Source organism: Brachycentrus maculatus, unplaced genomic scaffold (genome assembly GCF_059751285.1).
Source record: "Brachycentrus maculatus isolate JH-2025_06_01 unplaced genomic scaffold, ASM5975128v1 h1tg000475l, whole genome shotgun sequence".
NCBI classification, from domain to species: domain Eukaryota; kingdom Metazoa; phylum Arthropoda; class Insecta; order Trichoptera; family Brachycentridae; genus Brachycentrus; species Brachycentrus maculatus.
The window spans coordinates 1,331,611-1,465,000 of NW_028281222.1; the positions used below are offsets into that span (position 1 = coordinate 1,331,611).

At 35.8% G+C, this 133,390-nt stretch overlaps 4 protein-coding genes across 20 annotated transcripts in view; 1 reads left to right on the forward strand and 3 right to left on the reverse strand.

Annotated features, from left to right (window-relative positions):
- Positions 1-13,123: 13,123 nt before the first annotated feature.
- On the reverse strand, positions 13,124-45,330 carry LOC148302134 (uncharacterized). 2 transcript variants are annotated; one of them, XM_088272141.1, is made up of 20 exons: positions 45,162-45,330; positions 41,477-41,573; positions 40,799-40,941; positions 39,355-39,685; positions 37,785-38,159; positions 36,252-36,303; positions 34,745-34,878; positions 34,020-34,146; positions 32,097-32,246; positions 29,540-29,690; positions 28,511-28,634; positions 28,065-28,182; positions 26,545-26,682; positions 25,699-25,837; positions 24,058-24,199; positions 20,066-20,206; positions 18,527-18,652; positions 15,850-16,036; positions 13,768-13,892; positions 13,124-13,439 (listed from the first exon to the last, which is right to left on the reverse strand). In XM_088272141.1, the coding sequence occupies exons 2-20, from the start codon at positions 41,570-41,572 to the stop codon at positions 13,320-13,322; spliced, it is 2,919 nt and encodes a 972-aa protein (XP_088128267.1). In that variant the 5' UTR covers position 41,573; positions 45,162-45,330; the 3' UTR covers positions 13,124-13,319. The 2 variants fall into 2 exon arrangements, with proteins under 2 accessions (XP_088128267.1, XP_088128268.1); XM_088272142.1 differs by lacking the exon at positions 45,162-45,330 and adding an exon at positions 44,725-45,109 and having other exon boundaries at positions 13,139-13,439.
- A 1,002-nt stretch (positions 45,331-46,332) lies between these two features.
- On the reverse strand, positions 46,333-66,154 carry LOC148302135 (damage-control phosphatase 1-like). Of its 2 annotated transcripts, none has more exons than XM_088272092.1 (9): positions 65,922-66,154; positions 61,977-62,082; positions 60,148-60,221; positions 56,720-56,869; positions 55,648-55,798; positions 53,570-53,753; positions 51,918-52,216; positions 50,047-50,351; positions 46,333-49,314 (listed from the first exon to the last, which is right to left on the reverse strand). In XM_088272092.1, exons 1-9 carry the CDS (start codon positions 66,014-66,016, stop codon positions 49,263-49,265), a joined length of 1,416 nt encoding a protein of 471 aa, XP_088128218.1. In that variant the 5' UTR covers positions 66,017-66,154; the 3' UTR covers positions 46,333-49,262. The 2 variants fall into 2 exon arrangements, with proteins under 2 accessions (XP_088128218.1, XP_088128217.1); XM_088272091.1 differs by lacking the exon at positions 65,922-66,154 and adding an exon at positions 64,877-65,066.
- An 8,295-nt stretch (positions 66,155-74,449) lies between these two features.
- On the forward strand, positions 74,450-83,833 carry LOC148302136 (uncharacterized). Of its 2 annotated transcripts, none has more exons than XR_015838693.1 (4): positions 74,450-74,523; positions 76,030-76,697; positions 77,447-77,818; positions 77,938-78,532. XR_015838693.1 is itself a non-coding variant. In XM_088272034.1 (4 exons), exons 2-4 carry the CDS (start codon positions 76,041-76,043, stop codon positions 83,017-83,019), a joined length of 984 nt encoding a protein of 327 aa, XP_088128160.1. In that variant the 5' UTR covers positions 74,453-74,523; positions 76,030-76,040; the 3' UTR covers positions 83,020-83,833. The 2 variants fall into 2 exon arrangements, 1 of the variants encoding a protein (XP_088128160.1); XM_088272034.1 differs by lacking the exon at positions 77,938-78,532 and adding an exon at positions 82,881-83,833 and having other exon boundaries at positions 74,453-74,523; positions 77,447-77,634.
- Positions 83,834-96,315: 12,482 nt separating this feature from the next.
- Positions 96,316-133,390, reverse strand: part of LOC148302137 (serologically defined colon cancer antigen 8 homolog) — a 40,166-nt gene continuing 3,091 nt past the window's right edge. The window contains exons 2-16 of one of the 14 annotated variants that reach the window (XR_015838695.1): positions 132,772-132,895; positions 128,773-129,007; positions 127,059-127,204; positions 126,155-126,316; positions 124,578-124,712; positions 123,059-123,153; positions 120,703-121,030; positions 119,898-120,003; positions 118,430-118,563; positions 117,010-117,114; positions 115,804-115,903; positions 111,878-111,995; positions 105,578-106,094; positions 102,591-102,685; positions 96,316-97,381 (exon numbers count right to left, since the gene is read on the reverse strand). Coding sequence is in view for 10 of the 14 variants with exons in the window: in XM_088272044.1 (XP_088128170.1) it covers positions 97,178-97,381; positions 105,578-106,094; positions 111,878-111,995; positions 115,804-115,903; positions 117,010-117,114; positions 118,430-118,563; positions 119,898-120,003; positions 120,703-121,030; positions 123,059-123,153; positions 124,578-124,712; positions 126,155-126,316; positions 127,059-127,204; positions 128,773-129,007; positions 132,772-132,895 (2,509 nt within the window). In the remaining 4 variants the exon portion in view is untranslated. Of the gene's footprint in view, positions 97,382-102,590; positions 102,686-105,577; positions 106,095-108,310; positions 109,649-111,877; positions 111,996-115,803; positions 115,904-117,009; positions 117,115-118,429; positions 118,564-119,897; positions 120,004-120,702; positions 121,031-123,058; positions 123,154-124,577; positions 124,713-126,154; positions 126,317-127,058; positions 127,205-128,772; positions 129,008-132,771; positions 132,896-132,982; positions 133,081-133,390 lie in introns of those variants that run through there. The other 13 variants (XM_088272046.1, XR_015838696.1, XM_088272044.1 and 10 more) reach the window with 13 other exon arrangements.

The following is a 133,390-nucleotide window of genomic DNA, read 5'->3' on the forward strand; positions in this document are numbered from 1 at the left end:
CACAAATGAGAAAGTTCTTCAAGGAATGGAAGGAGGAAGGCACCTGCTCAGGAAAGGCGTGCAAGATGGATCGGCCGTGTAATACGTCAAGAAGGTCTCTTGCATGCCATAGGGTATGACCGAGGGGACAACCTCTAGGGGACGCCCACGCCGAGAGCACCTGGAGGACCTGTGCTGAGACTAGGACGTGCGCTGCTCATCGTATGCACATTTCAAAAGAGCCACACAAGACAGGGAAGAATGGAAGAGAAGAACAGAGGAAATTGCTGCAAACCAATCCCAGGATTGAATCCAGAGAAGAAGAATATTTTGCAACATGGGAGCTAATTAATTAAACAAATTCAGGTATTATTTTGCAACCTGGGATTTAATTAATCAAACAAATTCAGGTATTATTTTGCAACCTAGGAATAAATTAATTAAACAAATTCAGGTATTATTTTGCAACCTGGGATTTAATTAATCAAACAAATTCAGGTATTATTTTGCAACCTTACAAAAGCGTGGAAGTTTGACGCCGCAAACATCAACATCGACCCATCAACATGGAACACCGACTTCAAGGACCGTATGACGAAAGTTTATTTAATTAATTAAATTAATTTAATTAATTTCATTAATTAATGTTGATTTAATTAATGAAACAAATTCAGGTATTATTTTGCAACCTGGGAATAAATTAACTAAACAAATTCAGGTATTATTTTGCAACCTGGGATTTAATTGATCAAACAAATTCAGATATTATTTTGCAACCTGGGATTTAATTAATTAAAAAAATTCAGGTATTATTTTGCTACCTGGGATTTAATTAAGTAAACAAATTCAGGAACTATATTGCATCCTGGGATTTATTAATTAATTAATTAAACAAATCAGGTATTCTTTTGCAACCTGGGATTTAATAAATTAAACAAATTCAGGTATTATTTTGGGACTTGTGAGTTTAGTAACTAAACAAATTCAGGTATTATTTAATTATAATACATCTGATTTAATGGATTAAATACATTATTATGCATACGTGTTGTACATATACTGATTTGTATAATTGCACAATACGGCAAATTTAAATTTAAATTGAATTTAAACAGCGAGTGTCCAGGCTTCCTCAAGAAGAATCTAGAGGAAGCAAAAAGAATTCACGGTTGTCGCAGAGAGAAAATATGATGCAGAGGCGTGGCCTAGACAGAGGGACCTACAGCCCGCGGACGAGGACAGCTGACCCCGACAGTCTACAAATAGAATAAGTAGGGACGGAGCCAGGAAGGAGAATGATGTGTATGAATGATAATCCTGAAATTATCCGGAACATTGGTCGGTATGTTCCCGATAGTTACCTAAGACAGCGTCGGCATAGATTGTTTCCCATTCCTATACACAGGACCAACCTGCCGATGGTTATGCCTGCAGGAAGAGCTACCGCTATGTTGAACAATATCTCATTGGATATTGATCTGTTCCATGTGTCTGAAGGAGTTTTCCGAAGCGGGATTCTTCTACACCTTTAGCAATAGTATTCTTGCTTATTTTCTATTTTTGTTAATGTATACGATTTAAATTTAAGTTTATGTGTACGAGGGCCGACCCAAAAGTAACAATAAAAAGTAAATTTTACACACTTAATTGAATGATTTTTTTTTGAAAATTTACACACTTATGTACCATGTTATGAGCCGAAAAATAAAAAAAATGGTTAAAAACGGTAATGTTTGGAAGTTTTTTTGACGTTTTAAGTCTCCCGATTTTTACGTTTCGGCGAAATTTTGAAGTAAACAAATGGAACAGCGCGCAAACATTAAACTCTGCTTCCTGCTAGGCAAATCACCTCAAGAAACACTGAAACTGCTTCAAATGCAAACTGCAAATTCAAGCTTTTAGAGCATCCTCCTTACTCTCCAGATCTTGCTACTTGTGATTTTTTTCTTTTTCCTAGGATGAAAAGGCAATCGAAAGGAAGGAGATATCAAACAATTCAAGAAGTTCAAGAAGAGTCACTCAAAGCTTTGAAATCAATCAGTATTTCAGAGTTTTTTACTTGTTTTGGGCAGTGGGAAAAACGCTGGAACAAGTGCATTGCGTGTAATGGACAGTATTTTGAGGGTCAGTAAAGGTTTTTAATATTTTTTTTTTGTTTAAAAATAAGTTGTTTTTAAAAGTTGTTTTGTTACTTTTGGGTCGGCCCTCGTATGTTAACTATAAATAAATAAATGAATAAATTGAAATTGATGAAGACCTCTGCCGTAGTAATACATCGTTGCGTACCGTTTCAATGTTTGGTTTCGCTCGCCGTCGCACGTAAATTCATATTGCCGCGTGACGAGAGTTACAACCCTTTTATTCATATTGTTATCCAATTGAAAAAATGTATTTATTTTTTATCACAAACCAAAAAAACCAAACCAATTTGTACTGCCAATACATTAATTGATTTATTCGTCTTGTTGTAATCAATTTCTACATTCAGATTCCCGTTTAATTGATTTGTTATTTAATTTAATTTTGCTCCCGGGAGGTCATCTGACCTCCGGCGGGTCATTTATCATCGCGGTCGCGTGAAATCATTACGTGACGCGAGTCAATGCTTCATCTCCCAATTGGAGAGTGGAGTCTGCCATCGAAAGATCCCTGCGGCCAGGACTTGGCTGATCAGCACAATACAGTGTACACACTTAAGCTATCTCCAAGCTGGATCCAGCACCATACAGTGTACGCACTTAAGCTATTTCCAAGCTGGATCTAGCACAATACAGTGTACACACCTAAGCTATCTCCAAGCTGGATCCAGCACAATACAGTGTACACACTTAAGCTATCTCCAAGCTGGATCTAGCACAATACAGTGTACACACCTAAGCTATCTCCAAGCTGGATCCAGCACAATACAGTGTACACACTTAAGCTATCTCCAAGCTGGATCCAGCACAATACAGTGTACGCACTTAAGCTATCTCCAAGCTGGATCCAGCACCATACAGTGTACGCACTTAAGCTATCTCCAAGCTGGATCCAGCACCATACAGTGTACGCACTTAAGCTATCTCCAAGCTGGATCCAGCACAATACAGTGTACGCACTTAAGCTATCTCCAAGCTGGATCCAGCACAATACAGTGTACACACTTAAGCTATCTCTAAGCTGGATCAAGACATTGAACAATATTTGAAAGAGAAGATACTGACTTTTGGTTTGTTTGCGAAAGATGGCTGTTTCTCTCTAAATCAGTCATTACATCATCGAACGAATGAATGACGCTAACTGAGTGTTGCGCAACATGAACACTGCCACAAACCATGAGCCTGTTTCGAGGTTCGGATCAGGCGCTGGCATAAGCGCGTTCCAGTAGATGGAGAGTACTCCGGAGAGTAGTACTCCACAGTGAGACGTTCTGTTAACTGCAAGTTTGCCTACCTTAGAAATGAAGTACGAGGAAGACACCCAGTGTGCCCCAAATTCATACCTCTAACCGGAAGGCAACGATGCATATTTTTTTTTCAAAATTAAGAATTTCACTTATAACTTATGGAGAAATCATGCGGGAAGAGCAAGTTGGGATCGAGTGGTGATAATAGCAGCGGAGAGCAGCATAAGAGGTAACAGGACCCCAGGAAGACCACCCAAATGATGGAGAGACAGCTGGTCTGAGAGAGAGACCTCCCAGGAGCTGACCAGAGAATAACAGGACAGAAATTTTCTATTATTTGATAAAAACATGCAATGTGAGTTTATTATATAGTTATGGTTTATGTAGATGACAGTTTATTTTTATTTTTAGATTACTTATGTGAAAACCTCTAATTGGAATGTTATTTTTGAATTTTTTTATATTATGTTGTTTTTGTTAAATATTCTGTTGGTTTTCCAATAAAAAAAAAATCAGACTCTATTTACTTTGACATTAGAAGAATGGCTTCAAACCTAAAAAAATTACAATAGCGGAGTATTTCATTATGGAGTATGCTGCGTTTCTGTAACAACGCAGAAACTGACAAAACAGACAAAATCTACAAAGTAAGGATGCTTATCCAACATGTAAGAGAAAAGTTTAAATCAACTCTGATACCTTATGAACATTTCCCCCTCCATGCAATTTGGAAGGGAAGATTGTCGATAAAATGATACATCCCATTTTCACATAAAATTTTATGTAATGTATGATGTCGAAACTGGGAGAGTGGTGCGTTAGAACCTGTGCAGTGTGGACGTGTTTTTGCAGAGCATAAAAGTCCGTAAGAATTGTGCATACATACCTACTTCATTTTTATATTACTCGTGGTTTTAAAATCTAGGGCCAGTTCCTTCAATTCGAGTTTTATTTTTGAAAGTTTTTTTTATTTTATTTTTTATTAGTAAAAATCAGAAGTATTCTTTTCTGATTTCTCTTTCTATCTTTCACCATGCCTGTGGGGATGGATGAGGATGAGGAGGCCCTCCCTCCATCACCCCCCATTCCCCCGGACCTCCCCGATCTTAAAAGAAGAAGAGTGGGTTATAGGAATATAGATACAAATAAACCTGCTGAACAATTACTAACTTCTGCCACCACTTCGAGTTACATGCCTCATACAAATATTTCACCTTCTAATATTCCTCAAGACCTCCTCATAGACATCCTTAAAGTTAGGCGGCTGAATTACAAAGATAAATCAACAGAGACCACAACATGGAAACCTTCACAAACAGTCGTGATTTCGTTTGAGGGACAATCGCTTCCCAAACACATACAGTGGTACCTCGACATACGAGTGCCCCAACATACGAGTTTTTCGAGATACAAGCCGACGAGCAAGTGATTTTTTGCTTTTAGTTACGAGCGAAATTCGAGATACGAGTTCGGTTCGGTAGTAACACGCAGTCGCGCCATCACGATCAGTTAGCAGCGTGCTCATCGAGGAGCACACCCAGGAACTGACGACTGAGGAGATACAAGAGTTACAGTCACAGCAGCATACTGAGGTTATGCAAGAAATTGGTTTTGAAGAGTCAGAGGAGGAGGTTATTTCTACAAGTGAGATAAAGGAGATGTTAGGAATGTGGGAGAGAGTTTCACAGTTCGTGGAAAAAAACACCCAGAAAAAGTTGCAACAGGTCGTGCATCTGACCTTTTTAATGACACTTGCCTAACTCATTTCCGGAACATTCTGAGAGGGAGGAAGAAACAAACCTCCTTGGACATGTTTTTTTCTAAACGGCCTACAGGTGAAAGCGAGAAAAATGTAGCGAAAAAGGCAAAGACCAGTGAGGATATCTAATTTATTTCTTTACATTCTCTTTTTTGTTTTTGTGCAATAAATATTTGATATTTATAAATACGTTTTTATTATTCAAAACCACGTAACAAAAATAACTGGGGGTGACATTTTGGAGGTTGGAACGGATTAATGGTAGTTCAATTGTTTTGTATGGGGAAATTTGCTTTGAGATATGAGTAATTCAAGATACGAGCAAGGTTGCGGAACGAATTAAACTCGTATGTCGAGGTACCACTGTATATCTATTCTATAATTCATTTCCGGTAGAAACATACTTTTACCCGACTATTCAATGTTTTAATTGTTGTAAATTTGGACACTCTAAAACTGCCTGTAGATCTCCCCCCCAGTGCTTCAAGTGCGGCGAAAAACATTCAGCAGATGTCGAAACTGGATATATAATAGTGCGGTGACTCGTTGAGTAGGTTCCGACTACTGACACTACAGCTAATTTTTAACCCTGATAAAAGAATCACAAGGGCCATCATACCAACCTCACAGAATATAATAATAAAAGCCCATACCTTATGGGCTTGACTTGAGGCACGCAAACCGATTCTTTTTCCCCGTTTACCATAATCGAGAAACCAATAGCTAGCAGCCAGTATTGCCATTTCAGTTATTTAAATTCAGTGATCAATAATGCATATCAAAAAAGTTTAGTACGTTTTTAATAATCAAACTGTTGTGAAATATAAAAAAATGTTAACAAACCACCTACAAGAAAGTAAATTATTTTTCCGTAAACGCCCTTCCGAGAAAACGCATGTGGATGTTGGTTAAAGCAACGTATGGCAAATGCGCACTAACTAACACCACAATAGACGTTATTATACATACGAGAAAAAGCACTGACATTGAAGACGTTTATAAAATCAATGTTTCTAGAGCAGTGGTAAACGCATTGCCGACTGATTTTATGAACAAAAGTCATACACTTTGGATAGACAATTGGTTAAAAAAAAAAAGCTCAAAGTTCTTCACGAAAATGGTACAAGCACATGTGGCACCGTCCGAAGAAAAAAGATTATGGCTTCCTTCTTTTCCTAAACTTAGAAAAGGTGAAACACATATTTCTATACTGAAAATATGATGTCCCTTGAGTAAGAGAGACATTCATATGTTGACAGCGTGAAATTCGAAGAAAATGTGTGACATTTCCGGTAAGTATTGAATTCCTTTTATCACTCCAAGATCCCTTAATTAATTTTAATTTAATAAAATTTCTAAATTTAAATGAAAGACTAATATGTATAGAAAAACCGGACCTTGTTTATTTTAATGTGTTTAATGTACAGTTGTGTTTGATATCTTGTTTTGCTGTGTAAGTTTATATTGTTGCAATTCGGGTATAAATTTATTTTAATATACTGACAAACAGTCCGATTACGTTGACCTGTTGTAGTTGTATGTACTTGTACGTACCTTGCTGAATCTGATATATTTTATTCCGTGTCATTGTTGCATAATTCTGTTTTTTTTTTTTATGGTTCAGGCAGAGATCACTCTCCATATGGGTGGAATGCCTTATTTAAAAAAAAAAAAAAGGTTGACAATTCTCCACAGCAATACTATAGTATTGAAGTAGTGTCATCTCCTAGATGTGAGAGTTAAACGATGAAGCACAAATTTAACTGACAATAAAGGAGAGTGTTTTAAGAAACTAATTGGACAATTAGACAATAGTAGTTTTCTTTACATCCTGTATGGAGGAATCAGGAAAAATAAGTTGAATTTCACTCTGCACAGCGATAGTATAGAGGAATGCCATTTCAAGCACTATTAAAATATGGGCGAGCTAGTTTGCAGCGATTCATCAATAAGTTCTATCGAGTTTGTGCGTAAGATGTGGTAAAACTCTGGACATTCATATGTTGATCACCCTGCACAGCAATAGTATGGAAGAACCAGGAAAAATTGGTCAAATTTCTAATGAGCCAATAAAAACCCAAATGTGTCCTCAAATAGAGCAAAAATATGGGTGAGGTAGATCGCAGTGATTCATTGATCAGTGTGTGTGTAGCGGTCAACAAGCCAGTCACCCCTACTGATAATAAGAGCGAATTCTCAGAATGCAATCACTGCAACTATGCGGGACAAAGGAGGCACTGACCGGGAACAATGGAGCGCACACGTCCCATTGCAATTTGTCGTGACTAGCACTTCAAGACAAAGGAACAAAGAGTTCCAAACGATATAAAAGGGGAACAGCCTCAGCCTCCCTCTCTCACTCCTCCGCCGGGAATCCGCCAAGTAACACCGACGCCGTCACGAGACCACCGCATCAAGACCTCGCTACGATCTCCAGTCCAGCACCCTCGTCAGCATCAAGAAGATACTCCAGCCAGCCCGACAGTCCATCTACGGCAACGCTACAACTACATCAATTCGACCCCGTCACGTCTCGCTACGCTACCGCTACGCCGTACCGTTTTTGTGTAGCCTTTATTGATTAATAAATACCTATTCAACACGACCGTCTTCTTCCTCTTTACCACACCCCCAAATGTGTGATCCATCGAGTGTGTGCGAAAAAGCCATAAGTGTTATAGAGCTGGAATTGCACATTATCGACGTGATGCTATCAATTTCTCATGGAATTTTTTTAACCGAAACAGGTAAAAGACTGACCCCAATTCCAGAACGCCAGTTAACTGAAAAGTATCATGTGCCTATAGAAAGACACAAGTGTTGAAGAACCGTATTTATTTTTTGCAACGAACATGTGACTATTGAAGAGTATTGGAGTACAAATCCATATCTATGTGCCCCTATTTTTGGCCAGATCATGAGTAGAGATCGGTATCAATTATTATTTGAAAATTTAAATTTTTCTGACTCAAATTCGCCTTCTGTAGATTGTCATTATAAAATAAGGTTAATTTTAATCTCTTAACGTCTCCATTCTCCGCGAACTGTCAGTGACAGAAAGACTCTCCACGACTTGCAGGAAAAGGATTCTGTCCTACTTTGGGCATATCGCCAGAAAGAACAAGAAGAGTCTTGAAAAACTGGTAGTAACAGGTACAGTTGAAGGCAAGCGGGCAAGAGGACGGTCTCCAACAAGATGGACAGACCAAATAAAGGAATTAACCGGATCCTCGCTAAACGCTGCCATCAAGTTGGCCCAGGACCGGGAAGAATGGAGAGGACTTGTGCACCAAGTGCCTGACATTCCAGAAGACCACGACGCTCAGCATTGAGCAAGAAGATGAAGAAGAATTTTAAATCACACCCGAACACTATTTAAAGAGTCTATGACACCTTATGAAGATTTATAAAAAAAAACGCGCAGACGATGTTGTGTATGCCGATTGAAAAATAAAAAAATGCAGTTAGTGAGATACGTATGCAAAGAATGTGGTGTGTCTTTATGTATTGAACCCTGTTTTGATATTTGCCAAAGTTCCAAAATAATGTGACCGACACAGATTCCTCTAAAGTGCTTTAAAATTAAAACAATATTTATTACGTGACAGAAAATTTATGTGTTATTTTTACAAAAAAATGTGAGACTCTAGGATTATTCTTAAATGCTTTAAATTAAAACAATATTTATTACGTGACAGAAAATTTATGTGTTATTTTTAAGTGTTGAGGTTTAGAAATAGTTTCCATAAGTAAAAACTCTAAGTGATCATTGCGTCCCACTTGAGTCTATTGGCGTAGTGGCCTACACACGCTGAGTGAATGGCGCGGCCGGCCGCATTCAAAAGACAAGGTATGTTTTTGTATGAAATTTTATGTTTTTGTTTTTATAAACATCTGAGAGTGTTGTCCGCCTCCGTGGTGTAATGGTCAGCGTGTTTAGCTACCGTGCTGGAGGTCCCGGGTTCGATTCCCAGGGGGGTGAAAATAAATATTAGTGATTTTACACGGTAATATTTATTTAATATTACCCTGGACTGGTTCCTGAAGCGCAAGAGTGATCACCTTGCCTTCATGTAAGTAATGATCAAGATGACACTGCGTCAATTAGATGCAGTGCCCTATGCACCATCGGGTGCGGATAAGGGTTATAAGTAAGTAAGTAAGAGTGTTGACACATGAGGATTTGGTTTCATATCGTAGAATATAATCTGTTCTGTCTAAATAGTCCAACAAATCATGCCATAATGCCTATAATTTGACATTTAATTACGTTAGTAGGTATTTGAAAATATGGATAGATACGGGTATAGATAAAACGGAGCAAATTAACGCGTTCAAAGGGTTAATATATACGCTTTAAATCTTAGTTTGTAATGTATATGTTAATTTTTTACTGAATAAACTGAATTGGAAGGAAAACTCTCCTAAACAATGGCCCACTACAAGTGTAGTTTGGGCATTTGTCACGTTTATCGCTAAAATCTGATATTTTCCATCGTAATCTCCATCTTCTGAAGAGAGAATACTTTTAAAATTTCCCAAACTATTATCTATAATAATAATAATAAAACCCTTATCCGCACCCCAATGGTGCATAGGGCACTGCGTCATATAAACGCAGTGTTATCTTGATCGTTTACACATGAAGGAAAGGTGATCAGACCTCCACTTCAGGTACCAGTCCAGGGTAATATTGAATAAATATGACAGTGAAAAAATCCCTTATATTTATTTTACCCCCCTTGGGAATCGAACCCGGGACCTCCAGAACGGTAGCCGAGGATATTATCTATAAAGGAGATGAAAGATCAGAAGAAATCAAAATGTTTGGTCGCCATATCGGCCAACTTTGTTGAAAATTGATACGGGAATAAGGTTCAAAGACATTTTGAATTTAAAGACAGAATTTTTATCTAAACTTTCCGAATTATTATCTAAACGGTGTTTTTTTAGAGGTCTGGTTTTTAAACTGGCAACACTGTTTCTACAGACTGCCAATTTGTCAGTTGACAGTTGATTTGTAGTCGGTATGTTTTGGTGAAATCACCATGAATAGACTGAATGGCCATTATGCGCGTCGTAGGCCAGCCTGTCATTATCATTATTTTGATCTCTTAATTCAGTGTCGCCTCAAGGCAACACTCCCCAATTTTTTAGTTTTGTTTCATAATTAAATTAATAAAAAAAATTGAAATTCCCGAAAAACATGTATTTTATTTCTGTCTACATATTTATTGTCTAGACATTTATTCTACATATTTATTGTCTAGACATTTATTGATTAGAGACGTCTCAAATCTAAAAATTAAAAAAATTCCAGTTCATGAGTGATAGAGGGTTAATTCCATTCAATTACTTTTTTTCAAATATATTGCAATAAAATATCGATCATAAAATCTTATTTTTTCAAATCTCCTAATTTCATTCTAGAATTTTTTTCACCCAAACACTGGATTGAAATATAGCGATATTGGTGAGGGAATTTTAACCGTGAAAAGTTAGTAAAAGTGGGCGGTAGGCATAGAAAGATTGACGATCCCTAGTTAAGGCCTATAGTCCTTTGGGAGATTACGAGCCCAGATCTGCGTTACTTTTTGCAAAATTTTATTTCTAAATCAATCATCAACAATTATATCAAACAGTAAACACGGCAGCCAAAGCCAGTAAACAAATAAGTGAATATAGCCAATTAAAACTACATTCAAGTAGATGTCTCATATATGAATTTGTTATAAAAAGTGTGAGTGAAACGATTAAATAATAAGTTAAATGTGATTCAACAATACAAGTACGAAAAACACCATTTTACAAATATTTTGACAGCAGTGAAGTCATAGATTTTGACATAAAAATAGACGGGTGACACTTGACCATTTACTGCATTCTATAGAAATTGCTCAAAATCAGAAAGGTGATAAATAATTAATAATTATTCAGAAGTACCTAACTAACCTAAAATGGATCCACAGATTTACATTACTAAAGCAATAGATGCCACAAAACAATTACAAAATTGCATTATTGATAGTGGAACAAAATTAAGCAAAGAACAAATGAATAAACTGAATCCTAAAATTCTGAATATTATGGGTGTTATTGGAGAAATGACAACGAAAATGGCAGAAATAGTCACCGAAAATAAAATGTTAAAAGAAATGGTGTATAAAGGAAATCCAAAATTAAACAAAAATATAGGAGAAATAATGGTAATATCACCGAAAGAAAAACAGACTACCGAAAAAACAGAAGAAGACATAAAAAAAAACATTAGTCCGATAGAAAATAGAATCACTAATTTGAAAAATGCAAAAGACGGAAAAGTAATATTAACCTGCAAAAACAATGAAGCGTCAGAAAGATTGCAAAAAGAAATAGAAAACAAATTTCCAGACAAATACCAAACTGATGTACAATAAAAAAGGATGCCATGCATTAAAATTGTGGGAGTCTCACAAAAAATGTCGAACGAGGAAATCGTTACAAATATTAAATAAGCGAGTTACACTGCCCCACCCTGTACATGGAAATCCAAGTACGCACTGTAGTTTTTCTGGCTCTCGGGTTACATAATGCATTATAAAAAAGTATATTACAGAAGGAGTAAAGGATTTTGCCACCCAGTGAAAAAAAAATTCTTATACTTTATATTGATAAATATCTTATATAACCATTTTAGTGCTGATATTTTTCTTACATGTCACTCACTCCTTTCAACGTCATGTATCAAAAATGGTCAATTTTCAGTTGTGCATGTTTTCGGAATGCCCAGAAAATGTACTATATCCCAGCAATAGCTGCATATTTTAAACTTAATATTAACCCGCTACAGGGCAGAAAGTATTGTTTTTGCATTTTGAAGAAAAGGTATTGTATAATTATTTTTTTAAATACACTAAATATTTTTCAAACGGAGAAAAAACATTCAGGTTGTACCTAAAAATATCTGTTTCACAGTAAAAAGTTCAATAAGTGGCTTGATATTTATTTTTTAATACATTTTATTATATTCTTAAACTTTAAAAACGTTCTCATGAAAAATCAAGTTTTTTGATATATGACGTTGTTGAAAGGAGTGAGCGATGTATGCTAAAATGCTGAAGACTTTTTTGCAAAAACGGTCCATTTCAAATTTAGCAGATATTTTGAGGGCAAAAACAATAGGTTTTTACATTAAAAAAAAAAAAAATTCACTTAAAATTAATTAAATTTATTTGCTTGTGAATATTGTTGACGAATTGTATCTTTAGAAATGCACACTCTGCGACAGAACCTCCCAGCTTGACCGCCAAAATATACTGGCATTATACGCCCTCACATGATGCTCTTACATCTATTGAAATTCACTGTTTGGTGTACTCTATGGGCAGGTGGAATCATTGGCCCATATTTTTTTAAAAGATGAAGCTAGCCAGAATGTTACGGTCAATGGAGAGCGCTACAGAACCACGATAACTGACTTCTTCGTACCTCAGTTGAATGGCATTGATGTGACACAACTGTGGTTTCACCAAGATGGCGCAACATGCCACACGGCGGGTGCCACCATCAAATTACCGTGGGAAATTCGAATTTGTATACCTCAAAAAAAAATCATCTTACATATTACGGCTGTCCAAACTTAAAACACAGTAAGGGACATTTTTTTTGTAGTACGTTCTTTTTGCATTTTTGGACTGAGTAGAATCAGTAGACTAAGTATAGTCCAAAAGTGCAAAAAAAATGTATATATATATATATATATATATATATATATAAACCCATATCCGCACCCAAATGGTGAATAGGGCACTGTCATAAATGCAGTGTTATCTTGATCGTTTATACATGAAGGAAAGGTGATCAGCCTTCCGCTTCAGGTACCAGTCCATGGTAATTTTGAATAAATATTACAGTGAAAAAATCACTAATATTTATTTTACCCCCCTTGGGAATCGAACCCGGAACCTCCAGAACGGTAGCCGAGCGTGCTGACCATTACACTACGGAGGCGGACAAAAAATGTACTGCAAAAAAAATGTCCCTTACTGTGTTTTTGAGTTTGGACAGCCGATAATTTAATATATCGATTCTCAGCACTAACGGTTAAAAAAGAGTCAATTGGACAAATTACTTTTTTTTTGGCAAATAGCACTGCTCTAGGGAGGCAGGAATAAATACTGGAAAGCGAGTGACCCTTTGCGATGGCCGATGGTGGTTTCACTGCTCTTCCTCTTCTTCTTCTTCCTCTACGCAGTTGTTGAGCGCCACCCACCCCTTCTCTCCGTTCGGCATCCTGATCTGATAGAATCGCATGGTGCCGTCCGATCCTTCGATAAGCTGGAAACGAAATGACAAAATGTTATAAAGTACAATTCTTTTATAAGCAAACAAATTGTACAGTGAGTACACTCTAGTAGAGTTTCTCTCTAGAGTGAAAAAATCACTTATATTTATTTGGCCCCCCCTGGGAATCGAACCCGGGACCTCTAGAACGGTAGCCGAGCGTGCTGACCATTACACTACGGAGGCGGACAAAAAATGGCTAATGTCACACATGTATAAATAGATCACTTAAACCAGCCTATGAGGGTCGTGAGCCCTGTAAATGCACAGACTTCCATTTTTTTTTTCTATGTAAGACGTCAAAAAAAAAAAAAAAACTAACAGTGTCATTGCCGCTGATGATTTCGATCCCCTCAGAGCTGATGAGCTCATCCTGTTCTTCGGGGCTGTCCAAACCAACCTCCTGGTCCATGCTCTCCTCGTCAGGTTTCTCCGACTCTACGCCTTCTGCAACAAGAGATATGCATTTTTATTTCATTTACGAATTTCTATTTTAGGTGATTCAACAAAACACAGAATTCAATCAACGGCCGACCGCCGGGAAGGTACCACGTCTTTCCAAGCCTGATTTTTTAGAATACATACTAGTACTACTACCATCACACTGTTTCCCCGCAGGGGTAGGCAGAGGATGGAACGCCACACTCTTCTGTCCTGACATACACTCCTCGCCTCCTTCACATCCATACATCTAGTCATACATGCCCTCCGATTACGCAGACTTTTGACACCGCCAGATTTTAGGTTCTGATTGATCTGATCGTGCCAAGTCTTTTTCGGTCGTCCTCGTTCTGTTTTCCCTCTCACATTCGCTACATATATTTTCTTAGTCATTCTCTCGTTATCCATTCGCTCCACATGTCCATACAACCGCAAAGAACTCTTCCTAATCTTTTCAATTATTTCTCGTTCAGCCTTACATTCCTTTCGTGTATCTTCGTTTTTAATTCTGTCATACAATGATTTTAGAATACATGCAGAAAAAAATTTATGTTTTTTTAAACTCCATTCCTTTTGGTAAATCTTTTCAAAACCATACAAGTATTTAGAAGAAAAATGGGAAAAATGTCAATATTCCTATTATTTTTTGACATCTCATCAAAGATGAAGAAGAATATGGAAGTCTGGGCATTTACGGGGCTGACGACCGTCATAGGCTGGTTTAAGTGATCACTTTACACACGTGTAACATTCACCAATTCTACCCATTATAAGCTTAATAATAAAAATGAAAATGATATTTTCTGGCGTTTCTCATGTGTGTGATTATAATTCAGGATTCGGATCTTACATACTAATATAAGAGTTTCTGCTTAATAAAAAAGCTTCTTTACATCTCACCAATAGATGTCTCTAGTGAAGTTCTAGTGATTCAAGAACAAAGTTTCTAAATTGGTTCATATATATAGAACTTCCAAGAATTTGAGTAGTGTGGTTGTCAATAATGGGTAGAATTGGTGAATGTTACACGTGTGTAAAGTGATCACTTAAACCAGCCTATGACGGTCGTCAGCCCCGTAAATGCCCAGACTTCCATATTCTTCTTCATCTTTGATGAGATGTCAAAAAATAATATGAAAATAACTCCTGTAATTGGAGATAATTCAGATTTTGTGAACAAGTATTTGGACACACTCAAAATGTTGTGAATATTCCTAAATGTTGCTTTTATTGACCATAGTTGAAGTTGAAATGTGACCATTTTGTAATACAAATAAGCTCTGGTAATTAAATAATCTAAAAAAAGGGGGAAAAAACATCACAAGTAGCCGCAATAGCTAGCGTAGCGACACGACCGCCACGTAAGACGATCTGCGCACTGTGGGCGTCTGGCGGAGTTAAAACACACGTTATGACATGCGCGTATACTTGCAAAGCACGCCACATGCGCAGAAACGTTTGTGTATTGGTGATTACATTCCCTATTTTTTCACAAATTATTTATTTCCGTCGCTGCAAATGAATAACTTTATACTATAATACTTTGTCCGCCTCCGTAGTGTAATGGTCAGCGTGTTTAGCTACCGTGCTGGAGGTCCCGGGTTCGATTCCCAGGGGGGGTGAAAATAAATATTAGTGATTTTACACTGCAATATTTATTTAATATTACCCTGGACTGGTTCCTGAAGCGCAAGAGTGATCACCTTGCCTTCATGTAAGTAATGATCAAGATAACACTGCGTCAATTCGATGCAGCGCCCTATGCACCATTAGGTGCGAATAAGGGTTAGAAGAATAAAACTTTAAACAAGGAGTAAATCCATTTACGAGTAGGAATAGGCTATAAAGCCTAAGTAAGATCACGATAAGCGGTGTTGCATAAGCCGTAGCTAGATTTCAGAGTCAGGACAGAAGGCCTTAGAAAGGTAAAAGGGTGTTTCTCGTTGGAGGCGCAGATACTGACCCGTGTCCCCGATGACAATGTGGCCGTGCTTGACGCGCGTCCTCACAAACAGCTTGGGGCTGCCCTCCATGGATGGCTCCGCGTCCAGCTGCTCCGCAAACACCAGCGAGTCGCCGCCCGCCTCCCGCGGGGACGACAGCGCCACGTCGGAGACCAGCTGGCCCTCGGTCATCACTTCCTCCTTGATCTGTGAACGGGATATTTATTTATTAATGATGGTAATGATAGATAGTAATAAAATAAAACATAAAACGTCATCAATCGATCTCGGGGCGTTGAGTTAGCCGAGTCTGAGGCACACTGTACGGTGTCAAATATGTACATATCGCTCACTCCTTTAAAAACATCATAAATCAAAAAACTTGATTTTTCAGGAGAACGTTTTTAAAGTTTAAAAATATTATGAAATGTATTCAAAATAAATATTAAGCCGCTTATTGAATTTTTTACTGTGCAACAGATCTTTTTAGAAATTTAGTTAATTATTAGTGAAAAATTAATATTTATTTTCTGTAAACACCTATTGTTTTCGCCCTCACAATATCTGCCAAATTTGAATGGACTACTTTGCAAAAAAGTCTTCAGCATTTTTAACATAGATCGCTCACTCCTTTCAACAACAACGTCATATATAAAAAAACTTGATTTTCAGGAGATCGTTTTTAAAGTTTAAGAATATAATAAAATGTATTAAAAATAAATATCAAGCCAATTTTTAGGTAAAAGCTGAATGTTTTTTCTCCATTTGAAAAATATTTAGTATATTTAAAAAAAAAAATTAAACAATACCTTTTCTTCAAAATGCAAAAACAACATTTTCTGCCCTGTAGAGCAGCGGGTACATATTAAGTTAAAAATATGCCGCTTTTGGTGGGATATGGTACATTTTCTGGGCATTCCGAAAACATGCACAACTGAAAATTGTCGATTTTTGATTTATGACGTTCTTGAAAGGAGTGAGCGATATGTGTTCCATATTTTAATTGATTAAAATTAGTGCTAGACATAGTGAAAGAAATAAGCACAAAGATTTTATTTATTTAAACTTCATCTACAGAAAATAATTAAGTACATTGGCGGGCTTATTACTACGCTACAAAGTAATATCTTCCTAACTAACTAACTAACCATCACGGCGCTTCTCCGCAGGGGTAGGCAGAGAGAATAGAACGCCACACCACTCTGTCTTTGCAAACATTCTTCGCCTCTTCTACATTCATGCATCTCCTCATACAAACACGACGATTATTACGATTCCTGACCCGGCCGCTATCAAGTATTTGACACACCTGATTGTGCCAAGTTTTCATCAGTCTTCCTCTACTTCTTCTTCCAACTACATTCGCCTCATAAATTTGTTTAACCGTTCTTTCCTCACTCATACGTTCCACATGTCCAAACCATCTCAACACACCTTTCTTAATTTTATTGATAATGCTTATCTCAGCCTTGCATTCTTCCAACCGAAAAAACAGACTAGTGATATTGGTCTAAACGTTCGATACCATATATCATTGTTCCTGTGCGTGTGTGCCGCGGCACACTGGTGTACCGTGGTGATTAGTTGGTGTGACGCGGAAAAAACGTCTAGTTTTGTTAAATAAACTTTGTTATGATTTTACATGTTTTCGTATTATATTTCGTGGTTTTTTTCTTTGGTGTGCCTCAGAAATTTCTTAATTTGGCAGGTGTACCTTGAACAGAAAAAGTTGCGGAACACTGATTTATACCAGCGCCATTTTCATAATATACTAGCTCAAGGCCACTTTTACAGAGATGAATTATATCCATTTTTCATTAATGTTTTACTTAGTACATACCACTTTTTCTTAAAATCTACTGTGACATGTGTTTCGATGCATTCGTATCATTTTCAAACACCGAATGCAGAATGCATAGAAACATGTGTCAAAGTAGATTTTAAGAAATAGTGGTATTTACTAAGTAAAACATTAATTAAAAATGGATAGATTTTACCACAAAGTGACTGCCGAATCAATTAATGAAAAAATGAATTAAATTGTGGGTTTACTTACAGTTTAATTAGATTTTAGTTTTGTATTGACATTTCTTGGTGGAACTGCATTTTAAAGAATAAAATAACAACTATGTAATTTTTTGCAACTCTAAAACCGATTTATACTCGGTAAAGACCAAATGCCGCCTATGCAATGGCTGCATTGCTCCTGTTCTCTTATACGGCTGTGAAACATGGCACCTTACAAGGGCCCAGAGCAGCAGTGTACTGAGCTTTGAGAATAGACGTCTGCGGAGAATTTTAGGCGTGCAGTGGTTTGACTTAGTGACGAATGAAGAGATAAGGCGTAGGACGCAGCAAATTTTGGTCACAACTCTCGTCAAGAAAAGGCGATTCAGTTGGCTTGGCCATGTACTCCCGAGAGCCGCCATCAAGGTTGCCTCTTTTACAAGGCATCAGGTTCCCGACCACTGCTGACAATTCGTCGGCAGTTCTCGGAAGAACTTCGGGACGCGGATCTGACTTGGGAGGATGCAAGGGAGCTGGCAGCCGACAGAAAAGCCTGGAGACAGTTTGTGGACTCCATAGCGGATATGGTTTAATAATAAAATCCAGTTCAGTAGTCAGGGGTGGTCGTCCTGGGCGGCGCGATCCTGTTGCCTTGTATTTCTGATGGAATAAAAAATAAAATCTACTTACATTGTTGATGATGACCTCTTGACCGTCTTCCAGCACGAAGGTGTTGCCGAGTCCCTCCATTTTGGTGGTCTCGAAGTCTCCGTTCAGCCGCGGCTGGTTCACCACTATCGTGTCGCTCAGGTGACCCTGGAACAGAAAAGGTTTAGTAAGTAACGATCAGTTTAGTAAGTAACATGGAACTGGCAAAGGAAGGATGAAAGCAGAGTGAATGCTGTTGAAATGCGCTCCCTCAGACGAATGTGTGGAAAATCATTGTATGACAGAATTAAAAACGATGATATAAGAAAGGAATGTAAGGCTGAACGAGGAATAATTGAAAAGATTAGAAAGAGCTCTTTGCGGTGGTATGGACATGTGGAGTGAATGGATAGCGAGAGAATGAGTAAGAAAATATATGTGGCGAATGTGAGAGGGAAAACAGAACGTGGACGACCGAAAAAGACTTGGTACGATCAGATCAATCAGAACCTAAAATCTGGTGGTGTCAAAAGTCTGCGTAATCGGAGGGCATGTATGACTAGATGTATAGATGTGAAGGAGGCTAGGAGTGTATGTCAGGACAGAAGAGTGTGGCGTTCCATCCTCTCTGCCTACCCCTGCGGGGAAACGGCGTGATGGTAGTAGTAGTAGTAGTAGTAAGTAACGATCGAGATAACAGTGCGTCAATGCGATGCACTGCCCTATGCACTGTCGGGTGCAGAAAGGGGTAGTCTATTACAAAATGCTGTTTTATTTGAGTACTTTAACCATTTTACTGCGAACGGTCGGTATATAGATGCTTTATTACTGCATGAAAACTGCGTACTGTCGAAATATCGGCTATTGCTCAGTTTGATTTTAGATATCGACCTGTGTAAACGTGTTGCAAACGTGCGCGCGCTAGTCATTATTGATTTGTCAATAGTAGGTAATCATAAATAAACTTTTAAAAAGTATATCGCGGTGAAAATTATATTTGATAAAAATGTACACAATTTTGTGTACACTTAATTGAAAGATTATTTTTTCTCTTAAATTCTAGCATTTCACTCACTCCTTTCAAGAACGTCATAAAGCAAAAAACTTGATTTTTCAGGAAAAAGTTTTTTAAGTTTAAAAATATAACAGAATGTATTAAAAATAAATATCAAGCCACTTATTGAACTTTTTACTATGCAACTGATCTTTTTAGGTAAAACCTGAAATTTTTTTCTTCATTTGAAAAATATTTAGTATATTTAAAAAAATAATTAAACAATACCTTTTCTACAAAATGCAAAAACAACACTTTCTGCCCTGTAGCGGGTAAATATTAAGTTAAAAATATGCCTCTTTTGCTGGGATATAGTACATTTTCTGGGCATTCCGAAAACATGCACAACTGATAATTGAAAATTTTTTATTTATGACGTTCTTGAAAGGAGTGAGCGATATGTAAAAAAAAGGCTTAGCAGTAAAACGGTTAATAATATAAAAAAAACAGAGAAAACTCCATTTATATCATAAAAAAATTTAAAAAATCATTGGCAAATATGCAAAGTGCATTGTGAGTTTACCAACCTGGGACTGCATGTGCGCGTAGAGCAGCGGCTTCCTCATGAAGCCCGCGCCGCAGTCCAGGCACTCGTAGGGCTTCTTGTCGGAGTGGATGAACCGATGCGCGTTCCTGTTGTCCCGGGAGTTGAAGGCCTTATCGCAAACCTGCAGGGGAAAAAAAATTATTTATTTATTTTACGACTTTTTTATGACCTTTCCTTCATGTGTTAACGATCAAGATAACATTGCGTTTATATGCAGTGCCCTATGCACCACTGAGGTGCGGATAAGGGTTTGAAGAAGAAGAAGAATTTATAGATTTGGCCTTTAATTTGTAAAACTCCATTGTAATTTATGTATTACATGTTCAATCAAATGCTGATTTTTTGACTCTACTGAGTGGTAAAATCTTGGTAAAATCTATCCATTTTTAATTAAAGTTTTACTTAGTAAATACCGCTATTTCTTAAAATCTACTGCACACGTGTTTCGATGCATTCCGTATTATTTTCAAACACCATATACGGTGTTTGCAATTGATGCAGAAAGAATTGAAACACGTGTCACACCATATACGGTGTTTGCAAATGATGCGGAATGAATTAAAACACGTGTCACAGTAGATTTTAAGAAATAGTGGTATTTACTTAGTAATACTATAATAAAAATGAATAAAATACATCCAGCAGTAGAGGACAGAGGGCTGTTGAAGAAGAATAAGATAATAAGGAATGGTTATACCTTTGATGCAGACTGTACTTTGAAGGCAGGTAAGCCATATTTCCTACCAATATTTAACGTCAATGCTTCACGACACCACATTCCAAACTGAACACACGTCTACAAAACGATAAGACACGCCATTGTATATTTCACATACACATATACTTTTTGCCATTGTATATATATATATTACATACATGCATACTCTTGCACAGCTCTTTGCATAGGAATGTGATGAGTAACAGGAGTCGATGAGTCAGTGAAATAATTTCCTTTGAGAATAATAATTCTCACATTACATTGTCCTCTTTTCACATGTGATTATTATTTGATGTGATATGCAATCTTGTCGGAATGCATTTTATATAAACAGTTTGTTCATTGTACTGCTAATGCTCGGTGAAATAATTTCCTTTGACAACAATAATTCTCAAATTACAAGCCTTCTAATCACACATCGCTCACTCCTTTCAACAATGTCTTATATCAAAAATCGACAATTTTCAGTTGTGCGCCGCATGTTTTCGGAATGCCAAGAAAACGTACTATATCCCAGCAAAAGTGACATATTTTTAACTTAATATTTACCCGCTACAGGGCAGAAAGTGTCGTTTTTGCATTTTGAAGAAAAGGTATTGTTTTATCGATTTTTTAAATAAACTAAATATTTTTCAAATGGAGAAAAAACCTTCAGGTTTTACCTAAAAAGATCTGTTGCACAGTAAAAAGTTCAATAAGTGGCTTGATATTTATTTTTAATACATTTGATTATATTTTTAAACTTTAAAAACGATCTGAAAAATCAAGATTTTTGATATATGACGTTGTTGAAAGGAGTGAGCGACATGCGATTGTTATTTGACGGGTGAGCAGAAATGCAATATTGTCGGAATGCATTTTCTATTTATAGTTTGTTTATTGTACTGCTGATGCGGTATAGGCGAGTATTAATTTTATGACGCGTTATAATCATAATATCTGTATTCTTTTCACACTCTATTATCCTTATATGAAGGAATGAAAAGACTAATTTTATTAGCGGATCTATACTATGATCTGTCTGGAAGATTGATATTGAAAAAATCGGATATAGGATGATAGAACGGCTAATGCCTTTAACATAATACATATATCTTGTTTTGAATATTGAAAGCATTAACTTTGTGGATCATATTGATATATTATTTCGAGAAATAAAAATACTTTGTGTTCTGATCCACTCACATTTTTATTAACCAACTAGTTTCGGCAACAACCTGTTGCCCTCTTCAGGGTTTCATTTATTACTCATTTATTTACATATTCATGTATTTACATTCATTACATTTATTACATTTATTAATCAGTAATAAATGTAACCCTGAAGAGGGCAACAGGTTGTTGCGAAAACTAGTTGGTTAATAAAAATGTGAGTGGATCAGAACACAACGTATTTTTATTTCTCGAAATAATACATATATCTTCTTCTCCTTTATTTTGTTGTAAGCCTTGTGGCCTGTTTTTAAAAGGAATTAGCCTCCTGCGATGTCGATTCCCGGCTATCGACCCATCTCTTTGGTGGTCTGCTCGGGAGTCGTCTACCTCGTGTTTGGACCATATTTATGTGCGTGATAGGGAGTACGTACTACTACAAGCTTGTGTTCTGGAGTGTACTATTGCTGACCACTACATATATGACTGCCGTCTCCATCGTTCCGTTAGAACAAAGGCAAAATAAAGGAATGGGCTAAATGATCAAGAGTTAATTTTATGAAAATTGTAAAAAATTCTCTCTTTTTTGTGTGAATATTAGGTTAAAATCGTTAAAAACAATAAAAAATGCATTAAAAAAGAACTCCACCGACAAGACACACAAGGTGACTCGGTGGGTCTCTGCAAAAAATTATTTTAAATTGTGATTTAAATAAATGTATACAATACATATATGTATGTTAATAAAAAATAAATAAAAAAGGAATTTTTGTAAAAGTTAGTTTTGGTTTACTTTCCGTTGCACGCAGCAGTGAGTATGTCGCGAAGCCCGAACATAATGTGTTAACACATTGTTTGCGGGAAACGCTTAAGAGCGTCTTTTCCATACTGTCGGTAGAGAGCGGGTGACGCTTGTAAGCGTTCTATTTGCTTACTTTTGGTAGAGCGCGAGAGGTGCCAAAAAACATTGCACAAATGGGAATTGGGTTTGCAGTTACTTGTGGTAAGTATACTATAGAGACGGGCTGCAGACTGTCTGAGTCTTCCCCTTTTCCGCACCCGATGGTGCATAGGGCACTGCATCATATAAACGCAGTGTAATCTTGATCGTTCACACATGAAGGAAAGGACTAATGGGTGTATGGTTGGCAGGTTTTGGTAGTCAATGTGTTAACTCTTACCACTCTGTAGGGCAGACATTCTGGCCCGTATGATTCTAGTAGGCAGCTCCGTGGGCCACAATGTCTGGCCCGGCGCAGGTATAACTTTAATCACTGATTTCTCTATCACCCGAGAATATGACTAACTAACTAACTAACCATCACGCCGCTTCCCCGCAGGGGTAGGCAGAGAGAATCGAACGCCACACCACTCTGTCTTTGCAAACATTCTTTGCCTCTTCTACATTCATGCATCTCCTCATACATACCCGACGATTATTACGACTCCTGACCCGGCCGCTTTCAAGTATTTGACATACCTGATTGTGCCAAGTTTTCCTCCGTCGTCCTCTGCTTCTTTTTCCAACTACATTCGCCTCATAAATTTGTTTAACCGTTCTTTCTTCACTCATACGCTCCACATGTCCAAACCATCTCAACACACCTTTCTTAATTTTATCGATAATGCTTATCTCAGCCTTACATTCTTTCCTTATTTCATCATTCGAACATCTATCAAACATCGTTTTGCCACACATTCATCTGAGGGATCGCATTTCGACTGCATTCAGTCTGCTTTCATCCTTCTTTTGCCAACTCCATGCTTCGCTTCCATACATAAGGGTTGGAACCAGAACTCCATTGTGTACTGCCAGTTTAGCTTCCGCTGATAGATTTTTATTTGCTAAAACTGATTTTAGTGCACCATTCACTATGTTCCCAGCATTTCCCGAGAATATTCTACCAAAAAATATTTCAGATAAATACAGTCAATCTTAATTAACATGGTCATACTAATTGCCAGACAGAGTGTCCCAAAATTAGCGAACCAAAATATTTATTTTAATGGTAGAGAAACGTCACATTTTTTTGATCAGAGTAGCTGATAAGTTATGAGAAAAAATGGTCAGAGTGGAAAGGGTTAAGAGGGTGGGCACTCGCCTCACACTTGTAGGGCTTCTCCCCGCTGTGGATCCGGAGGTGCTTCTTGAAGTGCTCCGGGTACACGAAGGTGGCGTCGCAGGTGGAGCACTTGTAGGGCCGCTCGCCCGTGTGAGACGCCTTGATGTGGTACTCTAGCAACCTGGAACAAACCACAATAGATGTCTCTAGTGAAGTTCTAGTGATTCAAGAACAATGTTTCGAAATTGGATCAAATATATAGAGCTTCCAAGAATTTGAGTAGTGTGGTTGTCAATCGTGGGTAGAATTGGTGACTGTTACACGTGTGTAAAGTGATAACTCAAACTTGCCCATGACGGACGTAAGCCCCGTAATTGCCCAGACTATGATGAGATGTCAAAAAATAATATGAAAAGTAACTCCTATAATTGGAGATAAACCAGATTTGTGAACAAGTATTTGGACACACTCAAAATGTTGCAAATCACAACGACATATGTGACACATTATGCATTTGAGTTGCGTTGTTGTTGAAATGGTTTTGCCATTTCTAAAGTGTGTTTGTTTTTTTTCTTTCGTTATTGTTTTTTGTTCCTTGATTTTTATTTATTTATTTATGGTTTACAAACAATGAAAAACACATTACAAGAAATGAAATACAGTGCAATACAAATCCTTTAAATGTTTTTCATCAATTAGATGAGAACACAACAAACTTACAGAAACAAGTAAAAGTACAGGTTAACTACTAGATATAGTATAGAAATTTGGTCGTAAAAAAAGAGTAATAACAATAAAAAGTAATGAATTGCAAAAATTTAACATTTCATTCAAACCCTTATCCGCACCCCAATGGTGCATAGGGCACTGCGTCATATAAACGCAGTGTTATCTTGATCGTTTTTACACATGAAGGAAAGGTGATCAGCCCTCCGCTTCAGGTACCAGTCTAGGGTAATATTAAATCAATATTACAGTGAAAAAATCACTTATATTTATTTTACCCCCCTTGGGAATCGAACCCGGGACCTCCAGAACGGTAGCCGAGCGTGCTGACCATTACACTACGGAGGCGGACAAAATTTTCATTTAAATTTCTAAAAATTTAAATTGAAATTAAACTAAGATACATAATTAAGGTGAAAAATTCGAGACTCTGTTTCAATTCAATTTCACCAATCTGGTAATCGACCTCTTGTATTGTGGAAAGGTTCTTTATGGTGGTACGGACATGTGGAGCGAATGGATAACGAGAGAATGACTAAGAAAATATATGTGGCGAATGTGAGCGGGAAAACAAAACGAGGACGACTGAAAAAGACTTGGCACAATCAGATCAATCAGAACCTAAAATCTGGTGGTGTCAAAAGTCTGCGTAATTGGAGGACATGTATAACTAGATGTATGGATGTGAAGGAGGCGAGGAGTGTATGTCAGGACAGAAGAGTGTGGCGTTCCATCCTTTCTGCCTACCCCTGCGGAGAAACGGCGCGATGGTAGTAGTAGAATTGTTTTTGTTTTTTTAAACTTTTTTTTGCTTACATCTCTACTCTTATACCCATTATTTATTGTTATCACAACGACAATAATGCTCAAAAATGTAAGTAAAATACTAGTAAAGAAAAAACTTTTTTCCACAATATAAATTAAAGAAACAAAAATTAAAAAAAATAAAATTACCTCCGCCGCTTGAATCTTTTATCGCAATTCCTACATTTGTATCGCTTGTCATCAAAGTGCGTAGCTCTCTTGTGCGACTGGAGATTGCTACGCTGGGAGAAGGTGGAACCGCACATATCGCAAGTATACGGACGTTCACCTGCAAAAACCAATTTAGTTATTAGTTATCGATAGTTATTATTATTATATCGTTGGCAAAAGAAGGAAGAGAGTAGACTGAATGCGATCTTTCAGACGAATGCCCGGCTAAACGATGTACGAATGGTGAAATAAGGAAGGAATGCAAAGGACACGCTCAAATGTTGTAATATTTATTTATTTATTTTTTATCATTTACATTGGTGTTCCGCAAAGTCTGTGCCGCGACACGCTGGTGTACCGTAGAGATTAGTTGGTGTGCCGCGGAAAAAAGTCTATTATCTAATACTTTTTACTATGCAACAGATCTTTTTAGGTAAAACCTGAAGGTTTTTACTCCATTTGAAAAATATTTAGTATATTTAAAAAAATTATTAAACAATACCTTTTCTTCAAAATGCAAAAACAACACTTTCTGCCCTGTAGCGGGTAAATATTATGTTAAAAATATGCCGCTTTTGCTGGGATATAGTACATTTTCTGGGCATTCCGAAAAGATGCACAACTGAAAATTGACAATCTTTGATATTTGACGTTGTTGAAAGGAGTGAGTGATACATCAAAAAACTTGATTTTTCAGGACATTGTTTTTAAAGTTTAAAAATGTAATCAAATGTATTAAAAATAAATAGCGGGAGGCGGACAAATGTAATAGAAATGTAGTATAGTGTAAATGAAATATGTGGGAAAGTGGAAGAAGACGCGTACCTGTGTGAGTTCTCTCGTGGTCCCTGATCTCAGCCCTGCGAGCGAACGCCTTGTTGCAGGTCCGGCACACAAAGGGCTTGTAGCCCGTGTGCACCACTCCGTGAACCTCCAGGTTGTGTTGCGTGCCGAAAGCCTTACCTGAGAACAAAGCAAAGACTGTCAATGCTGCACAAGAAATACTGTCACAATGATTAAGGAAACACTTGTTTTTATACCACTTGAGTTATATGAAAGACTACTAGTTTCGGAAGCTAAGCTTCCATCGTCCGGTCTGAATAATAACTGAAACACTGTCGCGTTAATCCAGGCTCAACCCTCAGCTCTTCAGAAAACAATCATTGAAGCCATTTTAAGAAGAACTGAAAATTGACAATTTTTTTATATAAGACGTTGTTGAAAGGAGTGAGCGATATGTTCTCGTGAAAATATCGTTGATTTTTTACACACCTAAAAAAGGTACTTTTTTTTGGTAAAAAGGTGTTCAGCAATTTTAGGAAGGGTTAAATTGTAATGTGTCTTCTCTCTTCTAATGAATACTTGATCATCCGAGTTTACTCCGTGTCAACGAAATATCTATAATGCTAATAATCATAATATAAGAGTATAAACTCTTATATATATCTATAATATAAGAGTTTCTGCTTAGTAAAAAGCTTCTTTACATCTCACCAATAGATGTCTCTAGTGAAGTTTTAGTGATTCATGAACAAGGTTTCTAAATTGGTTCATATATATAGAACTTCCAAGAATTTGAGTAGTGTGGTTGTCAATAATGGGTAGAATTGGTGAATGTTACACGTGTGTAAAGTGATCACTTAAACCAGCCTATGACGGTCGTAAGCCCCGTAAATACCCAGACTTCCATATTCTTCTTCATCTTTGATGAGATGTCAAAAAATAATATCTATAATGCTAATGCAAATACCCTCTTCTTCTTTGTCTTCTACTTGGTGTAGCCCTTGTGGCCTATTTTCAAGAGGGATCAGCCTCCTGCGATGTCGATCCATCTCTTTGGTGGTCTGCCCGGAAGTTGTCTACGTTGGAGTTGGCTGTACAGTGCAATGTGGGGGAGTCTGGATGGTTCTGGATGATTCTCCTCACATGCGCATACCATTGTCTCCTTAATTGTCTTCTCCACCTAACGACAACTTCCATCTCGCATATTTCCCTTATCCTGTTGTTCCTTATTCTATCTCATAGACTCTTGCCAGATATGCTTCGTAGATTCTTCATTTCTAACACGCGTTGAGAGTGTCCATGCAAATAATCGCTAGTGAATAAGTTAGGTCGTGAGGTGGGGACGACAACGAAGGCGATACTGGAATGATCATGTAAACAGAATGTCAGATGAGACTTCCACGTATCGCCCTTCGAGGAATCCCCGAAGGACGCAGACCCCCAGGCAGACCTCCAAAAGGGTGGAAAGACAGCTGGGAGTCAACTTCCCAAGAGCTACAAGCGGAGGCACAAACAGATCCTTAGGATCTAGAAAAAGAAGAAGAGAATAAGTTAATAGTTACCGCAGATGTTGCAAACGAAGTCCTTGATGCCGAGATGGGTCTTCTCGTGCTGGGTAAGGTTCTGCATGGTGAAGAATGACTTTCCGCACTGGGAGCACGTGTACGGCCGAGGACGGTCCTGAGAAAGAGTACAGTCATAACTTAATAATAATTTTGGATAATTTAGTGTAATTTTTGTAAAATACTCAAGGGTGCTTTATATATTTTGTTCCATTTATTTAAGGATTCTTGATGGCACAAACGTTTCACGTAGCTTAGTGGAATCATTGAGAAGGTTGGTGCCGAGTTTTTGGTGGTTGCGCGTTATGCGAGCTCATCCGCACGTTCATTGCCTTCAAGTCCTACGTGCGCCCTCACCCACATCAGGTGTATTGAAGAGTTGGCACAACGCAGTAGCTCGTGGATTGAGTTAATAACGGAATTTAGGTTAACAGGTGCATAGTTACCATGTGCGTCTTGAGATGAGACTGGTAGGTGTATTTGGAGGCAAACGTTTTGCTGCAGACGTCACAGTTGTAGGGCCGAACTCCGATGTGGGTGTTATTGTGCTCTTCCAAGAGCTTTCTAGACCTGGAAACGTGTCGGAGCATTAGTTATACGTCTCCCAGAGTGGTGACAAAGGGATAGAATGCCTTTATATGCATCTGCTTTTATATATTTTTCTTCTAACCCTTATCTGCACCCAATGGAGCATTGTTTTGTTGCAGAGTAATCTTGTTAAGAGTCTTGTTTATGCCCAAACTTAAATATTTTTCATCTATGTTAACCAGCTGCCTGAGATATATAAAATAGAACCAATTCGGGGATCCAAAATAAATGATCTGAAAAGATACTTTATGGAAAGATATATCGCTCACTCCTTTCAAGAATGTCATAAATCAAAAAACTTGATTTTTCAGGAGAACGTTTTTAAAGATTAAAAATATAGTATAATGTATTAAAAATAAATATCAAGCCACTTATTGAACTTTAACTGCGCAACAGATCTTTTTAGGTAAAACCCGATGGTTTTTTCTCCATTTGAAAAATATTTACTATATTTAAAAAAATAATTAAACAGTACCTTTTCTTCAAAATGCAAAAACAACACTTTCTGCCCTATAGCGGGTAAATAATAAGTTTAAAATATGCCGATTTCGCTGGGATATAGTACATTTTCTGGGCATTCCGAAACATGCACAACTGAAAATTGACAATTTTTGATTTATGACGTTCTTGAAAGGAGTGAGCGATATATGTAATGATTAGGAGTATGTGACCTCCAAAAAGATGGAGGCACAAACAAATCCCTAGGATCTACAAAAGAAGAAGACTTATGTATGTAATATGTTTTGAAAAATAAAAAATAAACAAATATGTTGAGATGTCAAAAAAAAGTTAATAAACCTTTACACTACAGAAAAAAGAAAGGAGAGTAACACTGGTTGTAGGGGTTGAGTGTAGATTGCTTGCTATAGGACACAGGTGGCACTCACCCAAACTTCCTGTTGCATATGTGGCACATGTGCTGCTTGACCTGCTGCGTGTGGTGGACCTTCATGTGAGAGCGGTAGAGACGGATGGAGTCGAAGGCCATGTCGCACGGCAGGCACTTGTGTTCGCCGGGCTCCTTCACAATGTGTTCGTCTGGACAGAACACGCGCACAAATTAACACACTATCTGCGGGCGGATTCGCGGTCATAATAGAGATAAAAATCTCTGAAAAGAAGTGATAACATTTAACCATACTGTATGCATCGATATGAGATCAAAAGATGTCACAAAAGTCATACGTAAAAATAACTTACACGCAATTTACGACGAGTCGAGTGAAAAGGTAAAATTACCCTTCCCGCCCAACACCACCAGTCGAGTGAAACGACAAATTACCCTTCCCGCAGATAGTGTGTTAATACCACAGGTGTCTCCGCTCTTTTATTTTTTATCTTTTAAGAGAAATATTTGTGTTTTTATTATTCACACAAATATTTCAATTTCTTACTATTTCTGTGAGCCTAAGCGGCTCATTATTAGAAATGGGTATCAAATTGTGGTAGAGTGGGTTCAAACCGAGAAACTCTGATTTAAGAGTCCGCGACACTAACCACGGGACCACAACCCGACACATTTAATGATTTCATATTGGTTTAACACAGGATTGGTAACGTTTGTGGCAACTTTAATTAAGCTTTCGATAGAATACAGTACACAGAACAGATTTGTGTTTTAAGAATTTTTTGTGCAATATTGGAAATGTAACTTTTTGGTGAGGACCTCCACAAATAAAGGCGAAAATTATTAGAGTGGTAGAGTCCGCGACACTAACCACGGGACCACAACCAGACACTTGAGATGAAATGTCTATCCTTTACATCATGGGTCGGCAACCTGCGGCCCGCGAGACATCTTGGTGCCGCCCGCGAGATTCTCGCCGCAACGCACATGACGGACGATATTATACACAATCGAGTGAAAGGAAGCGAGAAAGGGAGCGAAGGGAATCTCATTGATTTTATTAAATACAATAAATGTCGTTAAAATATACACTTAGCGTTTTATTTTTAAAACTAAAATATTTGTACATAAATATTGTATGTATACCTACTGCAAGTGCAGCCCGCACTGATCCCCATGAAAAATATTTGGCCCTTTTACAACAAAAGGTTGCCGACCCATGCTTTACATGAAAGAAGATGAAAGTCTAATCTTCTTCAATCTTCGCCTATTCCTCATTCATGCATCTCCTCATACATTTTTTTAAACCTTTATCCGCACCCAATGATGCATAGAGCACTGCATCATATAATTCATTCATTTCATTCAAACCCTTATCCGCACCCCAATGGTGCATAGGGCACTGCATCATATAAACGCAGTGCCCTCCGCTTCAGGTACAAGTCCAGGGTAATATTGAATTATATTATAATGAAAAAATCACTTCAATTTATTTTACCCCCCCTGGGAATCCAACCCGGGACCTCCAGAAGGGTAGCCGAGCGTGCTGACCATTACACTACGGAGGCGTACAAAAAAGAAATATAAACCCAGTGTTAACTTGATCAATAATTCGATTCAATCATTAATCATATCTTGATCATTAATTAAAACATGAAGGAAAGGTGATCAGCCCTCTGCTCCAGGCACCAGTCCAGGGTAATATTGAATAAATATTGGAGTGAAAAATCACATTTATCTGACCCCCGCTGGGAATCGAACCCGGGACCTCCAGAATGGTAGATGAGCGTGCTGATCATTACACTACGGGCGGACATTGGCAGACTCCCCAAATATAGAAAATCATCTACCTGTTCAAACACTTCAGGGAAGGTGAAAACTAACTATGACTGCCGCTGTTAAGAGTACCACGAGAGACACTGTTAAGTTAAAAATATGCCGCTTTTGGTGGGATATGGTACATTTTCTGGGCATTACGAAAACATGCACAACTGAAAATTGACGATTTTTGATTTATGACGTTCTTGAAAGGAGTGAGCGATATGTGTTCCATATTTTAATTGATTAAAATTAGTGCTAGACATAGTGAAAGAAATAAGCACAAAGATTTTATTTATTTAAACCTCATCTACAGAAAATAATTAAGTACATTGGCGGGCTTATTGCTACGCTACAAAGTAATATCTTCCTAACTAACTAACTAACCATCACGGCGCTCTCCGCAGGGGAATCAGAGAGAATCAGACGCCATACCACTCTGTTTTTGCAAACATTCTTTGCCTCTTCTACATTCATGCATCTCCTCATACATACCCGACGATTATTACGACTCCTGACCCGGCCGCTTTCAAGTATTTGACATACCTGATTGTGCCAAGTTTTCCTCGGTCGTCCTCTGCTTCTTTTTCCAACCACATTTGCCTCATAAATTTGTTTAACCGTTCTTTCTTCACTCATACGTTCCACATGTCCAAACCAACTCAACACACCTTTCTTAATTTTATCGATAATGCTTATCTCAGCCTTACATTCTTTCCTTATTTCATCCTTATTTCCACCACGAGGGACACTGCCAACTATATCGCGGAAAAGCTCACCCATGTGCTGCGTGAATTCTCCGCGCCTCCTGAACATCTGCGCGCACACCTCGCAGATGTGCAGCCTGACGTTGTGTATGATACGCAGGTGGTAGGTTATCACTTTGCTGACACCGAAAAAACCTCCGCTCTCTTCAGACTCCGAGTCACCTGAAAATGGAAGACCAAATGAAATTTTGATAATTTCATTAATCAATTCGGCAGTCACTTTGTGGTAAAATCTATCCATTTTTAATTAATGTATTACATAGTAAATAGCACTTTTTCTTAAAATCTACTGCAGCGCGTGTTTCAATGCATTCATTTAAAAAATAAAAATTCAATAAATAAATAAAAATAGGAAACAGCTACTACCCCCTCTTCAACCTTCAATGTCCCAAGGACCCAACTCTAAAATTTAGAATTAGCTTCACATACGGTGTTCGGAAATAATGCGGAATGCATCGAAACACGTGTCACAGTAGATTTTAAGAAAAAGGTATTTACTAAGTAATACATTGATTAAAAATGAAATTTTAATGACCGTCCAGATGCTGATGCATGTATATATTCTTCTTCAAACCCTCATCCGCACCCGATAGTGCATAGGGCGCCGCATCATATAAACGCAGTGTTATCTTGATCATTGACACATGAAGGAAAGGTGATCCGCTTCATGGTCCAGTCCAGGGTAATATTTATTAAATCACCTATATTTATTTGCCCCCCACTGGGAATCGACCCCGAGACCTCCAGCACGATAGCTTAACGCGCTAACCATTACACCACAGAGAGTGGTATTTACCAAGTAAAAATGGATAGATATTACCACAAAGCGACTGCCGAATCAATTAATGAAATAATTTATGTTTTACTATAAGTTACGTTCAATTTGTATGTGTATATATTACCGTAGAACGGGGCTACTTGAACTTTGATGTGTTACTTGAGCCCAGTACAAAAAAATATTTAGATCTGTATTTGGCCTACAATAATGAACGTATCGACATGATTCATTGTTTCCTTGACAGGTGGCACTTATTGTCACGATACTTCGATCGATACCACGATCTAAATATTTTTTTTGTACTGTGCTCAAGTAACACTTCAAAGTTCCGTTCTACGGTACATTTATTTTAAACCTCCTGGGAATTGAACCCGGGACCTCTGAGGCAGTAGCCAAATGCACTTATCATTATTTCACTATTCTACTTCAACCCCTTATCCGCACCCAACGGTTTTTCCCTGACAGGTGACACTTATTGTCATGATACGTTCATTATTGTAGACAAAATACAGATTTGAATCTCTTTTTTGTACTGGGCTCAAGTAACACATCAAAGTTCAAGTAGCCCCGTTCTACGGTACTGTATATGTATTATTGTATTACCCCTTTTTATTAAAAATAAAAGCTTTTGTGTGGGTTTATTGCAATGTTTTTGGAACAATACACACAGTAATTTTTGAGTTGAGAGATTTGTCTTTTCAAAACTAGCAAGTTTTGAAAATAGGTGCCTGAGGCGAATACTGGGTACAAAGTGGTATGACTTCGTCAGGAATGACGATGTGAGGAGAAGAACTCAACAGCCCCTCATACAAGAAGTCCTGAAGAGGAGAAGGTGGACATGGTTGGGACATGTCCTTAGAATGCCACCTGAGAGCATCAACCCCTCGTGTCTCGTCTTCCAACCCCGAGGATTCCGGCGCCCCGGAAGGCCGTTGACGACCATTCACCGACTACACTCAGCGGAACTTCGAGACGCCGGACTGACCTGGGAGGAAGCCAAGGAGATGGCGCGTGACAGAGTGACTTGGAGGCGTCTCGTGTTGGCAATATGCTCCACCTAGGGAGGGAACATGGAAAGAGGAGGAGGGATTTGTCTTTTGACTTTAAATCCACAAAGTGGCTGCCAAATCAATTAAGAAAAAGACGTCTCTAGTTACCGTTGGTTTCTTGGGAGTTCTCATCCTGCGGATCACCTTTGCTGGTGGATTTATCCTTTGCGGCGGATTTCTTTGAGCTGTCGCACAGAACACATTGGTACATGTTTTCGCCGACAGGTTTCACCATCTGCAAGATAAAATAAGACATCCTTAGTCCTTTGGCTGCCAAAATTTGATATGTTGGTTAATATATCCAGAATAAAACAAGGTTTGTTGGATTGAATTCTACATTTATTTATGTATATGTTAATACGTGATGCGTTTCGTCTTCTTAGGACATTATCAAACACTCACATCTCGTAGACTCTTGTCAGATATGCTTTTTAGAGTCTTCATTTCTGACACTCTTAGCGCGTTTTTTGTTACTGCGGTGTCTGTGTGAAGTGATCACTAAGGGCGATTGTGCTCTATAGGAACGTAACCATATTTAACCTTGTGCACATATCGCTCACTCCTTTCAAGAACTTCATAAATCAAAAATCATCAATTTTGAGTTGTGCATGTTTTCGGAATGCCCAGAAAATGTACTATATCCCAGCAAAAGCGGCATATTTTTAACTTAATATTTACCCGCTACAGGGCAGAAAGTGGCTTGATATTTATTTTTAATACATTGTATTATATTTATAAACTTTAAAAACGTTCTCCTGAAAAATAAAGTTTTTTGATTTATGACGTTCTTGAAAGGAGTGAGCGATATGTTTGTTAAAAATGTAAAACCTTACCTCATCAAAAGTTAGACTTTCAGAGTCTACGAAGTTGACTGACTTGGACGCGTTGGGGGCTGAACTACTGTTCTTGTTTATCCGGAGTATGGAAGGCTTCCCCAAGGAGTTCACACCCTCCAAATTTATACTTTCTGCAACAACGAAAAATAAGAAATTATAAAGTTTCCTGAGGAATAACACATTATGCTCAGGCTTCACGGCAAACTCGCTGGAAAGTAAACCAAAAAAAAAAATCGCTTTATCTGATTTGTATAAAATTTTATACGATTATAAAATTGAATTACGGATAAGGGTTAGAAGTAGAAGAAGAAAAAAAATTGAGATATTGAAAAAAATCTGATACAGAATAAAATAACAACTATGTAGTTTTTTCCACATGAGGTCATCAGTCTGATGATGTCAGTTGACAGAAAAACTCATCATTCTAACCCTTATCCGCACCCCAATGGTGCATAGAGCACTGCATCATATAAACGCAGTTTTATCTTGATCGTCAACACACGAAGGAAAGGTGATCAGCCCTCCGCTTCAGGTACCAGTCCAGGGTAATATTGAATAAATATTAGAGTGAAAAAAAAAACGCTTATATTTATTAGACCCCCCCTCTGGGAGTTGAACCCGGGACCTTCAGAACGTTAGCCGAGCGCGCTGTCCATTACACTACGGAGGCGGACAAAACTACATACTTGATATTTTTTTATAAAATACAGTTCCATCAAGAAATGTCAGTACAAGACTTAAATCAGATTGTTTTTGTGTTTTTCAAGGGATCTTGCATCCCTTATGTCATTGCGACCATATTAGGTCTATTGTGACCTCCCTATGTGTCATAGCTCACTCTCAAGACCTACATGAGTCATGTGGCTCACGACCTGTCTTGGTGATGCTTCACCTTCTCGGAGTCCAGTAGTGGTCCTCCAAAGATAGTCCTCTTCTTTCATAGGTACTATTAATAATCTTCTTCTTCTTTTTCTAGATCCTAAGGATCTGTTTGTGCCTTCGCTTGTAGCTCTTGGGATGTTGACTCCCAGCTCGGCTGTCCAAATTTGAAACACAGTAAGGGACATTTTTTTGTAGTAGGTTTTTTTTGCATTTTTGGACTAAGTAGAGTCCACTTAGTCAATAAATGCAAAAAAAACCTACTACAAAAAAAAGGCCCTTACTGTGTTTTAAATTTGGACAGCCCAGCTGTCTTTCCACCTTTTCGGAGGTCTGCCTGGGGGTCTGCGTCCTTCAGGGATTCCTTGAAGGGCGATACGTGGAAGTCTGTCATCTGACATTCTGTTTACATGATCATTCCAGTATCGCCTTCGTTGTCGTCCCCACCTCACGATATCCTCCGTCTTACACATGCTCCGGATGTCGGTATTTCTTACTCGGTCTCGCAGTGTGTTTCCGGTTATGGATCGGAGAGTCTTCATCTCGGTTCGAAGTCGAGATTTTGTTCTAGAAGTATCTGCTCTTGCCTCACTATTAAAAGTAACATTAAAAAATGGATGCTTACCATCTTCAATTTCTTCATATTGCGTTTCACCATCGGAATGCTCATCAACCATCTGTAAAATGTTTAAAAATAAAATTAACCCTTCATTTGTATTAATACATTGTGTACGGTGTGCACATATTTGTGCGTTTCAGAAACCTTGTGTGGTGGCTGGGTGCACATTTTTGTGCATTTCGGCTACCTTCAATTTAGTATACAAAAAACACGTCATAAACTTCTAATCTCTCGGCCTTTTTGCTTTTGTTGTGTAGTGGATAGATGTCGTTGTAATATAAAAAATAATACTGATATTTACTGGTTCAAAACATAGCTAATGGTCGTAATCTGTTTTGAAGGAAATGTTACAAATTAACTTTAAACAATGGATACAGATGGTGCGTTTTTTTCTTTGTCCTAAAATGAAATAAAATACAAAGATCATTGTCCTTTACTTAAGTCGGCAGTCGGTACTTACAAAGCAATAAACGCGTGTGGGGAAAGCCCATAAATCATTTTTTATTCGCAGATTTTGAGTTTTCGGCGGTTGTTAATCTGTGTTGTTATTTTCTAATATTTTATTAGTGTTTTTAACATTTTTTTTACTTTTGTGATTTGTGGACTAACATGATTTTATTTTGAGACGTTAGAGACCATTTAACCGTTTTTGTATTGTTTTCGAGTTCAACCTCAAGTTCAAAATATGAAGTTCACTGACATATTTTATATTTCCGGACAGCTGTCTAATGTCGCCCGCCTCAAGATACAGTTTTATCAAAACATTGCCGTAAATAATGTGTTAAAATATATTACATTGGACATTCATGTAGAATATCAATTAACCCTTTGACACCGCTATACGTCATCAAATTTTACGTCATCGGGTGTGTTATGGGGCGTATCCCTTTATGTATTTGCTGTAATAGTTATTCGACGTCATTCATTACCAACTTACGAAAACAAAGTATTTACGAAGGCGAATTTTGCACAAGAAAATTATGAATGAAAATATTGATTATACCGACTGTTATAAACACAGAACGAGTCTTACACAATCCTTTATAGGTTGAGTATGTTAAATTAGACGTGAATCACTGTATTCATTTTGGATTTGAACTCTTCGTTTAAAAATTTAATGTTAGTTTTAGTTGAATCAGCAAATCGTAGTCATACAGTAGAAAGTGACGTGATTATTTGATATCTTACTAGCTTAATATTGCCCTGAAAAAATCCCAAAGCGATTTTAAACTTGGAAGTATAATATATTGACTTGTTAAAAATGACTCAAAAATGTCAGCTAGATCCGATTCCGACTCGACGTTGGCCGGTACACAGACGCTTACAACCCCGACCAGCACAGCAGACAGACACGGAACAGTGCAAAGACGTTTACAGAGAATTGGAAGTATAATATATATTGACTTGTTAAAAATTACTAACTGCATTGATGTTTATTTTCTTGCCAAGCAAAAGTGACTTAAATGGACCTCCTGAACATTTTACGTTTTGTTAGTTGGTCACTTTCTCCTGTACGACTACGAAATGAATGTTCCTCACATCGTCATCCTGCTGGTTCTTGTACATGCTGGGGTGATGCAGCACTCTGATGATGCTCCCGTCCTCGGCCTGCTCCATGAGGAACGTGCCCTCCTCCAGTTCGATGCTGGAGCTGTCCTTGTCCAGGATCTCCATGTGGCTGATGACGAAGCTGTTCTCCTCGGCGGGCTGCTCCTCCTCCGCGTACTGCAGGGAGTCCAGCTCCCCGGGCTGCTCCTCTTCCGGCTCCAGATCCTCGTTCTTGGCGAGCGCCGGCTGGACAGCAGCGGCCTCTTCAACCGGGTCCACCTCGATCGTTTTGGGCTCGTCTTCCTTCGACGGCGACTCGGTCGGTATGTCCTGAGATGGGATTAGTAGACTGGAAGCATTCTGCAACTAAAAAAAGATAATAAAAACAATTATGTACACTTAATTACAGCATTTTGAGCTTGTCGAAATACTTGTTCACAAATCTGGATTATCTCCAATTATAGGAGATAATTTTCATATTATTTTTTGACATCTCATCAAAGATTTTTTTTTATTTTTTATTTGTATACATTTATTTAAATCACAATTTATACATATTTAGAACTTTTTTTTTTGCAGAGACCCACCAAGCCACCTTGTGTGTTTTGTCGGTGGAGTTCTTTTATAATACATTTTTTATTGTTTTTAACGATTTTAACCTAATATACACACAAAAAAGAGAAAAAAAAATTAAGAATATAAACATGTTACAATTTTCATAAAATTAACTCTTGATTATTCACCCATTCCTTTATTTTGCCTTTGTTCCATATTTTATTTTGAGCTCTAACATCCGTCAGCAACAAATTAAAAATGTTCGGAACGATATATAGCAGTGTTCGACTCCCATATGAAGAAGAATATAAAAGTCTGGGCATTTACGGGGGTTACTCACGGCCCACAGCGTGCTTCTTGACAGATATTGACGCTTAGCATTTTCGAAGGATGAAAGTAGACTGAATGCCGTCGAAGTGCGATCTCTCGGAAGAATGTGCGACAAAACGATGTATGATAGATGTTCGAATAATGAAATAAGGAAGGAATGCAAAGCTGAGTTAAGCATTATCGATAAAATTAAGAAAGGTGTGTTGAGATGGTTTGGACATGTAGAACGAATGAGTGAAGAAAGAACGGTTAAACAAATTTATGAGGCAAATGTAATTGGGAAAAGGAGCAGAGGAAGACCGAGAAAAACATGGCACGATCAGGTATGCCAAATACTTGAAAGTGGTCAGGTTAGGAGTCGTAACAATCGGCGGGTATGTATGAGGAGATGCATGAACGTGGAAGAGGCGAAGAATGTTTGCAAAGACAGAGTGGTGTGGCGTTCTATTCTCTCTGCCTACCCCTGCGGCGAAGCGGCGTGATGGTTAGTTAATTAGCATTTTCTATGTTTTGGAATGCATTGTTGTTTTATAGGTTATTACTATTTTCATTGCTTCAGAAGCATTGTAAAATGAATCATAAAAGAATTGTGTGCTTTAATTTTTTTTCTTTTTACCAAATTAAGCCATAGCAACGCGTGGCCGGGTACAGCTAGTAATATATAAAAGTGTCTTACATTTTCGACTTGCGCCTCGACTTTGACCACGGGAAGCGGCTTGCTGGCCTTCTGGATGGCGATCTTCTTCCCCTGCTTGCTGAGGATGACCACGTTCGGAGGCATGGACCTGATCTTCTTCACCGGCAGCAGGTTAACTAGCTGCCCCTGCTTCTTGGCCGGCACGGTGACGGGTTTGGGGGGCGGACTGACCGCCTCGGCGATCGGCGCCTTATTCTCCGCGCCGGCAGGCTCCGAAGCCGGCTTGCCCGCTTTTAAAGGTCTCTCCGAGCTGTAGTATGCCATTGTCTTCTTGAACTGTTGTAGAAGCTCATTTTTTATCTCTTGCATTCTGGAAAAATACACTAGATTATTTTTTTATTTTTTATTTAATATATTTACATTTTTATTAATAACATAATACATCTACACATGGAAAACTTTTATATTTCGATTCGCTGTGCCTCTCCAAAAAAGATACTGAGCTCTTGTGGTTGGAGAGGGACTTACACTTGTGGTTTAAGTTTTATGATAAATGGTAATAAATGGTCTTTTTTTTGTTTATTTTTTCAAGATTTATATGTAAGCTTTAATTTTTTTCTTAAGTAATTTTATATCATCTATTTTTTTAATTTCTTTATTATACCTCCTGTTCCCAACACAGATTCAAATAAAAACATATTTAATTAGCTAGAAGAAACAAAAATCCACTGAATGATCTATAAACCTTGTACATAATAAGCAAAGTAAATAATAAATGCAATTCCCATCTAAAAAAAAAATCTGGAAAAACAAGCGTAGTGTTGGGGCATTGCATTCTATGAAAGTGGTAGGCAAGCTGCTATCCGCGGGTAATTCAATTATCCACTACGACATTTTGAACTCTTCTTCAAACCCTTATCTGCACCCGATGGTGCATAGGGCACTGCATCATGTAAACGCAGTATTATCTTGATTGTTAACACACAAAGGTAGGGCGATCAGACATCCGCTGCAGGTACCAGTCCAGGGTATTTGAAAGCTGTCCCACCGCATGCCCAGATCTGATACAGAAGCATCTAGGCTTCCTGACAGATCTGTTCTTGCAAAGCAATATTTTTTTTTTTAACTAAGTTGCGAATTTATTGAAAATGTGAAACAATACAAAATTGTATCGCGATTTTACTGTGAATTTACATTTAAAAGCTTTCAATATCCCTGTCACTGCCAATCTAAATAAATACAAGTTTGTAAATCCGTCACCAAATTTTCTAGAAGTACCCCGCTGTAGGCAGTGAAAGGGATTAGTATTTAGTTCAATTAGTCAGCTAGATCCAATTCCGACCCAACGTTGGCCGGTACACAGACGCCCACAACCGCGACCAGCTCGAAAAGTCTTCCATGAATAAAAAGAGAATCGACTAGTTTGCGACACAGGACGGTTCTGCATTCACTCGCCAACAAGCGGAGACTGGACCCAACATACCTGAACTGCAGATCGTCATACTCCTGAACCAGCTTATAGCACTTCTTGCAAATAATCTGCGAATGTATATCTTTTGTGATGTCTTCTCCGACTATTTCCAATATGCCCTCGTTCAACTGTTTGGCCGATGACGGCAACTTGTTCTAGAAATAAACAAAATATTTTTATAATAATAAAATTAAAATGTAACTTAGTTTTAAAGTCACTATAAATATTTTATTATAACTTAATTATAATGTCTACCGGTTTCCAAGCTAACCGCTTCTTTATCAAGACTGATTAGTACTATAACACTATCTGCTAAACAATATTCAAAATATTTTGACGGTTAAGGAAAGAAGCTTAGGTAGATCTGAAGTGGCTTTATTTTTTTGTGTTGATTGGCAGTCACAGTCAAAAGGGATCAGGGATGATGGGTGATTGGAAACATATTTAATAACGGACTTTTAGCAAAATCATTTACTTGTGTATTTATTACTTGTAAATTATTATTAATTGCCTTTTTTATTTCTAATATTTCTAAGTAATCTAATTTAATTGCTGTATTGCATGTGTGTAATATATTTAGACCTTTATTTTTATCAAATCAGTCTTGATAAAGAAGTGGTCTTTTTATTTAATTCTGAAGACCATTATAAGAATATGCTTTAAGGGTATAATCAGTTAGAAAGTTCTCACCTGCTCGCTGAATATCTGCACAGCATTCCTGATGGACACGCCGGCTCTGTTATTGCAAATGTAGCAATGAATATTGGATTTGTCCATATCCGCCATTCTAAACAACAACAAAAAAAAAAAATTCAATTAATACATTGTATGCGGGAAACGGCAAATGTCATCATTGCGAACCGTGGGTTGAAGGCGACACCTGGAAAATGCCGTTTTTTTCGGACAGTCGGTTGTATGATCGATAATCCTGAAATTATCCGGAGCATTGGTCTGTATGTTCCCGATAGTTAGCTAAGACAGCGTCGGCATAGATTGTTTCACATTCCTATACACAGGACCAACCTGCCGATGGTTATGCCTGTAGGAGGAGCTACCGCTATGTTGAACAATATCTCATTGGATATTGATCTGTTCCAGGTGTGCGAAGGAGTATTCCGAAGCGGGATTCTTCTACACATTTAACAAGAGTCTTCTTGCTTACTTTTCAATTTGTTTTTTTTAATGTATACGCCTTAAATGTTAGTTTGTAATGTATATATAATTATTGAATAAATTGAAATTGAATATGAATTTTTTACGGGACACAACATATTGCGGGTTTGTTTGTTGGCGTGGAATAATAACAACGCAACTAATTATCATTACTTCTCCTTCGTTGACAGATAAAGGTAGAAATTTGTGCTAATAATCAAAAAATCAACAGTCTCCAAATCAACCCCTGTCATTCGATTCAGATAGACGCTAAATTATTATTATTTATCATTTAATTTATCTTATTTATTGTAACTGCAGACAGTTGGTAGAATTCCATATTGAATTGTTGGGTAATATATCCAAAATCACAACTTTTGTGATTGTGTTTGTGATCGGTAGCCTGGAGGGAAAGAGAGGGAGAGGAAGATCCCCCACACGATGGACCGATCATATTAAGGCAGCAGCAGGCACCTCAGTGGTTGGAGCGCTACGTGCAGCGCAGTCAAGGGATAACTGGAGAAGAGTCATTGCTTCTGCAAGGGTCACAACCCTCAGCAATGAGGATTAAGACGGAGAAGAATATCCAAAATAAAACAAGGTTTGTTGGATTGAATTCAACATTTATTTATGTATATGTTAATACGTGACGCGTTTCCTCTTCTTAGGACATTATCAAACACTCAGATAATGTCCTAAGAAGACGAAACGCGTCACCTATTAACATATCGTAGTCATACAGGAGAAAGTGACCAAGTGCATTTTTTTACAAAAACGTGATCATTGACTATTTGCTATCTTACAAGCTTAATATTGCCCTGAAAAATCCCAAAGGATTTTAAACTTGGAAGTATAATATATTGACTTGTTAAAAATGACTAACTGCATTGATGATTATTTTCTTGCCAAGAAAAAAGTGACTTAAATGGCCCTCCTGAACATTTTACGTTTTGGTAGTTGGTCACTTTCTCCTGTACGACTACGATATACATAAATAAATTTAGAATTCAATCCAACAAACCTTGTTTTATTTTGGATATATTACCCAACAATTTAGTTTATTTTCAAACACTTATCCGCACCTCAATGGTGCATAGGGCACTGCATCAGATAAACGCAGTGTTATCTTGATCGTTAACACATGAAGGAAAGGTGATCAGCCCTCCGCTTCAGATACCAGTCCAGAGTAGTATTGAAGAAATATTAGAGTGAAAAAATCACGTATATTTATTTGACCCCCCTCCCTGGGAATCGAACCCGGGACCTCCAGAACGGTAGCCTAGCGAGCTGACCATTACACTACGCAGGCGGACAACATTTAATTTATATTCTTTATTATTATATATGTTATAAGCAATCATATAATTATATGGAATGGATAACCATGATATATTTTATGGGGAATATTTCAAATTGAAAACATGCGTAGTAACATTTACCAAATTGATAACAGGTGTTTATATTCAGCTTAGAAATATGGCGAAATTATAACATAATCAGATGGTTTGTTATTTAATCTATGATGACCAAACGTTACGCATAATTTCTTTGAAAATTCTAATCAAAAGTATTGTTTGGTTTAGAAGTTGTGCCGATTTTAAGATATTTATATATTTTGCGCTAATCGCAAAAAAAACGCTCGCGCCCGATCCCACTAATATAAGCACACTCATCTTTGTGATCGCTTCTTCCACTATGGGCGCTTGTGCACTACACAGAATTTTGCTGTCCGGCAGTCTTGTTAGCATGATAAAACGGATGATTGGCTTGGATTGGTTTGTGCTTTTGGCCGTCTTTCTTCGGATCAGTGCGCTTGATTGGTGCGTGATCACAATGCACGTAAATTGAATCACACTAAACTGTCGTAGTCGCTTTTATTAAACAATAAAAACTGACAGCCAGACGGTAAAATTCCGTGTAGTGCACAAGCGCTCTATGTGCGCGTTTTGCACATAATAGCTAGCCTTGTCCTTCAGGTCCAGGGTGATATTAAATAAATATCTTCTTCTAACCCTTATCCGCACCTAATCGTGCATAGGGCACTGCATTGTATTGACGCAGTGTTATCTTGATCATTACTAACATGAAGGCAAGACGATCACTCCTGCGCTTCAGGGACCAGTCTAGGGTAATATTAAATAAATATTAGAGTGTAAAATCACTAATATTTATTTTCACTCCCCCCTGGGAATCGAACCCGGGACCTAGAGCACGGTAGCTCAACACGGTAACCATTGCACTACGGAGGCGGACATAAATATCACTAATATTTATTTTGACCCTCTTGGGAATCGAACCCGGGACCACCAGCATGGTAGCCCAGCGAGCTAATTTCTACACTATGGAGGCGGACAAGGACATTATGACATCAACTAACTCCACATTTGAATCAAGTTTTAATTTTGTTAATGATTCAAGAGCAGTCGATTCAACGAAGAATTTTCCCAATATTCTTTGTCATTGAGCGGCCACACAATGGCGTACGATCAATATATATAGAAGGACATATTGGAACAGCTTTTTTTATCAAAATGTTCCGAATATCGAATCTGACGAATAAAAAAGTTCCGCTGTGCATATATTTTACTATTTATTCATTAATAATCGGCTTTTTCTTGGAGAAATATGAGGCTCATTTGCAAAAATGTATAATAATTAGCGTATCTAAGTTTTACAAACGTACGAAGCAGCGAAAAGCAAGAAATTCAAGGATCAGTTGTAAATTAAATTATTATTAGGTTAGATTTTAAGAACTCCAAGCATTCTTAAATATCATTAAAAATTACCAAAATCTGCCATGCGCCTTTCCAGCATTGCTTCCAATATATAGTAACAAATTCGATTTAAAAATACACGAAAGCTATAAGAAATGATACGATTTTTACACAAGTCGCGAATATATCAAATTGGCGATGTCAGCAAAGGCAAATATCAAGAAGGCGTCATTCGAAATAAAAGTAAAACGGACACCCAGACGCACTTTATCCCGCAAGACATTGCTGGCGCTTGAAACTTGAAACAACGATATTATTACCAACAAAACCAAATGCTGTCAAAAAACATAGCAAAATTAAATAAAAACGCGTGAGGTTGGCCGGGACACGTAACACGAAAACCGAATATTCCATTTTATACCCGTCGCCATTTTAAGCAGAACCCCAGCGAACGTCTGACATTATTTTGAGGTTTTGTGTCTCAATTTAGGGACCCTGAAAATGTTTACCTGGTAATTTTTACATCAGACAAATGAGAAGCATCTCCGTTTCGCCGTGCTGCGAATTATTTTTTTCCAAAAATGTTGTCAGCAATGATTCACTCACAAGACGCCACCATTACGTTACAAATTTTATGCGCACGTACGACTCGACGCTAAAGAAGCCTCTTTGACAATTGAGTCAAACGAACGCTTGAATATGTATATATTTTTAAAAATCACATTCGTTTCGTACAATTTTTGATCGCAGTGCTTTGTAACAATATGAAATATTTTTAAATTGTATATTAATAGTAAGTTCAATGATTTTTATCATAAATAAATTTCCATTTATAAAAATAACGCGTATTGTTTTGGTCGCCCTATTCGCGGGAAATTTGAATAGGAAATATAGACATTCCCTAAAATGGTTCAGTTACTCGTTAATTTATATAACTTCACATCACGAAATGTATTTATCTACATTAAAATAATAATAAAAAAATGAATATATTACTACGAATATACATTCAAATATTATGTCTAAAATAATATTTAAAATAACTTACCCAAGCCATGTGGAAAGTGAAGCTCAAGGGAAGTCAGCTCTACAAACTAATTACTCCAGCGCCTTCCTCTCTATTTTTCAAGCTATCAGAAGCCGAAAACAAATGGTGGAATACCTAAGATTAGTCACCTTGCTATATAATTTTTATTTTATTGAATATAATAATTACATTTTTCTAACTTAAAAACTTGCTAAATTCAACCATAGATGGTGTCAAAATGTAGCATGTGAAAAGTGTCTATGGGAGCATAAATATAATCATTTTAATTTTAATAACATAAATATAAGTTACAAAAATTGACTAGTGTTCTCAATCACAGGTAAAAAGGTGAATGTTACATGTGTGTAAAGTGATCACTTAAATCAGCCTATAAAAGGCCGTAAACACTGTAAATACTCAGAATTCCATTGTCTTCTTCATCTTTGTTGAGATATTAATAAAACAAACATATTTAGTGTATTTAATTTTTATTCATATCTCAACAAGATTAATATATCAATGTGCAGTCGATATATATCGACTGCACATTGATACAATTCCGATTTATTGGTATGAATATTAATCCTAATATAGGTGGCACTGCAATGAAAAAAACTTATTTCTGTAAAAAATAGATAAATAAAACAAAAGTCTTTTTTGTTTTTGATAAATACATTTTATTCCAATAACGATATCAAATAAAGAATGTAAAAACTTTTATTAAAACAGCTGTCAGAAAATCTAATTAAAATATTATAATTCACAGAAATATTTAAAAATAGGATAACAATTATTTACGACTTTTTTTTGACATTTTTATTTTTCTTATAAATGAAGATAAAAAATTTGATACATATCGTAGTCGTACAGGAGAAAGTGACTAACTACCAAAACGTGAAATGTTCAGGAGGGCCATTAAAATCACTTTTGCTTGGAAAGAAAATAAAAATCAATGCAGTTAGTCATTTTTACCAACTCAATATGTTATACTTCCAAGTTTAAAATCCTTTGAGATTTTTTCAGGGCAATATTAAGCTAGTATGATATCAAATAGTCAATGATCACGTTTTTGTAAAACAATGCACTTGGTCACTTTCTCCTGTATGACTACGATATATCACGTTGAGCTAATGTTTTTTGCCAGTTCACCCACAATGTCTATGAAAACGCTTGATGGTCTTAATGTTTAGCATTTTTAATGGCAAGGGATTAATTTAAAGATGATCAATGCAAAGAAAAAAACAATTTATTATCTTTCCAATTCATCACACTTCGAAGCTGTTTAAATTTGAGCGGGTGAAAGTTGAAAGTAGAATTATAAAATGTAGAAATTCATAAAAAAGTACATATTTCGCTCACTCCTTTCAAGAACGTCGTAAATCAAAAACTTGATTTTTCAGGAGAATGTTTTTAAAGTTTAAAAATATAATAAAACGTATTAAAAATAAATATCAAGCCACGTATTGGACTTTTTACTGTACAACAGATGATTTTGGTAAAACCTGAAGGTTTTTTCTCCATTTGAAAAATATTTATTATATTTAAAGAAATATAATTAAACAATGCCTTTTCTTCAAAATGCAAAAACAACACTTTCTGCCCTGTAGCGGGTAAATATAAAGTTAAAAATATGCCTCTTTTGCTGGGATATAGTACATTTTCTGAGCATTCCGACATGCACAACCGAAAATTGACAAAATTTGATTTATGACGTTTTTGAAATGAGTGAGCGATTTGTGAAATATTATATTGTATGAAAAACGCATGTGGCACTGATTTCTTCAGTTTTTACAAAAATGTGCATTTTTTCATTGTTTGAGGGATGTTTTCAACATGATAATATCAGCTTTGACATAGGTAGAAATTCATCACAATATTAACACACTTGGGACGGAAAAGGTATTTCTACCCATTGGGTCGATTGATGCTTAACCCTTCCCTTAGGTGCTAAAAACGGGTACACCTGTGATATGCATATGAAAATGTGATTTAAAAACAGTAAAAATGTAAATATTGCTTTTATTGAGCGTTGAAATGTATCAATTTTGTAATGTTAGCTCGGGTAAATACTTAAAAAGAGAAAAAAATATACACCGCAATTGCAGCTATAGCTAGCGAAGCGACACAACCACTCTGAACAACAATTTGTGAGCAACTAAAATGAGATCGTCGGAAACAGTATGAAACCGCTTGCGCGTGTACGTAAAGTGCGGCACGCACGCATACCATGAGAAATGTTTGTGTATTGGTGATTTTATCCCTCCGCCTCCGAGATGTAATGGTCAGCGTGTTTAGCTACCGTGCTGGAGGTCCCGGGTTCGATTCCCAGGGGGGGGGGTGAAAATAAATATTAGTGATTTTACACTGTAATATTTATTTAATATTACCCTGGACTGGTTACTGAAGCGCAAGAGTGATTACCTTGCCTTCATGTAAGTAATGATCAAGATAACACTGCGTCAATTTGATGCAGTGCCCTATGCACCATTGGGTGCTGATAAGGGTTATAGTTAAGATTCTATCCCTGATTTTTTTTACAATTTATTTATTTCAGTCGCTGCAAATGAATAAGTTTATATTATAATACTTTTATGTAACACATAAAAGTATTACTGAGGAATACAAAAATTCTGAGCCCGTATCTACTATAATTTATATTGATTTTCTCATTTTTAAAGTCAAGTTCTAGTAAAATACATATCACCGGTAGGGGAAGGTTAAGGACGGGAAGGGTATTTTTACCTTCTGCGCCGGCCTCATTTCAGAGTCAGAAAAGAAGCAACTATTCAATGTTTTTATATGAATGTTATGAACCAATCTCTCTGTTAAGGTCTAAACTATATGTACACAAATCGCTCACTCCTTTCAAGAATGTCATAAATCAAAAAACTTTTTTTTTTCAAGAGAATGTTTTTTAAGTTCAAAAATATAATGCAATGTGTTAAAAATAAATATCAAGCCACTTACTGAACGTTTTACTGTGCCACAGATCTTTTTAGGTAAAACCTGAAGGTTTTTTCTCCATTTGAAAAATATTTAGTACATTTAAAAAAATAATTAAACAATACCTTTTATTCAAAATGCAAAAACAACACTTTCTGCCCTGTAGCAGGTAAATATTAAGTTGAAAATATGCCGCTTTTGCTGGGATATAGTACATTTTCTGGGCATTCTGAAAACATGCACGACTGAAAATTGACGACGTTCTTGAAAGGAGTGAGCGAAATATCAAATCCCCATCCAAAATGTGTTAATAATATTTATTATATCAGATACTGGATTTTCACCCCACGAATGATATGTCAATATTATAGGTGTCTTATAACTTGATACGAACATGTATCATTCTTTTTTATATGAAAGAAGATGGAAGTCTGAGTATCCCAGGGCTTACGACCTGGCATTTGGCTGGCTGAAGTGATCGCTTAACCCAGCCAGGCCGTAAGACTTCTACATTCCAGGCTTCTACATTCCTTCATTTAAAAAAGAGCTATAGATGTTTCGTACCAAGTTATAGAGACAAATATAAGAATGTATTTGACTCGACGCTTAGATGTAAATTAATTTATGATGCGTTTTCGGGTCACAATACTTCGTGAGCGAGGACAATCTTCCTTGGGCAGTATTGGATGACACTGGAAATAAATAAAGAATATAAATATAATTCATATTTGAAGCACTAACTTTGTGATTTTCCATTTTGTAATTAAAATGTAACTTTGTTTTAAAATCACTATAAATATTTTATTATAACTTAATTATAATGTCTACCATTTTCGAAGCTAACTGCTTCTTTATCAAGACTGACTCTTAATCAGTCTTGATAAAGAAGCGGCGGCGGAAGACAATTCGTCGGCAGTTCTTGTCAGAACTTCGGGTCGCGGATCTGACTTGGGAGGACGCAAGGGAGCTGGCAGCCGACAGAAAAGCCTGGAGACAGCTTGTGGACTCTATATGCTCCACATACGGAGCGGATATGGTAAAAGAAAAAGAAGAATCCTAAAAGTCCTGGTAACCAAAGGGCTAATTCGGTTTTGGATTTGATCATTCAAAGCAATCAGTACGCAAGTTAGTTTACGCTTTTGTAGCTCCTGATATATTTGACAATTACATATTTTTTTATTATTTATTTAAAGAAATAACCCGCAAAGCGTCTATTTTAGATGCTTGTCTACAGGTAGGATAGTAAGGATAAGGAAGGTAAATGTAAAAAACACATCACAAACACCCAGATGAATTGAAAATAAATCTTTCTTGAATTCACTTTGCAATTGGCGGGAATCGAACCCGCGACGCCAGTTTCGCAGTCGAGCGTCTACCCAACTACGCCACAGCGCCTGCCTAGTTTAAAAATAAGTTATCCGTACCCATAGTCTCCCTTCTCCATCCACTTCTCGTCCCTGGCGTTGAGCGTCTCCTGCAGGCCCGGCGGCAGGCCGCAGATCAGGTCGGCCTTGACGGTCCGCGCGGCCACCAGCGGGCACGGGAAGAAGTCCCTGAGCGCCACCTCGAAGGGCGTCGTCGGCGGCCAGCTCACCTCGCCCATGAGCTTGCGGTAGTTGAGGTCTCCCTTGAAGAACACCATGTCGGCCTCCCCGAGCGTGTTGTAGAGCCCCTTGTCCAGGGAGCTCATCTTGAAGTACTCGTGGGGAGTCGTCCAGAAGTGATCATCCTGGAATCAACCAATAACACCCTATATTTTTTTCCACCAATTTATTCTTAACAAGCAAAAGGTTTTTTTGACATCTCATCAAAGATGAATAAGAATATGGAAGTCTGGGCATTTACGGGGCTGACGACCGTCATAGGTTGGTTTATTAATGAAATCAAATTTTAGAAATGAGTTACAATCGGCCATGAAATCATCTCGTGGCCATGACACAAACCTTTTTAAGTAGAGTGAACTTATTTTCGAATGAAAAAATGTCTTCATTTACCCAATTTACGTCATTGAGTTGGAGTACTTAAAAACCCACGACAATGCGGGACCAGTCCTTAGCGGTCAATTCAAATTTCCGCACAAACGCGGACGGGTCGTTAAGTCATTTTTAACCTTTCCTTCCTGGTGATATATATTGAATAAACTTTGACTTTAACAACGAGAATATTATATAAAATATAAAAGATAAGGCTCAGAGTATTTTTGTATTCCTCCATGATACAATTACAAATTACATAAAAATATTACTGTTTTACCTATAAATACGATGGTACACAAAACTATTATGCACGTATTTTATCGAGCATCTAGATCAGAAATGTGATAAATTGAAATTTTTATCAAAAGGATAATTCTATCCTTAATGGGACATATTATCAAGTGCCTTAAAAAAATTGCATAAAAATAATAAATTACCGAAAGTTTTCTTTACTGATTTGTAGATATAACAAAAAAGTAACTTTATAATATGAATTACCAACACAAAGAATTTAAAAATAAATGTTTTGTTTACTGCAAGAAGATGTAAATTTATACATATGATTTAAATTAAGTTTAAAAAAATATAATAATAGTATAATAATAAAACCCTTATCCACACCCCAATGGTGCATAGGGCACTGCGTCATATAAACGCAGTGTTATCTTATCGTTTACACATGAAGGAAAGGTGATCAGCCCTCCGCTTCAGGTACCAGTCCAGGGTAATATTGAATAAATATGACAGTGAAAAAATCACTTATATTTATTTTACCCCCCCTTGGGAATCGAACCCGGGACTTCCAGAACGGTAGCCGAGCGTGCTGACCATTACACTACGGAGGCGGACTTAAAAAATAGTTTGTATTTAATAAAATATATATACATATATTGTGTCGGGTTGTGGTCCTGTGGTTAGTGTCGCGGACTCTTGATTCAAAGTTTCTCGGTTCGAACCCACTCTACCACAATTTGATACCCATTTCTAATAATGAGCTGCTTAGGCTCACAGAAATAGTATGATATTGAAGTATTTGTGTAAATAATAAAAACAAATATTTCTCTTTTTTTAAAAAAAATAAATAAATGATTTAGTCTGATGTCGTATTTTGGCTTGGCGCTGTTCAGCTGTGGGTTAAGCTGCTCCATAAGTTCAAATAGATTCCCCCGGACATTTGCATATCAAGTCCGTAATTTTTTTGCATATAAAGAAAAATACAGTGATTTGTAAATAATAAAAACACAAATATTTCTCATTTCTTTTAAAAAAATAATGATAATATAAGCTTACTAAGGAAATAAAAAAATATAAAAAATTACCTTACAAGACCAGACATTGGTCTTGAGGTAATTCTTCCACTTCTTGCCGAGGTACTTGACGTTCTGCGAAGACAGATTCTGTTTGCCCGTACCGTCGGCCGTGGGGATGTCCATGCTGAAGCTGGCGTTGGTCGCGCCGTCCACGGTCCAGTCGATGTCGCGGACGGTCGCGTCCGACACAAACCACGGGATGGCCTTCACGTGGAAGCGCACGCGCGTCGCGTACTTCTTGGTGATGAGGTAATCGGCAAAGCAGAAGTCCATGTAGAGCTCGTATCCGGAGTTGTCGCAAACGATATCTGGAAAAATGACCCTATTACTATTATGGCAACACGTTGACTGCCACGGCAATTTTCACAATTCCGGTCTAAAAAGCCAATTTTGTTTAATCACATTCAATAAAAATATTCTTTTACTATTTGATTTTGAATAAACGGTTTATAATTATATTTTCTGTTTATTTATTACGGTCCGCCTCCGTAGTGTAATGCTCAGCACGCTCGGCTACCGTTCTGGATGTCCCGGGTTCGATTCCCGAGGGGGGTAAAATAAATATAAGTGATTTATTTACCGTAATATTTATTCAATATTACCATGGACTGGCACGTGAAGCGGAGGGCTGATCACATTTCTTTCATGTGTAAACGATCAAGATAACACTGCGTTTATATGACACAGTGCCCTATGGACCATTGGGGTGCGGATAAGGGTTTGAATGAATGAATTATGTCAACACGTTGACTGCCACGGCAATTTTCAGAATTCCGGTTTAAAAAGCCTCTCGGAAGGTCTGCCTGGGGGTCTGCGTCCTTCACCCTTATCCGCACCCTAATGGTGCATAGGGCACTGCATCATATAAACGCAGTGTTATCTTGATCATTAACACACGAAGGAAAGGTGATCAGCTCTCCGCTGCAGGTATCAGTCCAGGCTAATATTGAATAAATATTAGAGTGACAAAAATCACTTATATTTATTAGACCCCCCTCTGGGAATCGAACCCGGGAACTCCAGAACAGTACCCGAGCGTGCTGACCATTACACTACGGAGGTGGACTACCTACCTCTACTGCCTAAGCTAATTAATTCGCTGAGCACGCCACTGAAAAAATATATATATGTAATAAATAATAAATATATATAAATATATATATATATATATACATATATATATATATATATATATATATATATATATATATATATATATATACATATATATATACATATATATATATATATATATATGTATATATATATATATATATACATATATATATATATATATATATATATATATATATATATATATATATATATATATATATATATATATATATATATATATATATATATATATATATATATATATATATATATCGCAGTCATACAGTAGAAAGTGACCAAGTGCATTTTTCATAAAAACATCATTGACTATTTGATATCTTACTAGTTTAATATTGCCCTTAAACAAATCCCAAAGGATTTTAAACTTGGCAGTATAATATATTGACTTGTTAAAAATAATTAACAGCATTGATGTTTATTTTCTTACCACGCAAAAGTGACTTGAATGGCCCTCCTGAACATTTTACGTTTTGTTAGTTGGCCACTCTCTCCTGTACGACTACGATATGTATAAATAATCTCACCAATAATAATTTCTTTGTCTTTCTTGGCCAGGCCAATTTTGCAGAGGTCCTCGAATACTTGCGCCGATTGGTCGACAATGATGTTGTCGCGCAGGGTTTCCACCATCGTTATCGGGTTTATATCCTGACTGACCTCATTGCCAACGGAGAGAGAGAGGTCGCACTTGTTGCCCCAGAGATTTAGCTAGAAAAAAATCAAAACGAAAAAGAAGACGTTTAGTAGGGACTATATTGAAAGCTGTCCCACCGCATGCCCAGATCTGACACAGAAGCATCTAGGATTGCTGACAGATCTGCTCTTGCTAAGCAATCTTTTTTTTTAACTAAGTTGCGAAATTCATTGAAAATGTGAAACAATATAAAATTGTGTCCCGATTTTACTGTGAATTTACATTTAACCCATCGGCCTATCAGCCGCCAACCGTTGGCGGTAGGTATCTTTTTACATTTGCAAATCAGACGCCGTTTAAGCCACGCCCCCATCCGTTGTAGTTCAAATTATAAAGATACTTTCGTGTGATATCTTCAAATCAGTAAAGAAACCTTTTTTAATGCATTATTTCTTATAATTTTAATACAAATTTATTGACGACACTTGACCAAAGATGTCCCTGTAAGGATAGAATTATCCCTTTGATTGAAATATCAACTAAAATCAGTGAGAAATTAAAACTGTACATCCCAGGAGTAATGTTTCATTGAGTTATTTTTTCAAGTTTTCATGTTAATTTATCACATTTCTGATCTAGATACACGATAAAATATGTGCATAATAGTTACATGTGCCATATTTATTGGTAAAACAGTAAAAGTTATAATTTTATGAGATAGTTTATTTTTATAACTCGGTTGAATTTGAACACCGATGACGCCGCAGCCACGCGAGCGGTGTCATTGGTCGGCTGTAGGACCGCGTACTAAACATCAAATGTTTAGTGCGCGGTACCTTTTTCTGCATTAAAGATTATTTATATGTTTGTTCTCGTTTTATCAGGTGGAAAATATTAGCGTCCCCTTGTTTGACACCATATCATCACCTCCCCTCCGGGCGGGGCAACTCTCTTACTTGCGGGGATACATTCAATTAGTGTCTTTAAATACATGTTTTGAAAAAAAAACTGATTTGCGGATGGGTTAAAAGCTTTCAATATACCTGTCACTGCCAATCTAAATAAATACAAGATTGTAAGTCCATCACCAAATTTTCTAGAAGTACCCCGGTGTAGGCAGTGAAAGGGATTAGTGTTTAGTTCAATTAGTCAGCTAGATCCGATTCCGACTCGACGTTGGCCAGTACACAGACGCCCACAACCCCGACCAGCACAGCAGACAGACACGGAACAGTGCAAAGACGTTTACAGAGAATTGGAAGTATAATATATATTGACTTGTTAAAAATGACTAACGGCATTGATGTTTATTTTCTTGCCAAGCAAAAGTGACTTAAATGGCCCTCCTGATGTTTTGTTAGTTGGTCACTTTCTCCTGTACGACTACAAGTTGTTCTACATTAGAGTTTTTTTTTTCGGCTCCGACGTTTAGATGAATTGGATGTGTAAGCTCCATAACTGTTAATTCCAAGCAGCCTATGTATAACTTGGTGAAGACTCCGTTTCTATTGATTATAAATATGGAATCTTCAATGAAAATATACAAAACATGTGTTGGACCAATTGCCACTTATTGGATTGAGGCATAAGCAGATACTTCTAGAACAAAATCTCAACTTGGAACCTCCGAGATGAAGACTCTCCGATCCATAACCGGAAACACATTGCGAGACCGAGTAAGAAATACCGACATCAGGAGCATGTGTAAGACGGAGGATATCGTGAAGTGGGGGCGACAACGAAGGCGATACTGGAATGATCACGTAAACAGAATGTCAGATGACAGACTTCCACGTATCGCCCTTCAAGGAATCCCTGAAGGACGCAGACCCCCAGGCAGACCTCCAAAAAGGTGGAAAGACAGCTGGGAGTCAACATCCCAAGAGCTACAAGCGGAGGCACTAACAGATCCTTAGGATCTAGAAAAAGAAGGAGAAGAAGAATCTTCATTAAGTTAGCATGTCTCACCCTCAGCATCAGCTGGAAGTCTTCGAGCGCCAGGGTGACCGGCTCGGCGAGCATCTTGGTGACCTTGTTGGCCACCTGGCACATGGCCATCATGCTGTGCATGAACGAGGAGTCTTTCACCACCCGGAACGGGTCCATGCCGCCGAGAGAGCTGGGGAACGAATACACAATTTTAATATCACTGGGTACTTTTTTTTTTTTTGAGGTCAAGGGATCATGCATCCCTTATGTCACCGCGACTATATTAGGTCTATTATGACCTCCCTCTGTATTACAGCTCACTGCCAAGACCTACGTGAGTCACGCAACTCACGACCTGTCTTGGTGGTAGGAGCTTCACCTTCTCGGAGTCCAGTAGAGGTCCTCCAAGGACGTGACTTCATTTGCGAGCGAGTGCGTCACAATTGTAGAGAATGTGGATTGGCATTTCGTTATCCTCCATACAAAATCTGCATACTGGGGACTTACTTTACTTTGCCATTTTTTTTATTAAATAAAAAAGTGTTAAAAAACAAAGTTGTTTATTTTATAAAGTCTATAAAATGTGCCACAAAGTATCTGCGAAAAACATTCAAGAAAATATGTCAACTAACTAACTAAGCAACATCACGTATCACCGCAGAGATATGCAGAGAGAATAGAACACCACACCAATTTCTCTTTGCAAACAATCTTCGCTTCTTCCACATTTAAGAGTATCCTCATATATACCCGCCGATTATTCCAAATCCCGACCTGACCTCTTTATCTGAAGGATTTGATAATGTAATTTAATACTTGACAATGCCAAGTTTTCCTCGGTTTTCCTTTATTTCTATTTCCAACCATTTTCGCCTCATAAATTCGTTTTTCTGTTCTTTCTTCACTCACTCATTCCACATGTTCAAACCATCTCAACACACCTTTCTTAATTTTATCGATAATGCTTATTACAGCCTTGCATTCTACATTTCGTACACATTCAATGGGTGCCGATAATGGTTAGACGGTCGTAAACCCTGAAATGCACAGATTTTTATATTCTTCTTCATCTAGGTTGAGATGTTAAAAATAAAATAAATAATACTCATACCTGGTCAGTTGGAAGCCTTCGCAAATTCGTCTGTAGACATAGCATTCCGTGAAAAGCCAGACACACGTGAAGTAGTATGGATCCTCCAGATTTGAAATCAGGCTGTTCCATTCCTCCGTATCATCCGACACCACCGTGATAAGCTCCAGCCTGGAAAAAATGTACAATTTTTAAAACATCTTCTATAATTATTCAGTATTCTCACATAGTTCTCTGCCTTAATTTTTTCTTCCCGGTGATATGTATTTACTGCAATTTGACTTTAATAATGAGAATATCAATATAAAATATAATAGATACGGGCTCAGAATTTTCGTATTCCTAAAAAACTAACTAACCATCACGCCGCTTCTCCGCAGGGGTAGGCAGAGAGAATAGACCGCCACACCACTCTGTCTTTGCAAACATTCTTCGCCTCTTCCATGTTCATGCATCTCCTCATACATACCCGCCGATTGTTACGACTCCTAACCTGACCACTTTCAAGTATGGCATATCTGATCGTGCCATGTTTTTCTCGGTCTTCCTCTGCTCCTTTTTCCACTTACATTCGCCTCATAAATTTGTTTTACCGCTCTTTCCTCACTCATTCGTTCTACATGTCCAAATCATCTCAATACACCTTTCTTAATTTTATCGATAATGCTATCTCAGCTTTGCACTCCTTCCTTATTTCACTATTCTTCCGTAATATAATTACGTATCATATAAAAGTATTATGATATAAATTTATTCATTTACAGCGACGGAAATGAATAATTTATGAAAAAATCGGGGAAAGAATCAAAAATACACAAACGTTTCTCAGTGTATGCGTGCATGCCGCGCTTTGGGTACATGCGCAAGCAGCTTGATACTGTTTCCGCCGATCTCTTTTTAGTAGAGCGCAAGTTGTCCTTCGGGGTGGATGTGCCACTACGCCAGCTATGGCGGCTACTTACTCTAAATATTTTGTACTAATCTTTATGTTTCTGTGGTTAACTATAATTGGCTTGTTTCACATATCGTAGTCATACGGGAGAAAGTGACCAAGTGCATTGTTTTACAAAAACGTGATCATTGACTATTTGATATCTTACTAGCTTAATATTGCCCTGAAAAAATCCCAAAGGATTTTAAACTTGGAAGTATAATACATTGACTTGTTAAAAATGGCTAACTGCATTGGTGTTTATTTTATTGCCAAGCAAAAGAAGTGACTTAAATGGCCCTCCTGAACATTTTACGTTTTGGTAGTTGGTCACTTTCTCCTGTACGACTACGATATATCTTTTAATTGTTTTGTTTTACATATGTTGCTGTTGTTAACCCAAATAAAAAATATATATATTTAAAAATAGTTAACATATCGCTCACTCCTTTCAAGAACGTCATAAATCAAAAAACTTGATTTTTCAGGGGAACGTTTTTAAAGTTTAAAAATATAACACAATTTATTAAAAATAAATATTAAGCCAGTTATAGAACTTTTCACTATGCAACAGATCTTTTTAGGTATAACCTGAAGGTTTTTCCTCCATTTGAAAAATATATAGTTTATTTAAAAAAATAATTAAACAACACCTTTTCTTCAAAATGCAAAAACAATATTTTCTGCCATGTAGCGGATAAATATTTAATTAAAAATATGCCTCTTTTGCTGGGATATAGTAATTTTTTGGGTATTCCGAAAACGTGCACAACTGAAAATTGACGATTTTTTATTTATGACGTTCTTGAAAGGAGTGAGCGATATATACAGTAGAATTGTAAAAGCTGATGATTTTTTAATTTTACAAAATTAGTCGGCGAAAATGAGCTCAAAGAAATTGCAAGTGTGTACATGCAAATGAGATAAAAAGGTTAGCAAAGTTTAATGTTAATTATACGTGATAAACTTTATGTTATTATTTATAATAAGAATGGTAATTAATAAGATGAAATAAAATATAATAAATCCGGGAAGCTTCTAACTTATAACATGCTGATATAATAAGTAACTTAAATAATATATGGAATTTGCTAAAGAAGGAAAGTAGACTGAATGCAGTCGAAATTAATTTATTATTTTTATTTTATAAATTTTTTATTTTATTTTATTTCTTAAGTTACTATATTACAATTAATATAAACAATTATTTACACTTCATTTACATCATCTTTAAATATATATATATATATATATATATATATATATATATATATATATATATATATATATATATATATATAAATATTTTTTTTTTTATCCGCCTCCGTAGTGTAATTGCTACCATTCTGGAGGTCCCGGGTTCGATTCCCAAGGGGGGTAAAATAAATATAAGTAATTTATTCAATGTACCTGAAGCGGAGGGCTGATCACCTTTCCTTCATGTGTAAAAGATCAAGATAACACTGTTTTTATATAACGCAGTGCCCTATGCGCCATTGGGGTGCGGACAAGGGTTTAATGACAAAAAAATATATATATTTATATAAATATATATATGTATATATATATATATATATATATATATATATATATATATATATATATATATATATATATATATATATATATATATATATATATATATTTACATCTCCTTACAGTAAACAACTTTTTTTTTTAAATGCGATCTCTCACTGATATATTTATTTTATTTTAATGACTAGTTTTCAAAGCTACAGATGATTTTTTCTTCGGGTCTGAATATAAATGTTTATATTTTTAGTTTTTTTTTAAAAAGAGAAATATTTGTGTTTTTATAATTTACACAAGTATTTCAATTTCATACTATTTCTGTGAGCCTGAGCGGCTCATTATTAGAAATAGGTATCAAATTGTGGTACAGTGGGTTTGAACCGAGAAACTCTGACTTAAGAGTCCGCGACCACGGGACCACAACCCGACACAAATTTCATCATGTCTTACCACAAAGTGAATGCCGAAACAATAAATAAAATATGTATGATAGATGTTCCAATTGCGATATAAGGAAAGAATGCAGAAAGAATAGAGCACCACACAAATTTGTCTTGGCAAGCAAGCCTCTTCCACATTCACTCGTCTCCTAATAATATACCCGCCGATTATTCCTAATTCTGACTTTACCATTTTCAAGTATTTGAAATACTCAATTATGCCAAGTTTTCTTTGGTCTTCATCTGCTTCTATTACCAACCACATTTTTTTTACCGTTCTTTCTTCACTCACTCGTTTCACATGTCCAAACCATCTCAACACACCTTTCTTAAATTCATAGATAATAATCTCAGTCTTGCATTCTTTCTTAATACAGTATCACCATTAGAACATCTATCATACATGGTTTTGCCGCACTGAGAGATCGCATTCTGACTACATTCATTCTAATCTCATTCTTCTTTTGCCAACTCTATGCTTCACTTGTATACATTAGGGGACTCCTTATATCTTCATAAAGCTAAGACATTCGAAAATCGCTTACTTTTTATTAGTTTGAATTTCATTTTTCAATTTAGAAAGGTATGCAATGACAGCCTTCACGTCTTCCTGGGCACCCTGTAACATACAAAAATTATAATAATTTAATTAAAGTACACAATGGAGTCCTGGTTCCAACCCTAATGTATGGAAGAGAAGCATGGAGTTGGTTAAACAAAGGTGAAAGCAGACGGAATAATAATAGCTGAGATAAGCATTATCGATAAAATTAAGAAAGGTGTGTTGAGATGGTTTGGACATGTAGAGCTAATGAGTGAGGAAAGAACGATAAAACAAATTTATGAGGCGAATGTAATTGGGAAAAGAAGCAGAGGAAGACCGAGAAAAACATGGCACGATCAGGTATGCCAAATACTCAAAAGTGGTCAGGTTAGGAGTCGTAACAATCGGCGGGTATGTACGAGGAGATGCATGAACGTGGAAGAGGCGAAGAATGTTTGCAAATTTTTCACCTTTGCTTTCCATTTTTCCTTTCTTTTCAAACTCCGCCCCTTGACTAACCCCCTCCCCCTAACTTTCCCCGCTTCTTATTCATAGAAAAATTTTGTATTTTATATTTTAGTTACTGTACAGACCTGAAAGATGGAAGTTTAACTTCTGAAACATATAGTCTTTAATAAAACTCAAGTGGTATAAAATAAGTGTTTTCTTTAATCATTGTAATGATAAACCTCGTTAGTGGGAAATATTACTATAAATGATTAATTTTGTACCACCCTGTAATATTAAGGAAACACAAAACACTGCATTTAATGAAGATGAATTTTATTTCTTATCAAGAAAAAAATAATTGTTGTAACAGATTCCGTTAAACAACATAAAATTTATTTGTACATTGACCTGATGACAATAATTGTGTTATTATTATTTATGAATGTAGATAGTCTTTAACCCTTTTATACTTTCATTCCATAGGTGAATGATTACAAATCACACTAAGGACGGGTGTTTGTTACGCCCGCGACCGCTGGTGACGGGAATTGATAATTCGCTCACTCCTTTCAAGAACGTCATAAATCAAAAATCGACAATGTTTAGTTGTGCATGTTTTCGGAATGCCCACAAAATGTACTATATCCCAGCAAAAGAGGCATATTTTTAACTTAATATTTACCCGCTACAGGGCAGAAAATGTTGTTTTTGCATTTTGAAGAAAAGGCATTTTTTTAAAATATACTAAATATTTTTCAAATGGAGAAAAAACCTTCAGGTTTTACCAAAAAGGTCTGTCGCACAGTAAAAAGTTCAATAAATGGCTTGATATTTATTTAATACATTGTGTTTTATTTTTAAACTTTAAAAACGGTCTTGTGAAAAATCAAGTTTTTTGATTTATGACGTCCTTGAAAGGAGTGAGCGAATTGTGTACATATAGTTAAGACCATATATTGCTCACTCCTTTCAAGAACGTCATAAATAAAAAAACTTGATTTTTCAGGAGACCGTTTTTAAAGTTTAAGAATATAATAAAGTGTATTAAAAATAAATATCTAGCCACTTATTTAACTTTTTACTGTGCAACAGATCTTTTAAGGTAAAACCTGAAGGTTTTTTTCTCCATTTGAAAGATATTTAAAAAAATTATTCAACAATACCTTTGCTTCAAAATGCAAAAACAACACTTTCTGCCCTGTAGCGGGTAAATATTAAGTTAAAAATATGCCTCTTTTGCTGGGATATAGTACATTTTCTGGGCATTCTGAAAACATGCACAACTGAAAATTGACGATTTTCGATTGATGACGTTCTTGAAAGGAGTGAGCGATATGAGACAGACATCTACTAAAAACTTCTACTACAAAAACAACTTACCGGTCCAAATTCATGTGCGATTTCATCTCTATCTTTGGCCAAATGGTCTATGATTTTAGTTATTATGACGGGCAGTCTCTCCTTTATGGTGAAATATGCAAAACTCCTAGAAAAAAAACACACACATAATTATATTTATTTTCTTGAATGTTTTCCGCAGATACTTTGTGGCACATTTTATAAACTTTATAAAATAAAACAACTTTGTTTTAAACACTTTTTATGGGTACACTTCTTCTGGCCGGTCATCGTCAGGGTTTATGTACTAATTCTAAAACATTGAAATACTCATAGTAAGGTTATAGTTAATTACCCTTCCCTTACGATGCCAAAAACTTCCACGTACTCCGTACACCATATGGAAATGTGATTTAAAAAAAAAATGGGAAAAAACTCCTAAATGTTGCTTTTATTCAGCATTGCGCAGTGAATACGTCCACTCCGGTCTTGTGAAAGTGGTTAAAACAAAGTTGTTTTATTTTATAAAGTTTAAAAATTACATTTATCTTAGTTTCTTATTACTACATTCTCCGCTTCTGTTTGTACATGTTTTTACTTTCATTCTTCATAAACTTACAACATTTTGAGTGTGTCCAAATACTTGTTCACAAAATCTGGATTATCTCCAATTACAGGAGTTATTTTCATATTATTTTTTGACATCTCATCAAAGATGAAGAAGAATATGGAAGTCTGGGCATTTACGGGGCTTACGACCGTCATAGGCTGGTTTGAGTGATTACACACGTGTAACATTCACCAATTCTACCCATTATTGACAACCACACTACTCAAATTCTTGGAAGTTCTATATATATGAACCAATTTAGAAACCTTGTTCATGAATCACTAAAACTTCACTAGAGACATCTATTGGTGAGATGTAAAGAAGCTTTTTACTAAGCAGAAACTCTTTTATTAGTATGTGAGATCCGAATCCCGGATTATAATCACACACATGAGAAACGCCAGAAAATACCATTTTCATTTTTATTATTAAGCTTATAATTTGACTAGATAATTTATTTACAACATTTTACATCTTTGATGAGATGTCAAAAAATAATATGAAAATAACTCCTGTAATTGGAGATAATCCAGATTTTGTGAACAAGTATTTGGACACACTCAAAATGTTGTAAATAAATTATCTGGTCAAATTATAAGCTTAATAATAAAAATGAAAATGGTATTTTCTGGCGTTTCTCATGTGTGTGATTATAATCCGGGATTCGGATCTCACATACTAATATAAGAGTTTCTGCTTAGTAAAAAGCTTCTTTACATCTCACCAATAGATGTCTCTAGTGAAGTTTTAGTGATTCATGAACAAGGTTTCTAAATTGGTTCATATATATAGAACTTCCAAGAATTTGAGTAGTGTGGTTGTCAATAATGGGTAGAATTGGTGAATGTTACACGTGTGTAAAGTGATCACTCAAACCAGCCTATGACGGTCGTAAGCCCCGTAAATGCCCAGACTTCCATATTCTTCTTCATCTTTGATGAGATGTCAAAAAATAATACTTCATAAACTTAATTAAAGTAAACCACAAAATTGATAATTTTACCACTTTTACTAAGTTTCCAACCAGTTTTGACAAACAAATAAATTAGATTTTAGTTTTGTACTGACATCTCTTGGTGGAACTGCATTTTATATATATATTGGTCACTCCTTTCAAGAACGTCATAAATCAAAAAACTTGATTTTTCAGGAGAACGTTTTTAAAGTTTAAAAATATAACACAATGTATTAAAAATAAATGAACTTTTTACTGTGCAACAGATCTTTTTAGGTAAAACCTAAAGGTTTTTTCTCCATTTGAAAAATATTTAGTATATTTAAAAAAAAAATTAAACAATACCATTTCTTCAAAATGCAAAAAAAACACTTTCTGCCCTGTAGCGGGTAAATAATAAGTTAAAAATATGCCTTTTTTGCTGGGATATAGTACATTTTCTGGGCATTCCAAAAACATGCACAACTGAAAATTGACAATTTTTGATTTATGACGGTCTTGAAAGGAGTGAGCGATATGTTTTATATAGTTTTTTCCCCATATATTTTGTTTGACTAGTGATCGGTCTGATGATGTAGGTAACGACAAAACTCGGTCACTGGTCAAATAAAATATATGTTGAAAAAAAACTATATGGTTGTTATTTTATTATATTCAACAAATAAATAATATACTAGAAGTATAATGGAAAATTGGTATTTTCTTATAAAGAAAAAACAGCCAGTAAAAAGGCAAAAAAATACAATATTTCAATATAACAAAAAATAATAAAATAAAGTCTGATTTTAGTTTTCTGTATAAAATTAAGTGATTAGAAAAAATAGTTAATTAAAATGAATACAAAAAGAAAATATAAAAAATAAAATATGAAAGGTTTGTTGAATAGATACAGTTTATCATATACTATTACAAAAGTTTCATCATATACTATTTCAAATTACAATAATGTGTTCTCATTTTTATTAAGCTTATAATTTGACCAGTTAATTTATTTACAACATTTTGTCAAATTTAAAGTTTATAAGCCCTGTAAATGCCTAGACTTCCATTGTCATCTTCATCTATGTTGAGATGTCAAAAATAATGTGAAAAATAATTCCTAATTGGAGATAATCCAGATTTGTGAACAAGTATTTGAACACACTCAATATGTTGTAATTATTAATTTATTATATATATAAATATAAAATATAATCGCTATTGTGATATCGGGACGATTGTAGAATTTTAAGAAATCGAGTATTAAACTGTTATCCATTTTGAAAAACGAATTGATTTCAAAATAATCAGAGTGACAGAAAATGCATGTGTGTAAACAAAAACAATTGCGCAAAGAACAAAATACAATCTAAAACATAACCACAAAAAACCTCCTACCTTTTGTAAAAGCCAGAAAGTTGTACATTGTAAGGCGTTACGGAGTCAATTAATGGTAATTTTTCTACCGATTTAGTATTCCCCGCTTTGAACATCTTGAACTAACTGAATAAAATTTAAATAAACACTATAATTTTAAACCCATCTGATAAAACCCCCCTCACAAATCACCCAAACGTCACTGGAAAGTGGAAAATTCGTTTCTCATTTTTTCCAAGTTTGTAAATTTCTTTATTACCGACTCGAATAAAATATTTTATCCTTGTCTCTCCGATACGAATTGATAGAGGCAAAAAGAGAAGGTGGCGATGAAGTTTGAACAAAACGTATTTGTACTGCAAACATATTTAAATGAAACGCAGCACACTATGCATCCTTGTTTCTTAAATGTTCATTTGTTAAGAGAAAGTGAGATATCTACAGAAAACAGAAAGAAATGGACTTTGTGAAAAGGTTAAAAAGAGATGGAGCGTATTTTGTAGTACGCCATCTCTTTTTGCCTCATTGGATCCTAGTTCTAAGCTTACGACCTATATTATTTTGTGTGATTTCGTATCCGTCCGATGATGTTTTCAAAAAGTATCATCGACGAAATTTAAAAGTACTTCAAAACATAATGATGAATTTAATATGTTGTAAAATACGTACGAAATATTTTTGGATTTCAGAAGGATAATATACTTAATTTAATTCATCCTAATAATCGAATAATTTTAATGGCAATTCGTTACTAATCGTTCAATTCCTATTTTATCAAAGGCTCAAACCATTGTATAATAGTGAGTAATATTCATTAGAACTTAAATATCACATCGAATGCATTATATTTTTTAAAAAGCGTTTGATTATTTAAATATTTTCCGCGTAGTATTTTAAATAAAACTTTTGTTAAATTAAAAAAATAGCAATTTTTATTATTACTTATTTTAGTAAGCGATTTAGTCGCTAGAGGAAAAACATAATATAAAAAAAAATGTTTGAAACAACGTGCTTTTTTTAATGGAAGTTTATGAAAAAAATATATTTATAATTTTTTAATAATTACCGTCCGAAAATAGGGCACATTCTAACATTTCTGGGTGTTTGTATGTCCATAACGGGGTACGTCACCGTGTCCACGAACCAATCAAAAGCTCCCATTTTTTATGGATTTGCCGTTTTGTCCTTTTGTGTAATCAAAAATGGCTTATTTGATTTGCAATTTTGTAAATTAAGAATTAGGACACGACTTGCGAGGAGAGTGAAAACGACACACTGAAATCTAAAAATAGTGCTGTGAGTCCGACATTCTTTATTCCACGCAGAACAAATATAGTGCCGATATTATTTTCAATGTTCAAAATATGAGCATTTTTAACTGTACTTATACATAAAGATTTTAGTTGACCTTATAAAAACGTCGACGAACACTTTCTGCCCTTATTTTCTATTCCTGTATTTGATGTATCATTTTAGCAAATGTTTGTATTCTGTACCTTATATATCGGTTACTCCTTTCAAGAACTTCATAAATAAATAAAAAACTTGATTTTTCAGGAGAACGTTTTTTTAAAAAAAAAACTAACTAACCATCACGCCGATCCCCGCAGGGGTAGGCAGAGAGAATAGAGCGCCACACCACTCTGTCCTTGCAAACATTCTTCGCCTCTTCCACGTTCATGCATCTCCTCATACATACCCGCCGATTGTTACGACTCCTAACCTTACCACTTTCAAGTATTTGGCATACCTGATCGTGCCATGTTTTTCTCGGTCTTCCTCTGCTTCTTTTCCCGCTAACATTCGCCTCATAAATTTGTTTTACCGTTCTTTCCTCACTCATTCGTTCTACATGTCCAAACCATCTCAACACACCTTTCTTAATTTTAGAACGTTTTTAATGTTTAAAAATATAATACAATGTATTAAAAATAAATATCAAGCCGCTTATTGAACTTTTTACTGTGCAACAGATCTTTTTAGGTAAAACCTGAAGGTTTTTTCTCCATTAAAAAAATATAGAGTATATTTTAAAAAATTACTAAACAATACATTTTCTTCAAAATGCAAAAACAACACCTTCTGCCCTGTAGCAGGTAAATATTAAGTTAAAAATATGCCGCTTTTGCTGAGATATAGTACATTTTCTGGGCATTCTGAAAACATTCACAACTGAAACTTGACGATTTTTTATTTATGACGTTCTTGAAAGGAGTGAGCGATATATGAGTCCACTTGCAAACCACGTGCTGTTAAAAAAATTCAGTTTTTCAGGCCAAAGGCGAAAACTCCACAAGTGTTTTCGGATGAGTTTCCACTTTTCACGAGAAACCAAAAAAAAAATCAATTCGAAATATTTTCCGATGAGAAAAAAACCACAATATGTTTTTTTTTTAATTATTATTATTATTATTTAAAGGAATAACCCGCAAAGCCTATACTAGAGGGTTGTCTGCAGGTAGGATAGTAAGGATAGGGAAGGTGAATGTGAAATATACATCACAAACATCCAGACCAATTGAAAATAAATCTTTCTTGAATTTATTTTGCACTTGGCGGGAATCGAGCCCGCGACCAGGTTCGCTTCATACGCAATTTTCATATGGGATCCATGCGTTCGTAATTTTGCGTAATTTTTCCATGCGTTGAAAACTTGCGTGTGCATATACTTTAATCATTAAAGCTCTATGTAAACTTTTTTTACTTAAGGCCCAGTATTCGTTAAGTCGCAACTTAATTTTGCCTAAATCCAGTGACACTTTTTTTTTCTTCTTATAACACCGTTTTTGCAATAAAAAATATAAGTTTTTTTTCTTAATGTGGTTTTTAAAAGAAAAGAGTTATTGAAATATGAGTTTATAAATATTTTTCTGCATACTTAAGTATATTCTAAAAAAACTTTTTTTATATTTTTATCAACCGAGTAGCAATACATACACCTAATTTGTTAACAACATTTTTAGTGTGTCCAAATACTTGTTCACAAATCTGGATTATCTCCAATTACATGAGTTATTTACTATATTATTTTTTGTCATCTCAGCAAATATGAAGAAGAATATGGAAATCTGGGCATTTACGGGGCTGATGACCATCATAGGCTGGTTTAAGTGATCACTTTACACACGTGTAACATTCACCAATTCTACCCATTATTGACAACCACACCACTCAAATTCTTGGAAGTTCTATATATATATATATATATATATATATATATATATATATATATATATATATATATATATATATATATATATATATATATATATATATATATATATATATATATATATATATATATATATATATATATATATATATATATAAATATATATATATTATTTAAAACAATGATTAAAGAAAACACTTGTTTTTTACCACTTGAGTTTTATTATAGACTACATGTTTCAGAAGTTAAACTTCCATCATTCAGGTCTGTATAATAACTAAAAAATAAAATATAAAATTGTCCTATAAATAAGGAGAGGGGAAAGTAAGGGGAAGGGTTAGTCAAGGGGCTAATAAAAAAAATTAATTAATTTAAAACAAATAAATATCAACCACGCATATAAATGTGTTCGCTCTAGAAAAATAAAAAGGTAATTTGTTATAACATGGAGGATTTGGAGAAGAATATGGAAATCTAGGCATTTACAGCCGTCATAGGTTGGTTTAGGTTAGCAAAACCAGAAAAGCGGATATCATGGATCGCGTGGATGATGCACCACGCTCTGGCAGGCTTGTCGTCGAAAATATCGATAAAATTGTACTACTCAAACCATTGTATTACTGTTAGTAATACTCATTAAAAGTAAAACATCACATCGAATATATTATAAAAGCGTTTTATTATTTGAATATTATTTTGGTACATTAAATAAAACTTTAGGGAAACATAAAAACATTGCATTTTTTATTATTATATATTTAATAATAATTGTTACTGCTAACGGTACCGGATCACTTTTATTAGGAAGACGAAAACGCGCAAATGAAGACAATCTTTTATTTATTAAAATTACAAAGTTATAAATGTGAAAATAACAAAATTTCACCAATATATCGAAAATTACCAAACACAAGGGCGAGAAGAACAAAGAGACACCAATATAAAAACAGAGCGAGCGCGGCGTATACACGTTTCGAATCTTATTTAATCTGAGCACCCAAATATTTGTCCGCCACCCCTTAAATACTATTTTAAAGGCGTTGCTTGGGGTGGGGACAGTATTTGTAACATTTACAACTTACTGAACTGCGTCTCTTTGTTCTTCTCGACTACCTTTATTAATACTATTTTAATACATCAATTATTCTAAAAAATACACAAATTTTGGCCGCAACAATAATAATAATAAAACCCTTATCCGCACCCCAATGGTGCATAGGGCACTGCGTCATATAAACGCAGTGTATCAAGATAGATCGTTTAGACATGAAGGAAAGATGATCAGCCCTCCGCTTCAGGTACCAGTCCAGGGTAGCGATTTAGTCGCCAGAAGAATAATAGATGTACCACGTTCTGGCAGGCCTGTCGTCGAAAATATCGATAAAATCATGGAAAATATCGAGATAGACCGTCATGTTAGCATTCGCTGCATCGCCTCCTAGGCCATTGTTCCTGTGCGTGTGTGCCGCGGCACACTGGTGTACCGTGGTGATTAGTTGGTGAAGGTTTTAAATAAACTTTTTTATAATATATTATAAAATAAATCAATATTACATAAACTTTGTTTTTTTCTTCTTTGGTGTACCTGCTTGTAATTTCTTAATTTGGCAGGTGTGCCTTGAAAAGTTTGCGGAACACTGCCCTAGACGATGCTACGAATGAACATCAGCTCCTACCTGTTTTTTTTAAATTATTTACATAAATTGTATACATTTATTTCAATCCCAATTTTTATATGATGCAGTGCCCTATGTACCATTGGGGTGCAGGTAAGGGGTTTGACAATTTTTAACACATTAAAAAAATGCAGAGACCTACCAAGCCACCTTGCGTGTCTTGTCGGTGGAGTTCTTTTTGAATACATTTTTACTGTTTTTAACCATTTTAACTTAATATACACAAAAAAGAGAGAAAAATTAAGAATGTATACATTTTACAATTTTCATAAAATTAACTCTTGATCATTTATCCATTCCTTTATTTTGCCTTTGTTCCATATTTTATTTCGAGCTTTAACATCCGTCGGCAACAAATATTGATCATAAAAGCATTTGCAGAAGGCTGGATCTAAAAAAGTTCGATGTTTGGGTGCCACACGAGCTGACGCAAAAAACCCTCATGAACCGAATTCCCATCTGCCAATCGCTGCTGAATCGCAACAAAATCGACCCATTTCTGAAGCGGACGGTGATTTCTGATGAAAAGTGGGTCACATACGAGACAATGCCAAGCGACAGAGATCGTGGTCGAAAGCCAACAAAGGGGCCAAGCCATGACTGAAGGCCAGGAAGGCATTGCTGAGTGTTTGGTGGGATTGGCAGGGAATACTCCACTATGAGCTGCTCCCCAATGGCCTAACCCTCTACTGTGAACAACTCGACCATTTGAAGCTGGCGTCCGAACAGAAGCGGTGAATAGAAGAGGAATAGTGTTTCATCAGGACAATGCCAGACTGCACACATCTTTGATGACGCGCCAGAAGCTCCGGGAGCTCGGATAGGAAGTTCTAATGCATCCACCCTATAGTCCGGACTTGGCAGCAAGCGACTGCTACCTGTTCCGGTCTATGGTCAACGCGCTTGGGTAACAAATTTGGCCTCAAAAGAGACCTGTGAAAATTGGTTGTCGCAGTTTTTAGCCAATGGGGACAAGGGCTTCTGCGAGAGGGACATTATGATGTTGGATTCTCGTTGACAACAAGTCAGCCAACAGAACGGCCTATATTTGACTTAAATCGGATGATTGTAACACTTTTTATGAAGCATTGAAATAAAGCGAAAAATACGGAATTACTTTTTCCCAACCTATTATTTTGAACAAAATACATATCGCTCACTCCTTTCAACAACGTCATATATCAAAAATCGTCAATTTTCAGTTGTGCATGTTTTCGGAATGCCCACAAAATGTATTATATCCCAGCAAAAGCGGCATATTTTTAACTTACTATGTACCCGCTACAGGGCAGAAAGAGTTGTTCTTGCATTTTGAAGAAAAGGTATTGTTTAATTATTTTTTAAATAAACTAAATATTTTTCAAATGGAGAAAAAAACCTTCAGGTTTTAGCTAAAAATATCTGTTGCACAGTAAAAAGTTCAATAAGTGGCTAGATATTTATTTTTAATACACTTTATTATATTCTTAAACTTTAAAAACGTTCTCCTGAAAAATCAAGTATTTTGATATATTATGACGTTGTTGAAAGGAGTGAGCGATATGTAGTATTTTATTACATTTATTTTTTTATTTGTATTTATTTGTATCTATTCATGATTTTAATATTTCTTATTTTGTACACCGATCGGTTAAATTAATTACCGATTCAAACCCTTATCCGCACCCCAATGGTGCATAGGGCACTACATCATATAAACGCAGTGTTATCTTGATCGTTAACACATGAAGAAAATGTGATCAGCCCTCCGCTTGAGTTACTAGTCCAGTTAAATATTGAATAACTATTAGAGTGAAAAAAAAAACACTTTTATTTATTTGACCCCCCCTGGGAATCGAACCCGAGAACTTCAGAACGGTAGCCGAGCGTGCTGACCATTAATGAGACGGACATATTATTGATCGGTAATAATATAATTTTAAAAATCCTGCTGAGCAAATTGGTAACTTATTTGTTCTGCAAAGTTTGGAGTGTGGCGGATATGCTGTTTACAAATAATGATAACCATCGAAGCTGTATTTAAAAAGAAAATGCTTCCAACCACACTGCTAAATTAGTAAAAAATTCATAAAGTCGCTCTCCCTATATGCTGATTTTGTGTGAAACTGTTTTCACATGGCAAAAAGAAGCTGTCTCTAAAATAAGATATATAAACAGACCGCGCCAAATGGCCTCTTGTCATATGGGAAGAAATAAAATGATAATTTGACAACTGACATTTTTTTATTTTTTCATTAAAAAATAAAAATATTTGTGTTTTTATCATTCAATAAAATATTTCAATTTCATACTACTTCTGTGAGCCTAAGCGGCTCATTATTAGAAATAGGTATCAAATTGTGGTAGAGTGGGTTCGAACCGAGAAATTCTGACTCAAGAGTCCGCGACACTAACCACGGGACCACAACCCGATACTTCGACATTATATTATTATATTCGACATTATGTACGCAAATACAAAGATTTATTAATGTTTTACGCATAAATCATTTTATTTGCGTAATGTCAAATGTCAGATGTCAAAGGTCCATAAACAATTTGCCAAAGATTATATACTAGCACTGGGCATAGGCAATAATGAGGTAAAGATGAAAATCAAAAGATGATGCAACAATTGCATTACCGTTGACATAGGTGTTAGCGCGGGAACAAACCACCCTAACACATTTCCGACCGGCACTTTATACAATTTATTTTTTTATTTATGTATTTAAATTTCACGTACAGAAAATAAATACGTACATTGGCGAGCTTATTGCTAAAAAGCAATATATTCCAACCAACCAAAAATAGACTAGTGATATTGATCAAAATGTTTGATACCATATATAGTTATTTGCAATCAGAGGGTAGATAGTACTTGAACATTAAAAAAACATAAATTACAAATTGACAAAAGAAAAGATTTACAGAAAATGATAATAAGGAGGGCAAAGGAAAAAGGGAGTTTAAGGAAGGAGGTAGAGGGAAAAACTATTAGTAAGTAAAACTTTTCCATTTCCAGAATATTCCATTCAATTTTTTTTTTTTAATTTTCACTTTTCGGAAACACATTGCGAGACCGCGTTTGAAATACTGATAAGAAATCCAGAGCATGTGTAAGATGGAAGATATCGTGAGGTGGAGACGACAACGAAGGCGATACTGGAATGAGTATGTAAACAGAATGTCAGAAGACATACTTACACGTATCGCCCTTCAAGGAAACCCTAAAGAAACCCAGGTAGGCCTCCAAAAAGGTGGAGAGATAACTGGTAGTCAACATTCCAAGATCGACAGGCGACGGCAGAGACAAATCCTGAGGATCTATAAATAGAAGAAGAAGAAGAAGACTTTTCGCCACGAATGAAGATTCCTAGTTGTATTTTTAAACTATTTGTAAGTTCGTAGGCACAAGGATTTTGTTATTGATAAAATCATAATACTATTTTTAACATTATTAGACTGAATTCATTTTCCAAATTCGGAGACAGCAAACGTTCGTTTTTCGATTGTGCGATATTTTTCGATCGGATAAAAACAAACTTGTGCAAAGTTTATTTTAAGGTCTTATGCACTCGAAGCCCTGATGAAGTTTAATTTGAGAAACATGTGTGCGGATGTTATGTGAAAAAATCCACCTCTGTGGGATTTGAATCTGGGACCTCGAGTACAATAGAATGTGTAGCAGTACAGAGGCGGACAAAAAAAAACAATTTTACAAAAACTGAAAATCTAAAATAAAACAAATTACATGAAATTAAGCCATTAAAAACTTATAATTTATAGTTTTGTTTTATACGATTTTGAAATAATACAGTGCATAAAAAACAGTCATTTAAAAAATGCGTAACAGTTATTCGAAATTTCTTACATCCCTCACATGTACTTACCTCAGTATATGCGCAGAGAGGTATATGAGCTAGGGTCAGGTGAATAAATTTTTTTACCTGTGATTTAAAAATTATTTTAAAAAAAAAATTAAGACTAAAAAAGCAATAATGTGTCGCGTTATAGCCCAGTGGTTAGTGTCGCGGACTTTTGAGTCAGAGTTTCTGGTTTCGAGCCCACTCTACTACAATTTGATACCTATTTTTAATAATGAGCACAGAAACAGTATAAAATTGAAGATTTTTTGCAAGTAAGGATAACACAAATTTTTCTCTTTTTAAAAATAATTATTTTTAAAAAGAGAAAAAAGAATTTTATTGTTTGATATGCTGAATTGATTTTTGTACAAGGAAACCTATCCACCATAATTAGTTTTTATTTTTTTTTTCTTTACCACACTTTTTTTTACTTCGCAGCATGGAATGTGTCTATGAAAATAAGAAGTCACATAAAAAATTAAAATAATAAATAAGAAATAGAATTAGATATATTACCGCCTCCGTGTGTATTGGTTAGCATGCTGGGTTACAGTACTGGAGGTCCGGATTCGATTCCCAGGGGGAGTCAAATAAATACAAGTGATTTTTTCACTCTAATATTTATTCAATATTACCCTGGGCAGGTACCTGAAGCGAGAAGGGCTGATCATCTTTCCTTCATGTGTTAACGATCAAGATAACACTGTGTTTATATGATGCAGTGTCCTATGCACCATCGGGTGCGGATACGGGTTTAACTTTTATTTTATTTAAATCAATAACAAATTTAATTTTAGCCCTGCCAAAGCGTGGCTATCGATGATAATAACCGTCGCGAAGGTGTTATCGCAAAAGTGTATCAGCATTACAATAAAATTTGAGATTTGTCGACGTCATTGTTTAGTTCGTCGCCATTTTTTGTTCGACGTTTGCTTTGTGTGGGAGACGATATTTTTTTATCGCGTGTAATCGGTAAGCTCAGTTCATGATAATTAACAAAAATGATATCCGAAGCCGTGGTAATAAAAATATCGTTACGACTTTAACGTCGTTTCAAGTATTTGAAATGTTCGAAACAGCTTAAAAGTTTTGGCAACCGCCCTTATAAAAAGCAAACTTTTACGAGTAAACTTTTTGAAGTTAACTCGTAAAAGTATCTTTATAATTGAATTTTCTCAATAACTATACATAATTATGTTTATTTTACAATCGATTACATATAATTTTGTTCGTGCACGCTGTTTTAAGCGTTTGAAAAAGTTTTCAAACTAGATTTTCCACCCACCCCAAAAAAATTAAAGAAAATACGTATTTATTTTATTCAGTGGTATAATTTGTATTTTGAGTATCGTTAACTTAACGTATTATTTTACGAACTATGTTTGATGGTATTATTTTCTTAAAATATTAATTGCAACGTTTAAAAAAATTAAATTACGCCATGAGTTGTAGAAAAAAAAATGCAACGAATCTAACCTAACTTACGTCCAACGTGATTCATATTGGATGCGAAAAACAAGAATAGTTAAGTGAGTTCTTCTGCTATCTCTTTTATCCGCACCCAGCGGTGCATAGGTCACTGCATCGTATATTAGCAACGTTATTTTGTTAGTTAACTCAAATTATTTTTTTAAAATTATTTTTTATTTTCAAATACAATATTTATTAGCCGTCTTCGAAAATTCTCTTTGCCTATTATGTACACGGATTTTATAGCATATTTACTTTACATGTCTGGAAAATGCCTCCTTAGTGTAATGGTCAGCACACTCGGCTACCGTTCTGGAGGTCCCGGGTTCGATTCCCAGGGGAGTGTCAAATGAATAATTTTTTCACTCAGGGTTAAACATGTACTGATGTACCTGATGATGACAAGGTTCTTATCGAAACCGGTTGGAGAGAAGTACCAATATAAAGTGGTTAAAAATAAAGTACTACGTTCTTAGTTTTGTCCTGGCATTTCTTGGTGGAACTGCATTTTATAGAATAAAATAACCATGTAATTTTTCACATGAATTTTATTCCATTTGACCAGCAACCGGGAATCTAATGATGTCCGTTACGACGAAACCCGGTTGCTAGTCAAATAAAATTAATGTTGAATTTTTTTTTTTCATTTAAACCCTTATCCGCACCCCAATGGTGCATAGGGCACTGCATTATATAAACGCAGTGTTATCTTGATCATTAACACATGAAGGAAAGGTGATCAGCCCTCCGCTTCAGGTACCAACCAGTCCAGGGTAATATTGAATAAATATTAGAGTGAAAAAATCACTTATATTTATTTGACCCTCCCTGGGAATCGAACCCGGGACCTCCAGTACGGCAGCCGAGCGTGCTGACCATTACACTACGGAGGCGGACATTACATTGTTGTTATTTTATTACACTTAGTACTTTTATTTCACAAAGTTTATAAAATGCGGTACACAAAGTATACTAAAAAAAAATTCAAAATCATCAAATTTATTTCAGAAATATACGGGATGGCATTTTCCAAGCAATGCTGTAACCACGAGCAACACGTTTGCGAAATGATGAACCGGTTATTTGTTGAGCCCTCCGACAAAAAGAAAAAAGAGAAAAGCATCTCCGATAATCCGACGCCGCCCGCAGTCGAGGAGTCGAAGAATATTTTCTACGATGAAGCAGAAAAGTTCACGCACGACACACATTTACGCTCCGCAACCATCAACAGCTGGCCCTGGAACCCCGTATGGGCGTACGACCCCAACATCGACCATCTGTACAAAGAAGAAGTTTACGCGAAGCCGTATCTAATGTCCTCCCCGTACAACATGCCGGAGGCTCGCGAAGACGATAACGTAGCGCCCACCATCGACATGGAGGACATGGTCTCCAAAGTTGTCGACGATCGCTTCGGGGAATGGTTTGAGACGCTCACGAGACAGCCGAAGTACGAGAAGTCCCGAGAGCGCCGGTCCAGCATGAACATGCCGCTGCTGAACCAGGCGACGGCCGTGCAGAGGCGTAGCAGCTCTCCCCAGTCGGACGTGGCGAGTCCCAACTCTCACGGAAGTCAGCGCTCCGAGTATGAGAATCCCGGCACATCAGTGCCCTTCAAATCCAGGCTTTTGGAGGGCAAATCCCGAAACCAGGGTGAATTTTCAAACGTGAAGAAGGTAAGTGCGATTAAATATGAACTATCTCATTTTGTTTTTTATTTATTGTTTCGGCATTCACTTTGTGTTAAGACATGATGAAATTGTAATAGAAAAACACTTGTTTTTTTACCACTTGAGTTTATTTTAATATGATGACTAGTTTTGAAAACTATGCTTTCATCTTCAACTCTAAATATAAACTTCAGTTTATATTTAGACCTGAAGATCTAAGCATAGCTTCCGAAATTTAGTTGTCATAATAAAATAAACTCAAACGGTAAAAAACAAGTGTTTTTCATTTATAATATTCCATTTTGTCATTAACTATTGCCAAACAAAAACAAAAAATATGCAAACAGTATACATTCCATTTTATTAGGATGGAATATGGTTAGAAAAATGCATCGCTTTATTAATCCTTATAATTTTATTTTATTTTATTTATTTATGGTTCACAAACAATGAAAAACATATTACAATAAATGAATACAGTGCAATACAAATTGTTTGAATGTTTTTCATCAATTAGATGGGAACACAACAAGCTTACAGAGACAATAAAGGTGCAGGTTAAACACATATATACAGAATAGAAATTTGGTTGTAAAAAAAGGGTAATAACAATTAAAAGTAATGAAGTAAGAAAAATAAAAATAAAAATTGGAAGTAAAAATTTAAAGTGAAATTAAACTATGCTACATAAGGTACAAAATTCAAGACTCCACCAGATTGGTGAAATCAATTTTTAGCAAGTTGACATTCCGCAGGCCATGAAGCCGCCGGAGAAGGCCAGGCTGCCGGCCTGGCAGTGCTCCTTCTGCCGCACCAACGGGGAGTCCTCGTCCGTGTACGCCAGCCACTCCCTGCGCAACGAGCTCGGGCAGGTGGGCTGCCCCGTCCTGCGGCGCCACGTGTGCCCCGCGTGCGGCGCCTCGGGCGACGACGCGCACACAATGTGAGATACGTTAACGCCGATAGCTTCTAGTTTACATCTCATTTTCCTTGCTTGATCACATCTTTATATCATCTGCCTATCTCTGGTCAACCTTTCCCTTACGATGCTAAAAACTACCGTGTGCTACGGTGATATGTATTTGGAGTATACATTAATTTGGGCGGTTTTTTTTTCGAAAATTGAGGCTTTTTTGTGATTATTAAAATGCAACTAGTTTCGGCAACAGCCTGTTGCCCTCTTTAGGGTTTATTTTATGATTTAATATAAATCCTGAAGAGGGCAACAGGTCGTTGCCAAAACTAGTTGCTTTTTAATAAAAATTTGAGTGGATCAAAAAGTCTTTTTATTTCTCAAAATAATATATCACTATCATCCACAAAGTTAATGCTTTCAATATTCAAAATATAGAAAAAAAAATTGTTTACTCTTCAACCAAATGACATATACTGAAAAAGACGCGCAATGAAAAGTAGCTTTCAAATGAATACAGTCACGGATGAACACGAGTCGGAATAATACTAGTTACGATCTCTCTTAGAAAACCGCACGAATTAAGGCATTAATACTCCCAAAATTTTGTACACCATATGAAAATGTGATTTAAAAACAGCAAAAATGTGAATATTCTTAAATGTTGCTTTTATTGACCACACTTGTAACAATTTTGTAATGTTGGCTCTGGTAAGTATCTGAAAGAGAAAAAAATACATCTCAAATAGCCACAATAGCTAGCGACCGCCGCGGAGGATGACATGTGCGTGTATGCAAAGCACGCACGCACACACTGTGAAACGTTTGTGCATTGGTGATTGATTCTGTCCCCAATTTTTTACAAATTATTTATTTCCGTCGCTGCAAATGAACAACTTAATGTAATAATAAAATAATAATAATAAAACCCTTATCCGCACCCCAATGGTGCATAGGGCACTGCGTCATATAAACGCAATGTTATCTTGATCGTTTACACATGAAGGAAAGGTGATCAGCCCTCCGCTTCAGGTACCAGTCCAGGGTAATATTGAATAAATATGACAGTGAAAAAATCACTTATATTTATTTTACCCCCCTTGGGAATCGAACCCGGGACCTCCAGAACGGTAGCCGAGCGTGCTGACCATTACACTACGGAGGCGGACGTATTACTTTTATGTAATACATAATTATATTACAGAGGAATACTAAAATTCTGTATCTACTATATTGTTTATCGGTATTCTTATTTTTAAACTCGAGATGTGGTAAATACATATCACCGGGAGGGAAAGGTTAAAATAAACGCATTCCCTAACCGCTTGCGGATAACTTTATAGCTGCTACATATATAGGTAACCACCTACTCAAATTCTTAGAAGTTCTTAGTGCTTGAATTGACTAGAATTTCACTAGAGACATCTATGGTGAGATGAAAAAAGCTTTTTATCGGGCAGAAACTCTTTCTTTAGTATGTAAAGTCCGAATCCTGGATTATATTCATACATGAGAAACGCTAGAAAACATCCTTTTCATTTTATTTTACCTTATATTTTACCAGTTAATTTATTTACAGCATTTTCAGTGCGTCCAAATACTCGTTTACAAATCTGGATTATCTCCAATTAGGAGTTATTTTTTTAATTATTTTTTACATCTGATATTTGACATTTTGCATGATGTCAAAAAAATGTATAAAAAATAACTGCTGATTGGAGATAATATAAATTTGTGGACAAGTATTTGCACACTTAAAAATATTGTTTGCTAAAAACATTAACAAAATAGGTGCAACATGTTTTTTGAGAACTTGAAAAAAAAAACATGAAATATTAGCAAAAAATCAAGACATTTATTTCATATTATTTTTTGACATTTCATCAAAGATGAAGAAGAATATGGAGGTCTGGACATTTACGGGGCTGACGACCGTCATAGGCTGGTACAGTGATCACTTTACATATGTGTAACATTCACCGATTCTACCCATTATTGATAACCACACTACTCAAAGTCGTCAGCACCGTAAATGCCCAGACTTCCATATTCTTCTCCATCTTTGATGAGATGTCAAAAAATAATATGAAAAATAACTCCTATAATTGGAGATAATCCAGATTTGTGAACAAGAATTTCGACACACTCAAGATGTTGTAAAGACATATCGCTCACTCCTTTCAAGAACGTCAAAAATAAAAAAACTTGATTTTTCAGGAGAACGTTTTTAAAGTTTAAAAGTATAATACAATGTATTTAAAATAAATATCATGCCACTTATTGAAGTTTTTACTGTGCAACAGATCTTTTTAGGTAAAACCTGAAGGTTTTTTCTCCATTTGAAAAATATTTAGTATATTAAAAAAAAAAATTAACAATACATTTTCTTCAAAATGCAAAAACAACACTTCCTGCCCTGTAGCGGGTAAATATTAAGTTAAAAAATTGCTGCTTTTGCTGGGATATAGTAAATTTTCTGTGCATTCCGAAAACATGCACAATTGAAAATTGACGGTTTTTGATTTATGACGTTCTTGAAAGGAGTGAGCGATATACTAGTTGTCGCCACATTCTCCCCGCAGGTTGGATATCCGTCGTAAATTTTACGAATGTCCCATAATCTAGAGTCAAAGTAATAACCTGACATTGCCATACCAAATGACAGATCCATGCCTTGGAAATGTTAAATGTCAATATTTTGTGGTTATGCACATATAGTGCTGGTCATGGCTTTTTTCCATGGAAAGCAGTGGAATGGCGTTCTGGCACCTTTTTCCATGGACAAATTTAATTCATAAATCATATTTAAAGCACTAACTTTGCGATTTCTCCATTTTATAATTAAAATATAATTTTGTTTAAAATCACTATAAATATTTTATTACAACTTCATTATAATGTCTACCGGTTTCCAAGCTAACCGCTTTTCTATCATCAGTCTTGATAAAGAAGCAGTTAGCTTCGAAACCGGTAGACATTATAGTTAAGTTATAATAAAATATTTTTACTGATTTTAAAACAAAGTTACATTTGAATTAAATTTTTATTTATATTAACCCTTTCCGGTCCCCCAAAAAAATCTAGGTAGACAGTTATATTCCAATTGGAAAAAATATTTTGTCCTCTGCTCCACAAACTGTTGTAATAGAGACGAGTGACAAAAATGTAAGCTTGGAATTTAAACAAATAATACGAATGAAGAAAAAAATGTGGAATAACATCCGACATGGGACCTAAGAAGAAAAAATCATTGTCAAATGAGATTCGACATTGGACCGGTAAGGGTTAAATTTTCAAAATCAATTTCTACGAAACAATGTTTGCATCTACGTAATTACAAACTATATTTATATAACTCATTAAAATTATGAAATATGGTATTGTAATGAATATTTAAAAAATATTTGAATATAAATATATATTTTTTTAGTAAAAAGCTTAACATGAAGTGAGTTCCGGGATCTTTTTTGTTTAAAAAAAGCCCTGGTGCTGGTTTAAATCACTAATGTTGATAATGATGAAATTTTGTCAAATGGTTATATGAACGCCCAAGTACATACATGCTTAGGGCGTTTGTCCACTACACGGAATTTCACCGTTCGGCAGTCTGGTTTTGAAAAATATAAACAACTATGACAGTTTAGCGTGATGGAATTTATGCGCAACGTGTTCACACACCGATCAAGAGCTCTGATCCGAAGAAAGATGGACAAAAGCACTACCCAATCCAAGCCAATCATCGTTTTAAGACACTTACTGACGTGCTGGACGGTAAAATTACACGGAATTCTGGGTAGTGGACAAGCACTCTTAGGTAATAACAATGTGGGGTAAATAAGAACTAAGAAGTAGAAAAGCAGGGTCTACTGGATGGCAATACCAAGTGTGCACATTCTCCCTTAACCCCGCATACTAGCAGTGGCATGCACAGAGAATTAATTAGAGTAGGCAGTAGAGGTAGGTAGTAAGGTAAGCTGGTACTACTTAGTAAGGTAGAGTACGGCTGTCCAAATTTAAAACACAGTAAGGGACATTTTTTTTGTAGTACGTTTTTTTGCATTTTTGGACTAAGTAGAGTCTACTTAGTCCAAAAATGCAAAAAAAACGTACTACAAAAAAAATGTCCCTTACTATGTTTTAAATTTGGACAGCCGAGTAGGTACTGGTTGCGTTTTTATATCGTGGGTATACTGGCAAAAAACGTTATGTCTAAAATTCCTGTTATTTAAATCTTTTATCCTGAATAAAATACCGGCTGTTAAATTTAAACTTAAATTTACTTTTGAAACCATATCGAACTTCTTACAGCGCTTTTGCACTACACGGAATTTACCGTCAGGCAGTCTGTTTTTTTTAAATGAAAGCGACTACGACAGTTTAGCGTAATCTAATTTATGCGCATCATGATCACATTCCGATAGAGGACACCGATCCGAAGAAAGAAAGACTGAAGCACATTAGCATGTGCTTCAGTCTTCAGTCATCCAAGCCAATCATCCATTTTATATGCTAACTGAAGTGCCGGACGGTAAAATTCCGTGTAGTGCACAAACGCCCTTAGTGTGTTTTGCCGTTTTAAGAATGTTGAAAATTTTGTTACATATTTTCGAATTAACATTTTTTGCTAGTATACCCACGATATGTCACGCGTGTAAGTTAGGATAGGCACTGCTTTTCTTCCTATATACATAGAATGCACGCGCCTGCTTACTGGTAACCTAACTAAACGCATTCTATCACTAACATTTGGTTTAAACCCTTTTACTGATTTTTTTTTATTTCAAATATAGGGTGTTTTTTTAGAGGTCTGGATTTAATCTGGCAACATTGTTTCTACAGACTGTCAATTTGACAGTTGGCAGTTGATTTGTAGTCAGCACGTTTTGCTGAATGACCATTATGCGCGTCGTAGATTCGGTGAATGGACGAAAAAGAGTATTCGGCTTTTTTATTTATTTAAAGGAATAACCCGCAAAGTGTCTATTTTAGATGCTTGTCTACAGGTAGGATAGTAAGGATAGGGAAGGTAAATGTGAAAAATACATTACACACGCACAGACCAATTGAAAATAAATCTTTCTTGAATTAATTTTGCAATTGGCCGGAATCGAACCCGCGACGCCAGTTTCGCAGTCGAGCGTCTACCCAACTATGCCACGGCTCCTGTTCACCGATGTTGTCACTTATTTCTAAGAATGACAATGGCATAGTGGCCCAGAAGGAGGTATCAGCATTCGAACAGCCTTGAAAATGTGTGTAATTTGATTTTATTTCAGATCGTACTGCCCGTTGCAAAAAAGAACTAATCAAGGTAGATTGGTTTTACCTACCGCTGTTGCTCTCAAGGAGTCGAGAGTCATGAGCAATGGGCAGAAGCGCAGGCAAAAACCAGCAGCCATGGTCTTCACTTCGTAGAGATACCTCAGACCTAACCTAACCTAACATAACCTGTCCCAATCTAACCATCCCAACCTAACCTAACCATACTGTATTAAGGTTCGCTTTCCTAGTTGCGATAATAGCGAGTGACAGATTCTCCCATGAATCCACTCCTCATTCTATCTTTCTATTATTCTCTTCCATCACCTAACTTAACCTAACCTATCCCAACCTAACCGTCCCAACCTAACCTAACCATACTGTATTAAGGTTCGCTTTTCTAGTTGGGATAATAGCGAGTGGCGGATTCTCTCTTGAATCCACTCCTCATTCTATCTTTCTATTACTCTCTTCCATCACCTAACCTAACCTGTCCCAACATAACCCGTACCAATCTAACCTAACCATACTGCCTAAAGGTTCCTTTCCTAGTCGCGACAACAGTGAGTGGCGGATTCTCCCATGCATCCTACTTCTCCTTCCATCTTTCTATCACTCTCTTCCAGACATTCTCCCTCTTACGCCCATTTTTTATATTTCCTAAAAATTGGAAATATGAATGAATGTATGGGATGTATTTAACACGTTGGCTGCCAACTATGAGATAACTGGTAGATTGCGTTCTTTGCTAGGACGCCGACTAGGAGTTATCTCCTAATGTGTTTACTTGCCATATTCCTGTAGCTACCATCCAATTTCTAGTATATCAGTGCTAATATGGGTAGATGGCGCATGGGAAGAGAACAAAACATCAATGCTGGCTTACATGAACAGAAAATTTATCAATATATGAACAGAAAATACAAATATTTACTACAGAGTTTAAAAAATATAATATGACGAAACGAAATTATCTTTTTAGACCGGAATTCTGAAATTTGACGTGGCAGTCAACGTGTTAAATAGCATCCTTTCAGGAGATGCAAAAATAACTTGGGAAAGGGCATTTTACAGTAAGGGGCAAATATAAGTGGCCGCAGATTACTTCTGATGAAATTTTCGGCAATTCCAGCTTCGATTTGCCTTCCGTAACTTGCTGACCAGGGTCTAAAGGTGCCAAGAAATGAATGGTGCTATTTTTCAAGATCTGCTGAAAGCAGGTTAGCCAACTGTTTCCTTTCCTTTGCCGAGTTTCCTCGTAACTTGGAATTCTGTTCTCTGGGCCACTTTTATTTCCCCCACCCTGTGTATTGTCTTAAATTTTTTAGCTACAGTATTATTTTAATAGAACTAAGCTAACTTCTAATATTGAAAAAAAATTATATGTATTTTTTTTATAAAATGTCTTATACAATTACTATTTTTGTGACGTTAAATCTGAGCATAAACATTTTTTTATCGATAATCAATTTTGTAGAATTCATATCAAATACAAATAATTCAAATATTTTTACCTTGCTAAGAATTTTCGAAATATTTCTACAATGAAAAATTGACATTCATTTAATTTTTAAATTACTTAATCATGTTTTTACTACTTTTATTATTTTTTATTATCATTGTTCATTTTTTATTATCAGTATTCATTTGTTTTATGTGAAGTATTTTTTTTTAAATTTGCTTATTTTGCTTAATTTTTTAAATTTGTTTTATGTGAAGTATTTTTTTTTTAAATTTGCTTATTTTGCTCAATTTTTTAAATTTGCTTTATTTTGCTTAATTACTTTGCAGATATTTAAAGGAAATTAATCTTTATTAACCTTTCCCTTACGGTGCTAAAAAACTTCCGCATGCATCAGTGATATGTATTTTGTACGCCATATGAAAATGTGATTTTAAAACGGAAAAAATGTAAATATTCCTAAATATGGCTTTTATTGACCATAGTTGAAGTTGAAATTTAACAATTTTGTAATGTGCTCTGGTAAGTATCTGAAATCGAGAAAAAAATACATCGCAAGTTGCCGCAACAGCTAGCGTAGCGACACGACCGCCGCGTATGACGATCCGCCTGCTACTAAACTTGATATGACATGCGCGTATACGCAAATCACGGCACGCATGCACACACTAAAAAAAACGTTTTTAGTTATTTTATCCCCGATTTTTTTCACAAATTATTTATTTCCGTCGCTGCAAAGTCGTAAATTTATTTCATAATACTTTTATGTAATATTTAATTATATTACGGAGGGATACTAAAATTCCGAGGCCGTATATGTATTGATATTCTCATTTTTAAAGCCGTAGTAAATACATATCACTAGGAGGGAAAGGTTAAAAAAATAAACTGAGAGAAGAAGACTTTTCAGTTTAGTTTAGTTTTTATTAATTGATATTATTTTATAAGATGTTTATTACACATGTCGCTCACTCCTTTCAAGAACGTCATAAATCAAAATTCATCAATTTTCAGTTGTGCATATTTTCGGAATGCCCAGAAAATGTACTATATCCCAGCAAAAGAGGCATATTTTTAACTTCATATTTACCCGCTACAGGGCAAAAAATTTTGAATCTGCACTTTTAAGAAAATGTATTGTTTAATTATTTTTTTAAATAAACTAAATATTTTTCAAATGGAGAAAAAACCTTCAGGTTTTACCTAAAAAATCCGTTGCACAGTAAAACGTTTAATAAGTGGCTTGGTATTTATTTTCAATACATTGTGTTATATTTTCATACTTTAAAAACGTTCTCCTGAAAAATCAAGTTTTTTGATTTATGACGTTCTTAAAAGGAGTGAGCGATGTATCTGATAAAATCATAATTTTTGATTAGTCAAATACCAATATTATCTAGTGGTAACTTTCACCAGTTGAAAGTTGTACTTACCCTTTAACTTGTAAACTTTTTGACTCTTAATGGTTGTTTTGTGAGTAATCTTGATGTCCGGTTATGCTAAGCAGGTGTACCATACACCTCAGTGGTTCTAGCATTAATCATTCTTGAATAATGGAAATACTCTCTATATACTGGATATTAAAAATATTGATATTAAAAATCCAATGTGATAATTTAACTATTTGACACTTCCTACATTCCGTGGGTGGCAAAAGTTTGTGTAACTTTTGAATGTCTCCAATTGGTTGTTTCGTGCAATGTGACAAAAAGACAATATGAACGGAATTTACCTTCCTCAATCAAATGTGAATTGGTTAGTATTTTAATATATCAGAATGTTTATTGTGTATTTGAGTAGTCCACTTGCAAATCACGTTATGTTAACCCGATGGTTGCCAGAGACGAGATATCTCGGCAAATGGCGGAGTGCCCGTATGGCCAGAGACGAGATATCTCGTCAGTACTTTTGATGACGTATTACTCCGCAGTTTTAACTCATATTGACAATCTGTCAAAAACGGAACATACATTACCATCAGTTGAAGTTGTCACAAAATATTTTATAAAGTTTTTAAATACTTTTAAGTGATTTATCGGTATCACTTTCAGCTGACAGTTGACAGATGTCATTAGGGCTACCACTCAAACCACTTGAAATATTGATTATTTTTATCGATTGTTTTGAACGCCAGGGGTTTTTATTTTGCTCAATTTTTTTGTGTTTTTCTTATTATTTTAAAATATTCCATTGATAAATAATAGTTGTGTGTTAATATTAAATTTAATAAAAACTTGCGTGTGCGACTTAGTGTGACAACCCTGAAAATTTGAAACTGGTTTAACTTCAAGAATAAAACTCTAACAATCGATGCGGGATATAATATTTGGTAAGTAAATTATAATTCAATAAAAACAACAAAAAAAAAATCTTTAGACAACTTTTTTTTTTCAAAAAAATACTTGGCCTGTTGAGCACTGCGGCGTAATTTATTTGCGGCTATGAAAAGGTTAAAAAAAGCAATTAGTTGAGAAAACAAATATTTATCCTTATAGTTAAGATATAAAGGCGCATTCATTTGCGTGTTACATCGACGTGCCCTATGTAAAGTGCTCTAACTACATTTTTGTCAATTTTGAGATATTTGGTGTACGTTATCAACTGACTGTTATCTACAAATATAATAATATATATATAAACCCCCTATCCGCACCCCAATGGTGCATAGGGCACTGTGTTGTATAAACGCAGTGTTATCTTGATCGTTAACACATCGTTAAAAGGTGATCAGCTGTCCGCTTCAGGTACCAGTCCAGGGTCATATTGAATGAATATTACAGTGAAAAAATCACTTAAATAAATATTTGACCCCCCTGGGAATTGAACCCGGGACCTTCAGAACGGTAGATTCGACATTGGACCAGTAAGGGTTAAACATAGACGTTAATATTTTAAATCTTCTACCAATTGCCGCCATTGGCTGAAAAACTTAATTTTTAACATAATGTAGTTTGCAAGTGGACTACTTGTTTAACAGAATAAAAGACTGTTCTTATTATTAGACTTGGAAGCTTTATATTTGCCTTATTATATGAAGAGCTTTTTGACAAATGTGAATGTAGATTCTTCTTATAACCCTTATCCGCACCCATTGGTGCATAGGGCACTGCATCGAATTGACGCAGTGTTATCTTGATCATTACTTACATGAAGGCAAGGTGATCACTCTTGCGCTTCAGGAACCAGTCCAGGGTAATATTAAATAAATATTACAGTGTAAAATCACTAATATTTATTTTCACCCCTCCTGGGAATCGAACCCGGGACCTCCAGCACGGTAGCTAAACACGCTGACCATTACACCACGGAGGCGGACAAAATTCTCAAAAAGATTCTTCACCAGCACTAATTATGTATTATAATTGATTAGGGTAAACCATGTGTTTCGCCTGCTGATGCTTTGGTCAGCGTTACAGAGGCCATATTATTTGGTGATAGAATTGTGAATCTGAATTGTGTAATGGAATTTCAAAACCGCAACGCTATACGGCTGTCCTAACTCGAAACACAGTAAGGGACATTTTTTCGTAGAACATTTTTTTTGCATTTTTGGACTGAGTGTAGAATCTACTTAGTCCAAAAATGCAAAAAAAACATACTACAAAAAAATGTCCCTTACTGTGTTTTGAGTTTGGACAACCGTATAGCCTCGAAGATGGCCCTCTGGAATTGTGGCTGAAATGTCAGGAGAACATAATATAATGGAACCTCTCATGGCGAGCATAATTCGTTCCAGATTCTTACTCGTTAAGCGAAACATTCTTTGTTTGAAAGGTTAAGTCGGGACTTTTTTTTTTTTTTTTTGGCAAAGCACCCAATTTTGGGTGATACCTGCCATACTAGTGATTTTATATACTTAAATAATATTATATTTTTTTTATTGATTTTTTTTGGGGTCACACGCTTTTGCCATACTTTTTTAAATGTTTAATAATCGCACCGTTAACATTTTTTGAGTTCATTGACAATAGGTGTTGGACATTCAGCGGGAAGGACAAACCCTCAGACCGAATGTCCTGAATGAACTCGAGGTTAGGGAGTAAGGGGCAGTTGAAAAATATGTGGTCAGCAGTCTCATCCTCCTGTCCACACGCGCACAACGAACAAGTTAGAATATTAATCTTTTTGAGGTGGGATGCAAGTACTGTGTGTCCGATCCTCAGCCTACACAGAAGGGACACATTCGGGACTTCCGCACCATTCAAAACAAATAAGTTTCGTTTAACGAGTAAGATTCTGGAACTAATTATGTTCGTTATGAGAGGTTCCACTGTAAATAACATCCTTACATTTCAATAACTCTTCTTTTCAAAACCATATAATTATTTCGAAGAAAAACTTATTTTTCAAATGCAAAAACGGTGTTTAAAAAAAAAAATACTAATGTGTTACCCTGGTTTTAGAGAAAATTAAGTTGCAACTAAACAAATGCCAGGCCTTAAATGTCATGTAATTATAAATCAATCAAAGATTGTTTGAAAGCATACATTGTTTGATTGATACAAATCAAACAAAAAAACGGTTTCTGTAATAGGGCGACTATATTGGAGTATGCATTTATTCCAAGGATTGAGAAAGACTTGTCTAGACACATGGTCTGTCGAGTTGAACAAATTTTTATTTTGCATTTTATGTTATTTTTTATAAGTACTTAATAATTGTATTTTACCAATTTGATATTGTATTTTTTTTTAAATCAATTTAATATTATATTAACACGTTGATTGCCCTGGGTGTCACAGCATACCTAACATTATACTGTCATTCTGTCCTTCAGCTACTGCTCTGTATTAAACTAGTATTCAACTTGCCCAACACGCCCCTTTTCTATCTTACTACTATATGACCTTAGGATATCTTCATGCTTCTAAAAGTACTACTCATCAATGTGATAGGTAGGTTAGAATAAAACACATGCATGATATTTATATTTAACCCTTTCCACTCTTACCATTTTTTCCCATAACTGATCAGCTACTCTGATCAAAAAATGCGACGTTTTTCTACCATTAAAATAAATATTTTGGGACACACTGTTTGGCAATTCGTATGACCATGTTAATTAAGATTAACTGTATTTATCTGAAATATTTTTTGGTAGAATATACTCGGGTGATAGAGAAATCAGTGATTAATGTTATACCTGCGCCGGGCCAGACATTGTGGCCCACGGAGCTGCCTACTAGAATCATACGGGCCAGAATGTCTGGCCTACAGAGTGGTAAGAGTTAAAGCGCTTTTATTGACTTATAAAAATTAACACCATTAGTATGATAAAAAACCAACAAATGTCAAGAAAGTTAAAGGTAGAAAATGAAAATGTCAAAAATTAAAATCGATATTTTTTATTGAAATATTTTGGTTGAGTTGGAAATACATGACAACATTTGTTGAACGTTTTACAAAAATCCTATTGGCGATCAACGTGTTAATAGGAGTTATTTTATTTTTTGTTAAAGCTTATGAATTTATTTTCATTGAAATTGTCACAAACGTTCATTGTAACATATTAACCCTTGATAACTAAACATTCTTCCACGCGACGACGCCCCTCCGAGAAAGTCAAGTGCACTTACTTCCCCGCGCCCCGCACCCGCCACGCTTTGTTTACCTTCCTGATTGGTGCGAATAGTTCATCGGGTGATGCGATTGCAATCACACAATGACTAGGAGGTGACCTGCGGCCATATCGTCGTCCGGTTGACGAATGTTTAGTTACTACGTCAGTTGTTCGTAAAGGTATGTATTATTACGACATCAAGGTCATGATAAAACATATTCTTGATGAGTCTTCAGACCCTGAAACTCCTGTTCATTTTGTGACTAATGTGCTCAAAATCTGTCCATCAAAGGGTCGTAGGATGACAAAACATCGATGCATGAAATGCAAAACTACCATTTGTGGATCGCACAATATTGACATATCGCTCACTCCTTTCAAGAACGTCATAAATCAAAAAACTTGATTTTTCAGGAGAACGTTTTTAATGTTTAAAAATATAATACAAAGTATTAAAAATAAATATCAGGCCAATTATTGAACTTTTACCGTGCAACAGATCTTTTTAGGTAAAACCTGAAGGTTTTTTCTCCGTTTGAAAAATATTTAGTTCATTTAAAAAAATAATTAAACAATACATTTTCTTCAAAATGCAAAAACAACACTTTCTGCCCTGTAGCGGGTAAATATTAAGTTCAAAATATGCCCCTTTTGCTGGGATATAGTACATTTTCTAGGCATTCCGAAAACACGCACAACTGAAAATTGAACATTTTTGATATAAACGTTATTGAAAGGAGTGAACGATATGTATTAGCTGTGCGGAATAGTGAATTATTGTTTAATGTCTCTTACATTCATTCCTAATAAACCAAGCTTAAATGTTATGTAACCAGTTCCTATTTTTAATAAATACTTTTGCCAGATGAAAGTTTAGTTACCATGTATCTACAAATATAGTTTAGTTATCTAAGGTTAATTAAATTTTTATTAAAAGGCTCTCAAAAATCGCATTATATCCAAATACAGCTAGAGTAAAAGATTTAAAAATAAATTTATTTCCTCATTGAAGGTTAGTGATTTTAACATTGTCTACGACGACTCGGTACTGTAGAGCAACCACTCTCTCGAGTTGTTGTATCAAGATACAGTAAACCCCCATATAACATAACACTCGTATAAGATTTTACCCTATAACGTTTGCAGCAGTTGTTCCTATAATGGTGGTCCCCCGTAAAACGCAGTTTTCTGTTGAGCGTAAAGATGAACAAATATAAATTCGTAATCTTAATACTATTATATATTTAATGTTTTTCGTTGTTGAGATTTTTAGTTTTAATATGAAAATATTTAAATATGACGGAATTAGTTTAAAATCTGAGATATTTGTGGAACACTCTACTATTCCCCACTCAGTTTTAAGCTCTCTTGTACAACCCTCATATTTATCAACTACTCCAGCTGTCAAAGCTTCTACCTCGATTTGGAGATTATAAATATCATTTTAATTAAGTTTTTTCGTACCTTTTATACTCGCCTAAAGGTGTTAGGATGGAAGATTTGCCCTGAAGCTATATAAAATTGACACTAGAGCTGCCGATTGATAATTGCGGCTAGCAGATAACCAAACCCAAATCAAACCTCTCATATCGAGCAAAAAAATGTGAAAAAGTTGCTTCCTTAACCCTTAGAGTGCGAACCGTGGATAGATGGACTCTCTATTAATGCGTATAAAGTGCGCAGCGTCGGAATACCGACTAGTGCGGAATTTGATTTAGGTATCGACCTGTACGGACGTGTCTTAGCGCGCGCATGTATAACGTTTTTAATAAGTTAATAACATTTATAAATAACCATTTAAAATTATTTTGCTGTGAATTTAACATTGATTTTTGTATTTTTTTTGAGTAAAAGTCTTTTATTTCTACCTACAAAATGTCAAATTCGTCAAGTAGTGATGATGAAAAGCAATTAGCAATTTATGCAAAATATGTGAAAATAAGCTCAGCACTATAAGGGTTAAAGGTAGGGACTACCGGAGCATTTCGTCATAACGTAACGTTGTAACATCGCTCGCGGCGAGCGTCAGCGAGCATCCGAAACTATGGATGGAGCGCTCAGCTCCCTGTACTGACTATACAAATGTTCACATCGTAACGTGTTACGTTACGACGTAATGGCTCCGGTCAGTCCCAACAGTCATAACGAGTCACATTTTACACGAGTTACAGAGAAAGAGCAAGTCCCTTTTTCACGACATTCACTTGTGAACCGGGACATCTGCGCCAGTAAAAACAAAAAATGTTCTATTAAGGAGTAAGATTCTGGAACGAATTATGCTTATTATGAGAGGTTCCACAGTATTGTATTAAGATAACCACAACCTTTAAAATATTTTTTATTAGTAATAAAAAAATATCAATTGTAGTTTTTTTTCTACGTTTATACTGTCAGTTTTAATGTTCATTTTTTTTAAATATAATAAAAGACAAGTATTTATCGGATTTTTTCCCATTGTAATTTTAGATTTTCTACGCTTTCTTTGTTTAAATAAAAAAGTATTAACTGAATATTTTTCATTATTCACATATTTGAAAAATATGTCGTCTGTATACTTATGTACTTAATGTTTTTTTGATACTGCTTTATTTTAATGTAAAAATATGCCTCTGGTAACATAAGAATTATAATGCTCACAATATTTTAACTTGGATATATGTTTAAGAGTGCATTTTTGCAAAGTTACCGGAATGTTATCAAAATTCCAACTCTGCTAAATCCCCTTACATATATCGGAATCCCAGTTCTCTTAATCTCTATTTTTACTGTAAATTGTAAAAACAGTACAAAAAAAAAACAGTTTTGTTCGTTAGACTGAAAACCTATCTTTTGTTTTTAACACATTGTTAGCGGGTGGTTTTTTTCATCAACCCCAACCATAATTAGTATACTAATTAGGGTCGTATGCTAATCACAAATAACCGCAAACCCAACTTCAATCTGTACAATGTTTTTCAGCATCTCGCGCTGTCAGTAAGCAAATAGAACGCTTATAAGGGTCTCCCGCTCTCTACCAACAGTATGTAAAAGACACTTTTAAGCGTTTCCCGCAAACAATGGGTTAAGAAACAGTTTATTTTTTAATGTTAATTTTTTAATATTATGTGCCATAAATGTTTGCCAAAACTCTTCCACCGACAGCTTCATAAAGGCTGCTATTCGTTATAATTCAAAACATTTTTGACAATGTCTTGCCGACTTCCCACCAAACCCTCCTAGGGTTTTAGACTCTAATTTATGATTTTACCATTGATTTTAATTTCCATAATACAATTTATATCTATACAACAGATTTATATAAATATATTATATATTTTGTATACTAAAAGCATTGTTAACTTTGTGGTATGGTAATATAACACTTTCCTTATCATTCATCATTCACTTTGTATAATACCTACCACGTAAATATACACTACTGCGTAACTACCGGTTTCGGAATAATCATTCCATCATCAGGTCAAATGTAGATTAAAGTGAAATTTTTATGGTCCGATATATAAATAAAAAAATAAATATAAGTGATTTTTTTACTGTAATATTTATTCAATATTACCATGGACTGGTACCTGAAGCGGAGGGCTGATCACCTTTCCTTCATGTGTAAACGATCAAGATAACACTGCGTTAATATGACACAGTGCCCTATGCACCATTGGGGTGCGGATAAGGGTTTTATTATTATTTTATTTGTGTACAAATGTCAGACGGTAACAATTTAATTTTAATGACCTGATGATGGAACAATTATTCAGAAACCGGTAATCACGAATTAGTGTTTATTAAAGTGGTATTACACAATGTGAACGATGAATGATAAGGAGAGTGTTATATATTTTAAAAGTGAAATGTTCATACATAAATCATTCCATCAAATTGATGTCACAATTTTTTTACCCGTTCTTACTGTAATTAAAATTGTATTTTTTGTAACGTGGTAATGTTTAAATTCTGGTTCACATGTTTATACTAATAAATTATTTTTAAAATCCCCAAATGTTTTGGTTTATTTTATCACGTTATCTTAAATCTTGAGGTGATGTTTGCAAACCCCTGAGATTCATATGGTACATACATTATATTTGTTACAACATAATGAAGTATTTTTTATAACAATATAAAACTAATAAAAGAAATAAAGTAAATAAAAATAAATGCAGGGTAAACCACCCATTTATTGACACCTTAAGGAGTTCCCATACTTTGTTTTCCGTCCGCCTCCTCAGTGTAATGGTCAGCACGCTCGACTACCGTTCTGGAGGTCCTGGGTTCGATTCCCAGGGGGCTCAAATAAATATTAGTGATTTTTTCACTGCAATATTTATTCAATATTACCCTGGACTGGTACCTGAAGCGGAGGGCTGATCACCTTTCCTTCGTGTGTAAATGATCAAGATAACACTGCGTTTATATTACGCAGTGCCCTATGCACCATTGGGGTGCGGATAAGGGTTTGAAAAAAAAAATACTTTGTTACTGAATAAAATTATAAATGATGCTTACTTTTAAGTATATCATTACTTAAATGAATTCCTTGTATTGTTTATTTCTACAAATAGATAGTTTATAAAAAAAATATATATCCATATCAATAAACTTTCCAAAAAAATGTAAAACTCTCATATGTCCTATTATTGACACTGTTTTCCGTAATATTAACACGGTGTTAACCATATATTGACACCTACGCACATAACTAGTATTTTATGTGTTTTTATACAAATCTGTAGATAGATGTAGTGAATAAAACATTGGCTTTTAAGATTCAGTGCTTATTTATTTTACATATGAATATTTTATATAGAAATAATATAAAGTTTTAGTAATATGAAAAGGGACAGTAGTGTTGTTATATGTTAAAAACATAATGCTGTCTTAAATAAGTACTTAATTGTATTAATTTTTTGGGGTAAAATGTTATAATTTTATGAAAACAGTGAATGTGTCAATAAATGGTGGGGTGTTAAGATTAGGGTGCTTTACCCTATATTACATTTATTTATGGGAGTCTATGGTGTCTGTCAAATTGATACATGCTTGATTACAGTGCTCTGAGTTTTTTGTGGTTTTTAATAGTTTTTACGAAGTTTTGTGAAACTGGTTTTATTTTAGTTATTCCTTTATTCCTTTTTGCATTAATTCTAACGTTTTATCTTCTTAAATAAGATTTTTTAACACTTCTTTACTAGCTTCATCCCAACAATATTGTAACACAAGATTTATTTCACAACACAAGCGCAATACGACTTTATGTATGATCTACATTGGTCTCGATCCGGGAAGGAAGTGCGGGTTGCCAACAGTTGTTTTCCAGTACACGTACTCCATGCAACATGGCGGGTTCAATTATTATCCATTGGCTGACATTCCCCCACGCCTTGACATCAATATTGCCATGTTACAATATATATTTTTTCTTTCAAATCTTAACCGGTTAACTGCCGGTAGGTACATATATGGCGGTACCCAGCACGCTGCGAATTTTACGACAAAAATAAAACCTTCTAAACATATCGTTATTAATAGTGTATTAACGTTTATTTATAAAACTTGCCAAATAAATGAAGAGCGCGCCAGTCGTTCAGTCATTTATCCATAATCATTATTATCATAAAATTAATTGTTCATGGTGAAGGGTTGTCACAAAATTTGTCATAGAAAATATGAAAACTAAATTATATGTCAAACGTAAGTGTTTATGTTAGTTTAGTATTAAAAGTATATACACACACACACTTATTTAAAAAAATTAAATATCATCAGAATCGACACCAAAATCACTGTCATCAGATTCGGCAGTGACGGCAACTCGGGGATTATTAGACAACCCTGAGCGTCATAAGTTGTTCCGATGACAAAGCTCTCTTTAATTTACGTTTAAAGTGGTAAAAACAAATTCTGTTTCAATTCTAAGTATGCAACGATATTCTCAATATATATCACTATGCGTTTAATATATTTGTACATTTTAAATAATTGATTTTATTTACTAAAAGCCCATTTAAAACGGCGCGTCTTAAGACGTAATTTTTGTATGAGCGGCGGTCCGATCACAGAAAATTATGCGTCTTAAGACGCTCTTGGCGGTTAACCGGTTAATAAGCCTTTAAATTCCAATGGTTGAGTATGGAGGCAGGGGTAAAACCCTCTGATCTCTATAGTGAGATGAAAGTTGACGGTCTAAATAATAATCCTACGACGGTCAGTCAAAAAATAATATCAAAGTTCTATTGACCAAAAAAGTTATGTGTTCGGTTTTGTTTGATGTGTTTCTGTGTTTTGGATCTTGTTGTTCACATGGTGAACACTCAAGTGTGTGTTATATTTTGTTTTTTTTTTTAATTTTATGACAGAATGTGACCATGTTGCTAGCTGGTAAGGATTGAAGGTCTTCTTGCAGCCAAAGTGTGTCGGATAAAATCAGCATAACAGTTGATTGGTTTGGGTAAGTACTTTTTATTCCATAAAAATAAATATGATAGAATATAAACATCAAATATAAACAAACACGAGCAACAAATAAATAATTTAAATGAAATAAAAGAAGCTTACTTAAGTACATAACATTCTTTGTATGTAGTCAAGTACAAGTAATTTTTAAAATTATATTCCTTTTAATGGTAAAACGATAAATTACAATATTAATTTTCATCTCAGAAATATAGTGCCATCTACTGGTAGAAATGTTAATTTTCCGTCTCGGAAAAATGGTTCGTAACTTTGATAAGACACTTTAAAATGGCAAGTCTGAATTTGTCCCCTGAACATACCCATATCCTATTTTTTTTCATTCCACCTTTGTAAGACGTAAAAATACTATTGATTTTCTGCGGGATAATCTGCTTGTTGTTCTGTATATTCCTGTTCTGCATACTGTTGATTTGGGTCCGTGTACTGTTGATTTGGGTCTGTGTACTGCTGATTTGGGTCTGCATATTCTTGGTTCGGGTCCGTATATTCCTGATTCGGGTCTGCATATTGTTGATTCGGGTCTGCATATTGTTGATTGGGGTCTGTATACTGTTGATTCGGGTCTGCATATTGTTGATTTGGGTCCGTGTACTGTTGATTCGGGTCTGTATACTCTTGGTCTGCGTATTCTTGATTGGGATCCACATATCCTTGATCAGGTTCGGCGTATTGCTGCTCCGTATACTCTTGATTGGGATCGTATTCCATATTTTCTTCCGGATTGTGCTCGCTACTTTCTAGGGGGCTTAAAACTAAATTATTCTTAGCGCTAATGGGAGAGTTGTGTGGGTTTATCGCGTCTTCGTTGGGCGGGACAGATGCTACGTCGGTTCGACTGGATTGCCGACTCGGCATTCTCTGATGGGGCTCAGCGTCAGGAGGTCCCGGAGTGGGGGCTGTGAATCCTTCAGTGGAGTGCTGGTTGCCATCGCTCCCGTAGACAATCCCTCTAGAGTTTTGGCGGGAGACGGGTGGCTCAGTAGCGCGCTTGTCTGTGGGCGAGGAGGCATTGTGCGGGATTGGTGCTGCAAATTCAACATCGCAATTAGAATTTTAAATTTCATTAATGCAGTATGGTTGCGCTAATATGGCACTATCTCAGACATCACTTCTAATAACTATGTAATTTTCCCACATGAATTTTATTTGAACAGCAACCGGGTTTCGTCTTGACCGACATCATCAGACTGGTGTGAGGCTAGACAAAATTCTATGTTATATACACAACAAGGCAGAAGTTGAAAACCATGATTTTATGAATTTCATGTTTTATACATGATTTTATAAATTCTATACAGCCTCACACCAGTTTGATGATGTCAGTTACGACGAAACCCGGTTGCCGGTCAAATAAAATCTGTGTGGAAAAAATTACATAGTTTTTATTTTATTCTATAAAATGCAATTCCACTAAGAAATGTCAGTACAAAACTTAAATCTAATTTAATATGCAAAGTGATGTATTAAATTAGTGCGTATTAAATTAGCTTTGTGTACTCAGTTTTTATAATGTATACTCTGTAGTTTTTATAAATCATTATTATTGATTTATGGATTTGGCGTTTAATTTGTAGAACTCCGTGCTAGTTTAAATTATTGTAATTATATTGAAATATAATTAATAAATAATAAATAATAAAACCCTTACCGCACCCCAATGGTGCATAGGGCACTGCGTCATATAAACGCAGTGTTATCTCGATCGTGTACACATGAAGGAAAGGTGATCAGCCCTCCACTTCAGGTACCAGTCCAGTGTAATATTGAATAAATATTAGAGTGAAAAAATCACATATATAAATATAATTACAGTAAAAAAATTCAACGTTAAAAAAAATAGAGAACAATACTACTAATGACCATCTACACTCAATGGTGCATAGGGCACTGCATTAAATTGATGCAATGTTTAGTTGATTGTTAATTATATGAAGGATGTGCTTTAGTTGGTAGTAATTTTTCAAACGAAAATATATTTAAAAAAATAATCCTAAGAATATATTTTACATACTCAAAGAACATTCACAAATAAAAGCAATAAAAAGTTATTTTATAATTGAAATGTAACTTTGTTTTAAAATCACTATAAAAAGTGATTATAAAACAAAGTGAAAATAGTGATTTTAAAACAAAGTTACATTTTAATTATAAAATGGAAAATCACAAAGTTAGTGCTTCAAATATAAATTATATATAAAAAGTTATTTGTTGTAATATTTTCTCCTTCCTACGTTTCTACCAGCATTACAGGGTCCTTCAGGTTACTGAAGTATTAAAATTTTGTAATGCATGCAAATTAAAACCTTTCGGCGAAAGCTAGACTGGCAGTACACAACGGAGTACACACCTGGTATCATCAACCCTAATGTATGCAAGCGAAACATGGAGTTGGCAAAAGAAGGATAAAAGTAGACTGAATGCAGTCGGAATGCAAAATGCGCTTGCAGGGCTAGGCATAGAGAATAGAATGCCACACCTTTGTCTGTCTTTGAAAATAATCCTCGCCTCATCCACATTCATGCATCTCCTCATGTATACCCCCCGATTATTCCGACTCCTGACCTGACCACGCCCGATTTATGATCGTGGTAAGTATTCCTCAGCTTCTATTACCAACCGCATTTGCCTCATTTTTTGTTTGCAGTTCTTTCTTCATTCATTCGATTCACATGTCCAAACCATCTCAACACATCTTTCTTAATTTTATTGATAATGCTCATCTCGGCCTTGCATTCTTCCCATTAGAACATCTATTTTCACCATTAGAACATCTACCATACATCGGCTGTCCAAACTCAAAACACAGCAAGGGACTTTTTTTTCTAGTGCGTTTTTTTTTTTTTGGATGTAGATTCTACTCGGTCCAAAAATGCAAAAATAACGTAATACAAAAAAATGTCCCTTACTGTGTTTTACCGTACTGAGAGTTGGCATTTTGACTGCATTCAGTCTACTTTCATCCTTGTTTGCCAACTCCATGTTTCACTACTGCATGAGTTGCTATTACTATTGAAGTATACCTGCAAAAATTGATATCTATATATATATTTTTTATAAAATACATCTTAAAACCCTTTCCATAAGTTATTAACAATTATAATTATAATATACAACTTAAATTCATTCTATTTAAATTAATTTTGTTAGAAAAATTGTAAAAAAATCATGGTTTTAACCCTTGCCACATAGCTATAATTGATATTGAATGTTGATACTTTAGCTGTGAGTTCAACATATGGGAGAATTTGAGTGTTAAAAAAACACTGTTCCACCGCGTTCATTGAAAAAAAAGCCCCGCTCATTCAGGTAGAGCTATAACTAGAGAATTTTGTCTTAACCTCCCACCAGTCGAAACTAGAAACTAGAAAACTAGGTCACTGGTCAGATAAAATAATATAGGAAAAAACTATACAGTTGTTGTTTTATTATACAAATAACATTAATAAAATAAAATTCAAATTGAGTGCACATAAGGTGTGAATTAAAATTGGCGTGAATCGGTTTAAGGTTTTCAAAAGGATGAGTTGAATTGGTATGTTTTTAAGTTGAATCTTCATCTTCTTCCAATGGTGCATAGGGCACTGCATTGAAAGGTGCCATGTCGGCGTTGGTTCTCAACACATTGGTCACGGAGGAGTTTATTAAAGAAATGTAATTTGACGCGGGTGATGTTAGATCACAATGAAAGTATAATGACAGAAAAGAATTGATAATATTTTTGTATTATAGTGACAAGAAATTAGATGCTAAAGATGTGTTTTTTTGTTGTCGTATGAAGTCGAAGGTAACTGAAATGCACAAAAATGTGCACACTGCTACACATAAGGTTTCTGAAACGCAAAATTCGTGCACGCCAAAAACAATTTGTTGACACATTGTGTGCAGGAAACGCTTAAAAGTGTCTTTTGCATACTGTTGGTAGAGAGCATAAGACGCTTATAAGTGTCCTATTTGCTTACTTTTGGTAGAGCGCGAGAGACGCCAAGAAATATTGTACAGATATGAATTGGGTTTGTGGTTACTTGTGATCAGTATACTGAGGGTCGGGCGGCAGACTGTCCGAGTATAATTAGTGTCGGGGTTGATGAACAAAACCGCCCGACAACAATGTGTAAGAAGGAATCACCAACAGAATACCAGTTCAACTCTCGTTGGCTATTAACTCAATTTATTAATTGATTCGGCAGTCACTTTTTGGTGAAATCTATCTATTTTTAATCAAAGTTTTACTTAGTAAATACCACGTTTTCCAAAATAGTTTTATATGCCACGATACTGTTACTTTTAGTTTTTTTTTAATGTGTTGTGTTTAATGGTTGTGGTCCCGTGGTTAGTGTCGCGGACTCTTGAGTCAGAGTTTCCGGGTTCAAACCCACTCTACCACAATTTGATACCTATTTTTAACACATTTCGGACGGATGTTTTTTGCGCCTGCGGAAAAATTATTATGAACATATAGTTAAGACCTTAAAAAAGGGATTGGTACATAATATTCATACAAAAACATTAATTATGTAATTCCTTCTTTTCTGCCTTTGAAATGAGGCCGGCGCAGAAGGTAAAAATAAAAATCAATCACCCAAACGGGTAGAAATACCTTTCCCGTCCTTAGTGTGTCATTTTTGTAAATAATAAAAATAAAAACAAATGTTTTTATTTTTTAAATAAATAAATTTTGGACACTTTTTGCTTTAAACACGATTGATTAAAGTAAATATTCAAATACATTCTAAATTTGGTCATTTACTTCTTATACATTATGCGTTTTTTAATACAGTAGAGTCTCGATTATCCGACCAGCCGTGGCAAGGTTGGATAAAAATAAAATGACAAAAAACCACATTTAAAATGTGTTAATTAAACTTTTCAAATCTGTACCGTAGAACGGGGCTACTTGAACTTTGATGTGTTACTTGAGCCCAGTACAAAAAAATATTTAAACCTGTATTTGGTCTACAATAATGAATGTATCGTGACAATTAGTGTCACCTGTCAGGGAAACAATGAATCATGTCGATACGTTTATTATTGTAGACCAAATACAGATCTTAAAATTTTTTTTGTACTGGGCTCAAGTAACACATCAATGTTCAAGTAGCCCCGTTCTACGGTACATATCGGTAGTGTAAAGGCAAAGGGGTATATCTGTCTCAGACCAAATTTTACAGGAGAGTAAAAACAAACTGTGAAATTAAATAACTCATGTGTTTTATGTATTTTTATATGTACATATCTTAATAAAACTAAATAAGTATTGCAACTACAGCTATATCCTTTTGCCAGGTTATGGAATACACTATTTTAGACAGTTTGTGAAACAAACTTAGAAAATGAAAAATTTGACAGATATACCCCTTTGCCTTTACACTACCGATATGTGAATATAACTGAATGTAACAAACTAAAACATCAACAATGCGCGCAACACATCCTTTCAACGAAAGAGCTATGTAAGCTTGTTGGGTAATATATCCAAATAAAACAAGGTTTGTTGGATTGAATTCTTCATTTATTTCTGTATATGTTAATACGTGACGCGTTTCGTCTTCTTAAGACATTATCAATCACTGACCAATGTCAGTGTTTGATAATATCCTAAGACCAAGGCAGAAAAGAAGAAATTATATTTTAAATGTTTTTATGTGAATATTATGTACCAATCCCTTTTTTAAGGTCTTAACCATATGTACATAATAATTATTCTGCAGGCGTAAAAAACATCCGTCTGAAATGTGTTAAAAATAGGTATCAAATTGTGGTAGAGTGGGTTTGAACCCGGAGACTCTGACTCGAGAGTCCGCGACACTAACCACAGGACCATAACCATTAAACACAACACATTAAAAAAAACTAAAAGTAACAGTATCGCTGCATATAAAACCACTGTGAAAATAGTGGTATTTACTAAGTAAATCCACGAAGACGAAACGCGTCACGCATTAACATATACATAAATAAATGTAGAATTCAATCCAACAAACCTTGTTTTATTTTGGATATATTACCCAACAATTCAATATGGAATTCAACCAACTGTCTGCAGTTACAATAAATAAGCTATGTAAGCATTGAGGACTGTCCCCTGGTGCGTAAATATAATGCGTTCAGTCGGGTAAAGGAAAGAGACATTGCCGCGGTAGGTCGGATAACCGACACTCTACTGTAGTGGTATTTACTGTGTAAAACTGTGTTTATCTAAGCGTGTGCGCAGCGGCATCGTGTCGCGGACGGTACCTGTATAACCTATGTTAGAGGATGGGGTTAGTGAGGCCTGCGTGACTCTCGCGGACAACAGCTCTAGTTTACTTTGGAGAGAGGCCATTTCATCTCTGGAAACAACAACGGGAAACACACACATACAGAAACGTGCCCACAATATTACACACATTTGACACAATAATATTGTGAGAGTATTGGCAACAAAAGGTTAATAATAATAATAATAATAAAACCCTTATCCGCACCCCAATGGTGCATAGGGCACTGTGTCGTATAAACGCAGAGTTATCTTGATCGTTTACACATGAAGGAAGGGTTATCAGCCCTCCGCTTCAGGTACCAGTCCATGGTAATATTGAATAAATATTACAGTGAAAAAATCACTTATATTTATTTTACCCCCCTTGGGAATCGAACCCGGGACCTCCAGAATGGTAGCCGAGCGTGCTGACCATTACACTACGGAGGCGGACAAAAAAAATAAAAGTAAAAATGAGTTGAGAATAATATAGTAAGTAGTTTAAAATGTCATACATATTTATGTGATTTTAAAAGTAAATTAAACTTTAAATATAATAGCGGGTATTTTATTCAGGCTAAAAGCTTTAAATAACAGGGATTATTCAAACAGGGATTTTAGAGTTAACCTTTTTTGCCAGTATACCCACAATATAATAAACAACAATTTGAGTGTGTCCAAACACTCGTTCACACATCTGGATTATCTCCATTTAGGAGTTGTTTTTTACATCATTTTTTGACATCTCAACATTGAGTAGTGCGGTCGTCAATCATGGGTAGAATTGGTGAATGTTACACGTATGTAAAGTGATGACTTAAACCAGCCCATGACGTTCATCTTTGTTGAGATGTCAATGACACAATAATTTATACAAATTTACACAAAATGACACTATAATTTATAAAACCAAGTTAGTAAAAGCGACATAAAACAAATTGGTCACATTGTGTTTTTACATTTCAAAAGCAGATAACATCCACAAAGGATTAACAGGAGAAAAACAGATCTAGCTAAAACTCTCACAATAAATAAATATCTTCTTCTTCAAACCCTCATCCGCACCCCAATGGTGCATAGGGCACTGCATCATATAAACGCAGTGTTATCTCGATCGTTAACACATGAAGGAAAGGTGATTAGTCCTCCGCTTCAGGTACACCAGTCCAGAAGAATATTGAATAAATATAAGAGTGAAAAAATCATTTGTATTTATTTAACCCCCCCTCCTGGGAATCGAACCCGGGACCTCTAGAACGGTAGCCGAGCGTGCTGACCATTACACTATGGAGGCGGACAAAAATAAATATAAAAGGGTGATAAATATATTAATCTAAAAGAAAGTTCATCTGCGACATTCTGAAATGATTAAAAAATAACGAAATGCAAGTATTTAAATAACCTCCTTATAAATAAATAAAAATTGAAGATATTAGAATTCTTAAAAATAAATTAAATGCTTTTAATACATCGCTCACTCCTTTCAAGAACGTCATAAATAAAAAAGTTGATTTTTTAGGAGAAATTTTTAAAGTTTAAAAATATAATACAATGTATTAAAAATAAATATCAAGCCACTTATTGAACTTTTTACTGTGCACAGATCTTTTTAGGTAAAACCTGAAGGATTTTTCTCCAATTGAAACATATTTAATATATTTAATAAAATATTTAAACAATACTTTTTCTTCAAAATGCAAAAACAACACTTTCTGCCCTGTAGCGGGTAAATATAAGGTTTAAAATGTGCCGCTTTTGCTGGGATATAGTACATTTTCTGGGCATTCCGAAAACATGCACAACTGAAAATTGTCAATTTTTAATTTATGACGTTCTTGAAAGGAGTGAGCGACATGTCAGTTGAAAATAAGAATAAAATAATAATAATACGAAGAAAAAAAAAAACAATTACATGATCAATTAAGTATAAACAATAAATACTGAAGGTAAGTCTATCTCCAAGCACAAGAGCTTTTTTTAGGAGAGCCACAGTGTAACTAGTATAAGATATGTCAAAAGTAGAAATGTCTAGTAAATGAATTAAATTACAGTGAAACCTCTCATAATGAGCATAATTAGTTCCAGAATCTTACTCGTTAAGCGAAATATTTTTTATTTTGACTGGCTCGGAAGTCCCGGCTCACAAGTAAATGTCGTGAAAAGGGGACTTGCTCTTTCCCTGTAACTCGTTATGCGAAATGTCACTCGTAAAGGTGGGGACTGACCGGAGCATTTTGTCGTAACGTAACATTCGCGACGAGCATCCGAATATCGGATGGAGTAATCGGAACGCTGTACTGACTATACTATGACTGACTAAACGTATGCTCGCATCGCAACGTGTTACGTTACGACCAAATGACTCCGGTCAGTCCCCATCGTTAACCTTTACTGGTCCAATGTCGAATCTCATTCGACATGGATTTTTTCCTCTTAGGTCCCATGTCGGATGTTATTTGACATTTTTTTCATCATTTGTATGATTTATTTAAATTCCAAGCTTAAATTTTTGTCACTCGTATCTATTACAACAGTATGTGGAGCAGAGGACAAAAGATTTTTTATCAATTGGAATATAACTGTCTTACTAGATTTTTTTTTAAATTTTGGGAGCAACTTTTTCACATTTTTTTGCTGTTATGCAAATTACTTTATTTATTGTTTCGGCATTTACATTGTTGTAAGACATGTTACAATGATTAAGAAAACACTTGTTTTTATACCACTTGAGTTTATTAATGACTACTAGCTTCGGAAGCTAAACTTCCATCGTCAGGTCTGAATAATAACTTAATAAGTTAATATTCAGACCTGACGATGGAAGTTTAGCTTCCGATACTAGTAGTCATTAATAAACTCAAGTGGTATAAAAACAAGTGTTTTCTTAATCAATGCAAATTACTCGTTATGAGAGGTTCCACTAAATATTTTTTGTAACAGTATTAAATGAATAAAAAAAAAATAAAATAAACATCTACACTACCTTTTCATACTGTGTGTCAATATCGCTACTTGTGTCACTATGGGCCAGCGTATGATACAAAGTACGGTCCCTATTGTCCGCGTCGCCGCAAAAACCGTCCAAAATCCTATCGTCCGCGTAAGAACCACTCTCGGGCAGCCGCAGATTCGAAGTCTCGTTGGTGAAGTCAAGCGACGCCAGATCGTTGTTTCGATAGCCGCGACGACTGGCCTCGTTGGTGAAAGAGTTATTCATGATATTTGATGAGACTTCATCGCTGAGATTGCTGTCCCGATGAAAGTTGGGCATTTCATCGCTGGACGTGTCCCGAGAATGGTTCTTACCGTCGGGGCGATTGTACTTGGCTGGTTTGGCGGTATCGCTGGACGAGAGGTCGGCGGTGGATGGCTCACTGGTCAGGGGAGATAAAGCGTGTTTGGAGTGAACGGCGGGGCAGTGTTTTTTGTAATTTTGCCAAACGCCGCGCAACTTTCGCATTAGTTCCGCATTGCGATCGGACCAGACCATCTTTTCGCTCCTGCAATATGCAAATTGTTTAATCTACGAACTAGAAATGTTGGATGACGATACGATGAAATATGTGCGTATGCGGAAACACAAGCAAAAAAACATGTGCGTTCTTTCTAATATACTGACAAATGCAAGAATAATATGAAAATTTTATTGAATTTCATATTAAAATTCAATATAACAAAATCTACAAACTAGAAATGTTGGATATCAATAAAATAAAAAATGTGCATCTGCGGAACAAAAGTAGAAAAACATATCGCCCACTCCTTTCAAGAACGTCATAAATAAAAAAAACTTGATTTTTCAGGAGAACGTTTTTAAAGTTTAAAAATATAACACAATGTTTTAAAAATAAATATCAGGCCACTTATTGAACTTTTTACTGTGCAACAGATCTTTTTAGGTAAAACCTGAAGGTTTTTTCTCCATTTGAAAAATATTTAGTATATTTAAAAAAATAATTAAACAATACCTTTTCTTAAAAATGCAAAAACAACATTTTCTGCCCTGCAGCGGGTAAATATTAAGTTAAAAATATGCCGCTTTTGCTGGGATATAGTACATTTTCTGGGCATTCCGAAAACATGCACAACTAAAAATTGACGATTTTTGATTTATGACGTTCTTGAAAGGAGTGAGCGATGTGCGCTTGCTTACTAACAAATGCAGGAATAATGATAAAATTTTAAAGAATTTTATATTAAAAAGGTATTGAAATTCTACGTAACAAAACCTACAGACAAGAAATGTGGGATATTAACACGTTGACTGCCAACTACGAGATAACTCTAGGATTGCGTTCTTTGCTAGGACGCCGACTAGGAGTTATCTCCTACTGTGTCTACTTGCCATATTCCTGTAGCTACCATCTAATTCCTAGTATATCAGTGCTAATATAGATAGATGGCGCGTGGTAAGAAAACGAAAAATCAATGCTGGCTTACATGAACAGATAATTTATTAATAAATGAACAGAAAACATAACTATGTACTATAATTAAAGTTTTTAATGATATAATATGATTTAATGTAAGGCTTTTTAAACTGGAATTCTGAAAATTGCTGTGGCAGTCAACGTGTTAATATGATAAAAAATGTGTATTTTATTTATTGTTTCGGCATTAACTTTGTGGTAAGACATGTTACAATGATTAAAGAAAACACTTGTTTTTTACCACTTGAGTTTTATTATAGACTACATGTTTCAGAAGTTAAACTTCCATCATTCAGGTCTGTATAATAACATGTTATTATACAGACCTGAATGATGGAAGTTTAACTTCTGAAACATGTAGTCTATAATAAAACTCAAGTGGTAAAAAACAAGTGTTTTCTTAAATCATCTATTTTCACCATTAGAACATCTACCATACATCGGCTGTCCAAACTCAAAACACAGCAAGGGACATTTTTTTTCTAGTGCGTTTTTTTTTTTTTGGATGTAGATTCTACTCGGTCCAAAAATGCAAAAGGCATTAACTTTGTGGTAAGACATGTTACAATGATTAAAGAAAACACTTGTTTTTACCACTTGAGTTTTATTATAGACTACATGTTTCAGAAGTTAAACTTCCATCATTCAGGTCTGTATAGTAACTCAGGAGTTTGTGTTTTTTGTTTAATCATTATAAAAAATGTGCATCTGCAGAACACTAGCAGGAAAAAAATGTGCGCTTTTTCTAACTTACATTTAAAAAATAAAATTATATCATGTACATGTGTATATATATGTGTATATGTGTGTATGTCTGTATGTGTTGCTGTGCTTTTTTTTACTTTGATTTACTGACTTCGTAAAATGGATGTTTGATTACATTACATAATTTTTCGTCATTGATTTTTTCCAATATTATTTTTCACAAATTGAGCGAGATAACAATACAATATACCTAATTGTACACATCTAATTTCTCTTTCAAAACGTGCATATTTTGCATGTTAAATTGACAAGATAGTCATTATCACCCTTTGGACGGGTGAAAAATTACACCTGCGGACCGCTGGTGACGGGATTTGATAATTACATATGTACACATAGTTAAGAACTTCTCAAAAAGATTGGTACATAATATTCATATAAAAACATTAAATATGTAATTCCTTCTATTCTGACTTTGAAATAAGGCCGGCGCAGAAGGTAAAAACACCCTTCCCATCCTTGAGCATCAATCGACCCAACGGGTAAAAATACCTTTCCCGTCTATAGTGTGTTAATAATGTTAGGTTAGGTTTAAAAAAGGTAAATAAAAGAGTTTGTTTACCAATAAACAAATGTAATTATTGTATAAAAAAACGTATAATTACCTTTTACTATTGCTACATACACGGTAATGTTATGTATTTGGCATTGAAGAATGCTTATTAGGGAAATTGTGATGCCTTCACAAGTAACGGGACATTTTAAATGGTACACATTTGGAATCGAAAAATACATTTAAAAAAGCGTATACAGTAGACTTTTGATTTATGGAAATTTATAGCAAATACAGTGGACCTTCGATTTATAGAAATTTATAGCAAATACAGTGGACTTTCAATTTATGGAAATTTATAGCAAATACAGTGGACTTTCAATTTATGGAAATTTATAGCAAATACAGTGGACTTTCGATCTATGGAAATTTAAAGCAAATCCAGTAGACTCTCGATTTATGGAAATTTATAGCAAATACAGTAGACTCTAGATTAATGGAAATTTATCGCAAAAACAGCACGCTTTTGATTTATAGAAATTTTTATTAAACACAGTAGACTCATAGTAGACTTTTTTTGGAAAAACAAATTTTCAATTAATTCAAAATTCAGATTTATATATATGTGATATTGCATGCCGAACAATGATATAGTGTACTACATATTGTACTAAAAGCTAAGACGGGATAAAAGCACGGAATGGTATTATTAATGGGATTTATTCTTCCATGGCAGTTAGACTTTCTTCTAATTTCTCTACACACTCTTCTGTGACTTCCACATCAGCTTCCTCGACTAATGGATCCGAACAAACATTAACATCATCTAAAATATCTAAATCTTGAACACATTTCGATAAAGGAATTTCACTGGCAACATTTTCTAAAGATTTGACATTTAACACTTCACCGTCTTCTGTTAGACACGCGGCGACATCGTCTTTGACAATTTTGCTTTCGTCACCCAAACACATTGCTTCATCGGCGTTCTCGTTATCCAATTTCACGGCGATGTTGACGGCCGGCTTGTTTACGTCGTTCGAAGTGACGTTTTTATCGCACGCAAGCTCTTTGACCTCGTACTTGCGTTTGTTCCTACGTTTCTCCGACTTTTCTCTCGGCTTGGGGACAATTTTGACGCTGATATCGACCTTGATCGGTTCCTTTTTCTCTTGTAAAAAGGGCGACTGGATATACAGCGGGAATTTGAAAACGCTCCCGGGTGACGGTTGCGTCGCGCTAGTCGACGAACCGCACTCTCTTCCTACTGGCCGGCTCCGGGAAGGGGGGGACCCGTCCCGGCGATCGGGGCTGCTGATTGGCCCGCGCTCTGTTCTCATTGGCTCTGATTGGCTGGACGGCTGCCCTACACAAAACAGACCAATCAGAACACAGCGCCATTTCGGCCAAAGCAGCCCGATTGTGCGAAAGCGCGGATATTGAGAAAGATTATCCTAACCTGATTTCAGGGAGGCAAATGTGATCATTTTAAAAATCTGTAGGGTGAATAATCCAATATCCGATATAATGAATTATATAAGTATTGTAATTTATATGATTGGAAAAAGGGAATCTGCGCTAAAACAAAGCTTTTGACCTAAAACATTCAAAGAAAGCTTAACAGCTACTGAACTAAATATCAATATTTTTGTGTATTACTTAATATAAACGCACTGTTCTTTATTGTTTTCATATTCAATTGTAAAAGGCCCATTTGCCGTATAAATAAATAAATAAAATTAACACTTTGTAATTGACAAAAATTAAGGAGCACAAGCAAATTTTGTAATCTTCCCATTTGTGTTTTGTTGTTGATGTAGTGTGATCTGTCCTATAAAGTAGGTTAAATGGGTGTACAAAGTTGTCTTGTGTAGCTATTAGCTGACATAAACAGTGGAACCTCTTATAACGAACACCTCTCATAACAAACAAACATAACAAACAGACATTTCACATAACGAGTTACAGAGAAAGGGCAAGTCCCTCTTTCACGACATTTTCTTCTGAGCCGGGACTTCTGCGCCAGTCAAAATAAAAAATGTTTCGCTTAACCAGTAAGATTCTGGAACGAATTATACTCGTTATGAGAAGTTCCACTGTATATGGATGGTAAATAGCAGATACTGCAGTGAATAAATATCTTACAAATAAATAACAAGAAAAAACTTCAACAAAAATTACTTTAGGCTAGAATATAAGGCATTTTTGTATATTAACACACCAAGGACGGGTATTTTTTACGTCTGCAGACCGCTGGTGACAGGACTCGATAATTGTGTACATATAGTTAAGACCTTAACCAAGAGATTGGTACATAATATTCATATAAAAAACTTTAAATAATCCCTTATTATCTGACTTTGAAATTTGGCAGGCGCAGAAGATAAAAATATCCTTCCCGTCCTTAAGCATCAATCGACCAAACGGGTAGAAATACCTTTCCCGTCCGAAGTGTGTTAAAAGCATTTTTGATATTGTGGTGTGGTAATATAACGGTCTCCTTATGATTCATCATTCATTTTGTGTAATACCACTTAAAAGCTCTACTTCACGACTACCGTCGATACCACTACCACTAAACCGACTAGCAAGTCTACAGTTGACCTGATGATGAAATGAGATGAATGGTTATTCTAAATCTGGTAGTCGGGTTGTTAAGTGGTATTTACTTCAGCCTTCTTGTGTCCTGTATTGAACAAAAGCCTGCCTTTTGGACTTCCACAGTTTTCTATTGGACGCGACTCTTTTCCAGTGCAGGGTATGATATGATATTACACAAAGTGAATGATGAATGATAAGGAGAGTGTTAGAATACAAGGGGCCTATTCTACGATTGCTGCGATCGCAGAGAAAAGATAATACTTTATCTACATGGTATAGATAATTATAACATTACTTTGAGGCTTTAATTCTAGCAAATTCAATATTTTGAAACCGCTTGTGGAACAGTATGGTCACAAAGTCAAAAGAAATTTTACAAATATTTAAAGTAGAAGTTATCTACCATAAAGCATTATCTTTTGTATGGGATCTCAGCCCGGGTCATGGTACAAGAGGACCAACTGCGGTTGGCATGTGGTGATGTAATGAGTGATGTAAAAAGTATTTCTATGAGACTGTTGTGGGAACATTCCGAGCCCTGGGGACATTACATGGGCTGTGAAAGCGTCAAGTACGAGTGGCAGTTGTACATAGAGATGTGGTGAGTCAATGAGTGACACTCGGCAGTGAGTTTGTCTATGAGACTGTTGTGGGAACATTTCAAGCCCTGGGTGCCCTAAGTGCGGGTGGGATGTGGTGTGGCAGGTGTATATAAAAATGTAGTGAGTCAATGATTGACACTTGGTAGTGAGTTTGTCCATGAGGCTGTTGTGGGAACATTTCGAGCCCTGGGGATATTATGTGGGCTGTGAAAGCGCTAAGTACGAGTGGCAGTTGTACATAGAGATGTGGTGAGTCAATGAGTGACACTCGGCAGTGAGTTTGTCTATGAGACTGTTGTGGGAACGCTCCGAGCCGCGGGGACATTACAAGCGCTAAGTGCGAGTGGCGTGTGGTGCGGTGTGTACATATACAGGTGGTGTGGGGTAATTACTTGTGCCTTTGGCTGGCGTCGTCCAGTTTGGACGTCAACAAGTGACACTCGGCAGTGAGTTTGTCCATGAGACTGTTCTGGGAACAGACCATCGCCTCTAGCTCGCTCACCGTTTGAGCTGTGGAGACATTACACAAATATTAGACCAGGTTATCTCTACACATTCACTTAGGCATTAAAAGAGGAAGAAAAAAAGAGCGGGAAAAAAATGCACTATCTGCGACTCTACAAATGTAACTATTTGTCCTTGATTTTGTCAGGTGCAAAAATTGCAATGCAATCTGGCAGAATATTTGTTCAAAATTCTATATAATTTGAAAGAATGGTTACATGTTAAATTATAGTATATACATATATTTTGTCCGCCTCCGTAGTGTAATGGTCAGCACACTCGGGTACCGTTCTGGAGGTCCCGGGTTCGATTCCCAGGGGGGGTCAAATAAACATGTAATTTTTTCACACTAATATTTATTCAATATTACCCTAGACTGGTACCTGAAGCGGAGGGCTGATCACCTTTCCTTCATGTGTAAACGATAAAGATAACACTGCGTTTATATGAAGCAGTGCCCTATGCACCATTGGGGTGCGGATAAGGGTTTTATTATTATTATTATATACATATATAGGTCATGTGGCACATATGCCCGAGGATAGATGGAAGAAAAAGGTGCTTGAATGGAGGCCTAGAAGCGTGGGTAGGCCCCAGACAAGATGGTCCGATGACATTAGGAAAGTGGCGGGCCTGTACTGGAAGAGAATCGCGTCCAACAGAGAACTGTGGAAGTCCAAGAGGGAGGCCTTTGTTCAATAATGGACACAAGAAGAAGGTTAAAGTAAAAGAAGTATATTAAAATCAGAATATTTTGCATTTTTTTTATTTTGCATTACATATCTTGATAATAATTAGGTCCGGAAGGTGTCCTATCTGAAGCATGTGCTAAGAGAAGAGAAGTACGAGTTATTGCACTTAATAGAGGGTCGATGAGGTGTGGGGTAAAGGGTAGATCTCCGGGCTCCGGAATATATGAGATTGGACGGGGATCAGGACCGTCGAGGCGCTGTTTAGAGCTGCCCAAGACAAGGACATTTACTATCAAGTGATAGTCGACGCCAGGGAGGCCTGACATGACACGCACAGAAGAAGAACATAATAATTTGTGAAAGTAAAGTTAGTTTGCATTGAGAAATCCATTACTTCTGGATAGATAAAAGAAAAAGAGAACATAATTTTGACATCATCGTCCATAGATGTCACATGATTACTTGTTTTCAAATCTTGACTTTTGAAAATAGAATATAATAATGCGAAATTAAATAGTACCTACCCGCTGAATTTTATCTACCAATTTTCTTAAAATTAGGTACCTACTTTTGGGGAAATTATTGCAGATGAAAATTAATTTTGAATGCTGGCAATAAATAAATGCAAGAGACAACCAAGTCTGACTTGTAATATCCGGTCACATTATTGCCATGCTATTGAAATAAAATATATATTTTTTTAATATAGCAATGTTTTGATTGTGTTTCAGCAGCTATAAAAGTGAGGCAAATTACTGGTGACATTTTTATAAAGAGAGTAAAATGCTTTTAATTAGATATATCGCTCACTCCTTTCAACAACATCAGATATCAAAAAACTTGATTTTTCAGGAGATCGTTTTTAAAGTTTGAAAATATAATAAAATGTATTAAATATAAATATCAAGCCACTTTTTACTGTGCAACAGATCTTTTTGTAAAACCTGAACGTTTTTTCTCCATTTGAAAAATATTTAGTATATTTAAAAAAATAATTAAACAATACTTTTTCTTCAAAATACAAAAACAACACTTTCTGCCTTGTAGCGGGTAAATATTAAGTTAAAAATATGCCGCTTTTACTGGGATATAGTACATTTTCTGGGCATTCGATAATTTTTGATGTATGACGTTGTTGAAAGTAGTGAGCGATATATAGTAGAAAAAGCAAATAATAAAAATATTTTGAATTATATAAAAAAGCAACTTAAAATCATACATATAAAAAAATTGTATTCTTTGTATTTTTTAAAATCCTATTTATAATTTTCAAATATTTTTTTTTATCAAACTCGTGACACAGTATGTGCGAGTTCACAACAGCCATCTATGTTGGAATGAGGAAAGCTTTTATTAAGCAGAGACTCTTTCCTGAGCGGAGGGAGGAGCGTGACCTTCCCTTCACGTGTTAACGATCGAGATAACATGATGCAATGCCCTATGCACCATTGTGTGCGGAAGGGGATGATAACAACGAACATAAAAATCCTAAATCCATACAAAATAAAATGCATATCGTAGTCATACAGGAGAAAGTGACCAAGTCCATTTTTTACAAAAACGTGATTATTGATTATTTGACTATCTTACGAGCTTAAATATTGAATTGAAAAATCCCAAATCGATTTTAAACTTGAAAGTACAATATATTGACTTGTTAAAAATGACTAACTGCATTGACGTTTATTTTCTTGCCATAGCAATAGTGACTCAAATGGCCCTCCTGAACATTTTACGTTTTGTTAGTTGGTCACTTTCTCCTGTATGACTACGAGTTGTTCCACATTAGGGTTTTTTTTCCAGCTCTGACGTTTAGAGGAATTGGATGTGTAAGCTCCATAACTGTTATTTCCAAGCAGCCTATGTATAACTTGTTGAAGACTCCGCTTCTATTAATTATAAATATGGAATCTTCAATGAAAATATACAATACATGTGTTCGACCAATAGCCACCTATGGGATTGAGGCAAGAGCAGATACTTCTAGAACAAAATCTCGTGTACGACTACAATATCACCATTGGAACATCCATCATATCGCTCACTCCTTTCAAGAACGTCATAAATCAAAAATCGTCAATTTTCAGTTGTGCATGTTTTCAGAATGCCCAAAAAATGTACTATATCCCAGCAAAAGAGGCATATTTTTAACTTAATATTTGCCCGCTACAGGGCAGAAAGTGTTGTTTTTGCATTTTGAAGAAAAGGTATTGTTTAATTGTTTTATTTAAATATACTAAATATTTTTCAAATGGAGAAAAAACCTTCAGGTTTTACCGAAAAAGATCTGTTGTACAGTAAAAAGTTCAATAAGTGGCTTGATATTTATTTTTAATACATTGTATTATATTTTTAAACCTTAAAAACGTTCTCCTGAAAAATCAAGTTTTTTGATTTATGACGTTCTTGAAAGGAGTGAGCGATATAACGTTTTGTCAAATATTCATCTGAGAGAACACATTTCGACTGCATTCAGTTCTACTTTCGTCCTTCATTTTTACTTTTCAACACATACATAGTTATGTAGACCAGTGTTCCGCAAACTTTTTCTGTTCAAGGTACACCTGCCTAATCAAGAAATTTCAAAGGTAGGTTCAAATTTCTCCTGTACGACATTTTATTTTATTTATGCATTTTATTTTGTATGGATTTAGGGTGTTTTAAGTGCTAATGGTGATATTTCGCTCACTCCTTTCAAGAACGTCATAAATAAAAAAACTTGATTTTTCAGGAGAACGTTTTTAAAGTTCAAAAATATAACACAATGTATTAAAAATAAATATCAAGCCACTTATTGAACTTTTTACTGTGCAACTGATCTTTTTAGGTAAAACCTGAAGGTTTTTTCTCCATTTGAAAAATATTTAGTTTATTTAAAAAAATTATTTAACAATACATTTTCTTCAAAATGCAAAAACAACACTTCCTGCCCTGTAGCGGGTAAATATTAAGTTAAAAATATGCCTCTTTTGCTGGGATATAGTACATTTTCTAGGCATTCCGAAAATATATGCACAACTGAAAATTGACGATTTTTGACTTATGACGTTCTTGAAAAGAGTGAGCGATTTGTGAAGTAATAAATTATACGCGTGTTTTTCAAAAAATGTTTATTCTCTTACCATGTTTATTCTCCATATTTTGAATCATGTTGGAGAGCTCTTTCTCTTTGGTTTCCTTGTTGGAGCGAGGAGAGGATGGTCGCAGGCTTCCCAGGTTCATCTTGCCAAAAAAAAAATCAAATTAATAAGTCTTTTGTATATTAAAAGCATTGTTGACTTTGCGGTTTGGTAATATAACATTCTCCTTATCATTCATCCTTCACTTTGTGTAATACCACTTAACCGGTTAACTGCCAAAAGCGTCTTAAGGCGCATAATTTTCTGTGAACGGAGCGCCGCTCATACAAAAATTACGCGCCGTTTTAAATGGGCTTTTACTAAAGAAAAGCAATTATTTAAAATGTACCAATGTATTGAACACATAGTGACATCTATTGAAAATATCTTTGCATACTTAGAATTGAAACAGAATTTGTTTTTACCACTTTAAACGTAAATTAAAGAGAGCTTTGTCGTCGGAACAACTGATGGCGCTCAGGGTTGTCCAATAATCCCCGAATTTCTATCGATGTTTTGCGTATATAATTTTTCATATTATTTTTCGACATATCATCAAAGACGAAGAAGAATATTTAAGTCTGGGCATTTACAGGGTTGACGACCGTCATAGGCTGGTGTACCATTCACCAATTCTACTCATTATATATAAATATGAATATGCTACTAGACAAAAGGATAAAATAAGACTACCATTATTGAAAAGAGCTGAGTCGCAAAATTGCTTGATGTATAAGGGTTTAAAAATGTATGATGAGATGCCTGAATGTATGAAGAATGAAAAGTGTCTGAAAGAATTTAAAATTAAATGTCTAAGTTACTGTAAGGAAATGTAAATATATAAAGATGATGTAAATGTATATAATAGTTTATATTAGTTTTAATATAAGCTAACTTAAGAAATAAATAAAAAAAAATTATTGACAACCACACTACTCAAATTCTTGGAAGTTCTATATATTTTTACTATAATATTAATTTTATAATATCCTAGACTGGCACCTGAAGCACACGAGTGATCACCTTGACTTTCTGTAAATAGCGATCAACATAACTCTGCGTCAATATGACACAGTGCCTTATGCACCATTGGTGCGGATAATGGTGAGGGTTAGAAGAATGAAAAATATCTCATATATCTTCACTGAGAACCGATTGCTAAGCATGGGATTCCGCACCCGACACAAACGGGTGAGACAGTGAGAGTACCTCTTTCTCCATGTTGGCGAGTTGGTCAATCAGCCGGAGATTCTCCCTCCGGGAGTGTACCAGGTCTGCGTCAGCCCTGTCCAGTCTCTGGCGCACCGACTGGATCTGAACATAACACAAATATGGAAACGGGAATGCAAAACACAATGGGCTATCTTCATATTATTTTTTGACATCTCATCAAAGACGGAGAAGAATATGGAAGTCTGGGCATTTACGGGGCTGACGACCTTTACACACATGTAACATTCACCAATTCTACCCATTATTGACAACCACACTACTCAAATTCTTGGAAGTTCTATATGTATAAACCAATTTTGAAACATTGTTCTTGAATCACTAGAATTTCACTAGAGACATCTATTGGTGAGTGAAATGTAATTGGAGATAACCCAGATTTTGCGAACTAGTATTTGGACACACTCAAAATGTTATAGGCTAACTTCACATGACATATTTCCAAATCTTTTTTTACAAATATGCCTACGTCCAATGCGTTTCAAACGACAAAACAGTATTGTAGCTCGAATGTGCAAAGGCAAATAGCCGCAAGTTAAAAACAGTAGTTTTGAGATAAACGAGTTTAAATAAACTGGCAGTGCACAACGGAGTCTGGAAGTATGGAAGTGAAACGTGGAGTTGGCAAAAGAAGGATGAAAGTAGACTGAATGTAGTCGAAATGCGATCTCTCAGAAGAATGTGCGACAAAACGATGTATGATAGATGTGCGAATAGTGACATACGGAAGGAATGCAAAGCTGAGATAAGCATTATCGATAAAATTAAGAAAGGTGTGTTGAGATGGTTTGGACATGTGGAACGAATGAGTGAGGAAAGAACGGTAAAACGGATTTACGAGGCGGATGTTAGTGGGAAAAGAAGCAGAGGAAGACCGAGAAAAACATGGCACGATCAGGTATGCCAAATACTTGAAAGTGATCAGGTTAGGAGTCGTAACAATCGGCGGGTATGTATGAGGAGATGCATGAACGTGGAAGAAGCGAAGAATGTTTGCAAGGACAGGTTGGTGTGGCACTCTATTCTCTCTGCCTACCCCTGCGGGGAAGCGGCGTGATGGTTTGTTAGTTAGTTAGTTAGAGTTTAAAGTTAACTCAAAATAATGCTTTTTGCCAACACATATATCAAATTAATACAATTTTGTGGCTATTTGGATAATGAATATCTTGGTAAAGGAAAGAGATGGAGTAAAATCTGTGATTGTATATGATAGAGGCTAGTTATAAGAATGCTTTGAGCAGTATTACGCCAAACAGCCGCAACTTGAGTTACAGCTAGTTAGTTGCCTTTACACATTAGAGTTCATATGTTAAGTTATCGGGAATTCGGAATGGAACGATATGAAAGAGGCCTAGCAGTGTAGGACAGAAGGCTAGAAAAGAAGATGTGGCTGGTTTACCTCCGAGTTGAGCCTGTTGGAGTCGTGCTTTGCCTGACGCTGGTGCCTCTCCAGCAGCAAGCGTGCCCCAGCAAGCTCCTCCTCCACCGCCGACTTGTCTGCATGAGCCTGGGCCACGTCGGCTTGAAGAGACGCTGGAGAATAAATTTAAATTATATAATGATTGACTGAATGCAGGGAATAGAATAAATGGTGCATTGAACAGAGTGATTGCAAATAAAAATAAGTCCATGGAAGCCAAGCTAGCGGTTCACAACGGCGTGCTGGTACCGACATTGATGTATGGAAGCGAAACATGGAACTGGCAAAGGAAGGATGAAAGCAGAGTGAATGCTGTTGAAATGCGCTCCGACGAATGTGTGGAAAATCATTGTATGACAGAATTAAAAACGAAGACATAAGAAAAGAATGTAAGGCTGAACGAGGAATAATTGAAAAGATTCTTTACGGTGGTATGGACATGTGAGAGGGAAAACAGAACGAGGACGACGAAAAAGACTTGGCACCATCAGATCAATCAGAACCTTAAATCTGGCGGTGTCAAAAGTCTGCGTAATCGGAGGGCATGTATGACTAGATGTATGGATGTGAAGGAGGCGAGGTGTGTATGTCAGGACAGAAGAGTGTGGCGTTCCATCCTCTCTGCCTACCCCTGTGGGGAAACAGTGTGATGGTAGTAGTAGTAGTAGTGATGATAGTTACGTAAAAAGTAGCGAATACCATCCCAATCAGGCCACATAAAAAATAACAATATAACTATGTACTCTTTTTATTTTAATAATAAATAAAACCCTTATCCGCACCCCAATGGTGCATAGGGCACTGCTTCATATGAACACAGTGTTATCTTGATCGTTTACACACGAAGGAAAGGTGATCAGCCCTCCGCTTCAGGTACCAGTCCAGGGTAATATTGAATAAATATTAGAGTGAAAAAATCACTTATATTTATTTGACCCCCCTGGGAATCGAACCCGGGACCTCCAGAACGGTAGCCGAGCGTGCTGACCATTACACTACAGAGGCGGACTTTTTATTTTACTAATGGTTTATTGTTATTTCTTTTAATTATTTTAATTATTTTGTCCGCCTCCGCAGTGTAATGGTCCGGGTTCGATTCCCAGGGGGGTTTAATAGATATAAGTGATTTTTTCACTCTAATATTTATTCAATATTACACTGGACTGGTACCTGAAGTGGAGGGCTGATCACCTTTCCTTCATGTGTAAAACGATCGAGATAACACTGCGTTTATATGAAGCAGTGCCCTATGCACCATTGGGGTGCGGTAAGGGTTTTATTATTATTATTATCTTTTAATTATTTTATGTTATGGTTTTTTCTTTGTATGTATATGAGGCTTATGTATACACCATATGATCCTTTGAGCCCGCACGTTTCGCCTCAAGATTTGGAATGAAGTAAAAAAATACATTAGTACTATTCCATGAAAGGTGTTGGTATTTACATATTTTATTCTTCAGCTCCATCTTCAAGTCTTCAATCTGCGAGTTCTTCTGCGCCAATTCTCTCTTCAAATCACTCTCTTCTCGCTTCTGTCTCTCCAGTTCCAACTAGAAAAAAAATGTGTATTTATTTGATTATTTAATATTTTTCAATTTTAATGTAAGAAGAGAACTACACGGGAAGAGGTGGGTGGTTAGTAACACAAAGGTAGGGCGGTTAGTAAACATACGAGTAGCTAGTAGATAACTGAGAACTAGAACCTTCTGGTGGAAGCTGTGGAAGGGATCACCAGTGGGTGGTGAGTGACACAAAGGTAGGGCGGTTAGTAAACATACAAGTGGCTAGTAGATAACTGAGAACTAGAACCTTCTGGTAGAAGGTGTGGAAGGGAAAGCATGGTAGCCAAACACGGCTACCATGCTTTTCTTCTAACTGATTCAAAATGTTTTTATTTGAATCTGTGTTGGGAACAGGAGGTATAATCTAGTGTGGGCTAATCGGGAACTTTTCAGCATTTGCTCATGGTTGCACTCCTCAGGAGAAGGAAGTAGGTCACCTGCAGCTTGGTGGCCGAGTCCCAGTGCGTGGTGAATAACACAAAGATAGGGCGGTTAGTAAACATTCACATACATATAAGTAGCTAATAGATAACCGAGAACTATACGGGAAGGAATTTTTCTAACTAATTAAATCTGTTTTTATTTGAATCTGTGTTGGGAACAGGAGGGATAATCTAGTGTGGGCCAGTCGGGAACTTGTCAGCATTTGCTCATAGTTGCACTCCTCAGGAGAAGTTAGTAGGTCACCTGCAGCTTGGTGGCCGAGTCCCAGTGCGTGGTGAGGTCGCTGGTGAGCTGCTCCACCTGGCTGCAGTAGCGGCGCTCCACGGCGCCGCGCTCCTCGGCCACGCGGCGCGCCTGCTCGGCCAGCAGCGCCCGCACGCGCGCCTGCTGCCGCTCCAGCTCCTCGCCCAGCCGGCGCGCCTCCGCCTCCAGCCGCGCGCGCTCCGCGCCCGCCTGCAGCGCCGCGTCGGCAGACCGCCGGGCCTTGGAGGCCAGCTCCGAGTCCGAGCCCTGCAGGTCGTCGAGAGACGACTTCAGGCGGGCCACCTGCGCCTCCAGGGACGACTTCTCTCTACAGACATTATTAACCGTTTCAGTGCTGAGATGTTTTCTCGTACATCGCTCACTCCTTTCAAGAACGTCATAAATCAAAAATCGTAAATTTTCAGTAATGCATGTTTTCGGAATACCCAGAAAATGTACTATATCCCAGCAAAAGCGGCATATTTTTTACTTAATATTTACCCGCTACAGGGCAGAAAGTGTTGTTTTTGCATTTTGAAGAAAAGGTATTGTTTGATTATTTTTTTTAAATAAACTAAATATTTTTCAAATGGAGAAAAAACATTTAAGTTTTACCTAAAAAGATCTGTTGAACAGTTAAAAGATCAATAAGTGGCTTGATATTTATTTTTAATACATTGTATTATATTTTTAAACTTTAAAAACGTTCTCCTGAAAAATCAAGTTTTTTTATTTATGACGTTCTTGAAAGGAGTAAGCGACAAATGCTAAAATGTCTGAAGAAATGGAACATTTTTTTTTGGCAAAAATGGTCCAATTCAAGTTTAGTGGACAATTGAGAAACTAAAAAAGTGACGTTGGTCACAAATCTAATTCGAAGACAGGGGGTTTACATTATTTTTATGCGCAAGAATTTTAAGAGGTTAAAATAAATAAAATAAGAAATAAAATCTATCTATTTGAACTGAGATTTTTTCTTGTATGCTAAAATTGCCAAAGACTTTTTTGCAATAATGGTCATTTCAAATGTAAAGGAAATGTCCAATGTATAATGGTAAGGGAGAAAACAACATGTTTTTACAGAAAATATAATTATACTAAAAATTAGATATTTATTTTATACATTTGTTTGTTAATATTATTGACATATTCAAACTTTAGAAACGTGCACGCTACAACACCATAGAGGAGGCGGTCAGTGGTAATGCATTGAAAATGCTAGGATTTGTTCTGCGTACTGCGTTTTCCAAAATACCCGCGCGCTGAGAACTCCTTAAAACTCCTTGGTGTGAAGTAGACTCGAGAGTGGCTCCATGATTTGGGGGCCACGCGAGCTTAAGTACTCTCTTATGGTAGAGAAATTCCAAAAGAAGTTTCTGAGGTATTTCTACATGAGAGAGTACGGGTATTATCCTTGGCTCTACCCGACCCAGTTTCTCCAGGGTATGCTTGGCTACAAAAGTTTAGAGACTAGAAGGAATGTGTATTTGATTACACATTTTTATCGATTGTTGCGCGGTATGATCGATAATCCTGAAATTATCCGGAACATTGGTCTGTATGTTTCCGATAGTTACCTAAGACAGCGTCGACATAGATTGTTTCACATTCCTATACACAGGACCAACCTGCCGATGGTTATGCCTGTAGGAAGAGCTACCGTTATGTTGAACAATATCACATTGGATATTGATCTGTTACATGTGTCCGAAGGAGTTTTCCGAAGCGGGATTCTTCTACACCTTTAAGTCTTCTTGCTTACTTTTAATATATACACCTTGAATTTTGTTTGTTTTGTATATATTAATTTTTTGTTGTTGAATAAATTGAAAATTGAAATTGAACACAACCTTTCAGCTCTACCGCCAAAATAAACTAGCATTTATGTATTAATTTTAAATCAAACACAGATTTTTTGAGTCTACTAAGTTGTATTTTATTAACAAAAAACACATAAAAAATTATATTGTGACAATTGTTTCGCCTTGTTAGGGCATTATCAAACGAATGTCATTCAGACATTCGTTTGATAATGCCCTAACAAGGCGAAACAATTGTCACAATATAATTTTTTATGTGTTTTTTGTTAATAAAATACAACTTAGTAGACTCAAAAAATCTGTGTTTGATTTAAAATTAATACATAAATTAAAATGGAGTTCTACAAATTAAAGGCCAAGTCAATAAATAAACTAGCATTATCGTCGATATATCGACAGCTGCAGTTTTGGCAAAGTATACCTGAGTCGATATATCGATTCTCAGGACTGTGACTGTTGATTAGCACTCAGGACTGTTAGTAAGTGGTTGACTGTCTACCACGGGGAGATTAGTGTTGCCTCGATTCGCGTATTACCTCTGCAAGTTTTCGATCTGACGCTTGAATCCATCCATACACGGAGATTCAGGCAGTCCTTCGGAAAGTTTGCGACGGAATTCACTATTTTCAGCCTGTAACAACAACAAAAAATCTCCTAAAACAGTCATAATTTCAAATCATTTCTATTTGGCAGCTTGTTTTTATTTTACTTGTCAATAGCTCGGCTGTCCAAATTTAAAACACAGTAAGGGACATTTTTTTTGTAGTACGTTTTTTTTTTGCATTTTTGGGCTAAGTAGATTCTACTTAGTCCAAAAATGCAAAAAAAACCTACTACAAAAAAATGTCCCTTACTGTGTTTTGAATTTGGACAGCCGAGCTGTACTGGATAAGGAAAAACAAAAAAGGTAGCACACATTTTTAATACGTTAAATTTCACAATGCTTACGAAGCAATGAGATTATTAAAAATGTCTAAGAAACAATATTTTAATTCTTCTTCTTTTTCTTCTTCTTTTTGTAGATCCTAGGGATCTGTTTGTGCCTCCGCATGTCGCTCTTGGGATGTCGACTCCCAGCTGTCTTTCCATCTTTTCGGAGGTCTGCCTGGGGGTCTGCTTCCTTCAGGGTTACGTTGAAGGGCGATACGTGGAAGTCTGTCTTCTGACGTCCTATTGTAATTGGAAACGATAAAAATGCCTAGTGACAGCAGCTGCCAAGAAGCAAGCTGTCTGCCATGACAAATGTTTAGTTTGTCGTGTGTTTCTGTTTCATTTGACAGATGGCGCTACCATTGGGGTCATAAGATCTATTTAAAAAAAACATGATCTTTGTCACATGTAAAAAACACATATCAAATATATAATTTATATTTGAAGCACTAACATTGTGATTTTCCATTTTCCAATTAATATGTAACTTTGTTTTAAAATCACTATAAATATTTAATTATAACTTAATTATAATGTCTACCGGTTTCGAAGCTAACCGCTTCTTTATCAAGAATAATTAATACAGTATTAATTAATCTTGATAAAGAAGCAGTTAGCTTGGAAACCGGTAGAAATTATAATTAAGTTATAATAAAATATTTCTAGTGATTTTAAAACAAAGTTACATTTTAATTATATCAAATATACATAAAAATATGCAAATTTGTAAAAAATGTTATGACAAAATTTTAAACTAATCAATAACTTTGGGTGGTTAAAAATTTTGTACAAACAAATAATAATAATAATAATAAAACTCTAATCCGCACCCCAATGGTGCATAGGGCACTGCTTCACATAAACGCAGAGTTATCTTGATCGTTTACACATGAAGGAAAGGTGATCAGCCCTCCGCTTCAGGTACCAGTCCAGGGTAATATTGAATAAATATTACAGTGAAAAAACACTAATATTTATTTGACCCCCCCTGGGAATCGAACCCGGGACCTCCAGAACGGTAGCCGAGCGTGCTGACCATTACACTACGGAGGCGGACAAACAAATATTCACAATATTATTTATATAGATTATTATCTTGAAATATAAAAGAAGTATTCTCCAAACCTGCATTTTCTTGAGGTCTATATTGGACTGCGTCAGCTGAGCCTCCAATTCCGATATTTTCGACTCAAATACAATGTTGGGGCCCTCAAGACGTTTGGATGGTTTGCTGTGTACCTTCTTTGCCTTAGATAAGTACTGGAAAAAAGGCAAACTACTTATTAATTAAATACATAATTTATTTTAGGGGGGTGTCTTAAATCAGAATGTCAATTTATTATTTTTATTATTGCTTAAATCGATAGATAAACTATCTAAGAATAAGTGATAAAGCTTTTGTGCTTGGAAAGCAGTACAAAAGATTTATTTTTAATAATTACATAATTTATTTACTACATCATTATTTTGTATGGAGAAATAAATACATGCTGAAAGAGAGTAAGGTGAGGATCTATAAGGCCTGCGTAAGACCGATCTTGACATACGGCACGGAAACAAGAGCCGACACCGCGAGAACAAAAAGCCTTTTTAGGACATCCGAAATGAAGACCTCTACGACCCATTGCAGGCCTAACACTTGGCGATAGAGTTAGGAACTCAGAAATAAGAAAAATCTGCGATGTTGAAGATGTTGTGCGATGGGGAAGAGAAAGAAGACGTTTCTGGAGAAATCATGTGGGAAGAGCGAGTTGGGATCGAGTAGTGAGGATAGCAGCGGACAACAGCATAAGCGGGATCAGACCCCCCGGAAGATCACCTAAACAATGGAGGGATAGCTGGTCTTCCACCTCCCAGGAGAGGACCGGAGAATGACAGGACTTAGTCCTAAAAAAAGAAGAAGAAGAAGAATTACATAATTGAGGTTGTATATCAATGTATTTTTTATTTTCTTCTCTATCTTAGCCCTCATTACCGAAGGTTGTTACCCTTGTGGAAGCAATGACTCTTCTCAAGTTATCCCTTGACTGCGCTGCACGTAGCGCTCCAACCGCCTTGACTCCATCGGTCCATCGTGTGGGGGATCTCCTTCTCCCTCTCTTCCCTCCAGGCTACCAATCACAACCAGCTGTTCCGGGCTATCCTCATTACCACGCGCAACGAGTTCAAAGAACTGGAGAATCCGTCGTGTGCAAACATTGGGCAGAGTCAAGCAAGCTTTTTTTTATTCTCAATATTATCAACATTTAAAGCATTTACTTTGTGGTTAGTCATTTTTACTTATTTATTTTTTTACAAAAATGGTAATTATATTAGTATATAACCACTCACCGAGATTTTTATGTCTACCGGTTTCGAGACGTACCCGTCTCTTCGTCTAGTGCACTAGTGCATGTTTAACCTCGGCTCGTAACGCATGTCTGTGCCGAAACCTTTAGTGCATGTTGGTCTTCGGGTCGACCAAAAATCGCATGTGTTAAACATTTTGTGTAGTTTTAAGTGTGTAAATGGTGCTATGGTGGTGAAGGGTGGTATTGTTTGCATGCTGTGACAGTGATTGTCCTGACAAAGAGACGGGTCCGTCTCGAAACCGGTAGACATAAAAATCTCGGTGAGTATACTAATATTATTAACATTTTTGTAAAAAAATAAATAAGTAAGCTTTTTTTATTTAAATTAGATCTCATATATTTAGACTCTACCTTTTGGTCGCTGTCCGGGTCGACGTCGTCGTCTTCGCTGTCGCTGACCCCCGATCTCTGCTCCATGACACTCGAGATGAGATGGTTCTTCTGTTTCTCATGCAGTGTTTCGTTCTCCGAAATAACCTCCTTCACTTTCCCCAGAAGGTTATTCAACTCGTCCTGGCAATTAACATTACAGGTTCAATGAGTATAAAACAATATCAATCAGAAAATATAATTTAAAAAAAAATATTCAAAATCAAGAAGGCAATTTCATTAAAAAATATAATATGATTAAATAAAATTGGCTTTTTAGACCGGAATTCTGAAAATCTTTTTTTTTTAAGTAAGAAAAAACAAAAATCCACTTAACGATCTATAAACCTTGATGTGTTACTTGACGGGGCTACATGAACTTTGATGTGTTACTTGAGCCCAGTATAAAAAAAATATTTAGATCTGTATTTGGTCTACAATAATGAACGTATCGACATGATTCATTGTTTCCCTGACAGGTAACACTTATACGTTCATTATTGTAGACCAAATACAGATTTAAAAAAATTTGTACTGGGCTCAAGTGACACATCAAAGTTCATGTAGCCCCGTTCCACGGTACGTAAAAGCAAAGTAAATAATAAATGCAACCTCTATCTAAAAAACGTTCTAATCAACCTACTCTTGGGTTGTTTTCCGAGAATCGCCAAGTCAATAAATAATATGTTAAGGTGGAGACTGACCGGAGCATTTCGTCGTAACGTAACACGTTACGATGCGAGCATTCAGGCAGTCAGAACAGCGAGCTGAGCGCTCTATCCATAGTTTCGGATGCTCGGTGATGCTCGCCGCAAGCGATGTTACGACGTTATGTTACGACAAAATGCTCCGGTCAGTCTCCACCTTTAGTGTTGTATGTAATTACCCGACAGTAAGAGCTTTCTCTCTCTAGCTGCTCAATATACTCCTCTTGCTTCTGTATGAATCCCAAGAGCTCCGGGTCGCCGGATCCAACCTTCCCACTCTGAGACTGGTCTCCCGCGGGAATACTCTGACCCGAGGGGTTTGCATCTGTAAAAATGCAATCAAACACTTTTAAACACAGGTCAAAAGTCGGAATAATGCGGCAAAACTATGGATGATAGATGTTCTAATGGTGATATAAGGAAAGAATGCAAGGCTGAGATAAGCATTATTGATAAAATTAACTCTCCTTTAACATTTAGCATTTTTTACGGTGTGTGTGGAAGTTTTTGGTAAGGGAATGTAATTAATTATGAGTAATTTAATGTTTAAGAATTTAATAAACCCTGATATAGACAAGGAAGAATTTAACAAACAAGGTTCTTGTCGAAACCGGTAGGTTAGTGTACTAATAATAAAAAAGTGGTTAAAATGAAGTTGTTTAATTTTATAAAGTTTATAAAATGTGCCACACAGTATCTGCGATAAACATTCAAGAAATAACTCTCCTTTCTTTGTCTTGATTATTAGGAGGATGAAAGTAGACTGAATGCAGTCGGAATGCGATCTCTCAGTGCGGTAAAACCATGTATGGTTGATGTTACAATGGTGAAATAAGGAAAGAATGCAAGGCTGAGATAAGCATTATAGATAAAATTGACTCTCATTTCTATGTCTTGATTATTAAGAGGATGAAAGTAGACTGAACGCATATGAAAAGCGATCTCTCAGTGCGGTTAAACCATTTTTAATTGAAAAAATTACTCAGTAAATACCACTATTTCTAGAATTAAAAGAAATAGTGGGTCACCAACCTAGAGGTCCTCCAACGGATGAATACCAATAAGGAACTCCTACTAACCATCAAGCAGAGTGCGCTGATGTACTTCGGACACGTCATGAGAAACGAAAAATATCCTCTTCTCCACCTAATCATACAAGGAAAGATTGAGGGGCGAAGAACTCAAGGACGCTCAAGGACATCATGGCTGAAAAACCTACCATGATGGTTTGGCAGAAGCACCAAATCTCTGTTCCGAGCTGCAGCATCTAAAGTGAAGATGGCCATGATGATCGCCGATCTTCGTTAGAAGTGGCACAGAAAGAAGAAGATTAAGAAGATGAAAGTAGACTGAATGCAGTCGGAATGTGATCTCTCAGTGCGGTAAAACCATGTATGGTAGTTGTTACAATGGTGAAATAAGGAAAGAATGCAAGGCTGAGATAAGCATTATTGATAAAATTAACTCTCATTTCTATGCCTTGATTATTAGAAGGATGACAGTAGACTGAATGCAGATGAAATGCAATCTCTTAGTGCGGTTAAACCATTTTTAATTAAAAAATTTACTTAGTAAATACCAGTATTTCTAGAATTAATATAAATAGTAGTATTTACTAAGTAATTTTTTTAATTAAAAATGGATAGGTTTCACCACAAAGTGACTGCCGAATCAATTAATGAAACGGTTAAACCATGCAATGGTAGATACTAATTAGTATATTAATCACGGCCAGGGTTGATGAAAAAACTGCCTGCCTGTAATGTGTTAATACCTCGTTCTTCCCTACGTGTTCTGACCGATAAATCCCCAACGTGCGTCTGAAGCACTACTTCTAATCGAGGCTAGCGCCCCTGTATCTGTAAGAAGGAAGTCTGAGAAGAGGGAACTAACCTCCTCCCGCCATGTCAGCAGTCCCGTAGTTCCGGAAGTTCTCCCGGGGGTAGAAGGGATACCTCTTGGCGAGGATGCTGGCCTTGGTGGGCGGCAGGTAGAGCGGCGTGTAGGTCTGGCGCAGGGCCGAGTACGGCCCCAGTGAATATTTGGACTTCGGCAGCGCGTCGAATCCCTCGTCCCCGGACTCCTCCAGGTTCTTGATTGACGGCGCGCCAATCTTGGAACTGCGTGACTGAAACGCAATAATATTGTTTTTTCACATCTCATCAAAGATGAAGAAGAATATGGAAGTCTGGGCATTTACGGGGCTGACGAATGTCTAAGTGAGCACTTTACACACGTGTGACATTCACCAATTCTACCCATTATTGACAACCACACTACTCAAATTCTTGGAAGTTCTATATATATGAACCAATTTTGAAATATTGTTCTTGAATCACTAGAACTTCACTAGAGACATCTATTGGTGAGATGAAAAGAAGCTTTTTATTAGGAAGAAATTCTTTTATTAGTATGTGAGGTCCGAATCTTGGATTATAATCACACATCTGAGTTAATAATATTATTTATTGATTCAGCATTAACTTTGTGGAATGACATGACGATTATAAAAAAAAAAAATTATATACTTGTATAATACCACTTAACTCTTGAGTAGTAAGATATTTATAAAAAGGTTTGTACCCCGCAGAATTTTATTTTTATTTTTAATATTTTACTATTTTATTAATTATTAATTAAAATATTAATTATTATTAATTTTACTTAATTTTAAATAATAATAAAACCCTTATCCGCACCCCAATGGTGCATAGGGCACTGCTTCATATAAACGCAGTGTTATCTCGATCGTTTACACATGAAGGAAAGGTGATCAGCCCTCCACTTCATGTACCAGGCCAGTGTAATATTGAATAAATATTAGAGTGAAAAATTCACTTATATTTATTAAACCACCCCGGGAATCGAACCCGGGACCTCCAGAACGGTAGGCGAGCATGCTGACCATTAAACTACGGAGGCGGACAGGACATTTTACTTTAAAAACATGTTTTTTATTTGATTACCAACATTTTAAGCATACCACGCACATAATTAATGAATATTGTTATTTTGAAATTTCCTTATTATCATCAATTTGTAATTTATGTTTTTTTTTAATGTACAAGTACTATCTACCCTCTGATTGCAAACAGCTATACATATCGCTCACTCCTTTCAAGAACGTCATAAATCAAAAAACTTTATTTTTCAGGAGGACGTTTTTAAAGTTTAAAAATATAATACAATGTATTGAAAATAAATATCAAGCCACTTACTGAACTTTTTACTGTGCAACAGATTTTTTTAGGTAAAACCTATAGGTTTTTTCTCCATTTGAAAAATATTTAGTATATTTAAAAACATTATTAAACGATACCTTTTCTTCCAAATGCAAAAACAACGCTTTCTGCCCTGTAGCGGGTAAATATTAAGTTAAAAATATGCTTCTTTTGCTGAGATATAGTACATTTTCTGGGCATTCCGAAAACATGCCCAAATCAAAATTGACAATTTTTGATTTATGACGTTCTTGAAAGGAGTGAGCGATATATGGTATCAAACGTAATATCACTAATCTGTTTATGGTTGGTTGGAAGATATTGCTTTTTAGAAATAAGCCCGCCAATGTACATGAAATTTAAATAAATAAATTAAGCAAGGCGTATTGAGATGGTTTGGGAATCAAAGGCATGGAGAAAGAACAGTAAAATAAGTTTATGAGGCGAATATGTTTGGTGTTAGAAGCAGAGGAAGACCGAGGAAAACTTGGCATAATCAAATATTTCGAATACTTGAAAGTGGCCGGTCAGGAGTCAGAATAATATGATGTGTGAGGAGATGCATGAATTTAGAAAGAGGCGATGATTGTTGTCAAAGACAAATTGGTGTGGCGTTCTATTCTCTTCGCCTACCCCTGTGGAGAAGCGGCGCGATGGTTAGCTAAGACAAGTGTTGCATGACAATTGATCAAATTGATGTAGTTTTTTCGTTGCTATGGCAACATTGATTTATTAAATACATGCAATTTTGACATTATCTCTTATGTAAACATTTCCTATCTTACAATCTAAGTAACTAACCATCACGCCGCTTCTCTGCAGGGGCAAGCAGAGAGAATCAAACGTCACATTACTCTGTCTTTGCAAACATTCTTCGCCTCTTCCACATTCATGCATCTCCTCATACACACCCGACGATTATTACGACTCCTGACCCGGCCGCTTTCAAGTATTTGACATACCTGATTGTGCCAAGTTTTCCTCGGTCTTCCTCTGCTTCTTTTTCCAACTACATTCGCCTCATGAATTTGTTGAACCGTTCTTTCCTCACTCATACGTTACACATGTCCAAACCATCTCAACACACCGTTCTTAATTTTATCGATAATGCTTATCTCAGCCTTGCATTCCTTCCTTATTTTATCATTCGGACATCTATCAAACATCGTTTTGCCACACATTCGTCTGAGGGATCGCATTTCGACTGCATTCAGTCTGCATTCAGCTGCTTTCATCCTTCTTTTGCCAACTCCATGCTTCGCTTCCATACATAAGGGTTGGAACCAGGACTCAGTTACAATCTAACTAACTGTCCTTGTAATACCCAGACTTCCATGTTCTTCTTCGTCTATGTTGAAATATAAAAAAAAGTAAAAATAACTCCTAAGTTGTGAAAACCCAGATTTGTGAACAAGTATTTGGACACACTCAAAATGTTGTGTATAAAAATAAGTGGACAAATTATAAGTTGCATAAAAAAAAATCATGTTTTCAGGCCTTTCCCAGTATGTAAAAATAATCTGGGATTTGAATCCTGCATATGTCCGAATAAAAGGGTCTCTGCTAAATAAAAGCTTTCTCAATCCAACACAGATGGCTCTTGTGAACTCATATATGTACTGTGTGTAAGATCAATCATGTATCTAGGAGTTCCAAAAATTTGATTAGTGTGGTTGTCAATCATGAGTAGAATGGTGAATGTTGTGTGTGTAAAAGTGATCACTTAACCAGCCTATGACAGATCATCACACACACACACCCTCACTTTTTTCTCTCTTAATATACAACAGTATTCACAACATACATACATCGCTCACTCCTTTCAACAATGTCATATATCAAAAATCGTCAATTTTCAGTTGTTCATGTTTTCGGAATGCCCAGAAAATGTACTGTAGCCCAGCAAAAGCGGCATATTTTAAACTTATTATTTACCCGCTACAGGGCAGAAAATGTTGTTTTTGCATTTTGAAGAAAAGGTATTCTTTAATTATTTTTTTTTAATGCACTAAATATTTTTTTAATGGAGAAAAAACATTCGGGGTTTTACCTAAAAAGATCTGTTGCACAGTAAAAAGTTCAATAAGCGGCTTGATATTTATTTTTAATACATTTTATTACATTCTTAAACTTTAAAAACAATCTCCTGAAAAATCAAGTTTTTTGATATTTGACGTTGTTGAAAGGAGTGAGCGATATATTTTCTCGTGCGCGTAGGTCATACGGGTTAGCGCGTAATAGTGAAGAAAAACCGCGCGTATCACGTACGTTCGTATGGCGGTTAATATAAAAAAAAATAATAACCGCGGAAAATCCATAGAAAAAAATGTAAAAAAAGTTTTTTGATATATGACGTTGTTGAAAGGAGTGAGGGATATGTGGAAATATTTAATTGGCTTTTATCATTGTCAATCTAACTATGTTTTATGTACAAGCTGTATAATTCTCAAATAAATAAAATAAATAAGCCCTGTAAATTCTCAAAATTTCATATTCTTCCTCATCTACGTTAAGACGTCAAAAAAAATCTACGTTTGCTTCCAACACTGTGCATTATGAAAATATTTCATTCTACATTTTAATAATAATTTTCGTGTTTTTGATAATGACCAAAATCCTACGAATTTTAGCGTTACAATTGGGATTTATATCATAAAACATTTAAACTTACACTGGGTGCATAGCTTTCAGATAAAAAATATCGCAAACGCGATACTGCTTCCTTATATGCAAGCTCCGTGTAATCCGGTATTCGCTTTTTAATTCCATAATCCGACATCTTTGGGACACTTTTCCTGAAAACATTTCAAATATAATAAACGCATTAAAAAATACTCATAAATGAAATCAAAATCTCATCTGTCGAATAGGTGAATACGCACTAAATTAATACTTAAAATTAACTGAAACGTTCACATGTTGATATCATTTGTTAAAGTGATTCCGTAATGACAGCCACCCGCCATTTGTTACTTTGTTTTTAGTTTCCATGTTTGAAAAATAGCGAATTCGTTTCCACGGCAACGAGTGGTATAGGGTTGCCAGGCGTAGGAAGTTTCGCTATTTATTCCAAATCCAATTTTATTTTAATATCTCATTTTTTATGAACACGCCTATTAAATTTCAATAAAATTAATTCAATAAAATTATTGATTGTTTAAATGTTTATTGCAGGGATAAAAATATTTATTGATTTTCAAAATTACCGCTTTGTGATTTTCAAATTTTTGAGTTGAATAATGTTATGTTTTGTTTCTAAAAAATGTAGCTAATTTCTCAATATGTTTTAT

Bases quoted from the DNA above. Each gene is read 5' to 3' on its own strand.
- LOC148302134 (XM_088272141.1), bottom strand. From the start codon at position 41,572: ATGGCGGATATGGACAAATCCAATATTCATTGCTACATTTGCAATAAC. The intron at 25,838-26,544 runs GTACGCGTCTTC...TGGTTTTTGCAG, and splicing joins CCACGAGAGAACTCACACAG to GTGAACGTCCGTATACTTGC. The intron at 13,440-13,767 runs GTTAGTTTTTTT...TTTCGTTTCCAG, and splicing joins TCATCAGCGGCAATGACACT to CTTATCGAAGGATCGGACGG.
- LOC148302136 (XM_088272034.1), top strand. From the start codon at position 76,041: ATGGCATTTTCCAAGCAATGCTGTAACCACGAGCAACACGTTTGCGAA. The intron at 76,698-77,446 runs GTAAGTGCGATT...GACATTCCGCAG, and splicing joins AATTTTCAAACGTGAAGAAG to GCCATGAAGCCGCCGGAGAA. The intron at 77,635-82,880 runs GTGAGATACGTT...ATTTTATTTCAG, and splicing joins GGCGACGACGCGCACACAAT to ATCGTACTGCCCGTTGCAAA.
- LOC148302135 (XM_088272092.1), bottom strand. From the start codon at position 66,016: ATGGGAGCTTTTGATTGGTTCGTGGACACGGTGACGTACCCCGTTATG. The intron at 62,083-65,921 runs GTAATTATTAAA...TTTTTTTTCTAG, and splicing joins ATGTGCCCTATTTTCGGACG to GAGTTTTGCATATTTCACCA. The intron at 50,352-51,917 runs GTAATTTTTTAT...GGTTGATTCCAG, and splicing joins CCAATGTCTGGTCTTGTAAG to GATGATCACTTCTGGACGAC.